The following is a 144,179-nucleotide window of genomic DNA, read 5'->3' on the forward strand; positions in this document are numbered from 1 at the left end:
AAATAAACTCAGGTTTTTAAACCATAAATTCTATGCTTCTTTCCCCTGTACTGTGATCAGCTCACATATCTCTGTGATACTTTGCTTCTGATATCAATTCCCTTAACACATCAAAAAAAAAAAAAAATGTTTACATTCTGAACTCTCTTTTGTCAAGGATATAACAATCTCCCAGGATAGGTTTACCTTCTCTACAACAGGTCAGTCTTATGAATGACATATGTGGGATTTAAGAGAACTACGTAGCTTTGTTTCAAGAAGATCAGGCTTCATCAGGTTGTAGCATTAGCAAGAAGCCTGTAACCTTGAAGATGAGGTCATGTCAGACTATCTCCCATAAGACATGAATCTGAGGACACTCTAAGCTCTGACTTTTCTAGCTGCCAAGATTTTAAGGAGCATAGTAGTGGTAATCTTTGCTGTTGAAGGAATCCAAGAGAAAAAAATGAACGCATCATTTTTCTGCTCTATTATCCATCTAAGTAAAATCTGCACTTTGTTCTCATAGGAAAACACCTGATTAGAGTAGACCAACTATCTTAAGTCTCAGAATTATAAATAAAATCCAAGTTTTATGAGGACCCTCAATTTTATCTGAACCAGTCTAAATATGATGTTCCAATCCCATCTATAAAATATTTTTTTCAGGGCGCCTGGGTGGCTCAGTGGGTTAAAGCCGCTGCCTTTGGCTCAGGTCATGATCCCAGGATCCTGGGATCGAGCCCCGCATCGGGCTCTCTGCTCAGCAGGGAGCCTGCTTCCCTTCCTCTCTCTCTCTGCCTGCCTCTCTGCCTACTTGTGATCTCTTTCTATCAAATAAATAAATAAAAATCTTTAAAAAAAATATTTTTTTTTCAGATGAATGTCTTGGCTATGTTTAAATACTGCCAATGAAAGAAGTTCTATACTATCCAAGAAACACAGTCTATGCTTAGGATCTCTGTCAGAAATTTCCCTTGGACTGAGGTGCAGATTTACCTTTGAATTTATAATGTGTACATTTACTGAGGATTTATTTTGAGCTAGACACTGTGTTAGACATACAAATATCCTCTAACGCTTGCAACACCTCTAAGGTGGTGTTATCCCATTTTTTGGAGAAGGAAACTCAGGCCCAGGAAATAAGTAACTTGACCAAAGACCCCAAAATTTGCCTCTCTTAAATGTCAAAAGTGGAATTCAAATCCAGGGTTATATGACTCCAAGCTATTCTCACCCTTTGTTTTTTAAATGCAGAGTTTTAAGTGCAGAGTTTGCAGTATTCAGTAAGGGGCTAGTATTCCTATCTCTGAGTTGTGACATTAGGATGCTGAATATTTTAGTCTTATAAAAGATAAAATGATTGTTATTATGGAAGCCCTGGCTATGCCTTAGTTTTTGTAACAGGAATTGATCATGGGCCATTTAATAGTTCTCTTTTGGTACATCTGTTAGATATTGTAGTTATAAGACACAGAATCTCACCCCCCCCAATCCCATCTTGTTTCATTTATTCTTCTCCTACCCCCTTAACCCCCCATGTTGCATCTCCTCTCCCTCATATCAGAGAGATCATATGATAGTTGTCTTTCTCCAATTGACTTATTTCGCTAAGCATGATACCCTCTAGTTCCATCCACGTCGTAGCAAATGGCAAGATTTCATTTCTTTTGATGGCTGCATAGTATTCCATTGTGTATATATACCACATCTTCTTTATCCATTCGTCTGTTGATGGACATCTAGGTTCTTTCCATAGTTTGGCTATTGTAGACATTGCTGCTATAAACATTCGGGTGCACGTGCCCCTTCGGATCACTACGTTTGTATCTTTAGGGTAAATACCCAGCAGTGCAATTGCTGGGTCATAGGGTAGTTCTATTTTCAACATTCTGAGGAACCTCCATGCTGTTTTCCAGAGTGGTTGCACCAGCTTGCATTCCCACCAACATATTATATGTTTAAAAAAATAAAATTAAAAAAAAAAAAAAGACACAGAATCTCCTCTAACAAGTTTAAGTGGAAAAAAAACTTTACTAAGGGGGGCTGCCTGGATGGCTCAGCTGGTTAAGCGGCTGCCTTGGTCTCAGGTCATGATCCCAAGGTCCTGAGATGGAGTCTCGCATTAGACCCCATGCTCAGTGGAGAGTCTACTTCCCCCTTTCCCTCGGCAACATCCCCTGCTAGCTCTCTCTCTGTGTCAAATAAATAAGCATGGTAACTCCCTTGGAAGGTGCTGGCACTTGCCCCCGAGGCTCTCCAATGTGGTCCCCCAAAACCATTCACCTTCACCCATCACCACTCCCATCAAAAGATGAGTCCCAGGTGATACGTACTTCTTCAAATTGCTTGCTTCAAATAAAATCTAACACGGGTGTCGACGAGAGCTGTACCCTAGTTTACATGTCTCAGACCTATAGAAAAAGACTTTGGGGAAAGGAAAATTGTCCCTTCTACTACTGGGAAACAGAAAGGACACATCACGCTATGGGAAATTTTCCAAACATGGGAAGAATGTTCCCAATTAAGGAGATGTATGATGTACGTCCAGCAGAGGAAGAATACGTGTGGAGAAGCAGATTTTGTGACAATGAGAAAAAGAATTATTCACACATTTGCGTAGTCATCTGACATATTGGAGTTTCTTATTTGTATTCTGTAAATATACCACAATCTCAAAGTTTTTTGTTTTTGCTCAGTGACTTAAGTTTCTTATCATTTGGAAATTTGCAGATGATGACTGGTTTTACCACAACTGGATAAACCCAATTTTTTTCTCTAGTTTTTCACATGAAGGGAGATGGTTTTACCATATTAAGTCTAGGCCCTTTTAATTTTTCTGTGGACTATTTCCATGGTCATTTTTCTGTTTTTCTCTTTTTCCTGTAAAATTCCATAGCTTGTATCATATTTTACACATAGTATATCCTCTGTGAAGATAATTTAAGTGCATGAAAGATTACTCACTGGACCTTAGTCTATGCTATTCAGTTTTTTTTTTTAATTGAATTTTGGGTTAATTCAGGTCTTATGATGAAATATTTTCATCTTTATTTCTTATGTGGGAGAGATCATTGTTTTCTTCTCATTTTGAACCTTGGACCATGGAAGACCAGGCTCAATTTCTACTTTTTCAGTGAATAATTTCTGACCGATTTATCTTGGAGTGACATCTCTCATTTCTCTGAATTTTTGAAGCCAGTGTTAGCTAAGCCAGTTATTTAGCCATTAGCAACATTTTCTTTTGTTATGTTAAAAAATAAAAAGCCGCAGCGAAGCATGTGGCTCTTGATCTCAAGATTGTGGGTTCAAGAGCCATGTTGGGTGTAGACATGACTTAAAAATAAAATCTTAAAAGAAATGAAAAATAAAAAGCCTGTAAGTTGGTAGAAGGAACATGTGACCAAGGACAAAGAAATCTGTAAGAATATCAAGCTGTGACTATATAATAAGTTTTTATATATAAAAGAGTGCTAGTGTCCTATGGTTTGCATTGTTTAACATTTTCTGTGCTATTTTATCTATTTATATTTCTGCTTTAGTTCAGAGCTATTTTACCATGCTTCAGAGAAATGCCATTGTGATTGAAACTGGAATTATATCAAATAAGTCAATTATTGTGAGAAGATTTCATATCCATTTTTGAGGGATAGTCTATATTTCTTCGTTTGCTCTTTTCTATCCTAATTGCCCATTTGTTCACATCATAAAATATCCATCTTTGAGTCCTACTTCAATACTTTCACATTCCAGCTACTAATGGAAATGCCTAACAGTGGTGAAAACATGTACAATGGACAGACCACACGTTAATGGGAGGTTCAATCTGGGAGAGCAGAATGAGTCGAAGGCTTTCCTAAGGAAGCCTGAAGGCCAAGTTCACTAGCCATTACTCCTCTGCTGGACATGGAAAGGAACAACTGAGGAATTCCATCCCAACTACCAACTCTTACTCTCCAGGTTGCTGCAACTTTTACCTCTTCCTGGTCCTGCAGCCTGAAGAAAAGACTGTTCCAGGTCTTGATCATCTAGAGGAATGGTCTTGTGGTTATTCAGGGCCTTTGGGTTTGTCCCTTCAGTGGCTCCTGGAAATTACAGATACAACTTTACCCAGTGGCTCCAGTAGCTGCTTCTCTCAAGTCTCATCACCCTACTGTCACATTCCAATCTGCCCTGAATTTCTAATCACCCATTGTCTGGTCCCAGTCCACCTCCAAATAAGGACATTGTAGCCTAGAAAGATTAGAGGGGAAAACACTCATTCACCTTACATTTTATGAAGGTCTTTACACCTGAAGTGACAAAATTGAGCAGGATCTAAGTCTCTGAACAACTGTTTCCCTTCCCGAAGGCTGAAAATTTTGGTTCCCAGAGAACCTGCATCCATGTCCTTATTCCCAGGTCAGAAACAGCCAAATGATGAGTTCCAGTGATGCATGACTACAATAAAATCAATGTGTGATATGTTAAGTAAATATTTTTAAAATATATAATTATTAATAATTTTACCAGCCTCTTCATTCTTAGGAGTATTCATGATAAGACGATAAATTGTATGGTCAAATCCTCACCCTTGTCACCATTTGAACCCATTACTTAGTTTCAGTGAAACCATTCTTGCTAAGGCTTCAGTGACCTCTGTGCTGATAAATCCCACAGGTACTTTCTTTTCCTTCTCTTCCTTGATCTTTCTGAAGCATTCAGTGCAGTCAGGAATCATATCATTTCTGACACACTCTTTGCTTTTGGTTTCCATTATATCATACTTCTTAGGCTTTATTTCTATCCCCTTTGGTGGCTTTCACAACATCCTATGCTTAACCATGCTATCTATAGGGTTTTGGTTTTTTTTTTTTTTTTAATTGTGGTTATCTGTATCTGACAAACTATTACACATAATTTTTTTGATTGTGGTTAAGCAAAAAAACCACACAATATGAAGTTGGCCATCTTCACCATTTTTAAGTGACCAGTACCATAGTGTTAAGAACACTGCACACCATCAAACAACAGATATCTAGAACTTACTCATCTTAGCAAACTGAAACTCTGTATCTATCAAACAAACAACCACTGCCCTTTTCCTTTACTCCCAGCCCCTGACAGCTACTACTTTCTACTCTCTGTTTATAGGAGTTTGACTGCTTAGATAACTCATGTAGGTGAAGTCATACAGTATTTGTCTTTTCATGACTGGCTTATTTTAATGTCCTCAGAGTTCATCTATACTGTAGCATGTGACAGTATTTCCTTCTTTTCAAAGATAGAATAACAACATACTGCATATATGTAACGCATTTTGTTTACCCATTCATCCATCAATGGATATATAAGATGTTTCTGTCTCTAGGGCTTTGTGAATAATGTTGCAGTTAACAAGAATATGCAAATATCTCTTTAGGATCCTGCTTCGGTTTTTTTTAGATACATATACAGAAGTGGGATTGCTGGATCATATGGTAATTCTATTTTTATTTCTTTTGAAAGAACTCCATATTATTTTCTCCAATGGTTACACCATTTTACAGTATTTCCAACAGTGCATAAAGATTATCTTAAAAGATAATCTTAAAAGATAAAAATATTATCTCCCATTCTGGATGTTGCCTTTTCACTCTGCTAGTTAGGTTTTTAAGAGTGATATAGTGCTATTCATGTTTTTTGCTATTATTGCCTCTGCTCCTGGTGTCATATCCAAGAAATCATCGTTCAGTCCAATGTTGTGAAGCTTCCCCCTATTTCCTTCTAGGAGTTTCATAGTTTCAAGTCTCACCTTTAGGTCTTTAACCTCTTTTGAGTTAATTTTCTTATATGATTTAGGGTAAGCATCCAACTTAATTCTTTTGAACATGACTATCTACTTTTCCCAACACCATTTGTTGAAGACACTATCCTCTCCCCGTTGTGTATTCTTGGCACCCATGTCAAATATCATTTTGTTATAAACAAAATGGTTGATTTAAGAGCTTTCTATTCTGTTCCATTGGTCAATATGTCTGTCTTCATGCCATTACCATACTGTTTTGATTACTCTATCTTTGTAGGAAATTTTGAAATCAGAAAGATGAAACCCCACGCCCAGCTTTCCTTTCCCTTTTTTTTTTCTAAGATCTTTCTTCACTGTTTAGAGTCCTTTGAGATTCTATATAAAACTTAGCATTTTCTTTTAAAGATTTTATTTATTCGACAGAAAGAGACACAGTGAGAGAGGAGAAGACAAGCAGGGGAAGTGAGAGAGGGAGAAGCAAGGTTCCCGCTGAGCAGGGAGCCCGATGCAGGGCTCAATCCTAGGATGCTGAGGTCATGACATGAGTCAAAGGCAGACTCTTAATGACTGAGCCACCCAGGTGCCCCAGGATGTTTTTTTTTTTGTGCCATTATGATTTTGATAGGGATTGCTTTGAATGTATATCACTTTGGGTAGTATGAGCATTTCCACAATATTAAGTTTTCTCATCCATGAACTCGACATCATTCCACTTAATTGTTTGAGCAATATTTTGTAATTTCCAGAGTATGAATCTTTGGCCAACTTGGTTTAATACTGAATATTTTATTCTTTCTCATGGTATTGTATGTGGAATTGTTCTTTTAGTTTTCTTTTTGGAATTTTCATCATTAAATCAGTTGTATTTCTGTACAGTAACCACGAAATAGATGCATGGAAATAGCACTGAGTTTTGCATGTTTATTTGGTATCATACAACTTTACTGAACTTGTTTATTAGTTCTAGCAGTTTTATTGTGGAACCTTTAGGGTTTTCTACACATGAAGTCATGTTATCTACAGAGATAATTTTCGTTCTTCCTTTCCTATTTTGATACCCTTTATTTCTTTTTCCTATCTAATTCTGTGGTTAATATTTTATGTTGAGGAATTTTCCTTATATTACTACTTTGCTGAATGTTTTTATCATGAAATTGTGTTGAATTATATCAAATGCTTCTTTTGAGTCAAGACAATCATATAATTTTTCTCCTTCATCTGGTTAGTGTGATACATTACATTAATTTTTTTGTATGTTGAACCATACTTGCATTCCAGAAATAAATCTCACTTGATTGTGGTGTGCCTTTAAATTCGGTTTGCTAGTATTTTGTTGAGGATTTTTGCAACAATATTCATCAGTAATATAGGTTTGTAGTTTTTCATGTTTTATTTATTTGTTTATTTGTTTATTTATTATTTATTTTAATAGCTTTCTGGTTTTGGAATCAAGGCTATACTAGCTTCATTAAATGACTTCTCAAGTGTTCTGTCCTCTTCAATTTGGACATATTTGAGAAGGATTAATTCTTGTTCAATGTGTGATAGAAGTCATCAGTGATATCAAAAGGTCCTGGAATTTTCTTTGTTTAGAACTGTTTGATTAGTGATTCAATCTCATTACTAGTTTTAGGCCTATTCAGATTTTTAATTTTTTCATGAATCAGTGTTGGTAAATTGTAGGAATTTGTCCAATTCTTCTAGATTATCCATTTGTTAGCATATATTTGTTCATGGATTTCTCCTCTTTCATTTATGATTATTTGAGTCTTTTTGCAGTTTTTTGTCTAGCTAAGAATAGATTTATTTTATTGATCTTTAAAAAGAAATCCTATTTCTTACATTTTGTATTCTCTATTTCTTTCTGCTCTAATAATTATTATTTCCTTCCATCTGCTAACATTTTTGTTAATGAATGTATTTATTTATGTGAGAGAGAGAAAGAATGAACGGTGGGGGGGTGAGGAAGAGGGAGAAGCAGACTCCCCACCATGCAGGGAGCCCAATGCAGGGCTTGATCCCAAGACCTTGGGATCATGAACTGAACTGAAATCGAGTCAGATGATTAACCAACTGAGCCATCCAGGTACCCCTCCATCTGCTAACTTTGTTTAGTCTGTTCTTTTAGCTACTTGATGTTTAACATTAAGTTGTTGATTTGAGATTTTTTTTTTTTTTTTTTAATGTAGGCATTTACCATTACATACTTCCCTCTTGGTACAACTTTTGCTACACTCCATATGTTTTGGTGTGTTATGTTTTGCTGTGTTTTAATTTTCATTTTCATTTGTCTCAGGGTATTTTTTAATTTCATTTTTTTTTTTTTTCTTAACGTTTGTTTTTTTCTCATCTAAGTAAGTATGGCCATTCTTGCTCTCTTTTGGCTACTATTTGCATGGGTTGTTTTTTTACACTTTCACTTTCAGCCTATGTGTGTCCTTACATCTAAATTGTATCTCTTGGGGTGCCTGGGTGGCTCAGTGAGTTAAAGCCTCTGCCTTCAGCTCAGGTCATGATCTCAGGGTCCTGGGATTGAGCCCCACGTCAGGCTTTCTGCTTAGCGGGGAGCCTGCTTCCTCTCTCTCTCTGCCTACTTCTCTGCCTGTTTGTGACCTCTGTCAAATAAATGAATAAAATCTTTAAAAAAAATAAATTGTATCTCTTATAGTCAGTGCATTATTGATCTTGTCTTTGTTTTTGTTTTTTAAATTTATTCAGCCATTCTGTGTCTTCAGATTGGAGGCTTTAGTCCATTTACATTTAAAGTAATTACTATTAATGAAGGAATTAATATTGCATTTTGTTCATTGCTTTCTGTATGTGGGTTTGTTTGTTTGTTTCCCTTTTTTCCTCTTGTAGCTTTCCTTTGATTTTATTGAGGTGACAGGTTTTGTTTCCTTTCTCATTTTCTTTTATATTTTTTCAGTAGGTATTTTTCTTTATGGTTACAACAAAGATTCATTTAGCATCTTGTTGTTGTAACAATCTATTTTATATTGATGACAATTAACTTTAATGGCATATAAAAACTATTCCTTTGTATCTGCCTCCTCTGTTTTATCTTATAATTGTAACAAATTATACTTTTTATATGTTGTATCTATTAACATTGTTTTATGCTTACAATGATTTTAATGTTTTTATCTTTTAAATTCTAAACCAGGACCAAAAAGTGATTTATACACCACCATTATAGTAGTATAGACTTTACTATTTGCTGATATATTTACCTTTACAAGAAAGCTTTATATTTTTATATGCTTTTGTGTTGCTGTCTAGTGTCCTTTCGATTCAACTTGAAAGACTCCCGGTAGCATCTCTCTCTCTCTCTCTCTCATTAAGGATTTTATTTATTTATTTTGGAGGGGAGAAAAGGACAAACAGACTCCCCACTAAGCACAGAGCCCAATGTGGGGCTCAATCCCATGACCCTGAGATCATGACCTGAACTGAAATCAAGAGTCAGAAGCTTAACCAACTGAGCCACCCATGTGCCCTTCCTTGTAGCATTTTTTATAGAACAGAATTAGTCATTGTGAATTCCTCTGCTTTTGTTTATCTATTATCTTTATTCCTTATTCCTTTTGTAAGGAGATTCTTGCTAAAATTGTATTCTTGATTGGCAGGTTTTCTTTTCAGCTTTTGGGATACATCATCCTATTCCTCCTGTAGTCTATGACATTTCTGGTGGTAAATCCACTAATAATCTATGGATGTTCCCTTGTGCAGGACAAATTGTTTTATTCTTGCCACTTTCCAGGTTCTCTATCTTTGGCATTCATCAGTGGATTACAATGTGTCTTCGTGTAGGCTTCTTTGAGACCATACTAGTTAGAATTTTGCTTCCTGCAGTTGGATTTCCATTTTCCTCCTCATATTTTGAAAGTTCTGGGCCATTACTTCTTCAAATAAACTCCTCACTCTTCCATTTTCTCTTTTCTCCTTCTGGGACTCACACAATATAGATTTTGGTCCCTTGATGGTATCCTATGAGTCTCTTACACTTTCTTCCCTTTTCTTTATTGCTCTTTTGTTTTCTCTTTTGCTCCTCCAACTCTATAGTTTAAAATAAGCTGTCTTTTTGTTCACTGATTCTGTCTTCTGCTTGATAAAGTCTGTTATTGAACCCCTCTAGTGAGTTTTTAATTCATTTGTACTCTTCAGCTCCACACTGTCAAGAGCTTAAAGTGCTATGTTGTACCAGAATGCTGAGAGTGGACACCCTTCTTTTAGGATTTTTTTTTTAGACAGGATCAAGAAATTGAATCTTAATTATGAGAATTAATGCTTTATTCAAAACTGCTTGAATAACTATTATGTTTAATGGATTGACTATAAGTCTAGACAATGTTTTTCAGGGACATTTACCCAAGACAGCTACCTGGTCTTGTTAGATGTACAATGTTTGTTGCTCACTTGCAAGAGTTTCTTGGGCTTACACTAGACTTATACTGGTCATTGCCACTCCTTATGCTCATTCTTGTGATAAAGCTATATAATAGAGAAGCTTCTGAAAGATCAAGGTTTATAAAGCATTCTCCTGTAAAAAATACCCAGGGAAGTTGTCTTGAAGGAAAGAATACATAGAAAGTGCTTTCTGGGGTGCCTGGGTGGCTCAGTCTTTAAGCATCTGCCTTTGGCTCAGGTCATGATCACAGGCTCCCTACTTGATGAGAAACCCTGCTTCTCCCTCTCCCACTTCCCCTGCTTGTATTGTCTCTCGCTATCTCTCTCTCTGTCAAATAAATAAATACAATCTTCAAAAAAACAAAAACAAAAACAAAAAAACCCAAAAGTGCTTTCTACCTCTGGTATATTTGATTGAAGAATTTATTTATTCATTTTTTAAAGACTTTTTTTTTATTATTTATTTGAGAGAGAGAGGGAGAGCACTAAAGGAACAGGGAGCAAACCCAGGAGTGGACAGAGGGAGTAGGAGAAGCAGGCTCCATGGGGCTTGATCCCAGGGCCCTGGGATCATGACCTGACCTGAAGGCAGATGCTTAACTGACTGAGCTATCCAGGTGACCCTGATTGAATAATTTAAAACAACAACTCACTTCATCAACATCCTTTATTCCCAGTATCTATGATCTCCGAGAAGCCAAATATATTATCATTGTGTCAGTACCATGAGCATGGTTCCTCTCATCATTGCTACCAACCCCCTGGATTATACTATTCCCCATCACTATTAACATTATGATCACCATTGTCATTCTCTTTACCAATTATCATTAGCAAGTTCTGGATATTCTTGAATTCTACACATTGTATTGGGAGCATCACACACATTCGCCAAATCCTCACAACAAAATTATGACTATGTGTGATAACCATTATCTATATTTTATAGAAAAGGCAATTCATTTGGGAGATGATAAGTAATTTGATTACGGACAAATAGATAATAAATTGAAGACCAACTTGGGAAAGAGAAGAAATTACTGCTGTAATATATTCTGTTTTGTCAAGTGAGATACAGCATTACCCTTTCCTTTCTTGGGGCACATCTGGTTTCTTTAATGAACTAGCATCAGAGCACTCCACTTCACAGCTTCTGATTATACAGAGAGGTGCTCTTCAAGGAGCGCATCTAGAAACATCAAAGGTGCTTACCTTCCTAGGCAGTACCAAAAGCTTTTAAACTCCTTTCCCAAAAGAGAACCCCTTGAGATTGCTTTTGGAGACTCTTTGGTTGCCCTCAGGACTTCCCTTTCTCACTCTTCAATTTTATTGTCAGGCAATTTGATTCTTTTGGACCTGATCAAGTTTTATCCTCATAAGTACATTTTATTTATTCAGATAGGTCATCTTTCAAGTATTTTAGGTTGCAAGTTGTTTATACCTTCAGGTTATATATTGAGGTGAGAAATAAATGTCCCTCCAAGCTCCTGTGCTCCCTATTCCCATTCAGTGTATTTGTATTTCAATATTCAGTAAGTAGACAAATTTTTGTTACTGTGGTTGTGATCATTGAGAGTTTATTTTACATTTTTCCTCTCAAGAATTAATTGGTGCAGTGACAAGGGCTTAGCATTAGATGAATTTATACGTAAATCTAGACTGCCACTCAGTGACTTTGAAACATGGGTTACTTTTCCCTACTTAAGACTGTTTCTTCACCTGTAAAATGGGAATAATAAAATGTACATTTTTCTTACCAGAATGAAATGAAAATGGGAAGAGCTATATTTACTACAAGAAATAACTGAAGCTTCTTTTTAAAAAGATTTATTTATTTATTTGATAACGAGAGAGAGAGAGGGGTGGGAGAGGGGCAGAGAGAGAGAATCTTCAAGTAGACTCCATGCTCAGCACAGAGATCAATGTGGGACTCATCCCACCACCCTGAGATCATGACCTGACCTGAAACCAAGAGTTGGATGCTTAACCCACTGAACCACCCAGGCATCCCACTCAAGCTTACTTTTGTCTAATCATGACAACACGGAATTTTAGCCACAATGCAGGTGTTTCCTCAAAAGTCTCCCAGAGTACCTCAGTGGGAGTTGTGGCTACCTTTCAAGATGTCCTGACATGTGTCTCTCTTTTTTCTTCAGTCTTTTTCTGCCTTAGCCTCCCCATGTATCTGGGGTTCCTGATTGAGCTTGAAAGTATTGGTTCACATACCAACTTCTTTTTTTTTTTTAAGAAAGATTTTTATTTATTTGACAGATAATAAATAAAATAAATTTTATTTATTTATTTATTTGGCAGATAGAGATCACAAGTAGGCAGAGAGGCAGGCAGAGAGAGAGGAGGAAGCAGGCTCCCTGCTGAGCAGACAGCCTGGTGTGGGGATCGATCCCAGGACCTTGGGATCATGATCTGAGCCGAAGGCAGAGGCTTAACCCACTGAGCCACCCAGGCACCCCCACATACCAACTTCTTAAAGCTACATAATTCTTTACAGTGGAATACCCATAGGAAAAGCAGTTTCAACCTTGAATGTATTGAACACATTTTATGGAAAAACTTTGATACATTAGTTTGCTACAAAGAAAACAAACAAAATCTAATACCCAACAGCTCAGTTAAGATGAAAATGGGGTGAAGCATCAGTGGTGAAGTTGCAGAGTACCATTATGCCACATGAACATAGTGCTTCATAGGATGCTTGCTTAGAACAATTTGGGCATGTGAAATTATTAGGGCCTTCTGAACACCAACCTTGAAATCACTTCTCAGAAAGAATGGTTGTCTGGCCAAGATCAGAATGAGTAAAAAAACACTGTAAACACACACAAACAGACACACCATTCAACAGGTGACCTTAAAATACAAAACAAAACCACACCTATATGAGAATCATACCAATATAGGTAAATGAAATGAGAACCAAGAAGCACCTCCTCTTTCGGCAATGACTTCATAAATAAAAGGAGATTTTATCACTTGTGGAAAATTGCTACATACCAAGATGAAGATGAACTTCATGCCTTGTGTAGATTTGCTTTTAAGGCTACTTGAATAGGTCTGCAAGGGGACAACAGGTGTGAGAGACTGGGATTTCTCAGCAGCAAGGTGATTGCATCGGGACATAATCTTGGCTACTGAGGAAAGCTGGAAGCTGTTGCTATAGTCAAATATTGTTTTTGCTTAAGTATTTTGGTTAAGTATTATTGTTTTCATGACCTGAATTTCTAAGTAGAAATATTTTGAAAACATTACATATTTTGTGTACCACCAGATGCCTTTCAATCCCAATTGCATCATTATTAGTATCATTTTTTAATTCTCCAGTGATTCCAACTGCTCAAATCTTAACACTTAAGGCTCAATTCTGAATTTCTGATGCACATAGTATAATTTGTTTCCTGTGATACTAGAGGCACTTTCTTTCTGCGTTCTCAGTTTTTTACTCCCAAGTGTTGATTTCTTTTCACATTTGAAAGAAACCAGAAATAAATTTCAGCCTTCTTAATGTGGGTAGGTTGGTAAAAGGGCTCAAAAACTTCATACCCATCCAAGAGTAGGAGTTTCAGTATTGAGACACAGCTGGTAATGGAAATCTGGTGGGTCCTCAGAGAAGAATCCTGCGTCGGCTAAGATCCCAGAAGTTCTGAGTATTTGAAAGATACTTAACATGCTCTGCTGAGGTGTGGAACAGATGCTGGAAGCCCACAGAATCTGTGAGGGTTATTTAATGGAACTGTGGTATCTATCCTTATTTAGGGGCTCAAAATACTTAATCCTGCTTGAGCCCTGATTGTGCTTATGAAAAATAGACACTGGGTGTTCAAACCTACCCAAATAATAGTGATGATATATTTAACTGATGTGTATATGGGCTGACTTTGTAATTTGTAAAAGTAACATCTAAATGGAAACCCCATGAATGTTTAATTTTACCATATAAAATTCACTTTAAATATATTGTCTTTGTTACCACAATGACTAATTGTAAAACTTTGTCTCTCTTTCTAGAGATTTCTTTTCACTCACTTAAAGGGCTAATTCCTCTGATCTGCCATCAGACTGCTGCCATCAGATGTATATCATTCCATATTGCAGTACATTACAGATATTTCAGTGATTTTCCTTTATTCACAAGAGACTTCAGAATCTTACTCTATTTTTTTTTCACTCTCTTACTTATCACTAACCTCAACATCTTTTTTTTTTTTTTTTGCTTTTTGCTTTTTCTTTTTCTTTTTTAATGACTATGACATCCATGACGTCCCATCTGGTACTCTTATTTCTCTGGTCCACTTTACCACCTCCAAAACTCTAATTTCCATTATCTTCCATTCTGAATATCACACTCTATATTTAAATCTCAATTATTATTTTATCTCATCTCTAACAAATATTCAGCCACACTGCGACATCCTCTGTATGAACCAACTGGTTTTTCACTGCTGTCATCACTTTGTGTTATCATTGCCTTGCTATCTCAATTTAGATTTAGTAGTCTGACATGGAAATTATTTATTTATTTTACAGATTCTCAACTCCCTTGAATTTTCCCCATTTGTCACAAACCCCTGACCAATATCAAGCCCATTAAAAGCAACACATTTACTAATCCACATTTACACAAATTTAGCTGGATGATGAATAGGGTTTTACATATATATACAATACACTCTATATATGTACATGCATACACACACTATATTTTATACAAATACATTTTTTGGGAGGAGCACCTGTGTGGCTCAGTTGGTTGTGAGTCTGTTTTTAGCTGAGATCATGATCCTATCATGCTCCCTGCTCAGTGGGGAGTCTGCTTCTCTCTCTGCCTCTCTCACTGGCTTGTGCTTTCTCTCTCTGGCTCTCTGTCTCTCAAATAAATAAATAAAATCGTAAAAAAAAAAACAAATATATTTTTGGTATACAATTGTATATGTAGTAAATTATAGAAGTGTATAACACAGTTATGTTTTAGAGAGAGAGAATGAGCAGAAGGGGAAAGGGAATAATCTTCATCAGACTTTGTGCTGAGCGTGGAGCCCAACACCAGGCTTGATCTCACAACCCTGAGATCACAACCCCAAAAGCAAGAGTCCAATGCTCAACCAACTGAGCCATCCAGGCACCCCTGTATCATTATATTTTATATCTATTATAATAAGAAATTTCAAGTATGCCTTCAACACTGCCCGGTGATGCCTCAATATTTTTTCTATTTTTTTCCATTTGTAATAACCTAAAACGACTATTTTACACACTTCTGTTTCATCTCTGAAATTAAATACACCTTCTGCCTTGCACAGTCTCACTGATGCTTTATATATATTTCACTGGAAAAATAGAAGCCATCAGATAAATATGTGCCATCCTCCCACTACCAATTATAGCAAACTACCTACACACACACAGACACACATGTTCTCCCTGCTGCAATGCATGTACTATCTCTGTGCTCACCTCAGGTCAAAACTTCCATTTGTGTACTGTACTCCACTGGTTCTTGATGATTCAAAAATATCCTCCTATAAATAGTCTCACATTTCCTGCTTTACCAATGTTTCTGTCCTTCCAATTAGTAAGGGGGAAAAGCACTGAAGAACTTTCATTTCTGGGGCTGTAGAATTTATCTTTAAAAATATATCTTGATTAAAAATAAATTTCTGATAGAAATTATGGGTTGATATAGCAGGGATAATTTTATAAGGATAATTGACTTTCATAAAATATTAAACTAAATCCCTAGGCACCAAAATGAAGAGAGACGAGGAAATTTTACTGACTTGTAGGCTTCACAGCTATGGCTGCATTCAAGGCATTTGCTCCTCTCAGTTATTTGGACATATTGAGTCTGAATGTACTCGTGTGGGAAAAAACAAAATGCCTCCCACTTCAAAATTTTATTATTTCTTTGAAACACATACTTTGTCTTTTAAAATTAAAAATATATCAAAGGTTTTAGAAAAGGAGAGGCATAACAAACATACAAGGAAAGAGAAGAAAGCCAGAATCCTCAAAAATCTATACTCTTCATGAAAAGTAGGACATAGGTTGCATTTAATTTAACCTCAACAAGTTAATTCCAGATTGTTAAAGGCTGAGACCATCCTAGAGCTCCTGGAAGAATAAGTGCAAATGATCTCCATTGGTGTGCCTTTTTACAGTATTCCCATAACTTCTACCTTTTGAAATTGAATATAAAACCCAAAATTATGAAATACAAAGGGGCTCATATCAAAAAAGCTCAGAGGAATACAGACAATGGATAATGCATGTGTTCAAAGTATTTAGAAAGGTAAAAGAGAGATTTATAAAGGGGGGCCAGAAATAAGATAACACAAAACAGGCAAATCTTAAAAAAAATTAAATTGCATGATCATAATTCTTACAATTACAATTGGAAGTGTGAAATAAATTTAGAAAAAATAAGAGTGTGTGAGAATGAAAGTAGATCTAGGGGTGCCTGAGTGACTCAGTTGGTTAAGCATCTACTTTCTGCTCAGGTCATGATCTTGAGGTTCTGGGTTCAAGCCCCAAATCAGGCTCCCTGCTCCTTGCGGGGGGGGGGGTCACTTCTCCCTCTGCCTTCTGCTCCCTCAGCTTGTGTACTCTCTCTCTCTCTCTCCATCAAATAAGTAAAACTTAAAAAAAAGAAAAAAAGAAAAAGAAAGCATATTTACAGAAATTACCTGAAATGGAAACAAAGAGACAAAGAGAAGGAAAAAAAATAAAAGAGTAGAAGCTACTGTAAGTAAAAATAGAAAGTTTGTAAATAAAAATAGAAAGTTTATAACAAGACTAATCCAGAGAGAGAAATATCAGGAAAAGAGGGTGAGAAAAATTGAAAGGAAATAATGCTTAGAAATAGTCCAGATTTAAAGAAGAAAAAAATAATTCTCAGATTTAGAAATAATAAAACATTCATACAGGAAAGCTAAAAAGAAACCCACAGCCTGAGTACACTATGGAAAAATCAGAGACAGTAGGGTTTTAAATCAGCCCAACAGAAAACACAGATTATCTTCTAACATATAGAACTCAGAATGGTAGCGCCCAACCCACCAGCAAAAATGGAACCACAAGACAAAAATAATAAATTCTCAATGTGGTGAGAAAAATAATGATCAAACCCAAATTAACTAACCAACTAAATCAACATCGAAGAATTAAGTACATTAAACATATTTTTTTCCTACACACACACACACATAAAAACACATTTAAAAAATTACTAGCAGGGGCACCTGGGTGGCTCAGTGGGTTAAAGCCTCTGCCTTTGGCTCAGGTGGTGATCCCAGGGTCCTGGGATTGAGCCCCACATCGGGTTGTCTGCTTATCGGGAAGCCTGCTTCCCTTCCTCTCTCTGACTACCTCTCTGCCTACTTGTGATCTCTGTCTGTCAAATAAATAAATAAAATCTTTAAAAAAAATTACTAGCAAAAGATCCTTTCCAAAGGAACTTCTTATACTACATGCTTCAGAAACCAGGAAATCTCAGAAATAAGTTTTCATTTATCCAATAATGTTTTGCTTTGACCTTAATTATTGACATAATTTTGCTGTGTCCATGCTACTAGTTTAGAATATCTTCTTGCTTTCTAATTATGTATGGACCCGAGAGTGGTGGTTTCAGGTTCAAGCATGGAGCAATTACAGGGGAAGTTTAATTATCCCTGGAAGCGGACACTTTACTCTCAAGCCCTTGCCAGAACTGAGTTACACAGCTGCACCTCAAGGAATGGGAAGTCTACATAATCCAGGGGCCGCATTTCCACCTCATAGATATGACTCAACTCTCATGGACATGGAGGACAAATTTTGGTTTGTAATTTAGCTGGCTCCCCCATTACAGCTCAATATGAGCCTTTCCCGAGTTCTCTTTTCCTGGATGACTATATTGCTCAAGGGTGACTCTCACTATTTTGCTGACCAAAGCGCAGTTAGCAAGTTCATAATACTGTGACACAGTCAGATCATTTTACATCTGGAAAGGACTTCAGTGGCTATATATCTCATTTTCATTGATCTGTCCATCTTTCCATCAGGATCAGGCATTAAGTACAGACATACAGATGGTTGATCAGAGAGCAGTGGTACTTGCCCTAAAAGGCTCAAAATTAGAGGGCAAAATTGAGTCAGACAAATAAACATGTATAATAAACACACTTATTAAATCATGGCTTCCAAATCCTAATTGGGAATACATTTTTATTTTTAGCATTTTTAACACATTTTTATACAAGTACATAGTTTTTTTTTTTTTTTTAAGTTTTTATTTATGTATTTGAGAGAGAAAGAGAAAGAGTGCACAAGCAGGGGGAGCTGAAAGCAGAGGGAGAGGGACAAGAAGACTCCCTGCTGAACAGGGAGCCCGATACAGAACTCAATTCCAGAACCCTGGGATCATGACCTAAGCTGAAGGCAGATGCTTAACTGACTGAGCCACCTAGGTGCTTCACAAGTACATGATTCGAAATGCACTAGTAGTAAAAAGTTTATAATGAAATTCATTGTCCTGTGCTCATCCTCAGTCTACCTACCAATTCCACTCATACAAACTTTCCTACATTCCCACCTACATTATCTAAGACACTTTTTAAATCACAGTTTTGTACAATTAAATAGTTATTGTTGATTTTATTGATGAAGAATATAAATATTCTTCATCAATAACTAATATATTGCTACACTTCTTCATTGAGTTTTTATTTTCCATAGAATTAACGATGACTCGTGTTTTCTTTTTGTTTTTCCTGTGGCATTTGAGTCTAAATGAAGGTAAGTAATTTATCCAACTTCACAAGATGTAAGGGAATTCATAGAAAATTCTGACCCACATTTTTATGGCAAAGATTACGGCTGTCCTCCTCTATAACATGTGGAACTTCCTGGAATCATCAGTGCTGTAGGTAAACAAAAGCTTTTAGCTGAATTCTGCTGTAACCTGAAGCCATGGAATGGCGGCATATGACAAAATGACGGAGGTCATGTTCCTCGAGTGGGCTTTCCCCAAGAAGTTGCAAGGATAAACTTTTGTTCCTTTTTTTAGATTTCAATAACCATGATTATATTCAATTACTCATTTTTTAATAATGAGCATATAAAAAATTACAACTAGCAAATCAAGTGATACTGCTTTTCTTTTCATGCTAGTGATGTAAAAGTATGTAAGAACAGCTTAAAAGTTGACTTCAAAGTCTTAGGTAAATTAAAATGCAGCTGATAATGTGAAGAAAATTGTGTGGTTGGGCAAAGCTACATGCTAAGGAAGGATTTACTAAGTATCCCTTTATTCCCCATTTATTATGTGTCAGGCATTGTGATAGATTCACATGTACAGGTCTAATCTTTAATCAGTTCATGCAAATAGATACATTTAGTTCCATTTACAGATAAGGGATATTAGATAACAGTTAAATGAATTTTCTAAAGTAAGATAACTGGTGAAGGGCAAAGAGACCAAACCACCTTTTCCATCCTCTGCCTTACCTAATAGTATGTGGCTGGAGCAAAACCCTCATCAGTTTTGCCTGAGGCAAAGCATTTTTTGCTTGTTTGCTATGTATAAGTTACTCACAATGCAGGTTTTATGCAAGGCGCAAGAAAATACAAAATTTTAGCCATTTATGAGGCCATTAAAAAAAGTAAACAAACCAAGTTTCAAAAGAATATAGAGCTATGGTGTCCCTGGGTGGCTCAGTGGGTTGGTCCTCTGCCTTTGGCTCGGGTTGTGGTCTCGGGGTTCTGGGATCAAGCCCCGTGTCAGGCTCTCTGCTAGGTGGGGAGCCTGCTTCTCCCCTCTCTCTGCCTGCCTCTCTGCCTACTTGTGATCTCTCTCTGTCAAATAAATAAATAGAATCTTAAAAAAAAAAGAACAAAGGCTATAATGTGAAGAGAAGAACACCAGGGAGTTTTTGATTTATTATTGGTAATTAATTATTGGTTACATATTTAATTACTTTTTTACAGTAGTGCAAATGAAAACATAAAGATTCCATGCCCTTATTAGTTTATAAAGAACCTTTCTAATTCTTAATAGAAAGTTACTTGACACTGAATACTGTCTGCACTGATTTTAAAACACTGCATAGAATCCAATAAAATAGCTCTGTTTTATTATTTTATTTTATTTTGCTTTGCTTTGTTTTGTTTTTGTTTTTGTTTTTAAAATTACAGAGCATCAGCATCACTGGACTTCTTGTAATCTCCTCTCATTTATGTTCTCCATGTACTCAGGTCACGAACTTCCCTGAAATAACCACACCTTATTTTCAGGAACACTTCTTACCTATTCTTTCCATCTCAGCAATCCATCCTTTTCTGGGCTGTTTGTTACCTTCTTGAGACACATCTAAACTCACATAGCCAGCTTCTGTTCTAGTGCTCGTGACGGGTTTACAGGTATGGTAAGAAATACACCTAATGTTTCTAAAGCTGTTGATCATTTTGTTCCTTGAGGTGTATTTCCACAACCAGCGGGTGTGCTCTGGGACTCACCCAGAAGAAATGATGGCCCGGAGGCAACAGGGACACGGTCTGGCTGCAGGAGAGTGTTCTATCTCCTTCTCTTCCCTACCGCAGCAGCTGGGTTCCAGCGGCCTGCCAAGGAGAGCAGCGCACCTGTGTGCAGCATGGGATAACTGTGTTAGCTCAGGGGGTCTCACAACACCCCAGAGCCATCTGGAGAACTAAAGGAGTGCCAGGGAATTAGCAAATTTGGACAAAAACCAAATCAAGCAACTGGCTTAAAAGAAAGACTCAACTTTCTCAGTGCCCTTTTCTTTAGAAGGTGATAGAAAAATTACAGATTTGGAGTCAAACACAGCTAAGTTGAAATTATCACTTTATTTCTTTTTTTTTTTTTTCAAAGATTTTTCTTTATTTATTTGACAGACAGAGATCACAAGTAGGCAGAGAGTCAGGCAGAGATAGAGGGGGGAAGCAGGCTCCCTGCTGTGCAGAGAGCCCAATGTGGGACTGGATCCCAGGACCCTGAGATCATGACTTGAGCTGAAGGCAGAGGCCTAACCCACTGAGCTACCCAGGCGCCCTATCACTTTATTTTTAAAAGTTTTGTTACCTTAAACTTAATTGACTTGTATAATCTCACTCTCCTTACCTATAAGATGCAAGAGAATAGGATGCATATAAAACTTCCAACTTTATATATATTACACTTCATGTTTCATTAAGTGTAAGTGTGACTTAATCTCGATCACACAGCAGTATCTCCAGGTCAATCCTGGCCGCAGGGCTTATCTTTTTGCAAATTACTTAGGTAAATTCTGCCTCTCAAAAATATAAATCCTCTATTTTTTTTAAGGGATTTATTTTCCTTTCCCTTTTTTTGGTATGCAATGTATTTTATCTTATTTTATTTTTTTAATATATTTTATTTTTTATTTTAGTTTTTTGTTTTTCTTAAGGTTTCATATATTTATTGAAAGAGAGAGAGAGGAAGCAGGGGAAGGAGCAGAGGGAGACAAAGAGAGACTCTCAAGCAGACTCCTGCACACTCAGCACAGAACCCAATGCGGGATTAGATCTCATAACCCTGAGATCATGACCTGAGCTGAAATCAAGAATCAGATGCTTAACCAACTGAGCCACCCAGGTGCCCCCATAAGTCCTCTTAAGTGAGGACTGTGCTTAGTGACTTCCTTCCCAAGACAACAGTGTGGAAAAGGAGGAGGGGAGAATATTGACGGTGAAGAAACCTGACAAACACTACCTCGAGCCAGTGAAAAGTCATCTTGATGGCATGTATCTTGACATGATGTGTTGAAAATGACACTTTACCAGTTATCTTGCTCCCCCAAACCACAATGACTGTTTAACCATGGGAGAAACAGCAGAATGAGCCAAACTGAGGAACATTCTACAAAATACTTCTCAAAATTGTGGAAGTCATCAAAAAACCCTTAGGCGATTGTGGCCATTGCTGCTATGAACATTGGAGTACAGATAGAATAATTCAAGCAGAGAGAGTCAATTATCATATGGTTTCACTTACTTGTGGAGCATAAGGAGTAACATGGAGGACATTAGCAGAAGGAAAGGAAACGTGAATTGGGGGAAATGGGAGTGGGAGACAAACCATGAGAGACTATGGACTCTGAGAAACACACTGAGAGTTTTAGAGGGGAGGAGGTGGGGTGTTAGATGAGCCTAGTGAGGGTATTAAGGAAGGCATGTATTGCATGGAGCACTGGGTGTGGTACATAAACAATGAATCTTGGAACTCTGAAAAAATAAAAAATAAAATAAAATAAAATAAAATAAAAAAATAAAAAATAAAAACAAAACAAAACAACCCTTAGGAAGGTATGAGAAACAGACACTGTTTAGAGGAGCATAGTATTGTATTCTGGATGGGCTCTTGGGGCAGAAAAAGGACATTATGTAGAAATTAAGGAAATCCAAATGAGATGGGGAAGTTGATCCATCATAATGTATCAATATTAAATGTCATAGCTGAGTCACACGTCACAGTAATCTTAGATGCTAATAATAAGGAAAACTGCCTGTCATATATACAAGGAACATTCTGTACGACCCCTCACAACTGTTTTAGAAATCTAAAGTTATTATAAAATAAAATGCTTATTTAAAAAATCAAATGCATAGTAATTCACAGTAAGAAAAATTGGTACATGGCACGTCCCCATTTTCTTTTCTTACCAGGCCTGTCCCTTCTTAGACATTAGATCAGAAAGAACATTTTTAGAAATTCATTATTTACAATCAATTTTGTCTAAAGATCCTTCAATAAGTTATTTTTTAAATTGAAACACTTTTTGAAGTGTTAATTACCAGGGGCACCTGGGTGGCTCAGTGGGTTAATAAGCCTCTGCCTTCGGCTCAGGTCATGATCTCAGGGTCGTGGGATCAAGTCCCGCATCAGGCTCTCTGCTTGGCGGGGAGCCTGCTTCCTCCTCTCTCTCTGCCTGCCTCTCTGCCTGCTTGTGATCTCTCTCTGTCAAATAAATAAATAAAATCTTTAAAAAAAAAATGAAGTGTTAATTACCAAAACTTCCTTTTAGTGAAGACTGATTCTGCATTGGCATAGTTTACAATGCTTTTTGGGAAAATAAAATGTAGGAATACTCGGTGCACATTCTTGGTTAAATTTGGATTCTGCCTCATACAAAATTCAGTGAGCTTCTTAGTTGAATGGATAATAGGAATCAGAAAATCATACTGACAGGTAATTTATACTCGATAAATTTATCCTCATGAAATTTTGTAACACAAAATAATTAAACACGGGCAAAGTTTGCCACAGCAAATGTGTATTGTATCTGAATAATGCAGGTTAAAAAAGGGTTTCTGAGCCAAATGAATTCTGGCCAAAGGGATTTGGGGGAATATGTGAGGAATATGATTTGTCTAATTTGCCCAATGTGCTAATATTTACTCTGTGGATTTTTAAGAGAAAACTGACTGTAATATGAAATAACGTTTACCTTTCTCTTCACTAAGTCCACATTCAGACCACAGAGAACCCTATAATTACCATTTATGTACCCCAGTTCTGGTTTATGTCCATTCAGATTACAGAGGACGTTAGATGCTAGGAGTCAGAAATACCTGGATTTAAAGTCAAACTCAATATCCAAATGACATTAGCAATTTTTCCAATTTTGAAAAAAACTGATTAAGATATATATATATATATATATTTTTTTTTTCCTTAATATGAAGCTATGGTAACTACTTAATCCACCAGGCAACTGACAATTTTGAAACAAGTATTAGTTTCTTTCCTTTTTATTTCTGTTTTCCATAACCCTCTTCCCTGTCTTTTTAAACAATACAAAAAAAAAAAAAGAAAGAAAAACACAAAAAACCAGAAATCCATTTATTGCTTTGCCAGATGAAGTCCAGTTTATCCTCAAAATATTTACTGGTTCTTAATTAATCTGCCCAGAGTTCCCACTCTCAAGAAAACTATTTGCCACAACCTAGACCTTTTTTGAATTATGATGATTGTGGGAATTTTTGTGTCTCTTAACTTCTTTTAACTAAAATATTACCCTGGATTCAGATATATAGGACAAGTTATCACATGGAGATGAACTAGAAGAAATCAGAGGGATTATACTTCCTAATATGTTGATACAAGGGAGACTGTTCAATAAATATTTGTTAAGGAGTGTGGCATACTTAGCTTGAGACTTTATTTAATTCATTTTCAACTTTTAACTGCAAAGAAATGCCAATCAATCCTCAAAAAGTGTCTAGTATGACCCAGATTAAATAGTTTCCCTTTATGGTATCATCTGCTAATCCCCACACTAATTGATTATTTAAAAGAAAAAAAAGTACTACATTTCTTTCAACATGACATCCAAAATATTTCATCTCTCCATAATTCTTACATCTTTGAATTTCTTCCATAAAACATTCCCTCTTATCTTCTCTTCGTTGATTTTTTTATTAGCTCTTCATGGTCTGTACAAGATAAGTTCAAGCATTTCAGCATGACCTACAAGGTCTTCTGTCACCTGCTTTCTTCCCATATGTCACCTCCTGACACTTACCTATTTGCAATTCATACTCTAACAATGGTGAACTACATAAATGTTCCCAGCGTTCTATGCTGTTTCATGATTCTATTCACTGGCTTGTCTTGTTCTATTTGCCTTTAATGAGCCCTGTCTCCTGTTTAATGAACTTAAACTTAATAACTTTAGTTCAGTTCGAGTGTCTTCTTCTTCAGAGAACTTTAAATCTCAAAATTCAGATTGAGATACTTTTTTTTCTCCTATACTCACAGAGCATTTCTCCTTTATGCTAATCTACTCTTAAATTTTTACTTAAAATTATTTAACTGCCTGCCTCAGCCAATTGTTAATGGAGGACAAGAATTGTGTCTTTCTTACCCTTTTATTTTTAATTGTTCTCCACATACTTTCCTATTTAGTATATGATCACTATTTACTTTTTTTTTTTTTCAGTTGGACAATTTGCCACCCATCAATGCTGGGGTTGATCATTCATGACAGCTATTATGTCATTTGATTAATTGTTACAATAATTCTGCAATTTTTGTTATTGTTTTATAGAAAAAGGAAACTGAGGCTCAGGGATGTTAATTATGTTGCACAAGAAAGCATTGTTATAACAATTATTCTACCTCCAAACCCATGGTCTTTGAATTGTATCACTTTACCTCTGTTTCTGCTTGCCTGTCTTTCAAATAACAACACAATTTTTCTGTGCCTAAGATTTTTTTCCTCTTGCTGTGGGAATGAAAATTCTAGGTAATTAAACACAATGAGAAAAGAGTTAATCCTGACCCCAGGGATTAACAAAGAAGGTTTCATGAAAGAAAACAGAACTTGAGGTAGACTTCAATATAGGACAGGATTTATGGAGGTGGGGAAGTTTGTTGGAGAAATTCCAGATGGACTTGTGCCACTGGTGTGGACATAGGAAACTGGTGTTTGAGGCATTAAGTTTGCCATCAACAGAGGATAAAAGAAGGAAGTTCTTATTTAAGATGAAACGATAATGTTTACTCGAAGGAAAACCATCTGGACAGATAAGAAGGTGGTGCAGAAAGAAACTCTTTTTTCTCTTTAACTTGTAGTCAATTTTCTTTTTCAGGACACTTTAACAATTATAGAATGTTTGAAAAGATAGTACAGAGATTTCCCATGTATACCACACCAAGTTTTCGTGATTAGTAATATCTTACACTGGCACAATACATTTGTTACTATTAATGAGACAATATTGTTACATTATTAGATAAATTTCATAGTCTATGTAGATTACTCAGTTTTCTTAGTTTTTACTTAAGTCTTTTCACTATTCTAAGATCCCACCCAGAAAACCACTTGACTTTAAGTTGGCATTTCTCTTTAGGTTCCTCTTGGCTATGGCAGTTTCTCTGACTTTCCTTATTTTTAATGACCTTGATGGTTTTGCAGAGTACTGGGGATAAATTCTGTGGCATGCCCTATTAGACTTTGTCTAATGTATCACAATTTCTACCCTGTTAAACAACTGTCTAGTAAAGATATTATAGTATATTAACACTTGTTTAGAAGAGGGGTGCCTGGGTGGCTCAGTGGGTTAAGCCCCTGCCTTCGGCTCAGGTCATGATCCCACAGTCCTGGGATCGAGTCCTGAGTCAGGGTCTCTGCTCAGCAAGGAGCCTGCTTCCCCCCGCCCTGCCTGCCTCTTTGCCTACTTGTGATCTCTCTCTATCAAATAAATAAAAAATAAATAAATAAAATTAAAAAAAAAAACTTGTTTAGAAGAAATGTGCTACACATTATGAGCATAGTTAGTGTTGTAGTTATAAGCCTGGGCCTAGGCAAGCAAGAAACATTTGTTAGGGCAATGGAGTATTCAAAAACTGATTCCCAGGGCACCTGGGCAGCTCAGTGGGTTAAAGTCTCTGTCTTCGGCTCAGGTCATGATCCCAGGGTCCTGGGATGGAGCCTCGCATCAGGCTCTCTGCTCAGCGGGGAGCCTGCTTCCCTTCCTCTCTCTACCTGCCTCTCTGCCTGCTTGTGATCTCTGTCAAATGAATAAATAAAATCTTAAAAAAAAAAAAAAAAACCCGATTCCCCAGATGTTATCAACTCAAACAATAGACGACACCAAACAGTACATTTCTACCTTGGTAATGGAGAACATTACCTTGCAAAACTTTAGCAGTGTCTATTGGGAGTGAGGGGCAGTGGCTTTGATTAGGATTGGGTAAAAACACCAGGGTGCAGGAACCTAAATCTGGTGAAAACCTCACGGGAAGGATTTTGAGATGAGGGAAACAGAGAATCTTAGGGCCAAACTATCTGTTGATGTTTTCCATTGAAGAGTTGGTGGGGTTTTTGGGAGGTTTCTGCAATGAACAAATAAATGATTTACCTGGGCAGGAGAACTGAAATCATGGTAATGAGAACAGGGAAGGAGCATAATGTCATATTACTCTGAACAATAAAGTGTGTTAACATTTTCTTTGTCCAGGCTGAGTTTGGAGGTAGGTGGTTTTAGTTCTTGGGCTATTTAAAGTTGTGGAGGCAAGAAAGTAGTACAACTTAGCATGTATCACTAGTTACACAAATAACAGTGTTTAGTAAAGGTCTCTACTATGTCTTTAACCTGTTTCTAACCATAGAGTTACTGTTCAAGATGACAGAATGAAAATGCTAATGCTTCCTTTTCTCTAAGTGATCAACTAACCCAAAAAGGAAAATGAGGAACAGAAACAGAAATTTATATTTAAAGCATCCAAGTGATATCTGTGGAAAATATTTAATGTCCACCATAAAATAACTGCTATTAAATAAATAAAAATGATATTAAGTAAATTTCCATTGAGATAAGAAAGCATAATGAGACTGCTAACTTTTTAAAAGAAGATCCCAACACAGGTATATAAGAGCTCAAAGAAGATACCAAGGAGCAAATAAAGAAGTAAAATCAAGTGTATAAATTAAAAACATAAGAAATAATCAGAAAGGTGAAGAAATTAAATCAATTATAAATGTATTCTAATCAAATGAATTAAAATTGAAAATACTGGATTAAGTGAAATAATATAATTTTATAGAAAAATAAATTAGCAAAATTAATAAAAAAGATATAAGTGGAATAATTACCATGTATGAAAAAGAAAGTTTTTGAAGTCAAACACCTCCCAAAACACCATGCTCAGAAGATTCACAGAGGTGTTTTTATTTTATTGTATTGTATTGTATTGTATTTATTAGAGAAAGAGAGAGAGAGTGCAAGCGGTGGAGAGGGGCAACATGCAGAGGGAGAGGGAGAAGCAGGGAGCCTGACTTGGGAATCTAACCCAGGACCACAGGATCATGACCTGAGCTGAGGTCAGACACTTAACTGACTGAGCCACTGATGCCTCAAGGGGTGTTCTTTCAAATGTTTGGAAATAGATGACTTCAGAGCCTGTTAAAGTTTCAGAAGTGTGAAAAAGAAAGAATTCTCTTTAGTATATCTTATGATGCTCCCCATATTTTGATTTGGTGAAAAAATACTAAAGAAAATATTAGTAGACATAATTTAGTGGCATATTTAGAGAATAACATGCTTTTCAAGAGGGGACTGTTTCCCTTTTTTGGCACTCTGTTATCACATTCTACCATGGACATTGGACAAAAGGGAAAAATAACCATACGCTCATCTCGCTAAATATTAAAAAGTCATTGATGCCTTGTAATTAATTCCTTGATATAAAAAGTCTCAATAGTATATGAATACTGTAAAATGGAAATAAATATTAAATGTGATTTAGTATAGATTTACTAAACAGATCTTGGAATCCATGTCCCAAAGAATCATCTTTAGATATAATCCAGCTGTTAGACGAGCCTGATAATCTTGGATGCCTGAGGCAAGCAGAAAGTCCTAAGTTCAGCTTCCTCAAGAGCTTCTCCAATAAAATACGATCCATGAAATGATTCTGGTGACTGAACAGCCTGCCCATTGACTACACTCAGAGCCAAACTAAGCCACTACGATGTTGTAAATAGGCATTCCCCCTGCATATCAGCCACCCTCGTGTGTTACCACTCAGATGGACAAGCCTTCACTCCTTGCTCTCACTGTCATTTTGGAGAGTTAAATAAGAATCTTCTGAATGCTCTGTATGGAATATAGAAATATATTAATAAATATCTGTTTTCAAAGCAGTACAAGAAATCTTTGTGAACAGGGAGTTCAGAGACTTCAGACGTAACTCTCCTTCATGGCCTTGAAGAAAATATTTTAACTTCTGAGACAGAGGAAGATGCTTTGAGTTTGGAAATGGCTCTACACCTTCCCATTCCCCATTAATGTTTGCAGCACTGGACAGCTTCGCTATTTTGCCAAGTAATTCACAGAGTCGAGAGCTGAGTGTGAATGTGTGAGAAACTTCGAGTTCTAGAGTGCCTTAAAATAATACTGTTTCATGATTTTCTAACACAAGGTCATTCTAATTCTAAATTCTTCTGCAATTATGCAGCCCACTTGACCGAGTTCAAAGAAGACAATTTCAGAGTCAGCATAAATAGTGGGAAAGCAGAGTGCTCAGAAAAGCAGTCTGAGAGGGATTCACTTGTCCCCTTGAACCAGGTCATCAACCTGCATAAATTCTGGTTTCCTCCATCAAGTTCCTCCTCTGTGCCTATGTGAGGAATGTGGAAGTGGTGGGGGCTGTCAGGAGGTAGGATTCCCTGAGGAGATACGAAGTGCCAATATGAATGTGGGCTGAAACTGGAAAGAAGTAAATTGCAGACCCAGGAATTTGGGATCACTATTCTGGGATGAGAGCACACTGTGTGGGGGAAGGGATTTGGACCCCTCTCTAGGGCACACATTCTGAAATCAAGCAGTCTGAGTTTGGCTCAGCTCTGTCACTCATCAGCTCTGGGAGTTTGAACACATAGTACAACTTCTCAAAGCATGATTCCTCTTCTGCAATGTGAGTGACAGCCTCAGAGAGGTGTTGAGAATATAAAATGAGATAAACATGTAAAACAGCTTAGCACTTTGTGTTAGGGATGTTGATAATGATACTGTTTACAGCTCCTTCCAAGGACAGGGTGGCTCTGAATGTGGGGATGTCAGCTAATGGAGGGCGCTGGGGATGGGACTGAGAAAGTCAAGATGAAAGTGCATCTGATGATATTTATTATGTTTCTCATATATTCCTTTTCAAAGGTTCAAATAACCCGACTGATGTAAAAGCACAATAAACATGATCAAACCCATTACAAATAAAATGTGTTATTATATAACTAGTCACATTCATCTGCAAATAATGCTTAAAGCCTTTGGATACAGCTTTTTTAAAATTTCTTTTTATTAATCAAGTACCTTGCAATAACATTTACTGTAAAATTTGTTTAAAAATATCATTTCTTCAAAAGAATAAATAAAGAGATTTTTCCTCAACGGAAGTTGGATTATCAAAAATTGAATTAGTGAGATCTGGATAAACAAATTTCAACTTCATTCACTGTTCCTTTGGATTTAGTTTTATAGCTTAGAAAGCTTAAGGTTGGAGTTCCTCATTTGCAATGGCCCTTGTGTATCAGAGGCCTAGATTGCTGCCCCAGCTGGATAATCCCCCAGTGCAAGGACCACCCAAGAACAGTGCTGAGTATCTGTCACCTCTTTGTCCCAAGGAGAAGACCTTGAAACTTAATATTGACATGAGGCACTTTGACCATCCTGTGGTGGGGGTCAGGTGTGGCTGGGGAGAACAGGACCCAGCTCACTCTGCTGACCCTCTTCTGTGGCAAAGGCCCTCCAGTACCAATTCAACTAAGATCAAAGCCTTGCAGTCCCCTGAGGACTTGTCTCTTAGAAAGAAGCCTCTCTGAGCAAGAAACTATGGAGGTAGCTCAAATGTGACATTACCAAAACTGAGTGGTGAAGCTGTAGGAAACTTTAATAATACTATCAATAATGATAACTTTTTAAAAAATTGAATCAACCATGTTAGAGGAAAGACTGAATTAGCTACATTGTTTCTGTAGAGGATATTGTAAACTTACTGTCATAATGAAGAGATGTTTAGAGAATAAGTAGTCAGGAATTCCCTCTCCTGGGAAAATAGACATTATTTCCCTATCCTTGTAATGAAGAACAACTAAAACCCCAGGAAATTATATTAAAACAAACCAACAAAACAAAACAAGCAACAAAAGGAGAAATTGGAGGGGGAGACAAACCATGAGAGACTGTGGACTCTGAGAAACTAACTGAGTCTCAGTTTTTTTGGGGGGGGGTGTTGGATGAGCCTGGTGGTGGATATTAAAGATGGCACGTATTGAATGGAGCACTGGCTGCAGTGCATAAACAATAAATTTTGGAACACTGAAAATAAAATAAAATTAAATTAAATTAAAAAAAACCACAACAACATAAGAAGTTCTAGAAGATGGAGAGCAGGGGCACCTGGGTGTCACAGAGGGCTGTCTGCCTTCAGCTCAGGTCATGATCTTAGGGTCTTGGGGTCAAGCCCCATCTCGGGTTCCTGCTCAGCAAGGAATCTGCTTCTCCCGCCCCCTCTGTTCTCCCACTTTTGTTCTCTTTCTCAAATAAGTAAATAAAATCTTAAAAAAAAAAAAAGATGAAGAGGAGGTAGTAGACCACCCAGGAAACTGGGAAATGACACAGTGGTGCGATCCCTGGGTTTTCTTTTTCCCTTATATATCCTGGACTTGGAGCTAAAGAATCTGACAACCCAATAGCTTCAATAGGTGCAGACAATAAAAGCTCTCCCTCCAAATTCTGCTATTTTAAGACAGAAGACCAGGAGATTTGCACTTGAACAAGACATGAAAATGTTTAGACAGCAGCCACTGCACTTCCACCAAACACTACAGAAAAAATGTTAAGTTCTACCCCTGCCCATGTCAGCAGTGCTGAGTAGAGAGCCTAGATTTCCACTCGTTTCAAGTTAATGAGGTGCCCAAACTCCCCAGATGGCTAAGTAGAAAGCCAGGATTTTAACTCTATGGAGCAGTAACAACTAGCTTCCTCCCACTTTTTGGTGTCAGTGGATACCATGTGGGGAGCAGTAATAGCAGCTCTGTTCCATCCATCCAGAAAGGTATCAGTGAAGGCCTGTTAGGGAGGTGGGACTCACATTCATGCCCAACAGTAACAGGGAGTTCCCGAACTCAGGTGCCAATGGAAGCTGAATGGAGAATCTGGACTTCTTCCCCTACATGCCAGTAATTAGATCAAACCAGAATCCTACATCCAGTCAAAATATCCTCCAGTGAAAAACAAAAATGAAAAACTAGGAAATAGCAGATGAGGAAAAACTTATTTCTAGCAGAAGTACTCTTAAAAAATGGCTAAAGAAACTTTTCTAACAAAAAAGAAATGAAATTCTGGGACATCAGGAAGGAAAAAAGGACACAGTAAAGAAAAAAATGGGTAAAAATAATTGATTTTCTTATGATTCTTGAGTTTTCAAAGTTATGTTGGACCATGGAAGCAAAAATTATAACACTATCTGATGTGGTTCTAAATTAATGTAGAGAAAATATTTAAGACAATTACACTATAGGTGGAGAAGAGGAGCAACTAATGTGATATAAAGAGGGCAGGAATTCTATAGCTCATTTGAACTTTTATTTTTTATTATTTTTTTTTCACTTGAACTTTTAAATAATGACAGAAGTAAACCATGGTAAATTGTATAAATATATACTGCATGTAGCCTAGAAAAAAAAAAAATTCTACTATTCTGTACTCAAGAACTCTCTTTATGAATCAAAATGGGATTCTAAAAAGTGTTCCAGTAAGCCACAGGCAAACTGAAAAAAGAAAGTGAAAGGAAATGATAACAACAGCAAAACAGAAAACAATAAATAAAACGGCAGACTTATGCCCTGGCTTTTTGATAATTACCATTACATTTAAATGATCTAAGTACATCATTAAAATACAGAGTTTGAAAGGATAGATTATAAAACATGAACCAAAATATAGATTACCATAAGAAGCTCATTTCAAATATATCAATATAGATTGTTTGAGGGGCGCCTGGGTGGCTCAATTCGTTAAGCCTCTGCCTTCAACTCAGGTCCTAATCTCAGGATCTTAGCATCAAGTCCCATGTTTGGCTCCCTGCTCACTGGGGTGTCTGCTTCTCTCTCTACTTCTATTGCTCCTTCCTGCTTGTGCTCTCTCTCCCTCAATCTCTCTCTTTCAAATAGATTTTCTTTTATTTTTTAAATTTTTTTTATAAACATAGACTGTATTATTAGCCCCAGGGGTACAGGTCTGTGAATCGCCAGGTTTACACACTTCACAGCACTCACCATAGCACATACCCTCTCCAATGTCCATAATCCCACCACCCTCTCCTGACCCCTCTCGCTCCAGCAACCCTCAGTTTGTTTTGCGAGATTAAGAGTCTCTTATGGTTTGTCTCCCTCCCGATCCCATCTTATTTCATTTATTCTTTTCCTACCCCCCCAGCCCCCCACATTGCATCTCCACTTCCTCATATCAGGGAGATCATATGATAGTTGTCTTTCTCCGATTGACTTATTTTGCTAAGCATAATACCCTCTAGTTCCATCTACATCATTGCAAATGGCAAGATTTCATTTCTTTTGATGGCTGCATAGTATTCCATTATATATATATACCACTTTTTCTTTATCCATTCATCTGTTGATGGACATCTAGGTTCTTTCTATAGTTTGGCTATTGTGGACATTGCTGCTATAAATATTCGGGTGTACGTGCCCCTTCAGAGCACCATGTTTGTATCTTTAGGGTATATACCCAGTAGTGCAATCGCTGGGCCATAGGGTAGCTCTACTTTCAGCTTTTTGAGGAACCTCCATGCTGTTTTCCAGAGTGGTTGCACCAGCTTGCATTCCCACCAACAGTGTAGGAGGGTTCCCCTTTCTCCGCATCCTCGCCAGCATCTGTCATTTCCTGACTTGTTAATTTTAGCCATTCTGACTGGTGTGAGGTGGTATCTCATTGTGGTTTTGATTTGTATTTCCCTGATGTCGTCTCTCAAATAGATTTAAAAAATCTTAAAAAAAAAAAAAGAAAAGAAAGTAGGAATGACTATATTAATATCAGATAAAGTAAACCAGAATGAAGAGACAGAGACAGAAATGTATAATGGTTAAAGGGTCAACCTATCAAGAAGATATAACCATCCTACATGTGCATATACTAAACAACAAGCTAAAAAATCTATGAAACCGAAACTGATAGAATTGAAGTGGGAAATGGACAAATACATGATTACACATTTATATCAACATGCTTGTGTGAACAATGAATATCATACCAAGACAGAAAATCAGCAAAGCTGTAGAAGACTAGGACAATACTGTTAGCCAACAGTATCTAATTGATATTTATAGGCTATTTCACCTCAATAACAGCACAATAAATTTTTTCAAGTTCCATGGAACATACAGGAGGATAAATCATAACTTGGGTCGTAAGACCAATCTCAACAAATTCAAAAGAATTGAAATCATGCAGAGTGTGTTCTCCAACCACAGTGGAATCATACTAAAAATCAAGATATAAATATAACTGAAAAATCTCCAAATACTTAAAAACTAAAAGAAATACATCTAAATACTATGAGTCTAAGAGGAAGTCAGTTCAGAAAGGTCACAAGATATAAACACAAAAATCAACTGTACTTCTATATACTAGTGATGAACAACATGGGCACCAAAATTAAAAATATAAGGCCATTTACAAGAAGATTCCCTATAAAATATAAAACAAAAACATCCTTGATAAAGGAAATATTTCTAAAAGTTCATTAATAATTGTTTTATAATAATTATTTATTTAACACTCCATTGTTTTATTTTTATTTTATGTTATATAAAATTATAATATTTTATTACAATGTATTATTAATATTGTATTAATTTTTCATTATTGCATATTCAAGAGTTTATAAAAAATATTTGGTGTCAGCAGAGTTTTATTGGAAGGAAGTTTAAATGAACATCAGGGTATTTACCTCCTGGTATTAATTCCATCACTTCCAAACCACATGACCTTAAGTCAATTATTTAAAATCAACAAGTGGGACTTTAAGATTTAAATCTCTCATGACCTTGCAAAAGTTACGTACCCTCCCTGGGACTCATCCATCATATGTTATTTAGAGTTGCACCTTATGTAGTACGTGCTATATAACCTTTGTCTTTCACTATTATAACTATTAAGTTGAATTATATGATCAGAGAATTGTTTCTAGCATTTAGGAGAATACAAGGATTAATATAAGAACCTTTGTTTTGTAGGTGCTTGAAATTCCTGTTCAAGGTTCATCTGTATGTTGTGCAAATATTCCCAGCATCACAACAGGGGTGGGTCCAAGTCAGAACACTTTAAAAGTATTATTCTTTAATTCTAAATACTTTCAGAGTAACTTTCATTCTCCATGAGCTTGTATAGGTCTTAAAACTAAACAAATGAATATATTATGTGAAAGATGATGGGTGACACTCCTGTGTGGGAAATTGTCTGAATGCATTAGTGCCCCTGAAGCTCAATACCAGGCAAGCTTTCCCAGTAGGCACCATGCAGCAAGACACACAGATTAAAATGCTCAAATCACACAACTTTTAAAATCACACAGCTGATCAAGTCACATCACAGAGTGACAAGCACTCTGGCAGATGTCAAGACACTCAGGATAGGGTGCAAATGAGATGGGAGGTCCTCACTACCAGAATTCTGGGCACTACAATGTTCACATGTCCAGACACCTGGTCTGCCACATCAGCCTTCTTACTGATGGTGTAGATACAAGGACAGACCTTAGGTTCAAACAGTGGACCCACAGAGAGAAAGTGCCCTGGGCTAATACGTACTTGCTCTATTGGAGACACACAGGGTCAAGTAGCTTGGCACCGCAGTAGCTTGACAATCAGCTCAGTGAGAAACCACGGGATTTGTGTTTTAGTGAGCAGAGAACCTGTGGGGCCAGAATGGGTCTTACTGACATGTAGCTGAATTAAAATTTCATGAAAATTAAGAACCCATGTCTATTGAGTGTACCCTGAACATTTAGTGATCCTTGTATATTTCTATATCATGACTATTTAGCTCATAAATATCTTTGAGTCCTCCCATCCCTTCCCTTGTTTGAGACACATGCTCTACTCCCTCACTACATGCCATACTTAACACATCACATGAATTCTGTACATATATATATATATATAATCACAATAGTTTTGCTTACCAGCAACTTATCTGTCCGAAATATCCTAGAGGTTTTGTGTTTGATACACTACAAATTTATTTATGAAAACAGAAGCACATTATAGGTGTGAAGAAAAATAAATTAGCTTGGGCCAAGGTTTAGCCTCAAGTCAGCTAGGACAATACCCCCACCACTGCCTCCCTGCAGCGCAGTGAGGAGCTCAACTCTTCCCCTTTCTAGTACCTCTCTAGAGGTCCCAAGGGGAAAAATTTCCCATGTCTCTGCACCGATCCTGATGTTTCTGCCTTCCTGCCCCTCTGGGTGCTCTTGTCCCAGTGCCCCTGGGCCATGACCTTATCTTTCTCTAGTTGATGTTTATAGCCTGCCTGCTGGTCTGTCACTCTCTCTGTTCTTTTCACCCTGAGACCCTTGGCACAGCTTCTCTTTCTGCTACTGCGTATGGGAATTCTTTACCAGCCTTCTCACCTGGCCATCTCAGGGTGCACCTCAATGTCCTCAGTGGCAGAAAGATGCTTCTTTCTTCACATGTCCTACCTTTGTTTTAGCAATATCATAGCAGAATCATTAATTTCTATCTCCCTATATCTTTATCTGTATCCACATTTATTCCTCTCACTTGATCTATCATTTACCTATTTGTCTTTCTGTCTATCTAACTATCTAATTTTGCTGGTCACAGAATGCTTATATTGTTTTCTTCCAGTATTTAGATCTTGAACACTCTGTCAGTGACTTCCATGTCCATTTCCACATTTTGGATCTCAGTGAGAAACTCCAAGTGCATCAAACAGATTTGTAGATACCAAATTCCAACTGTGATAAGACCTCTAATCATCCCAATAGATTTTGATGACCCTGTATAGACCAAAATTTGCATTGAGCTGCCATTGGGAATAGGATATCATTTAAAACCATAGATATGCAGCCACAAAAGTTTTCATATCAGGCAAGTTTTAATGGGCAATGTAAACCAAACTTTGGCAAATAATTTTTATAAAGGGCCAAATGAATATTTTTGGCTTTTCAGGCCATCTGGTTTCTGCCACAACTACCCAAATCTTCTACTATAGGACAAAACAGACATGAATAATACAGGAATGGGTGTGGGTGTGTTCCAGTTCTTTACAAAAACAGGTGGCAGACAGAAGTTGTCAACCTCTGGTCTAAGTCATGCTTCCCTCTTAGAAACAGAGTCAACATTTCTCCAAGTGATACATGTGAGGATCTCAGAACCAATGAATTATTCTTCCAGGACTGGGATACATTGGGAGAAAAATTAGAGAAGAATATCTACTTCCATGGCATTTACACTCCAGTGATAGAAGGCAGAAAATGTAGAAGCTAAATAAAATATATAGCTTATTTTATAGTGATAAATGATAAAAGCAGATAAAGGAGATGGGATCTGTTGAGGTGTGGGCTTCAAGATGAAATTTGAGCAAAATCTTGAAAGAGATGAGATAGCAGACCATGTGAGTAACTGGGGAAAGAACTTATGTGGCCTGCCATGGGAGAAGAGCTGTAAGGTTTGATGAAATGCAAAATAATGCAGCTGAAACAGTGTTAAAGGGAAGAATAAGTCTTAAGAAGTGAAGGAAGAGAGGGGCACCTGGGTGGCTCAGTCAGTTTAGTGTCCTACTCTTGATTTTGGCTCAGGTTGTAATCTCAAGGTTGTGAGATGGAGCCCTAGGGTGGTCTGTGCTGAGCATGGAGTCTGCTTAAGATTCTCTTTCTTCTCTTCCTCTACCTCTTCCCCTTCTTCTTCTTCTTCCCTTTCCCCCATACTCCTGCACATGAGTGCATGGGCACACTATATCTCTCACCAAAAAAAAAAAAAAAAAAAAATATTGAAGGAGGAGAACCTAAACTAAATGGGCCATGTTATGTAGGGCTTTGTAGACCAAGAAATCAGTTAATGGGTTACTCTCAGTTACTCTCAGTGAGATGGGAGTCATTGGATGATATGGGTAAAGATTACTTCTTCGTTCATCTTTCTTTCTCTTGTCTGCCTTTTATTCATGCTTAGTGCATATTCTCCTTTCTTCTCTTTCTTCCTATTTTTCTTTTGTGAATATAATAGATTCTACAGAGTTTTGGATGTTGTACTATTTACCTGAGACACAGAGATGGCATATTACTTAAATTCAGATTATAGACTCCTAAAAAGGAAGAAAAGCTGTACAAGAATTGCAGTACATGATGGTATATGCTAAGTCAGAGTTCAGGGAACTAGGAGGCCATGGAAAGGTGACATCTCAACATGGTGCTGAAAATAGACTATCAAAAGTTAGTTGGCAAACATTCTGATTAAATTATCTGACTCTTGAATAACACATTGACATTAACAAAGCAGAAAGGAATATGGTCTAAATTAAGGGATATCTCATGTTGGGAGGGAAGGGTGAGAGAACATAATACAATTGATTAAGTACTTATGCTTAGCTCTATAGAGCATACCTGTGGTGGTCAGGTGTAGAAAATGTTAGAGAAGTGTGAAGGGCATATGATGAAGGGGCCTATACACATCACGCCACATTCTCCTTCACATGCAATGCCATTTAACTGAGAACCTATTAATATGCTCTTAACTAAAACATCCACGTAGCTTTGCAGCAGTCTGTATTGTGTTCTGTTCATAAAATACATTTTAGCTTCATTTATTTGATGAACACTAGTATATTCTGGAGAGGATGTTGTAGATTTCAACATTTAAACAGTTTTGGACTTTCTTAAGCCACAGAAACGTTTAAACATATATATCTATAAAATGCAAAGATGCAATTAAGTATAGAGAGCCACAATTTGGATGAGTAATAGTTCCACTAGAATCTCAAGCTGATATAGCAGTGTCTCATGGTGGAAATTTCCCATTGTATCATCCGCATCCTACTAACATTTCATGTGAATTCTAGTTTATTTACTACCATATGGATTCAGTTGTGACACTTCCATAAAAGTCATAAATAAATGTCTGGCATAAAAATGGTGAGGATGCTTCACATGACCAATGACATACCATGCCTTGAAATTGTTTTTGAAAATAAGTTTAGCTATGATCAAGTTCTGTCCATTTATATAGTAATTACAACTTGTAATTTTTCCAAGTTACTTGGAAAGCATTTCCTCATATCTTCCAAGCAAGTTGGGAAATTTTTCAAGCCTTCAAATTTACAAGTAGTAGGCTAAGAAATTCAATGCTATTTTTTTTTGTTATTGTTGTTGTACAAAATCTAAATGATCAATCTGATGAGATATTATACTTCAAAATTTTTGAAAGTTTTAAATAGCTTTGCATATATTTCATTTAAGATCTATTAACTTGGTAATTTCATGTTTTAGCACTTTGAGCTTTTCAGAACAGAACTAAATTGAAACAAGATTTCCTTTGACAATTAGGGAAATACTAAGATTAAAATTAATGTATCTCTTAGTTAAGTAATTCTGATAAATACTAGCTACAACTACTTTGAACAGGTTTCTCAGTATATTTAATAGACCATACTTTGCATTGAAAATTGCCATGGGGGCCACCTAGGTGGCTCACTGGGTTGAGCCTCTGTCTTTGGCTCAGGTCATGGTCCCAAGGTCCTGGGATCAAGCCCCGCTTGGGGCTCTCTGCTCAGCAGAGAGCCTGCTTCCCCCTCTCTCTTTGCCTGCCTTTCTGCCAGCTTGTGATCTATCTCCCTCTCATAAATAAAATATTTTTTTAAAAATTGCCAGGGGGGTAAAAAAATCACAGAATTGTTTTGTCTATATAGCATCTGCCAGGGCTTTATCAAATCACAGAATAAAACTTAGTACATTTTTAAAAATACAGTAAAAAGTTGGGTAAGTATGTTTAAAAGGAAGTCATTAGATTTGGAACTTCATTAAGGACAAACCTCATTGAGAAGTAATATTAATATTTTTGGAATAAGAAAGATGATGGAGAAAAGTAAATATTCTGAATGTTTGAAACTACTTGATGAACCTGAAAACACATGCTAATGGTATCGTGTAATAAGATCTTTTAAAAATGATTTTGAAAACCCAACTCAATCTGCTGCCCATGGAGCTTGATCTCAGGACTCTGACTTCAGGACCTAAGTAGAAACCAGGAGTCCAACACTCAACTGACTGAGCCACCCAGGTGCCCCTATATGATTTTTTATATAGAAAATATTTACAATAAAATGTTTATTTTATTTGTGAATACTTCCCATTTTATCCTTGTTATATTTACTCATTCTTTCATCATCTGAAGAATTTTTCCATCATTGTTTTCTTTCTTGATTTAACCAGTTCTTGAAGACTTTCTTTATTCTAAGATTTGAGTCCATCTGTACTTTGTTTTCTAAGCTTTTAATATAATGTCATGAGATAAACTATTTAGTCCATAATTTATTATTAAACAAAATCTGTCATTTGATTGTTCTACATTTTTTTTTCGCATATCACACACACATTTTATAAGAATATGGTATTTGGCTAACTGACTCATTTTTAAGCACTGAAGTAGTCATTATGGGAAAAATGTGAGAATTATTGCATTTTCTCACACTTGTATTATAATGTATTCTTGCTTTTATTTTGAATAGCCATAAAGGATATTTTAAAAATTTCAGTCCTTGAGACACTTAATCAAAATGTGTTCTGATATAACTAGAATATATCTGTTCTCCACCTTTCTCCCACATCAGGGACAAATGTTTCATCTTCTTCATATCCACAAACACTTTTCATCTCCTAGGGAAAGGAGAAGTCCACTTACTTGTTCTGCTTGCCCTTAATTCTTAAAGTTTCCTTTATAAATAAACATTATATCTTCTGAGGAAGGGTCTTCTCCTTGCCTATTGATGGAAAATTCCAACCCGTCAACTGTTAAGCTAAAGGCCTCTTTATTTTTGTTTGTTTGTTTTTTAATTTTTTATTAAAATTCAATTTAGATAACATATATTGCATTATTAGTTTCAAAGGTAGAATTTAGTGATTCATCAGTTGCATACAACACCCAGTGCTCATTACATCAAGTGACCTCCTTAATGACCATCACCCAGTTAACCCATCCTCCCACCCACCTCCCCTCCAGCAACCCTCAGTTTGTCTCCTAGAGTTAAGAGTCTCTTATGGTTGGCTTCCCTCTAAAGAGCTCTTTAAATACCCTTTATGCTACTCTTCTCAGGTACGAATCTTCACCAGTTGTCTGATGTGGGTTTTCTTCTCTCCAGTCTATAGATGAAAACAGAACCACTACTACTTACTTTTTAACCGAAATGGATAAGTGGAGATGTGAGGACTCAACTTGAGCTCTCCTAAAGGCAAAGTTTACCACACCAACAGCCATCCTAAATCTATAGGCATGGGCTCACCTATTTCAAATTATTTATAAATTAGAATTCATTATATCCAAGCATCCATGGTTGTTGCTCAAGAGTGCACGGCTGTCCAAATGTCAGGCCATTTTGATATAGCAGAATACAATCTGATTAACCCATCAGGAACTGTAGGCATCTTTAACCCCCATTGCTATGTCCTGGGCATGGCTCTAGAGACTCAGGGAACCTAGGTTAAAGGAAAATACTCTCCCACTTTGGAGTTTATGTTCCCGCAGAAAATGAACCTACCAAAGGGAAAGTGAAAACATGCCCTCAGGGGTAGGGGGGCTGTTTGACAAGTTTTCTGGTGGATATTCATACTGCAAGGGGCAATTAAGACCTCCTCTAGGGGTGCCTGGGTGGCTCAGTGGGTTAAAACCTCTGCCTTCGGCTCAGGTCATGATCCCAGGGTCCTGGGATCGAGCCCCACATCGGGCTCTCTGCTCAGTGGGGAGCCTGCTTCCTCCTCTCTCTCTTCCTGCCTCTCTGCCTACTTGTGATCTCTGTCAAATAAATAAATAAAATCTTAAAAAAAAAAAAAAAAGACCTCCTCTATACCAGACCAGTCCTGGTGGTGAATCTGCATTTTTTGGAAATTGTATACGTTTCACAGCTTCTTCCTGTATACAGTGGCACAGATTTCACCTAGGTTTCCTGCCTTCCTTCCTCCTAACAAAGCTTGATAGGGCTGCTGCACCACAGCTCAGCCACCCCAGAAAAGCCTTTCATGTTTCTTTATCCACTCCGAAATCAGCAGCCATATTGCTACTATTAATAATAGCAGCCACTATATACTGGCTTCTTTTTGTACTAAGGGCTTTTCTATTATTTATTCAATTCAATTCTCTCAATTACCCTATTAAATAAGCAGTACAATTTCCATTTAGCAGGTGGGGAAACAAAAGGAGGGAAGAACACACAGAGAGAAGGAGTGGACGTGGTTCACTCATGGGGATTTGTCAGACCCAAAGCCCACTCTTTTTATACTAGACTGTAGGGTGAAATTACCAAACCCAGACAAAATGCCTTCACCCGGTTAAAGTGTACATGGTTCTTTAAGAAAGTATCCTTTTTTATTAAATCATACTACATAGTGAGAAATAATTTCCGGTTTTGATGAACTTCTGCAAAATGAATACCACAAGCACCATAACCAACATCCGGATCAAGAAAAGGCTGTGGCTAGTACCCTGGATGTACCTATCATACTTCTTTCTAGTCCCCCAATCCATGGGTAACCACTTTACCCTGAGAAGGAGGATGGTTATAGTGAAATCAGTTTTGGAGAGCAAAGCAACCCAGTGTTGAGAGAGACTTTGGACAGAAAGGCTTTCCACAGATTGCATAATGCAGGTAGAATCCAGCAGTAATCATCTCAGGGGACAGTCCTTGGCTAAGCAGATGACACAAGATCCATTGCACACCCCACAGAGCACAGAGACACAGATAGTTTTCAGGGATATTATTTGGAAATTCTGCAAGCTGCACAAAGCCCAAGTCTAAAAGAGCCTCGTTGTGGGGCCACAAGTTGATGTGCATGCTGTGGTGTGTTCCCTGACCTCCCTCAGCACTGTCATAAATCCTAAACTCCCAACCAAGGCTAGCCTCCCACAGAAACATAGACAATTTTATATCATTGAGTAGCGTGTGCAGTTCCTACCCTGGGAAGTATTTAGTTTGTGCTGAATCAGAAGCAATGTTGGGGATGGATTCGTGTTTCTGAGAAAAATGCAAATTATGATAATAAAGAGGTTGGAAACAACAGAGAGAAATTTTTAGGAAATTATTAAGTATTCTTACAAGGGGATCTCTTAAAGGGAAAATATTGGTTGGATGTGTGTCTCTCTCTGTTTCTCTCTCTCTCTCTTTTTTCTATTTGTCAGGCTGCACTCCATTTATAACTACTTGTGCTTTGATTCAATTAGATGTGAGAAGATTGATGTCTGAGGGGTGCAGAGAGCTGGTTGTGACTATATCCTGCTATTGGAGCATAAAGTATAAAGATCGCCAATAAAAAAAATATAGGATGTGGCGAAAACTGCCATTCTACGTCAGTGCATCCTGGTCCAGTTGTAAAACAATTATCTTATTTACATGACTGTGTCTATGTTCATAGTGACAGCATAAGAAAAAGACGTGGGTGTGGGTGTGTGTGTGTGTGTGTGTGAGAGAGAGAGAGAGAATACACACAAAGATTGAAAGATAGTGTGGGGCTCAGTTTAATAAATCTTTATAGTGTGCACTCTATCCTCTTGGCCTTATCCCATACCCTGGGATAAAAAGGCCCTTTCAAGTTATTGGAAAAATCGGGAGGACACACATTTTACACTACAGTATATTAACTACTATGAGAAGTGATGGTACAGAGTGTGCAAGGAGGAAGGTTACCAAAAATAGTAAGCTGGCCCACAGTCTTCCTGGAGGAGAGAGCACCTGAATTAAGTCAGTCAGATGAAGAAGAGATAAACAGCCATGCAAGACAGATGGAGTAGCCCAAACAAGGGCTCAAAGCCAAAAGAAAAAGAAAAATGCATTCAAGAAGCTCTCCATAAAGTAATGAGTGTGCCAGAGGCCAGGGAGGTCCACCACACAGAGGTCTTGAGGGCTTTTCACACCAACCTGAGGGACATGGGTTTAATTCCAGGGCTGAGGTGGAGCCTCTGAGGGCCACAATACTAAGACTTGAGGACTTGTACTTGAATGAAATATCTCTGACAGATGTGTAAAGATAGGGTTTGAGGGGGATTGAGATTTGAGGCAGAGAGCAAAGGCTGACTACATCTTATACTCTGGCTAATCAATGGCACAGAGTTCTGTGATAAATAGAACTATTCAAAAATTTTAGAATATTAATTAAAGTTTCATTAGGTTAACTTGTCTTACCAAGTGTTTGCCAAATATATTTGAACAAAGAAATCTCTCTCTCTCTCTCATCTTTTTTAACCTAAACCCATAAAATTCTAAAGAAAACATAGGGGAAAGGTTCCTTGACATTAATTTTGGTCAGTTTTTTGGATATGACACCAAAAGCCCAGGAAACAAAGGCAAAAGGAAACAAGTGGGACTACATCAAACTAAAAACTTCTGCACAACAGAGAAGATAAGCAACAAAATGAAAAGGCAAGCTACAGAATGAGAGAAAATATTTGCAAACCCTATATCCAATAACGGGTTGATTGCCAAAGCATATAAAGAACTCATACAACTCAACAACATAAAACCCAAATAATCTGATTAAAAATGGGCTAAGGATATGATATAGATATATTTATATGATATAGATAGATATAGATATAGATATGATATGATATAGATATATATGATATGATATAGATATATTTCCAAAGATATATTTCCAATATAGATATCTTTCCAAAGAAGATATACTATTAGCCAACAGGTATAAGAAAATGTGCTCAACATTTTTAAACATCAGGGAAACACAAAACGAAACCACAATGAGGTATCACCTTACATCTGTTAGGATAGCTATCATCAAAAAGACAAGAGATAAGAAGTATTGGTGATGGTGTGAAGAAAACTAAACCCTCCTGTGCTGTTGGTGGGATTGTAAATTGGAACAACTATTATGGGAAACAGTAGAGCGTTTCTTAAAATAATTAAAAATAGAACTGCCATATGCTCCTGCAATCCCACTTCTGGGTATATGTCCAAAGGAAATGAAATCACTATCTCAAAGATGTAGCGGCACTCTCATGTTTATTGCAGTGTTATTCACAACAGCCAAGACATGGATACAGCATAAGTGCCCGGTGACTAATGAATTGATTAAAAAATGTAGTATATAGCTCAGGTCATGATCCCAGGGTCCTGGGATTGAGCCCCGCATCGGGCTCTCTGCTCAGCGGGGAACCTGCTTCCTCCTCTCTCTCTGCCTGCGTCTCTGCCTACTTGCGATCTCTGTCAAATAAATAAATCTTTTTAAAAAATGTAGTATATATACACAATGGAATATTATTCAGCCATAAAAAGAAGGAAATCCTATCATTTGCGACAGTGTGGATGGATCTGGAGAGCATTATTCTGAGTAATGTAAGTCAGAAAGAGAAAAACGAATAAATACTGTATGATGTCACCTATATGTGGGATCTAACAAAATGCCAAGCTCATGAAATCAGAGAGTAAAGTGCTGGTTGCTAGGGGCTGGGGGTGGGAGAAATGGGGAGAGATTGGTCGAGGTATACAAAACTTTCAGTTATAAGATGAATAAGGTCTGGAGAGCTGAATATAGAGCGTCATGGTTGTAGTTAATAATACTATATTGCATGGTTGAAACCTGCTAGGAGAGTAGATCTTGTGTTCTCACCCACAGAGAAAGATAACTGTGAGATAATGGATGTGTTAATTAGCTTGATTGTGGTGATCACTTCACAGGGTACAGGTATAGGAAATTTTCACTTTGTATACCTTAAATAACTTTTAATTCATCAATTATACCTCAAAAACCTGGGAAAAAACCTAGAAAACACCTTACAGATGCTGGTACATTAGAGGACTGGTTGTCAAACCCATGTAATACCATGGAGCCTAAATTCTGTGCAGAGGGAAATTCCCATTCCCACCAGACACATGGTTCCTGAGGGCATGCCCTTTGAAAAGGACACCAAGTCAGAGTCAAACAAACAGATTCCTCAGTTATAGCTCCGTCACCACCAGCTCTGTGACTTGGGGTGGATCTCTCAAAGTTGCTGCACCTTAATTCTTTATATGAAAAAGGATACAGAAAAAATATATCTGCATCATGGGGCTGTATTAATAACTAAATTATTTTTGTGTGTGTTTTAACACAAAAGGAGGACCCATGGCTCATTCACTATAGGAAAGAAAGAAAGCAAATGGATTAAAACACAGAGGATTTGAAATTCGGACTCAACTTCAGCAGATACTCACAGTAATGATGCATCTGGCCCAACTATTTGGAAAGCATATCTGAAAATTGTGAATGAAAATGACAGCATATTTTAAATAATGGCAAGTGCCCCCTAATCCAGAACCTATTATTGCTAGCTTCATTGGCAAATAATCCATTTGTTTACATGGTATAATTTGAAGGACCAGAAGAACAGACTGATCCTACAGTTATCTTTACCAATACCAAACATTTCTTTTCTTTTTTTTTTTTTTTTAAGGATGATTCATTTGACAGACAGAGATCAGAAGTAGGCAGAGAGAGAGGAGGAAGCAGGCTACCTGCTGAGCAGAGAGCCCGATGCGGGCCTCGATCCCAGGACCCTGGGATCATGACCTGAGCTGAAGGCAGAGGCTTAACCCACTGAGCCACCCAGGTGCCCCAAAACCAAACATTTCTTTAACAGGAAACAAAACTTTCCTGAAACAGAGATAAGAGCATCAGCTAAAGTGTAGAGTATTTACTATGTACCCGAGTGGCATCTTCTGCATTTCAGTCAACCTTCAACAAATTTACGAACTACATATCATGATTTACACACACATTTATTATTATTTTTATAGATATTTCTCATTACTTATTAAATAAATATAAGTAAGGTTAAATAAATAGTCTAAGGCCATATTCAGGTCATATTCAGAAGTCAAAATTAGAATTGGGTTTGATTTAAAATAAAATATAATTTTGTCCCACAGAATTTGAAAATAAAATAAAAAACAAGACTGGTGATTGCAATAAGATGATTAAAAAAAAAAAACAAAGCAAAACAAAATATAAGGAATTCCAGACCTGATTCCACGGGAACACAGAACCCAGGGGTCAGTATGTATAGTAAACTCGTTTTGTCACCTATCTAACAAGTTTGGGACTCACTGTTACAGATTATATTTTTTTTTCCTTTCTTCTTTTAGCCTACATTGAATGATATGATGAAACAGCTAGAAGAAATTGAAGATTTTATTTATTTTAGTGAAATTAAGACTACTGAAGAACTTTCCTGAAGTTATCAGAGTCAGATTTCAAGTAATCAAGTTTTCAACTACTTTTTTAGAAAAGATTTTATTTATTTATTTGACACAGAGAGAGCGAGAGAGGGAACACAAGCAGGGGAAGTGGGAGAGGAAGAATCAGGCTCCCCAAGGAGAAGGACTCTGGGAACATGACCTGAGCTGAAGGCAGATGGTTAATGACTGAGCCACCCAGGCACCCTGCATCTGCTTTTCTTAATAGATATTGTGACAAGTATTTTACTGTTTGCTTTGGTTGTTGGAAAGGTTAAGACAGTTATTAACCCACTGTAGATAGGCAATGCTACAAATCTCCCCTGATCCCATTATAATATTGTAATTTTTTTCTTTATATCTTTCTTCTTTTTATTATAATCCAATTTAATCCTCCATGTATGTTTGTATAATATACTTATATAATATATAATTAAATGCAATTATATATTTGCATATGTAAATGCATTTTTAGAATATATTTATATATGCTATATAATAAGTTTATTGTTATATAAATTTTCAAACTACCTCATTTACCTTCTGATCATTAAAGAAAAATATAAATGCATGTAAAAAGATCATAAGACTCACAAAGACCTCAGCAAATTATGTTTCTGACAGTATCATATTCATTCCTTTGAGAGTAGCTCTGTTTTCACTGAGTAGATTGGGAAGCAACCATGGGAGGGAAAGAATGAGAAAGTGGGATGGGAAACGTAAAGAGACAGAAGTAAACTCTCTGTTAGTTTCTTAGAATCATCCTAGCTGATAAGATAGATGTTGTCTGTTTAAATGGTATAATTTGTCACAAGCATTCATTTTAATATATAACTAGAAGCAAATACTCTCCATAGTATATTGTGTTCTGAAACACTTGATTTATCCCCGGCGTATCAGCTATAGGCAACTAATTTCTATGTCACTCTGATTATTTTTCACCGAGAGAAAAATAACTGGCAATGTAATCAATATTTACTTTCCATGAACTCTTCTTTATTGTCAAGATATTCCTACTGCTTAAGAAATTTTGACCAAAGTATAACATTTGTCTGGTTGTTTCCTTCCCTGTGGTTACAATGGAGCTAATTCTAGTTTTAAATTCTTTTTTCTTACAAGCAACTGTTTCTGTGGTATGCTTGGGGACATGGGGATTTTGCTTTCCAGTTCAGATTAATAAAGTCTGATGAATACAGATTATTCTTCCAGATAAGTTCAGAAGTATTTGGGTAGATTTTTAAAATTTCCCCAATAGTAGAAAAATAAAAGAGAATCCGTTTTATAGTAGTAAACTCATTATAATCAAACCCATAGAACTTACCATTAAAACCTACATGTTTTAAGGTTCTTTTGCATGAATATCATACTGGTTAAATGACACATCTGTAAACTCTGTAAACTATAATTTAAATGTGCATTGTTCTTTTAGTATTTCTGGTTTCTGGTGAAGTGTCTGGTCTTTTGGCCGATGGCTTAGGATTTCAGCAGCTTTTCTTTGGGTTAGCAAGAAAACTCATTATGAGGAGAGATGACAAGAGTTGAAGAAATTTATGATAGAAAAGAAACACAGTAAAGAAATTCTCTGTTAAAAGCCAATGCAAATTCCATTAAATAGACATTCGTAATAAAGAATCACATTTGTAAAGGAAGCAGAAATTCTCTTTTTTGCTTTGGATTAATTGTGTACCAAATTCACTATAAAGAGATTGGCTTAATACCTATATCCAGGATATTACCAGTGACATAGACCTCACTTAATTACACAGAGAGAAGAGAAATGAACATTTATTGAGATCTTACTGGCCATACACTGTTCCCGATGATTTCAAATATTTTGCCTTACCAGTGCAATTAATCCCAGTTTTTCAGAAGATTACATAAATGATGAAAGAGATTTTTGAGTAACTCCATGTCACAAAGCTAGTAGCTTATATATCTGGAATTTGATTCCACCACTATCTGCTCCCAAGCCTCATCCCTACACTCTGTCAGACTGGCTTCAACTAAATTGCATTTCTTAAAAAAAGTATTTGCAATTCTGGAGATAGTTATAATTTTATACTTCTCAATTACAACTATCCTCCAATGGTCCAAGATTCTTACTGGAATTTGTATAATTGCCGTGTACAAATTTATTAAACATATGACTGCTTTGACTCTTGTTACTAATTTGTTTAGTATCGTTTTAGTAGTGAAAATCTTATAATATATCCACTGATTTCTCTTATTAAATGGTCCAGAAATTTTGCAACATGAAATATATCATATTCTCCCCTCTCAGATCTGCTGTCCAATTCCATCAAAGGCCGAATGTGGGTCACTGTTTCTTCCAGTGCTAATCCTGCAATCGTCTCCTAACAATTTCCAAAGTAAAAGGAAAAAGCAGGCAGCCCCTTGTCATACAGGCCAGGGTACAAACACTGCTTAACTCTGTTCTGATAAATGTTCAAAAGCTGGTTTAATCAAAAGGAAACATTACTTTTAAAGATAAATGGTAACTCTGCATTATTTCGTGCCTACTTGAAAAGGCCACACCATAAAATGTAACAAATATAGTCTTTGGCATCAACTAACCAGACTAAAATCCTGGATCTACCAATATTCAGGGAGAGCTAAGCAAATTAACTCATCCTTCTGAGACTTGGTTTCCTCCACTGTAAAATGGAAATAATAATTTGAGCCAGCGATGCTGAAGGTTACGTATGATAGTTTATGCAAAGCTCTTGATACATTTTAGAATCCATTTATTATTGTTTATGATCTCTTTTCTAAGTACTTTCTACTATCTTCACCTCCTTGTCCCAGCTCCAGTACAGTTAAGGAACACGCTAATTTTCTTTATATATTTGCTGAATGTAATTTAAACAATTTTTTTAATGAAATGCTACAAATGAAAGGATTTTTTTTTTCACATATTCAATCTTTTAGCCACCTTCTATCAGTTTGACTATATGGATGTAACCACTGTTTCCTTTCCTTTGTTGAACCTAAAAGGAAACATACGGGGGATTTTTCAGAACTGCCAAAGCAGAAACACATAGAACTCTAAGAGATAAGAGGAGTGTGCCTCCCTAAATCAATGATCAAAACTAAAAGTGGTTTGCCTATGACCTTTCTCAAATGACAGAAAATGAGCTGATAGTAATTGGAAATCTGGTTCAGGTTTTCAACGTTCACATTTTCGTGCCTATCATAAAGTGGTTGCTGACACAAATTGAATCCATTCACTCTTTGGGGGAAGGTCATCAGGAAAAGCCAGCTCAGAGCTGTGGCAGCTGATAAGGCTTTTGCAGGTCTTGCTACCAATCCTGAAAATAACTATTGGTGATGGCACAAGGTTCAGGGAAGATGAATTTTGAAACTGGTCTTACTCACCTGCAGAAGAGCCACAGTCAGAGCTATGAGCCTGTGTGAAACCCCCAAAGGACAATCACCGTGCACTTATCACCAGCCTGCTGACTCGGTGTTACTAAGTAGGTCCTAGTTCTTAATTTAATATATCTCCAGTGTTCCTTATTTTTGTTTGATCTTTATCGCTAGTTTTTGATGAATAATATTTGTCACTTTTTTTTTTAAAGATTTTATTTATTTATTTGACAGACAGAGATCACAAGTAGGCAGAGAAGCAGGCAGAGAGAGAGAGAGGAGGAAGCAGGCTCCCCGCTAAGCAAAAAGCCCGACGTGGGGCTCGATCCCAGGTTCCTGGGATCATGACCTGAGCTGAAGGCAGAAGCTTTAACCCACTAAGCCACCCAGGCGCCCCTATTTGTCACTTTTTAAAAAAAGATTTTATTTATTTATTTGACACAGAGAGAGATATCACAAGTAGGCAGAGAGGCAGGCAGAGGGGAGGGGGAAGCAGGCTCCCCGCCAAGCAGAGAGCCTGATGCAGGGCTCCATCCCAGGACCCTGAGATTATGACCTGAGCCGAAGACAGAGGCTTAACCCACTGAGCCATACAGGTGTCCCAATATTTGTTGTTTTTAAAGATGTAACTTAATTCCAGTCTATTTCAAGGCTGGAGTGAGGACAAAATTAGACACTGCACAAGGTCCCAGCTACCTTTTGGTTAGATTGGTCTTTGTTCCTGACTCGAGCTACCTCCAGCCAGGCAGTGATGTGTCAGAGCTGCTGTGCTGATGTGCTGATGTGAGATAAGACAGTAAATCCAACAGTGAGGGAATTAGGTTCTAAGATAACCCAATGCCTGAGCCTTTCAGATTTACTGGGTTACTCTATTCCCCCTAAAGACATTTTTTTTTAATTTTTAATTTTTTCAGCGTAACAGTATTCATTGTTTTTGCACCACACCCAGTGCTCTATGCAATCCGTGCCCTCTCCAATACCCACCACCTGGATCCCCAAACCTCCCACCCCCTGCCCCTTCAAAACCCTCAGATTGTTTTTCAGAGTCCATAGTCTCTCATGGTTCACCTCCCCTTCCAATTTCCCTCAACTCCCTTCTCCTCTCCATCTCCCCTTGTCCTCCATGTTATTTGTTATGCTCTACAAATAAGTGAAACCGTATGATAATTGACTTTCTCTGCTTGATTTATTTCACTCAGCATCATCTCTTCCAGTCCCATCCATGTCGCTACAAAAGTTGGGTATTCATCCTTTCTGATGGAGGCATAATACTCCATAGTGTATATGGACCACATCTTCCTTATCCATTTGTCCGTTGAAGGGCATCTTGGTTCTTTCCACAGTTTGGCGACTGTGGCCATTGCTGCTATAAACATTGGGGTACAGATGGCCCTTCTTTTCACTACATCTGTATCTTTGGGGTAAATACCCAGTAGTGCAATGGCAGGGTCATAGGGAAGCTCTATTTTTAATTTCTTGAGGAATCTCCACACTGTTCTCCAAAGTGGCTGCACCAACTTGCATTCCCACCAACAGTGTAAGAGGGTTGCCCTTTCTCCACATCCTCTCCAACACATATTGTTTCCTGTCTTGCTAATTTTGGCCATTCTAAGTGGTGTCAGGTGGTATCTCAATGTGGTTTTAATTTGAATCTCCCTGATGGCTAGTGATGATGAACATTTTTTCATGTGTCTGATAGCTATTTGTATGTTTTCATTGGAGAAGTGTCTGTTCATATCTTCTGCCCATTTTTTGATATGATTGTCTGTTTTGTGTGTGTTGAGTTTGAGGAGTTCTTTATAGATCCTGGATATCAACCTTTTGTCTGTACTGTCATTTGCAAATATCTTCTCCCATTCCGTGGGTTGCCTCTTTGTTTTGTTGACTGTTTCCTTTGCTGTGCAGAAGCTTTTGATCTTGATGAAGTCCCAAAAGTTTATTTTAGCTTTTGTTTCCTTTGCCTTTGGAAACATATCTTCAAAGAAGTTGCTGTGGCTGATGTCGAAGAGATTACTGCCTATGATCTCCTCTAGGATTCTGATGGATTCCTGTCTCACGTTGAGGTCTTTTACCAATTTTCAGTTTATCTTTGTGTATGGTGTAAGAGAATGGTCGAGTTTCATTCTTCTACATATAGCTGCCCAGTTTTCCCAGCACCATTTATTGAAGAGACTGTCTTTTTTCCACTGTATATTTTTTCCTGTTTTGTCAAAGATTATTTGACCATAGAGTTGAGGGTCCATATCTGGGCTCTCTACTCTGTTCCACTGGTCTATGTGTCTGTTTTTATGCCAGTACCATGCTGTCTTGGTGATCACAGCTTTGTAGTAAAGCTTGAAATCAGGTAACGTGATGCCCCCAGTTTTATTTTTGTTTTTCAACATTTCCTTAGCGATTCGGGGTCTCTTCTGATTCCATACAAATTTTAGGATTATTTGCTCCAGCTCTTTGAAAAATACCGGTGGAATTTTGATCGCAATGGCATTAAAAGTATAGATTGCTCTAGGCAGTATAGACTTTTTAACAATGTTTATTCTTCTGATCCAAGAGCATGGAATGGTCTTCCATCTTTTTGTGTCTTCTTCAATTTCTTTCATGAGTGTTCTGTAGTTCCTCGAGTAGAGTTCCTTTACCGCTTTGTTTAGGTTTTTTCCCAGGTATCTTATGGTTCTTGGTGCTATAGTAAATGGAATCGATTCTCTCATTTCCCTTTCTGTATTTTCATTGTTAGTGTATAAGAAAGCCACTGATTTCAGTACGTTGACTTTGTATCCTGCCACGTTACTGAATTGCTGTATGAGTTCTAGTAGTTTGGGGGTGGAGTCTTTTGGGTTTTCCATATAAAGAATCATGTCATCTGCAAAGAGAGAGAGTTTGACTTCTTCCTTCCCAATTTGGATACCTTTTATTTCTCTTTGTTGTCTGATTGCTGTTGCTAGGACTTCTAATACTATGTTGAACAAGAGTGGTGAGAGTGGGCATCCTTGTCGTGTTCCTGATCTCAACGGGAAGGCTGCAAGCTTTTTCCCATTGAGGATATTTGCTGTGGGTCTTTCATAGATAGATTTTATGAAGTTCAGGAATGTCCCCTCTATCCCTATTGTTTGAAGCATTTTAATCAGAAATAGATACTGGATTTTGTCAAAGACTGTAGTCAGAGATACAGAAGGACACTACATAATTCTTAAAGGGACTATCCACCAAGATGATCTAACAGTTGTAAATATCTATGCCCCCAATATGGGAGCAGCAAATTACATAAGAAAACTGTTAATCAAGATAAAGAGTCCTATTGATATGAATACATTAATAGTGGGAGATCTTTACACGCCTCTCTCAGAAATAGACAGATCATCGAAGTAGAAAATCAATAAAGAAACAAGAGCATTGAATGACACACTGGACCAGATGGACCTCATAGATATATACAAACATTCCACCCTAAAACAACAGAATACTCATTCTTCTCAAGTGCACATGGAACCTTCTCAAGAATGGACCACGTACTGGGTCACAAATCAGGACTCAACTGATACCAAAAGACTGAGATTATTCCCTGCATATTCTCAGATCACAATGCTTTGAAACTGGAGCTCAATCACAAGGAAAAGTTCAGAAGGAACTCAAACACCTGGAAGCTAAAGACCACCTTGCTGAAGAATGCTTGGATCAACCAGGAGATCAAAGAATAACTGAAACAATTCATGGAAACCAATGAGAATGAAGACACTTCAGCCCAAAACCTATGGGATACAGCAAAGGCGGTCCTAAGGGGGAAATACATAGCCATCCAAGCCTCCCTCAAAATAATTGAAAAATCCAGAATACACCAGCTGTCTCTACACCTTACAGAACTGGAGAATCAACAGCAAATCAAACCAACTCCACACATAAGAAGGGAAATAATCAAGATTAGAGCTGAGATCAATGAGGTAGAAACCAGAGATACAGTAGAACGTATCAATGAAACTAGAAGCTGGTTTTTTGAAAGAATCAATAAGATTGATAAACCATTGGCCACACTAATCCAAAAGAAAAAAGAGAAAGCCCAAATTCATAAAATTATGAATGAAATGGGTATGATCACAACTAACACCAAGGAAGTAGAAACAATCATCAGAAGTTATTATAAACAGTTTTATTCCAATAAGCTAAGCAACCTAGATGAAATGGATGCATTCCTGGAAAACTATAAACTCCCAAAATTGAACCAGGAAGAAATTGACAACCTGAATAGACCGATATCTAGTAACGAGATTGAAGCAGTGATCAAAAACCTCCCAAAAAACAAGAGCCCAGGACCTGATGGATTCCCTAGGGAATTCTACCAAACTTTCAAAGAAGAAATAACACCTGTTCTCCTGAAGCTGTTTCAAAAAATTGAAGCAGAAGGAAAACGTCCAGACTCTTTCTATGAAGCCAGCTTTCCCCTGATCCCCAAACCAGGCAAAGACCCTACCAAAAAGGAGAATTTCAGACCAATATCACTGATGAACATGGATGCTAAGATTCTCAACAAGATCCTAGCAAACAGGATCCAACAGCACATTAAACAGATTATCCACCATGACCAGGTGGGATTCATCCCTGTGTTACAAGGATGGTTCAACATTCGCAAATCAATCAATTTGATAGAACAAATCAGTAAGTGAAGAGAGAAGAACCACATGGTCCCCTAAAGACATTTTAATTCTAAGTTTTCATGAAAATATCTGCTTTCAAACAGACATTTATAAGCCAACCAAATGAGGCAGAGACATTTTTCCCCCTGCATTAAACAGACATGAAAGACATATATTTGAAAATGATCCACTTTGTACAGTAAAATGTAAAAAAATTGTTTTAACACAGGAAGGTAGTTTTACAACACAAGTACATTATTTTATGGCAGTAGAAACACTGAGTGTTACAAGGTAACCATCAATGGAAAACTAAATATATAAATATTATTAAAATCATAACAAGTTGTACTGCACACTTGGAATTTACATTGAAATTAGAATGAAATTACATGGCCGGCTCCTTTGTAACAAAGTGGAACATGGAATACTCTAGTTGTAAATTTTCTTATAAACAAACATCTATAAAATAATTCTGCAAGTAGTATCAGAATCAGGAATAAATGTGTAGAAACAGATGGGAAGAAGGTGTTTCTTTGTGTTTTATGTCATTGCCCTTTATTGTTGTCATTGCCATGCTTTTTCTCATCAGGCCTAAGTCATCAACACAGCCTTCAATGACAAACGAATAAATAATATTTAAACTCCAGTTGTAGTTGTGCCAACCTCTCTTCTTGCTGCTAAGCCAGATGGTGACTTGCAATTCAAAGCAAGAGTGCATGATCTAAAGAGAGTGTGCTTTGGAAAAAGCTGACCTTGGTGCCAATCCCAGTTTCAACTCTTATTAACTGTGTAACCTTGGACAAATTCCTTGAGCCCTCTTGGGGCCCCTGATTGTCTCAGTCAGTTAAGCGTCTGTCTTTGGTTCAGGTCATGATCTCACAGTCCTGGGATCTGGCCCGGGGATGAGCTCTCTGCTCTGCTGGGGAGCCTGCTTCTCCCTCTCCCTCTATGCACCTGCCCTCCCCCACGTTCATGTTCTCTGTCATGATCTCTGTCTCTGTCTCTCTCGAATAAATAAATGAGACAGAGAAACAGAGAGCGAGAATGTACAAGCACTGGGAGCGGCAGGCAGAGGGCGAGGGAGAAGCAAACTCCCTGCTGATCAGGGAACACAACATGGTGCTTGGCCCAGGACCCTGAGATCATGACCAGAGCCCAAGGCAGATGCTTAACCAACTGAGCCACCCAGGCACCCTAATAAACAAAATCATTAAAGATAAATTCCTTGTGCTCTCTGATTTCAGGGTCCTCATCTCTAAAATGGGGATAGCAGTGATCTCACAGGATTATCGTAAGGCTATAATGGGAAAAAACTTACATAAAACAAACCAGCACAGGGCCGAGCCTAAAACTGGGGCTCTGACTGACGTTTCCTGTAGGAAGTGAAGAGATGACCATGCAGTGCTGGCCGTGATCACATAAACATCCTGGTGCTCACAGCCTGAGTACTGCAAACCTGGCCCTCTTGCTCAGTTCACAAAATCAAAGAAGGGAATTTCTTCTGTAATTTGTAAAGTTTCTCTACCTTGTAGTCCCATCTCCTATGGGAAATGGCATGCCCTCGAAGCACCAGCATCCTTGGTGAAACACAATTTCTCATCTCTCTCCTTAGGCAAAGGATAGTTCTTTCTATCCTGCTCTTAATTCATGATGAATAGGACGCTATTTATTTTTTTCTGCCGTATAAGATTCGGATCTTGTTTATAAGCTTTTTCTGCAGTCATACATTAGACACTTGAAAGAAAGACCTCATCAGCATCTCCACCTGATCTCCAAAACAGTGTATACCCACCTGTACCTTTAATCCACTCAACACACTCTCCTAACAGGCAGCAGAGTGACAAACTTTAACAGAGTTTGTCCCCAAAGATATAAAATAAATGCTGAAAAACATGAAATTAGTATGTCTCCATCACAAAAAAGACCTAGATATCATCGTCATGAAACCAGAGGGGCAGCACTTCAAACTAGGAATCCTTTGGGAAGTATTCACCCTTTGGGTGATTTTCCCTGTATCTCCTGCCTTCCTCCACTCTGTGTTGGTGCATGTTGTATCAAATTGTAAGAAAGGAATCCAGCTCTCAGAGTAGATATATTGTGGGACACCAGTTAAGTGTCTGCCATCAGCTCAGGTGGTGATCTCAGTGTCCTGGAATCAAGATTCACTTCCGGTTCCCTGCTGAGCAGGAAGTCTTCCTCTCCCTGTGTCTCTCCCCGAGCTTGTGCTCTCTCTCTCTCTCTCTAACAAATAAATGAAAAAATAAATAAATAAATGAGTAGATGATGTTTTAACAAGTTTCATCCAAATATTAAAAATTTATTCACTTACCTTAAGACATATTATCATGAAGACCTAGTATTTGAAGTCCTCACCATCAATAAGTTTTCTTCCTCTTTTTTTCCACTATGAGGAATTACTATCACATGCAAACTAAGAAGAAACATTTCCATAATTAATTTCTCTTCTCCAATTATTCCACAGCCTTCTGAATCACAAGGGGCAGAGAAGGCAGAGCTCCCATCCAGAGTGTTTTGTTGTTCAATGTTTGTTGAATTGTTTTAATAAGCAGGACCCCTCCTTTCTCTATTTTTTTTAAATTTTGTAGTTGATCTTTCTGAATTGTGTTTACTGTACATTTTTAAAATAACCACTCATAAACATTGTTACTGCTTATAGCTATTTTCTTTACTCAAGTTAAAGGAATTTTAGTGTTTATGGGGCCTCGTTAGTGACTTTAAGAGTGGAGTTCAATAGACCACCAACTGTAGACTTGTGTACCAAAAGGGTTGTGATCCTGCTTTTACGTGCATTTTTATATACTCCTTCATATTATGAAGGATCTAACAATACACATACACTCATGTATGGGTATATGCAGCAATATGGAATAAAGGATAGCTACTAATATATATGTATTTGCAATATATTCAAGATAATAAAAATTATCAAATATAAGGTATACATTACAGCAATTCCAGCTCTAGCTGATACTTGTTTTTTTAAGCATTACGTATCACATCCATTGCTACCTTCACTCTTGGAATGTCTTTCCAATACCTGTCAGATATTTTCATGTCAAAGGTTATGTCTCTTTAAATAGTAGAAGCAAAAGGACAGATATCAAATGGGAGGAGAAATCAACAATGAACTAGACACGTTTATTGGGATTCTACTCAATGTGAATGTGTCCATAGGAAGGCTGGTTAGAGTAGCTCCAGTATCTAAGGGCAGAGTCATAGACTCCAAAGACAGTTGTCACTCCATCTATAAAGTCCCAAGAGATGAAGATCACAGCAGAGTAGAGGCAAGAATCACTCCATCTTGATTGCATTGTGCTCACTGATTGAATTTAAAGGCCGTGTCAGAAGGAAACATTAGTCTAAGTGTTTTGATGAGCTCTTTTCTTCAAATCCTATTCCCAGCAAAGACTCAGGACAATAAAGATAAAATGTTTGGGAAGGTATTAAACCTCTTCCCCATGTTCTCTCCTGATGCTGTTTGCTGGATTGTGGACCATGCTCTCTAAAAACAAAACAAAACAAAACAAACAAACAAAACCACACTGAAACCAGAGAGGTTCTTGAGTATTTACTAACTCTAAGGCATGGAGATAGTAGAGAACAACTGACAGAGTATTCAACTTCTGCATATAAAGTGGCACCGAAGTTCCAAGTTCTAGAATGTAAACAAGTTGTGTCAACTTTCTCCTTATCTAACATGATTTCTGAAGCAGCCTCTTCAGTGCTGGAAACTCCCGCAAACTGCAACTGGTGCTACATACCCAGTATTCCCTCAGTCATGATTTCCACGTTTCAATCTAGTTACTCATCCACCTCTGTCTAACGCATTCTAATTGTTCACTCAGAAGCTTCCTGGATTTTCACAGTGTTGTGGGTCAGACAAGACAGAGTGGTTGATGCAAATGGTTGATGCAAAGTTGTGGTCGATGCACTCTGTTGATGCAAGGGAGTGTTTGATGCAAGTGTGTTAACCTGTGGGAGGGCGACTGTGCCTCCAGGGCTTGTGATAAGGAACAACAAATCACCCTAAGCAGATTGAGCTATAGAAACTCCATGTTTTTTTATTTTAGTTTTTCCTCACAGGAGACTCCAAGGGATTAACTTCAGTTTCAGCAGAGTTATTGTTATGGTAGTTTTCAAACTTCCAAAATGCCATGATATTTTCCCAGGTCAAACACATTCCAAGGGGAAAATTCTGAACATTTTGGTAAAATTATTATTAGAATAGACCTAGAAGGCTGATCCCAGGAAACCCTATAAAGAGCATAGGGCCTCCTTCATTCAAAATGTTGCTTTAACTTTCTATTTAATTGGCAGTGAACTGAAGAGGGGACCAACAAGTTTCCCAGGTGGTTAACAGCAAAATTTTCCTAAGAAGCCTGTTTTCTGGCTTTTTGAACACCTCTGAGCCTACAAAACTTAATTCCCTAACTGAGGGAGGGTGGACTAGTGGGAATAGAAAGGAAAAATAAAGGAATTTGTTTTTGCTATTTCGGGTATCATATTCACATTCAAAGCACTTTCTAACACATTTACTTTCAGAAATCTTCACATTTTCCTGAGGGGCAGGTAAGTGTTTTTATCCCAATTTTACAGATGAAAAACTTGAAACCCAAGGTTAAGTGACTTGCTCGCAGCAGCACTGGGAGCCAGTGTCAAGATCAGACTTCCAGCATCGGTGTTTGATTGCTTAGACTACTCGACCACAACTCTAAGTATAACACAAATGTTTGGAAAATGGTTTTAACTGCTCTTAGGAATATAAACATTCTGAACTATGTTCTGGGTCAGAATATACTTTCCAGATGCCTGACAAACATGGAAATAGTAAAGGCAGATTGATGGCTGCTATATTTAACTAAGATGGCTACTCATGTAAATAAGTTGGTAGGTTAATTCATTCATCATTCGTATTTTCATGTGTCAATTCCACGAACACTTTATTTAGCAACCAATGGCACAATTATGAGCTAAATTACAAATATATACACATGTAAGTTATAAATATATAACACCTACTTTTCAAGCTATTATGTATACTAATTTTTCAGTGTCATGTTATCTGGTAAATGATTCATATATATTAGTACACATACTTCAAACGTATATTATCTCATTACCTCTTTAACTTAAAAATTAAACAACATTACATGATAGATGTTATGGTCCCAATTTTGTAAGTGAGAAAGCTCACAAGTTCCACAGTAAATCACTTATGAAGCCAATATCCCTACCTAGGTTGGTGCTGGAAAGAACACGGGCTTGTATATCTCACAGAGTTGAATTCCAGTTCTAGTTTCACCACTTACTAAAGGAGTTATGGTTGTATTATTTAAATTCTATGAGGTTAAGTTTCCTTGCCTCAAAAATGGAAATATTAATAAATAAATAAAATCTTTAAAAAAAAATGGAAATATTAATAACTAATATAATTGCCCAACAATACAGGATTTTTGAGGATTAAGAAAAAAAATGTGTTTTTATTATCTAATAGTTTTATTTCTCCCCTTCTCCCCCAGAAAGTTAAGGGTCCTCCTCCTAAAAGTAACTTAAAAGTTCTCTGGATAAAGCTATTTTAAAACATCTTAAAAATACAGGTGATTAGGTGATTAAGTAAGATACTATCAGAACAAGGACCATATGAGGGCAGAAATCCACTATAGCAACCTGAATTCAGCAGTTGGCTTTCACTTTAGAGCATTTCGTTTTAGTTACCAGGTGGACCTGAGCTTTGATCTTTGTAGACTCATACGGAAATGAGTTGAATAGATGACAAAGTCTGGATCCTGTATGAGGTGACTGTCTAATAGGAAATCCTCTCAGATACAATGGTGATGCCAAGGAGTTACAGGTCCTGAAATAAAGAACTAAATATGTCCCTTGATGAAAGCAAGCCACATAGAAAATGTAATATTTTGATAAAGAGGGGAAGCTGGGATGTGACTGAGCATTTGAAAAAAGTTCAACCATCAGGTTATGTTTACAACTCAGATGGTTCAAAAATTTCCAAGCTGAGAATTTAATTTACAGCCACCTAAATTAGTAGTGTCTTCCCAGAGACTAATAAGAAGTAAATACAGACATATTATGGATCAAAATAACTTCAACCCATGTAAAAAAAAAAAAAGGGGGATATTAGAAAATAGCACACAGTAAAAAGTAGTTACACTCAACAATAAACTAGGACATCATGAACAAGAACCGCACAAAGAAAAGACAAGTAGAATCATAAAGACCAGATATGGATCTGTTAAACACATGTAATTTAAAAAATTGAACTGGAAAGAATTTGCGACAAGAAACTATAAATAATAGAGAAGTTGGTTGGAGAAATAACCCATGTAACTATTAGAAATAAACTGAAAACATAATTAAAATTAAGATTTTTTTAATTTAAATTTTGTTAACATATGTGAACTATAAATATTGAGTAGATTAGATTATCTTCTCACATATAATAATTATAAAATCTGGACAAAGCATTTTAAAGCCCTATTTGATTAAACTGGAGAGTAACCACAATAGGCATAAAGAAGAAATTTAACAGGTAAGATTTACAACTCTGCGGCTTTTACTTGTTTGTTTGTTTTTTTTTTTTTTTCCTTCATGGATTGGCAGTACCTGAGGACAGAGTTCAAGGATTTCAGAACAGTAAGAAAGTCAGGGAGAAATCTTAGAAGGGAATGAGCTATACAAGGGTTGAGCCCCCAAATTCCACTTATAAAATCCACCTCAACCCTTTGCTGATTGTTAAGATATGACTGTACTGGGATGACCCCTCAGAACCCAACACAAAGAGGCATCTGGAGAGTGCAAAGACTAGAAAAAGATCAGAACTGAAGGCCACTTCAGGTAATACAGAGTTTGGAATTTGAATCAAGTCACTTCAGTCACCTTGTAGAACAACAACCACAAAATTACTTGTTAGAGAAAGTTAGCAGAATACAGAATCTCTAAAACATGTATAGTATGCCATTGAAAATCTAGATGAAGAGGGAGAAAGGATCAGTAAATTCAAAGACAAAGTAGTAGAACTTATCCAATCAGAGCAGCAACAAGACAAAAGAATGAACAAAAGTGAAGATAGCTCAAGGGACTTATGGGACAACATCAAGCCGACTAACACACAAGTTATAGGGATCCCAGGAAGAAGAGGGAGAGAACGGGTAGGAAATTTAATTGAAGAGATAATGATTGAAAATGTTTCAGGATTTTTTTTCCTTTAGTGCCCATGGTTCTTAGTCATGCCGCTTCAAAGACTGAAAAGATAGACCAGACAAAGAGCGGTGCACAGCAAAGAAAAGTTTATTGAGAGATAGTACAAAGCTTCCAAAGAGAAAGGGGACCCTGGAGGGTTTCCGTTTTGGCGTTTGAATTTAGGGGTTTTTATGGCTCTCTTGGCAGGCTAATATAACTTGATTAACCATAGGCCTGCTGTCCAATCAGGTTTTTGTCCACATGTTCATCTACCTATCAGATAATTATTCATGTGGGAAAGGGTGTAGGGCTCCTTCCAACGTGGTATAGAATAATCCTCTTAAGACAAGGGCCTCTTGCCCCTGCCTGCCTTTCTTCAGATTATCCTCCATTAAAAACATCTGCTATCTCGAGAAGGAAACAGATGAGGGACCACTTTCTAACTCATTCCATGAGGTCAGCTTTCCTCAGCACAGAAGCCAAACAAAGGTAGCACAAAAAATAAAACTACAGTCTCCTAACTCATCTCATCTGCTGTTGAACCCCTCTATTATATTTTTTGGTTCAGTTATTGCATTCGTCAGCTCTGTGATTTCTGTTTGTTACTTCCTTGTATTTTCTGTCTTTTTTTCTTTTTCTTTTTCTTTTTTTTTTTTAATTCTTGCCTTGTTCATGAATTGTTCTGAATTTAGTGATCATAATTTTTATCCATTTTTCAGGTAAATTTTTTATCTGTGTCAAAATTTGAGATTTTATGTTCTTTTGTTTGGAACATATTTCTCTATTTGTTCATTTTCTTTGGTTCTCTATATTGGTTTCTAACCATTAGATAAAATAACCATGTTTCCCAGTCCTGACGGAATGGCACCATGTAGGCGATGAAATTGCCAGTCAACCTTGCTCTAACTCTTGCTTGTCTTTCGAACCTTTATGATTGTCCAATCAGCCTTCTTTATGTGTAATGGCCCTCCACAGCTGAAGGTGTGCCAAGACCTGTCAGTGTACAGGAGCAGAGGATCTCGTCCACAGCTAGATTTAGCCTGATTGGAAGCCAGACCTTCAGGCAGCAGTATTTAAAGCAGGCAAATATACCTCTTCCAGGGGAAGACTGGAAGATCATCGGTACCCTGTATACTGATTCAGCTAAGAACTCTTTTTTTGTTTGCTATTGTTCCATTGAGCCTATGAATGTAAGCCCCACTGGCCACCAAAGCCAGGTATCAATTGATCTTTTCTGTGAACAGTGCCACAGTAGCTGGGGCCTCAGATATGTATACAACATCCTTTCTTAGGGACATTGGCAACCTAGGGTGAGGCAGAGAGAAAGCCAGAAAGATAGAGCCTATTCCCTGAGATGTCTGGGTAGGATTATACCTGATCCTAGGATTTGTGTTTAATTGTGTTTAATTTGTGTTCAATTAGCTTATGAGATAAGCTAATAGGACTTTTTCATAGAAAGACTGTGTGTTTCAGTCATTTGCCTCTCCCTTGTGCCCAGGGGTTGCCAGTTAAGAATATTTTTCTCCACTTGTTACAATCCCATGGAACTCAGGAATATAAACCCCTCGAGCTGTCAGAGATAGGCAATTAAGTGGTGTCTTTGGGGGCAAACACAAAGTTTGGGGCACTTGGTACCAGTGCTCAACAGGCACCTGGAGAAAATCTTAATATCCTTAGGCATTAGGAAAATGCAAAGCAAAATCATGAGATACAGTTTCATACACACTGGGATGGCTATACTCAAATAACCAGAAAATAACAAGTGTTATGGATGTAAAAAAATTGGAGCTCTTACACACTGATGGAAATATATAATGGTTCAAACACTGTGGAAAACAGTTTGGTGCCTACTTGGAAAGTGAAAACAGGCTGGAAGGAGACAGGAATAGTTGGAGCCAACAGGATTTTTAGGGCAGTGAAACTACTCTGTGTAATATTATGATGGTAGAAGCACATCACATACATTTGTCAAAATCCACAAATGTGCAATACCAAGAGTGAACCCCAATGTAAACTATGAACTTGGGGTGATAAGCCTATGTCAATATAGGTTGATCAATTGTATAAAGATACTGCACTAGGGCAGGATGTTCATAGTGGGGTGAGCAACACGTGTGGGGATAGTGCATATGTGGGAACTCTCTCTGTGTTTTCTGCTCCATTTTGAACCTAAAACTGCTACAAAAAAATAAATCCTATTTTTAAAAGGCTAAGCATAGATTTACCATATGACCCAGTATTCTATTCCCAGATATTATCCAAAAGAAATGAAAATAGGAACTGAAACACATATCTATACACAAATATTCATAGTAGCCTTATTCTGAAGGGCCAAAGGTGCAAATTACCTAAATGCTCACCAAAGCATGAAGGAGTAAACAAATTGTAGTGTGTACATATAATGGAATATTATCAGTCAGAAAATGATGCGTGGATAACATAGTACAACATTGGTGACTTTCAAAAAATTATACTGAATGAAAGAAGCCAGACACAAAATGTCACATGATGTATGACTCCACCTGGAATGGAACGGAATGGAACATCCAGAATAAGTAAATTCATAGAGACAGAAAGCAAATTGGTGGATACTAGGGGCTGGGAAAAGGGTGCAATGGGGAATAACCACTTCATGCTTATGCAGTTTTCTTTTTGAGTGACAAAAATGTTTTAAAACTAGAAGCAGGTATTGCTTTTATAACAATTAGAATGTACTTAATGCCACTGAATTGTACACTGTAAAATGGTGACTTTTATCATATGCAGATTTTACATTTAAAAAAATAACTCAATTAGGGCACCTGGGTGGCTCAGTGGGTTAAAGCCTCTGCCTTCAGCTTGGGTCATGATCCCAGGGTCCTGGGATTGAGCCCCGCATCGGGCTCTCTGCTCAGCAGGGAGCCTGCTTCCTCCTCTCTCTCTCTCTGCCTCTCTGCCTACTTGTGATCTCTGTCCATCAAATAAATAAATAAAATCTTAAATAAATAAATAAATAACTGATCATGGGTGCACCTGGGTGGTGCAGTTGGTTAAGCATCTGACTCTTGGTTTTGGCTCAGGTTGTGATCTCAGGGTCATGAGAGCAAGCCCTGTGTCAGGTTCCACGCTCAGCATGGAGTCTGCTCAAGACTCTCTCTCCCTTGCCCTCTGCTCCTCCTGCTCATGCTCTTTCTCTCTCTCAAATAAATAAAGAAATCTTAAAAGAAAATAACTCATCATAGATTAGTTGGGGGAAAAAAAAGAAAAGTGAGATACGACTGTTACTGATCAAATTGTAGCTTGTTAAATCAGGGAAATTTAGAAACAGACTTGAAGATGATATGCATTTAAATGAAATCTTATACTTTATATTAAATATGGGTTGTTAAAGGAAATATTGAAATCATGTTTCTGTTTATTCATGTAAAAAATCATAGCAAATTATTAAAATGGAGTTTATTTACAAGTAATTTATAAATGCTGTAAAACTTCTTTTGGTTTATTTGAAGATAGCCTGATTTCTGGATTAGGGTAAGAAGTTCTATAATTTTTGTGAAATCTACATTTTATAAGTAAATATTTTAAACATATCTAATATTAAGATAAATTGTAGTTAAGTTCCATAAAAACTGTATCATTCAAGTAATTTTAATATTACTAAACACAGGGATGATAGGCATAGTGATAACAATAATCATGTGAATTTCAGAAAAATGTTTCTAATTCCCTCCTTGCTTCTTAAAGCCCAACTATGTAACTGAAGAATTTACTGTATTGATACAAAACTTGATTTAGTACCAAGTTCTGTCATGTTTCCATCTATAATGTTTTCCCATACAATGATGCAATGGACATGGAAAGGTCTGACATCAGTTTATCTATCTCTAAGAATATTTTGATAATTAAATCAGCTAACTTTTTTCCTATGCTACAGTTCTGATAGTAAATTAATTCAAAACAGTTTCTTCCTTTGCTAGCCCATGCTGAAATTTCCAATGGAATACCAAATGCTCTTTCAATTTCCATGGTAAAATATTTGAATTTATATTTAATTAAATAGGGAATGGTTTGACATTCATGTGACATTACTCAACTATTTCTTCTTATTTATAAAATAGCTCCTATTTGCTTTATATTTCCTATATTCTAACCATTCTTAATATTTTACATTATTTTTTCATCAAATCAAGGAAATTGGTGTTATTGTCCCTTTTTTACTGATAAGAAAACTGAACTCTAAAGAGGTTAATTAAGTGTGCCCATGATCATAAAAGAGGTTTTTTAGGACTTAATATCCATGCTTTTAAGCACTGCATAATATGGTTTAATCTATCATTAGCATATATATTTGAAGATTTTTTAAAAAGATTATTCTGCCACTGAGAAGCTTTCAGTGTAGTTGGGGACATAATATTGATATCCATGTATTATTAGGTCATGGATGACCTTATCATCAATGAGCCTTGATTTACTTATTAGTAAAATAGATTTAAATATCTTGCCTACTTCTGGGGCCTGGGTGGCTCAGTCCATTAAGTATCTGCCTTTGCCTCAGGTCATGATCCTGGGGTTCTGGGATCAAACCTGCATCAGGCTCCCTGCTCAAAAGGGAGTCTGCTTCTCCCTCTCCCTCCACCACTCCCCCTGTTTGTGCTTTCTTGCTCTCTACCACTCACTCACTCACTCAGTCTCTCTCCCAAATAAATAAATAAAATCTTTTTAAAAACTTGCCTGATTCATCCACAAATTTGTGTTTACCAGTTTATGATACATCACAAAATTAAAACATTGATTATTAATTTAATAGGATCCAGAAGGCCATTCTATTTAACTGAGATAAGTAATAAAATTATTCATTAAATATCTCCTCGTACCAGGGAATATGCTAACTTTAGCATTAATCTTCAAAATAGATCGTGGAATGTAAGTATTATAATACTAACTTTATAGGAACTACAAATATTAAGAGATGTTAAGTAATTTGCTCTGAGTGGAAAAATAAACGGAGATGGTGATATTAAAAGTCATGTCCATCTGGCTACGATTTCCAAGCTCCTTCCATAGGCTCCTCTCCAATCAGATCAAATGTGCTTGAATCCATGTCAGTCATTACGGTGTTCTGTGAGCTCAGTGATACACTGGGGATCTTAAAGCCTCAGTTTCCACATCTCTTGGCCTTAAACTGAATCTACTGTCATTTTGTTGCAAATTAACCTGTTAGATACAATGTCTAAATTGTTTTTCTTCCACTGGTAGCAAAGCATGGATTGGAACAGTGAGATACTGAAGATGGAGAAATCAGTTACAAGATTGTTGAAGTTACAGCAATGTGAGCTCCGGGTGGGAATGTGAGATCAGGGTTCTACTAGGAAATGACATGCAGAATATGAGAGAAGAAATGTACAACAAATACAGCAAGACTCAGTCATGTAAGAATTTGTATGGGGAATAAACCTAGAACATGTTTTTAAACTAATCCTAAACCATTTTACTTAAGTAACTAGCTTAATGGTGGGAGGTCTGAAAGAAAGTGTAGGATGAGAAGAAATCCTAGTTTCAAACATGAAGGATCATTTCTAACTTCACAAAATTCACCAGCTTGTGGGGAAGACCTAGAATCAGACAGTTAAGAGAATGTGAAAATGCTACGGTTTCAGAAATGCTGCTTATGATACCATCACATTAATGAGGTCCCTATTTGGTTACCCACAGGAACTGTGACCCACATATAGGGTATGTGAGCCCACACACTTCTAATTACAGATGACTGCAACAAAGCAGTCTGGGCCAATCAGCACCTGTTCCTCTTTTCAAGATTGCTTACTAAGTATTTCACAATGGTAATCAATGATGGACTGACCATTAATGAGATGTAGCTTCACCAGAGAATAGGTGTAGCATGACCATTAAGTGAAAACTGCAGGGGTCCCATAGCTGGTGACTTGCCTAGAGTGAGGTAAGTTGCACACAAACACTCAGCTCCAACCCTCATGACTTGTGACTGCCCCATGAGGAGGACTCATTCTACTATGCTGGTTATCAAGGGGGCTGGATGAAGTCTATCATGTTCTGTGAGTTTGTTGGCTGTCTGGACCCAAGGCCACTGCTTCTGGTTAAGCAGAACAGCATTGCAGACTCTTCTCATAGGTTTGCTGAAAACCAATTATTGAGGATAAATTTATTCTCCAGGATTAAAAACTCAAAACGTTGGATCACATTTAATCATACTCTTTGGATTGCCATTCATTCATCTCAATGATTTTTAGAATTTTTCATAAATTTAGTTTCAAGGGTAGGTTATAAACTTAGTTCTTCAAGTTAAATGGGTATGGTGTCAGAATCAGGCTAGGAAATTTTGTCATACAAACTGCCAGTCTCAAACTCAAGGAAAATCACCTCTCAAATCCTCAATTCTTCCATCTGTAAAATATAAATGATACAAATAACTACCCTTAAAATTGTTATGTAGATCAAATGAGATAACATTAGTCAATGCCTAGCATAATGTCTAAAATGTAATAGGCTTTTTGATTAATCTATTTTTCTTCCCATGCTTTTTCCCACTGAAACCTAGTTAAGTCATAATCTCCTTTTCTTCTATTTATAAAGCATTCCTTCCATTTTTTCCTTCTGAAGCTCTAGTATTTCTTCTTTGAGGTACATAAATAAAGAACACTTTTGTGTAGTAAAAAAAAAAAAAATAGGAGTGCAGCAGGTTAATAATTTGAATTGGAGACCCAGCTATGACCCTACTAAGTTTACAGTCATGTTTAAGTCAACCTATTGGTCAATATGAGGAAAACAGTGCTTTCTTCACATAGGTTCTTTGTGACCTCCCAACTATGCAAGTTTTAGCAAATAGAAAAGGGGAAGCCTATGCTTATTCTCTGATTCTTAAAACACACCATCTCCATTTTCCTCATGAAAATATGTTCAGTTGTGTGACATTATAGTAGGAATGTGCTTAAAAATCCCCTACTTTGATTTCCTTCATTTTGCAAATAAGGGAAATCACAGGAATTAAGCCATTTGTTGGAACTAAAATAACATTTGCTTCAGAGGTTCTAACCACTCCAGAGCTCACCTCCCCTGATTTCTAGGGTTGTGTTCTTTCCCACTGCATCATGTAACCTCTTCTTTTAGAGTCAAGGACAATGTGCCCAATATTTACGATCCAGAAATCAAGTCTATAGTGTTGGGAGATTTAAGGCAGAAGCATGTTTATTTTACATTTCTTTCCTGAAAATTGTTGGTAAACATTTCATATAAATAAAAAAGTGTATACAATCTGAATATAAAATTAAAAATGGAATAAAACAAATCCATTTAAGCACTATCAAAATTAAGGAAAACTATTTTACCAGTGTAAGTCTCCAGCCTCAAGTGCCCTTATTTGGACATGTTACATGTATAACCACTATCCTGAGTTTACACATTTTCTTTTTTAGTTAACTGTTGGGTCCTTTGTTACATATCCCTAAATGCCGTATACTTTTATTTTATTTTTTTTTTAATTTTGCAGGAATGAAATTACACTATTTTATTTCAGATTATAATTTCTACTCACAATTTTATATTAGAAATGTATTCATATTGATACTTGCTGCTAAAGTCCTTCTCTGTTGCAATGTTATAATCAATTGCATGAAGGTACAATAATTTATTTAGCTATTATTCTGTGAGTATACATTTGAGTAGTTCCCAAATGGTGCTGTTATGAATGTTGTTGCTGTACCCATGCCTTTGCATGTTTCTTTACTCATGGGTGCAAGAGTTTTTCTAGAATATATTCTTGGGAAAAAAGTTGCTGTGATGGAGGTAATGCACTTACTCAAAATGGTAACTTTGATATGCAGTTACAAAAAGGATGAGTGTGTTCCTACCTATTTCCAAGTCATTTAAATTTCTTCTTTTATTAAATGCCATTTGTTCTTTTGCTCATTTTCTCTGTCATGCTTTTTCTCTTTTCCTTATGGATTTATATGATATATACTACATATGTATGTGTGTATATAAAAGAGAGAGGAAGAAAGAATGAGTGTTCATTCTAATTCCAGAGTGAAGGACAGTGTTCTAAATAGTTATAACCTAGAGGTCAAGTTCATATTGTTGGAAAGCTTCAGGGACAACATATAGTTTTGTGAATGGAGATCAATGATACCATTTTCACATATGTGATTTCATATGTGAAATAATATTGTGACCTCACACTACTATACCAAAACTTCCCAGACCTTTTGAAATTAAGTGTGGCCACATGATTTGTTTTGAGCAATGAATGACATGTAGAAACAATTTGTGTTACTTCACAGTTGAAGTTTGAAGAGCAAGTAAATGATTTGCTATCCTCCCTTACTCTTGCTGAAGGGATAATGGTTGAATGTGTCAAGGTAACCTCCTTTCTTCTGGATTTCTGAGTAAGTGCAGTGAGCAAATTCTCCAGCCAGTGCAAACTAATTATGTAAGAAATAAACTTTGGTTGTGTTAAACTGTAAGATTTTGGAATTGAGTAATTTATGTTGAAATTTTTACTTTTTTTTTGTGGACCCAATAAATAGTATTTAATCAAAATTAGAAATTTTGCTTTTTTAAAGGCATCATGAAAAAAAAATGTGAGCCACATAATGGGAGAAAACATTGACAACATGTATGTTAGAAAGACAACTTGTATCCAGGGGATATAAATAACTCTTAGAAATACTAAGAGATGAACAACCTAATATAACTTTTTGAATTTCAAAATATTTGAGTAGATAATTGATAACAAATACACAAATGACCAATAAACACATGAAAACATTCATAAGATTCCTAAACAGAAAATGTATATTAAAATCATAATGACATATCACTACACACACATTAGAATGACTAAAATTAAGGAATAAAATGACCATACCTCATATTGGAAAGGATGTGGAGCAACCAGAATTCTCATAATTGCTGGTGGGAATGTAAAATTTTATAACCACTTTAGAAGACAATATGCAGTTTCTTAAAAAAGCTAATAATGTACCCATCATAAGACCATATGACCATCAATTCCATCTCTAGGCAGATACCCAAAATAAATGAAAACGTGTACACCCAAGTACTTGTATGTAAATGCTCATAGTGGCTTTCTTTATATTAGCCTAACTGGAAACAACTTAAATCTCCATCAACATATGAATGGATAAACAGACTGTATTATATCCATACAGCAGAAATATTACTAAGCAATATGAAGGATAAAGCTAGTGATACATGCAACAGCATAGATGGATTTGACAATCATTATACTGGGGCACCTAGATGGCTCAGTGGGTTAAGCCTCTGCCTTCCACTCAGGTCATGATCTCGGGGTCCTGGGATCCAGCCCCGCAACAGACTTTCTGCTCAGCAGGTAGCCTGCTTCTGCCTCTATTTTTTGCGTCAAATAAATAAATAAATAAATCTTTAAAAAAAAAATCATTATACTGTAATGAAAGAAACCAGACCAATGAACAATATCTGTTCAGTGATACTGTTTATAATATCTAAAAGTAACTTATAGTAATTTATAGTGACACAAAGTACATCTATGGTTTCCTGAGTATGAAAGGGAATGCTGGTTACAAAGAGGCATGAAAACTTTTAGCAACCATTGAAATGCTTGCTATTTTTATTGTGATGATTGATCTATGGTTATACACATTTGTCAAAGCTTATGTATGTTCAATTTATTGTACTTTAGCTATATCTGAACTTACTAAAAGTGAAACATAATATTTAAAAATGGCTTATCAAGTTTAGGATATTGTATGGAATTTCTTTGAATATTTAAATAAACCTGAAATTTTTTTTTAAAGATTTTATTTATTTATTTGTCAGAGAGAGAGAGAGAGAGCACACAAGCAGGCAGAGTGGCAGGCAGAGGTGGAGAGAGAAGCAGGCTCCCCACCGAGCAAGGAGCCTGATGTGGGACTCGATCCCAGGACCCTGGGATCATGACCTGAGCCGAAGGCAGCAGCTTAACCAACTGAGCCACCCAGGCATCCCAAATCTGAAATTTCTTAACATCATTTCTTAACAAAATCTGGGGAGACTTGAGGAGTCAAGATGGCGGAGAAGTAGTAGGCTGAGACTATATCAGGTAGCAGGAGATCAGCTAGATAGCTTATCAATCCATTTGGTACATCTACAAATCCAACAGAAGACCGAAGGGAAGAACAGCAACAATTCTAGAAACAGAAAATCGACCACTTTCTAAAAGGTAGGACCGGTGGAGAAGTGAATCCAAAGCAACGGGAAGATAGACCACGGGTGGAGGGGCCGGCTCCCAGCAAGCGGTGGAGAAACAGAGCACAAAATCAGGACTTTTAAAAGTCTGCTCCATGGAGGGACATCACTCCAGAAGCTAAACTGGGGTGAAGCCCATGTGGGGTTAGCATGGCCCCAGGTCCCTCGGGGTCACAGAAAGATCGGGGGTGTCTGAGTGTCGCAGAGCTCACAGGTATTAGAGCAGGGAAGCCAGCTACAGAGACAGAGCTGAGGAGTGAGATCTCAGCTCGGGGTTACCTTGAACCAGTCGCAGGCTGGGTGAACTCGGAGTGCAGCTGGAGGCCAGGGACACGGGAGTGATTGAGCACTTTCCTCTGAGGGCACACTGAGGAGTGGGGCCCCGAGCTCTTGGCTCCTCTGGGCCGGAGATTGGGAGGCCGCCATTTTCATTCCCGTCCTCCGGAACTCTACAGGAAGCATTCAGGGAACAAAGCTCCCAAAAGCGAACCTGAGCGGATTACTTAGCCCAGCCCATGGTAAGGGCAGTGCAATTCCAACTGGGGCAAAGACACTTGAGAATCACTACAACAGGCCCCTCCCCCAGAAGATCAAGAAGAAATCCAGCCAAGACCAAGTTCATGTACCAAGGAGAACAGCAGAATCCTAGAGAAGGAGAAAGCAAAGCATGGAATTCATGGCTTTCTACCCATGATTCCTTAGTCTTGCAGTTAATTTAATTTTTTTTTAAATTTTATTTATTTTTCTTCTTCTAATTTTTTTAACTTTTACCCTTTCCTCTTTTAACGATTTTTAACTAGTTTATCTTAACAATAACTTTCATAAAAAAATAATAATCTTTTTGGAAACTTCATTATTATAGTCATATTTTATCTTTCATTGTATCTAACTTTATTTATTGTATACACATAGGGTTTTTTCTTCTAAAAAATTTGGGGTACAACTTCTTCTAATAGATCAAAATATGCCGTAAATCTAGCTCCAGGCTTGTTCTAGTCTCCAGCCCGAGCAAAATCTCTCCACTTTCTTTTTCTTAATTCTCCCAACCAACTTACTTTATCAACTCCTTTTTTAGAAATTAAAAAAAATTTTTTTTTTTCATCTTTATACACACATTCCATTCCTTCATTGTGTTTACCCTTATATATGTTTTTCACTCTAAAATTTTGGGAGGTACCTTCTTCTAAGAGGCCAAAATACTCCCAAAATTAAGTGGGTGACCCTGTTCTAGTCACCAGTCTAATATATATATATTTTTTTTCTTTTTTATATTTTTTAAAATTTGTTTTCTTTTTTTTTTTTTTCTGAACTTCTTTTTATCCCCTTTCTCACCCCCATGATTTGGGGTCTCTTCTGATTTGGATAAAGCGCATTTTCCTGGGGTCTTTGCCACCCTTTTAGTGCCTTATTTGCTCCTTCATATATTCTTATCTGGACAAAATGACAAAGTGGAAAAACTCACCACAAAAAAAAAAGAACAAGAAGCAATACCAAAGGCTAGGGACCTAATCAATACGGACATTGGTAATATGTCAGATCTAGAGTTCAGAATGACGATTCTCAAGGTTCTAGCCGGGCTCGAGAAAGGCATGGAAGATATTAGAGAAACCATATCTGGAGATATAAAAGCCCTTTCTGGAGAAATAAAAGAACTAAAATCTAACCAAGTTGAAATAAAAAAGCTATAAATGAGGTACAATCAAAAATGGAGGCTCTTACTGCTAGGATAAATGAGGCAGAAGAAAGAATTAGTGATATAGAAGACCAAATGACAGAGAATAAAGAAGCTGAGCAAAAAAGAGACAAATAAATACTGGACCACAAGAGGAGAATTCGAGAGATAAGTGACACCATAAGACAAAACAACATTAGAATAATTGGATTCCAGAAGAAGAAGAAAGAGAGAGGGGAGCAGAAAGTATATTGGAGAGAATTATTGGAGAGAATTTCCCTAAGATGGCAAAGGCAACAAGCATCAAAATCCAGGAAGTGCAGAGAACGCCCCTCAAAATCAATAAGAATAGGTCCACACCTCGTCACCTAATAGCGAAATTTACAAGTTTTAGTGACAAAGAGAAAATCCTGAAAGCAGCCCGGGTAAAGAAGTCTGTAACATACAATAGTAAAAATATTAGATTGGCAGCAGACTTATCCACAGAGACCTGGCAGGCCAGAAAGAGCTGGCATGATATATTCAGAGCACTAAACGAGAAAAACATGCAGCCAAGAATACTATATCCAGCTCGGCTATCATTGAAAATAGAAGGAGAGATAAAAAGCTTCCAGGACAAACAAAAACTGAAAGAATTTGCAAACAGCAAACCAGCTCTACAGGAAATATTGAACGGGGTCCTCTAAGTAAAAAGAGAGCCTAAAAGTAGTAGATCAGAAAGGAACAGTAACAGTCACCTTACAGGCAATACAATGGCACTAAACTCATATCTCTCAATAGTTACCCTGAATGTTCATGGGCTAAATGCCCCAATCAAAAGACACAGGGTATCAGAATGGATAAAAAAAAACAAAACCCATCTATATGCTGCCTACAAGAAACTCATTTTAGACCCAAAGACACGTCCAGATTTAAAGTGAGGGGGTGGAAAATAATTTACCATGCTAATGGACATCAGAAGAAGCCTGGGGTGGCAATCCTTATATCAGATCAATTACAAACAATTATGAGAACATATTATGAATAACTCTATGGCAACAAATTTAACAATCTGGAAGAAATGGATGCATTCCTGGAGACATATACCACAACTGAACCAGGAAGAAATAGAAAACCTGAACAAACCTATAACCAGTAAGGAGATTGAAACAGTCATCAAAAATTTTCAAACAAACAAAAGCTCAGGGCCAGACGGCTTCCCAGGGGAATTCTACCACACATTTTAAAAAGAATTAATTCCTACTCTCCTGAAACTTTTCCAAAAAATAGAAATAGAAGGAAAACTTCCAAACTCATTTTATGAGACCAGCATCACCTTGATCCCAAAACCAGACAAAGATCCCATCAAAAAAGAGAATTACAGACTAATATCCTTGATGAACACAGATGTAAAACTTCTCACCAAAATACTAGCAAATAGGATCCAACTGTACATTAAAAAGATTATTCACCACGACCAAGTGGGATTTATTCCAGGGCTGCAAGGTTGGTTCAACATCTGCAAATCAATCAATGTGATTCAATACATTAATAAAAGAAAGAACAAGAACCATATGATACTCTCAATAGATGCTGAAAAAGCAATTGACAAAGTACAGCATCCCTTCCTGATCAAAACTCTTCAAAGTGTAGGGATAGAGGGCACATACCTCAATATCATCAAAATATCATCAATATCATCAAAAACCCACCGCAAATATCATTCTCAATGGAGAAAAACCGAAAGCTTTTCTGCTAAGGTCAGGAGCATGGCAGGGATGTCCATTATCACCACTGCTATTTAACATAGTACTAGAAGTCCGAGCTTCAGCAATCAGACAACAAAAAGAAATTAAAGGCATCCAGATTGGCAAAGAGGAAGTCAAACTATCACTTTTTGCAGATAATATGATACTATATGTGGAAAACCCAAAAGGCTCCACTCCAAAACTGCTAGAACTTGTACAGGGATTCAGTAAAGTGTCAGGATATAAAATCAATGCAAAGAAATCAGTTGCATTTCTCTACACCAACAAGACAGAAGAAAAAGAAATTAAGGGGTCAATCCCATTTACAGTTGCACCCAAAATCATAAGATACCTAGGAATAAACCTAACCAAAGAGGCAAAGAATCTATACTCAGAAAACTATAAAGTACTCATGAAAGAAATTGAGGAAGACACAAAGAAATGGAAAAATGTTCCATGCTCCTGGATTGGAAGAACAAATATTGTGAAAAATGTCTATGCTACCTAAAGCAATCTACACATTTAATGCAATCCCTGTCAAAATCCCATCCATTTTTTTTTTTCAAAGAAATGGAACAAATAATCCTAAAATTTATATGGAACCAGAAAAGACCTCGAATAGCCAAAGGAATATTGAAAAAGAAAGCCAAAGTTGGTGGCATCACAATTCTGGACTTCAAGCTTTATTACAAAGCTGTCATCATCAAGACAGTATGGTACTGGCACAAAAACAGACACATAGATCAATGGAACAGAATAGAGAGCCCAGAAATAGACCCTCAACTCTATGGTCAACTCATCTTCGACAAAGCAGGAAAGAATGTCCAATGGAAAAAAGACAGCCTCTTCAACAAATGGTGTTGGGAAAATTGGACAGCCACATGCAGAAAAATGAAATTGGACCATTTCCTTACACCACACATGAAAATAGACTCAAAATGGATGAAGAACCTCAATGTGAGAAGCAATCCATCAAAATCCTTGAGGAGAACACAGGCAGCAATCTCTTTGACCTCAGCCGCAGCAACATCTTCTTAGGAACATCGCCAAAGGCAAGGGAAGCAAGGGCAAAAATGATCTATTGGGATTTCATCAAGATCAAAAGCTTTTGCACAGCAAAGGAAACAGTTAACAAAACCAAAAGACAATTGACAGAATGGGAGAAGATATTTGCAAATGACATATCGGATAAAGGGCTAGTATCCAAAATCTATAAAGAACCTAGCAAACTCAACACCCAAAGAACAAATAATCCAATCAAGAAATGGGCAGAGGACATGAACAGACATTTCTGCAAAGAAGACATCCAGATGGCCAACAGACGCATGAAAAAGTGCTCCACATCACTCGGCATCAGAGAAATACAAATCAAAACCACAATCAGATACCATCTCACACCAGTCAGAATGGCTAAAATTAACAAGTCAGGAAATGACAGATGCTGGTGAGGATGCGGAGATAGGGGAACCCTCCTACACTGTTGGTGGGAATGCAAGCTGGTGCAACCACTCTGGAAAACAGCATGGAGGTTCCTCAAAATGTTGAAAATAGAACTACCTTATGACTGAGCAATTGTACTACTGTGTATTTACTCAAAAGATACAAACGTAGTGATCTTAAGGGGCACGTGCACCCGAATGTTTATAGCAGCAATGTCCACAATAGCCAAACTATGGAAAGAACCTAGATGTCCATCAACAGATGAATGGATAAAGAAGATTTGGTATATATACACAATGGAATACTAGCAGCCATCAAAAGAAATGAAATCTTGCCATTTGCGACGACGTGGATGGAACTAGAGGGTATTATGTTTAGCAAAATAAGTCAATCAGAGAAAGACAACTATCATATGATCTCCCTGATATGAGGAAGTGGAGATGCAACATGGGGGGTTTAGGGGGTAGGAAAAGAATAAATGAAACAAGATGGGATCGGGAGGGAGACAAACCATAAGTGACTCTTAATCTCGCAGAACAAACTGAGGGTTGCTGGGGGGAGGGGGGCCGGGGGGTGGTTATGGACATTGGGGTGGGTATGTGCTATGGTGACTGCTGTAAGTGTGTAAACCTGGCGATTCACAGTCCTGTACCCCTGGGGATAATAATACATTATATGTTTATAAAAAAATAAAAATAATAATAAAAAAAATCTGGGGAGATATTAATTCTCCCTATCCTTACCCATTTTATGTCTCTTCTTCAATGTCTTTTAGAATTTTTATAATTTTCTAATGAAGTTATTGCACACATTTGTTAAATTTTTTACATCAAATTCTTCCCATTATAAATTACATGTTTTATTTAAATTTATTCTTCTTTCCATTTGTTATTGGCATACATGGAATGCTGCCAACTTGTATATATGAATAGTATAGCTGTTTACTTAGATAAAAATAGCTATTACTGCAACTCTTTGTGTTTTCTTTTGGCTTTTCTACATGAACCATCTTATCAGAAAATAATGACATCTTTATGTCCTTTGCCTTCTAATTCTTATAGACTTTTTTTTTCTTTTTTATTGTACAGGCTAGTGCCTCTGGTACAATATGGATGGACATGTTATAGGCATCACTGTGTGTTATTCATTATTACGAGAATAGTTTAAATGTTTCACTATTGAGAATAATTTCTCATATAGTCTTTGATAATAAACTTTATCAAGAAAGGTCTTTAATGTTTATATAGGCGTTTGTTGTGTTGTATTTTCATCATGAATAGTTGTAAAATTTTATCTAATATTACTTTCTGCACCAATTCATATAATTACACAGGTTTTCCCCTTTTTTCTATTATATGAAAAGTGACCATGTATTTTAATATCCATAGAAATTTGTCTTTTTTGAATAAGCCATATTGATCATAATGTCTTATATTTTAAGATGCTGTATACTGAAATGTAGATAAGATAGTAAATGATATGTGTATTTTGCCACAATCAAAAAAAATATTATGGTTAAAATTTGTATCTCCTGCTTGAACATGTTATAAGCCTTCCCTATAAAAACACCTATTCCTGATATATTTTTATAGAAATCATTTTATTTAGCAATAGTATAACTTATAATTTCAATATATTCTTGACTAATTTTGGTCCTTGATTTTTTTTGTAAAATTGTCAATTTCTCCTAAGTTTTTAATTTTTTGCACAATTTTTTTATAAATCTATCTTTTTCTTTAAACGGTGACATCCTTAGAATATGTGCTGCTAAAAAAGCACTAAAGATTGCTAGTTTTCAATTTCTAATACTGTTTATCTCAGTTTATCTTTATTTTTGAACAATTCTGCCAGAGTTTTCTAAGTTTCTCTTAAGAACCGGCTTTGAATTTCCTGAATGTATTTAATACTTATTTTCAATTTCTTTATTTTCTCTTTGTTTCTACTTTCTTATTCCTGATGTGTTATTTTTCCCATTTTTTTAAATTCAATTTTCCCTGCATTGATTTCCAGTCTTTCCTTTATCTCAATATAAGTTCTGAAATGTCAAAATCCTAAAGTCAGAAGTATACTTTCAAGCTCAAAAATATTTCAGATATCCATAGTAAGTTATTGTCCAGTGTGTTTTGAGCTTTCCAAACATATACAGAAAATTCAATTTACACTTTGTTATCTAAGAATATAATCTATTTCTAAAACGTATCTTTTTTTTTTCTTTCTTTCTTCTTTTACAGAAGGGGGGATGAGGGCAGAGGGAGAGGGAGAGAAGGAATCTCAAGCAGACTCCCTGCCAAACATGGCATACAACATGGCGTTCCAACCCATGTACCTGAGATCGAGACCTGAACTGAAACCAATAGTTGCAGGCTTTACCAACTGAACCACCCAGGTGCCCCATTACAAAGGCTTTAAATTTGTGCAGAATTGTCATAAATCTTGGAAAGCTGTCAATTGCATCTAGTTTAAGTTGTTTTTGGAAAATGAGGTATATTTTTTATGAACAAAGGTAGTTAAAATCTTCAGCTCTGATGGTAAATATATTAACAGCTTTTTTTTTTTTTTTGTGGTGCCTCAGAGGAAGTAGGCTGCTTCAGGATGAAACTGATATCTCTTTCCCAGCTACTGGTTGCCAGAAACTCATTGAAGTGGATGATGAATGCAAACTTCGTACCTTTTATGAGAAGCCTATGGCCACAGAAGTTGCTGCTGATGTTCTGGGTGGAAGGGTTATGTGGCCCTAATCAGTGGTGGTGATGACAAACAAGTCTTCCCCATGAGGCAGGATGTTTTGACCCATGGCCCTGTTGTCCTGCTGCTGACTAGGGTGCGTTCCTGCTATAGACCAAGGAGGACTGAAGAGAGAAAGTACAAATCTGTTCGGGGTTGCATGGTGGATGCCAATCTCAGGGTTCTCAACATGGTCATTGTGAAAAAAGGGGGGAAGGATATACCTGGGCTTACTGATACTACTGTGCCTCATCACTTGGGGCCCAAATTAGCCAGCAGAATCTGCAAACTTTTCAGTCTCTCTTTTTTTTTTTTAATTTTTATTTATTTTTAAAATTTATTTTCAGTGTTCCAGAATTCATTGTTTATGTACCACACCCAGTGCTCCATGCAATATGTGCCCTCCTTAATACCCACCACCAGGCTCACCCAAACCCCCAAGCCCCTCCTCTCCAAAACCCTCAGATTGTTTTGCAGAGTCCACAGTCTCTCATGGTTCGCCTCCCCCTCCAATTTCCCCCAACTCCCTTCTCCTCTCCATCTCCCCATGTCCTCCATGTTATTTCTTATGCTCCACAAATAAGTGAAACCATATGATAATTGACTCTCTCTGCTTGACTTATTTCACTCAGCATCATCTCTTCCAGTCCCATCCATGTTGATACAAAAGTTGGGTATTCACCCTTTCTGATGGAGGCATAATACTCTGTAGTATATATAGACCACATCTTCCTTATCCATTCATCCATTGAAGGGCATCTTGGTTCTTTCCACAGTTTGGCGACTGTGGCCATTGCTGCTATGAACACTGGGGTACAGATGGCCCTTCTTTTCACAACATCTGTATCTTTGGGGTAAATACCCAGTAGTGCAATTGCAGGGTCATAGGGAAGCTCTGTTTTTAATTTCTTAAGGAATCTCCATACTGTTCTCCAAAGTGGCTGCCATCAAAAGTGTAAGGGGGTTCCCCTTTCTCCATATCCTCTCCAACACACGTTGTTTCCTGTTTTGTTGATTTTGGCCATTCTAATTGGTGTAAGGTGGTATCTCAATGTGGTTTTGATTTGAATCTCCCTGATGGCTAGTGATGATCAACATTTCTTTCATGTGTCTGTTAGCCATTTGTATGTTTTCATTGGAGAAGTGTCTGTTCATGTCTTCTGGCCATTTTTTGGACATGGTTAACTGTTTTGTGTGTGTTGAGTTTCAGGAGTTCTTTATAGATCCTGGATATCAGCCTTTTGTCTGTACTGTCATTTGCAAATATCGTCTCCCATTCTGTGGTTTGCCTCTTTGTTTTGTTGACTGTTTCCTTTGCTGTACAGAAGCTTTTGATCTTGATGAAGTCCCAAAAATTCATCTTCACTTTTGTTTCCTTTCAAGACATATCTTGAAAGAAGTTGCTGTGGCTGATGTTGAAGAGGCTACTGCCTATGTTCTCCTCTAGGATTCTGATGGATTCCTGCCTCACATTGAGGTCTTTTATCCATTTTCAGTTTATCTTTGTGTATGGTGTAAGAGAATGGTCGAGTTTCATTCTTCTACACATAGCTGTCCAATTTTCCCAGCACCATTTATTGAAGAGACTGTCTTTTTTTCACTGTATATTTTTTCCTGCTTTGTTGAAGATTATTTGACCATAGAGTTGAGGGTCCACATCTAAAGAAGATGATGTCCACAAGTTTGTTGTGAGAAAGCCCCTAAACAAAGATTACAAGAAACCTAGAACCAAAGTGCCCATGATTCAGCATCTTGTTACTCCATGTGTCTTCCAACACAGATGTCGGCGTATTGCTTTGAAGAAACAACAAATTAAGAAAAATAAGGAAGAGGCTGCAGATTATGCTAAATTTTTTGCCGAGAAAATGAAGGAGGCCAAAGTAAAATGCCAGGAACAGATTGCCAACAGACAGAGGCTGTCTTCTGTGAGAACTACCTCTAAGTCAGAGTCCAGTTAAAAATGAGTTTTTCTAATAGTGACAAATAACATCAGATATCAAAATAAATAAATAAATAAATAAATTTACTTTTTCCTAATTTTGTTTCATATTGAGGCTATATTACCAAATGTACAAAAGTTTAGAATTGCAATAACATTTTTATTATAAGTTGATGATCATCTTTATTTCTTAGTGATATCTTAATTCTTTGTTTTTTATTGGTAAACTTCTACAGCTATACTATGTTCAAGTAGTTAATACTTGTATATAACTTCCCTCAACATTCCTCTTAATTTTGGGGTTTATTTTGCATATGTCACTGTAATTATTTGGCTTTGTTTGCCTTTTTGAGCCACACAAATATCTATTTTCCTTCTAACATTTAATATGCATACTAATATGTTGAAATATGAATTCATATGTACACTTCCTTTCTTTTTATTTCAAATTTTCATGATTCCATTTCTTGTATTCTGCTAATTTGTAAATTATGAGCTGTAATTCGTTTTAACAATTATATGTGGTTCATCAAATTCTGAAGTTAATCATCACCTTTAATTTTTTCCCTAAACAATAGAAGGTTCTTAAAAGAAAACCAGTTATTCCCTTCTTGTATCACATATTATTATGTATGTGGACTCTATCATTTCTTTTCTAATATAAGTAATTTAATAAATTTATATGTTCTTTTGTTTATTATGTTTAAGAACATTTGGAAGACTCTCTTCAGCTTTCATTCTTTCTTGTACTGAAAAACTGAAGTTGTTCCAAAATGAACATATTTCTTCAACATGAGATCCATTTTTCAGACTATGCTTATTGCAGTGAAGGTAATGTCAAACTCAGATTTTGATTTCTCTGTAAATGTGGGGGTTTTTTTGTTTTTTTAATTTATTTTTTATTTTTTTATAAACATATAATGTATTATTAGCCCCAGGGTTTGTTGTTGTTGTTTTTGTTGTTTTTATTTTTTTACATTCAATCTTGAAATATAGTTTCACTGCCTATGAAATTCTAAATTAACATATTGCTTTATGTTGAATTAGATTATTCCACTCTCCTTTGAGTTCCACAGCTATTGCTGGTATCTTTTATTAAACCCTAATACCAAGAACCCCATTTGTTTTGCTTTGTTTTGTTTTTCTGGTTCCTCTCAAAATATTTCTTATCCTTAATGTGTTCTGCCAAATTGTGATTATTGGACTTTACTACTTGAAGATCAGTGTATTTTTATCAGATTTAAACATTTCTTATGTATTTTTCCTTTTTTTTTAATTTATAGAAGTTCTGTTTTTTCAAGTCAGAGTATAAATTTTGCTATTTCTTATGTCTGTGTCATAAATTAAGCTACCACCTATTTTGTAATTATTTTATTTAATATTACATACTATAATTTTAACCTGTAATCTTTGTGGATCTAGGTTTACAGTAGATTATTCTTATTAACCCACATCTGTGATTTTTTTTAATCTTCCAGAGTTAAATGATTTTTTAATTATTTGGTCTTGTTTCCTGGATCAGGTCTGTGTTTAAAGAGTATTCTTTCATACAAGATTTAATTTTTTTTCCCCTCAGGCACCAGGGCATAACCAAATCAGGTCAAAAAGATATTTTAGATAGTTTATATAGTATAATTATGGCCTTATACTACTACACATCTATAAATCATAATAAAAATGATCCTAGGGAAGAGTTTTACTTCTTAGCTCTCCGTTAAGAACCAAGGTCCAGACAGGCAAACTGGTGCTTTGTCTTATAGTTTCTGGTCTTCTACTGTATCCATTGCCTTATCCCATCTAAATTGCAATTTAAAAATTTTGATTATATATTATCCAATATATTTAAGTATTTTCTGACAGAAGTTGTATCTGTACTTTTTCGTACCATCAGAAATAGCAGCCATATGTAATGGTATGAATCTGCAAAGGCTGCCATAACAAAATACCTCAGACTGGGTGGCTTGAATAACATATTTATTTTTTCAAGTTCTGGAGGCTGGAAGTCCAAGTTCAAAGTATCAGAAGGTCTGGTTTATTCTGAGGTCTGTATCTTTGGCTTAAAAATGGCCACCTTCTCAGTGTGTCCTCACATGTATTTTCCTCTGTGAGTAGGCATCGCTGGTATCTGTTCCTCTTCTCCCAAGGACACCATTCATATGGGATTAGAGGCCCATCCATACAAACTCATTTAACCTGAATTCCTCTTTAAAGGCCCTGTTTCCAAATTCAAATTGGCAATTAGGACTTAAACATATAAGTTTTGTGGAGGAGACACAATTCAGTCCATAACAGTCATTAAAATGCTTTTTCGGGAGCCTGGGTGGCTCAGTTGTTTAAGCAACTGCCTTTGGCTCAGTTCATAATCCTGGAGTCCCAGGATCCAGTCCTGCATCAGGCTCCTTGCTCAGCAGGGAGTCTGCTTCTCCCTCTGACCCTTCCCCCTCACATGTTCTCTCTCCCGTTCTCTGTATCTCTCAAGTAAATAAATAAAATCTTTTTTTTTTTTTAAGATTTTATTTATTTATTTGACAGAGAGAAATCACAAGTAAGCAGAGAGGCAGGCAGAGAGAGAGGAGGAAGCAGGCTCCCTGCTGAGCAGAAAGCCCAATGTGGGGCTCGAACCCAGGACCTGGGATCATGACCTGAGCCGAAAGCAGCGGCTTAACCCACTGAGCCACCCAGGCACCCCTAAATAAATAAAATCTTTAAAAAAATGTTTAATTGCAATTCCCTCAGGCCTGGATTACTTCTATTATTATTTAACCCATGTCTACTTACAAATTTAGCATGTAAATGCCTTGGCAGCTATCTCAAGTTCAATAAGATGATTTACTTTTATATTAAAAACAATTAATGGACAAGTAAATATGAATATATTATCAAATATTTACTTTCTGTTATGGACAAATGATATCTTTTTAAAAATATGAGATCTGATTTCTTTGTTATTATTACCTTAAGGAGTTTATTGATTTTGGCTTCATTGACTGTCTTGCTACCAGATGATAGTAGCCATGTGTCCTCTAATCCCAGATATAATTTATTGCTTGAATTTCAATAAGAGATTCTGAATTAGAATTTTCCAAATGATCCTACCCTCAGACTTATAACCAGTGTTTCCAGTTGTATTTAAGTAGAAAAGATATCAATTAATACAACTTTAACTCATACACTGTACCCAAATTTGAGCAACAAGATATTCCTTGAAATTATAAACTTACTAAACACTTGAAAGAAAAGTTTAAAGTTATGGAGATGAGAAGTCCCTGAAGATTAAGAAAGCCTCTGTAGTTTATTCTGAATCCTGTCTTTTGGTCAGACCCTCTTGGCTTGCATCTTCCCTAAGCAGTTGATTTTACTTATGCTTTGACTTATGAGTTGTTTAAGTCTCAGATACATATGAAAACAAGCTTTATTCCCTCATCACCATTCTTGTTCCCTCATTAATCCATCTGAAGGCTTGATGGGAGAGAATCTGCCAATGAAAAAACAAACAAAACATGTGCACTCCTAAGGCTGAGGATGCCAGATATCAGCTAGATAGCTTATCAAACCATTCCAAACACCTACAAATCCAACAGGAGATCAAAGAGAAGAAGAGCAGCGATTCTAGAAACAGAAAATCGACCAATTTCTGAAAGGTAGGACCTGTGGAGAAGTGAATCCAAAGTGATGGGAAGATAGCCCATGGGGGGAGTCACCGGATCCCGGCAAGCCGCAGAACAATGGACCACAAAATCTAAACCTCTAAAAGTCTGCTTCAGGGGTGCCTGGGTGGCTCAGTGGGTTAAAGCCTCTGCCTTCGGCTCGGGTCATGATCCCAGGGTCCTGGGATCAAGCCCCACATCAGGCTCTCAGCTTGGCAAGAGCCTGCTTCCTCCTCTCTCTCTGCCTGCCTCTCTGCCTACTTGTGATCTCTGTCTGTCAAATAAATAAATTTTTAAAAAATCTTTAAAATCTGCTCTACTGAGGGACATGGCTCCAGAGGATAAGTGGGGCTGGAGCCCTCACAGGGACAGCATGGTCTCAGGTCCCGTGAGGTCACAGAAGGATTGGGGGTGTCTGAATATCACAGAGCTCACAGGTATTAGAGTAGGGAAGCCGGCTAAAGAGATGGAGCAGAGGAGTGAGCTCTCAGCTCAGGGTTACCTTAAACTGTGATCTGGGGCACAGTCAGACCACTGTTCTTTGAGCAGGGACCCCACAAGTGGCAGATACAGGGAGACCTCACTGGAAGAACGGCAGTGATCTGCTGGGTTTGGAGACCCAGGCGGGGTCTGTGGAGGGGGTGGGGACTGTGTGCCAGACACAGAGACCCTCCATCACAGGCCGGGTAAGCTCGATGCACAGCTGGAGGCCAGGCAGAGGGGAGTGATTGGGAGCTTTTCTCCGAGGGCACACTGAGGAGTGGTGGGTCCCCGAGCTCTCTGCTCCTCCAGGCCGAGATTGGGAGGCTGCCATTTTCATTCCCATCCTCCAGAACTCTACAGAAAGCATTCAGGGAACAAAAGCTCCCGAAAACAAACGTGAGCAGATTACTTAGCCTGGCCCCTGGCAAAAGCAATGCAATTTTGCCTCAGGCAAAGACACTTGAGAATCACTACAACAGGTCCCTCCCCAAGAAGATCAGCAAGAAATCCTGCCCAGACCAAGCTCACTTATCAAGGAGAACAGTGGAATTCCAGAGGAGGAAAAGCAAATCATGGGATTCATGGCTTTCTCTCCATGATTCTTTCGTCTTGCAAAGTTAATTCATTTTTTTAATTTAATTTTTTTCTTATTCTAATTTTTTAAATTTTTACTCTTTCCTCTTTTAACATTTTTTAACTAGTTTATCTTAACAATACCTTTTATTAAAAAAGATCTTATTGAACCTTCATTATTATAGTCATATTTTATCCCTCATTGTATCTAACTTTATTTTTTGTATACACACAGGGATTTTTCTTCTAAAAATTTTTGGGTTACAATTTCTTCTAATAGATCAAAATATACTCTAAATCTAGCACAGGGCATTTTTCTAGTATCCAGCTTCAGCAAATTCTCTCCATTTTCTTTTTCTTTCTTTTCCTAACCAACTTATCTTATCAACTCCTTTTTTAGAATTTTTTTAAAATTTTATCTTTACAGTCATATTCTATCCCTTCATCATGTTTACCCTTATTTTTGTGTGTGTTTGTATGTGTATATATGTATATATACACATATAAATACATTTTAAATATGTTTTTCTTTCTTTAAAATTTTGGGAGGTTCTTCTAAGAGACCAAAGTGCTCCCAAAATTAAGTAGGTGGTTCTGTTCTATTCACCCATCTAATATAATATCTATATTTTATTTTTTTCTTTTATTCTTTTTTTGAACTTCTTTTTACCCCATATATTCCCCCCCACAATTTGGGTTATCCTCTGATTTGGTTAACTCACATTTTTCTGGGGTCTTTGCCACCTTTTTAGTATTTTATTCTCTCTTTCATTTATTCTTATAAGGATAAAATGACAAGAAACAAAAACTCACCACAAACAACAACACCAAGAGGCAGTACTGAAGGCTAGGGACCTAATCAATATGGATATTGGTAATATGTCAGATATAGAGTTCAGAATGATGATGATTCTCAAGGTGATAGCTGGGCTCAAAAAAGGCATGGAAGATATTTGAGAAACCCTGTCCAGAGAAATAAAAGCCCTTTCTGGAGAAATAAAAGAACTAAAATCTAACCAAGCTGAAATTAAAAAAAGCTATTAATGAGGTACAATAAAAAATGGAGGCACTTACTGCTAGAATAAATGAGGCAGAAGAAAGAATTAGTAATATAGAAGACCAAATGACAGAGAATAAAGAAGCTGAGCAAAAGAGAGACAAACAACTACTAGACCATGAGGGGAGAATTCGAGAGATAAGTGATACCATAAGATGAAAGAACATTAGAATAATTGGGATTCCAGAAGAAGAAGAAAGAGAGAGGGGGCAGAAGGTATATTGGAGAGAATTATTGGAGAGAATTTCCCTAATATGGCAAAGAGAACAAGTATCAAAATCCAGGAGGCATAGAGAACCCCTCTCAAAATCAATAAGAACAGGTCCACACCCCATCATCTAATAGTAAAATTTACAAGTCTTAGTGACAAAGAGAAAATCCTGAAAGCAGCCCGGGAAAAGAAGTCTGTAACACACAATAGTAAAAATATTAGATTGGCAGCAGACTTATCCACAGAGACCTGGCAGGCCAGAAAGAGCTGGCATGATATATTCAGAGCACTAAACGAGAAAAACATGCAGCCAAGAATACTATATCCAACTCGGCTATCATTGAAAATAGAAGGAGAGATAAAAAGCTTCCAAGACAAACAAAAACTGTAAGAATTTGTAAACACCAAACCAGCTCTACAGGAAATATTGAAAGGGGTCCTCTAAGCAAAGAGAGAGTCTAAAAGTAGTAGACCAGAAAGGAACAGAGGCAATGTACAGTAACAGTCACCTTACAGGCAATACAATGGCACTAATTTCATATCTCTCAATAGTTACCCTGAATGTTCATGGGCTAAATGCCCCAATCAAAAAACACAGGGTATCAGAATGGATTAAAAAAAACAAAACCCATCAATATGCTGTCTACAAGAAACTCATTTTAGACCCAAAGACACCTCCAGATTTAAAGTGAGGGGGTGGAAAATAATTTACCATGCTAATGGACATCAAAGAAAGCTGGGGTGGCAATCCTTATATCAGATCAATTAGATTTTAAGCTAAATACTATAATAAGAGATGGGCATTTACCCTATAGATACAAATGTAGTGATCCAAAGGGGCATGTGCACCTGAATGTTTATAGTAGCAATGTCCACAAGAGCCAAAACATGGAAAGAACCTAGATGTCCATCAGCAGATGAATGGATAATGAACTGGCATATATATGCAATGGAGTACTATGCAGCCATCAAAAGAAATGAAATCTTGCCATTTGCAATGACGTGGATGGAACTAGAGGGCATTATGCTTAGCAAAATAAGTCAATCAGAAAGACAATTATCATATGATCCCCTTGATATGAGGAAGTTGAGAGGCAATGTGGGGGCTTTAGGGTGTAGGAAAGAAATAAATGAAACAAGGTGGAATTGGGAGGAAGACAAGGCGGAGGGGGCTCGGGAGAGGGTGGTGGGGTTATGGACACTGGGGAAGTTATGTGTTATGGTGAGTGCTGTTAAGTGTAAACCTGGCAATTCACTGACCTGTATCCCTGGGACTAATAATACATTATATGTTAATAAATAAATAAATAAATAAATATTTAAAAAATACTGAGGATGCCAACTATGTATCATCAAATAATTCTACTTTCCCTCATTTCAACGAAAACATTTATTTTACCTTACAATTCTCCCTTGGAAACCTTGTCCTACAGATCTGTCCCACCAGCCCTCTGATTTTCTAGGACCTTAGGAATCAACTAACATATACTTAGTGTGTCCCATAGTTCATTTCAATTAGCATTAGATTTCAGGTCTGCATTTGGTTAGCAAAAAAAAAAAAAAAGTGACAAAGATCTCTAGGTACTACTTACAGTCATGCCTTTACTACCACTTAATAACTTAATAGTTTATGGCCATGGGTAAATAATTCATTGCATGTAATTTTCTTTCTATTCATTGAATACAGCATCTAATCTACATTGTTATTGTAAGAATTAATGGTTATGTACAAAGTATCTTACAGTAACTCTGTAGACATGAGTGACTCCACACGTCTTATTTTATTTTACCCATGAGTTCTGCTTTGTTCACACTTCCATCCATCTCCAGTACCTCAAGGAGTGACTGGTACATAATGTGGATACAGTACATATTTTTTTGAATAAAAAATAAATTGTCAATATTTTTAAGCCAATAATGTTGTTTCTTTTTAAGGCCAGAAATCAAGGCTTACCTCCTTCATAAAGATTTTTTCATTAGTCTCATTTGCATGTAACTTAAAATGTCATTGTAGATTGTTTGATTTCCCTCTAGTTATTTTTTGTTTATAATAATTAACATCTTTTAGTGTAAGAGATATCTATTATATTATAGATGTACTATACTGTATACAGCACTTAACCAAGGACTGGGTGTGTGATAGATCTTTGAGAAAACAAAGTCTTGGAGTTGTAAGGAGATTTAGAGGTCATTATGGCAATATCTACATAATGCAAGCACCGCCCAGGAATTTGAGTATCTCTTTGCTCACAGTCCCATGTTCTAGCTGGCCAAATAAAGCAAGAACTGATATTTGTCCCCTTAATCAGGACTGAAATCTGCATTCACTTGTTCAGAGATGGTCAGACAAGGTTAGGCTCCCTTGATATTGATAGATAACTTGGAGGATGTTTGGACAGACCACGCACGCATTAATCTGATTTCTGACAGACTATATCCCCTCCAATATTTAGCCTCAATGAATGGAATTGTAAAAAAAAGTAAGATAGCCACAGGATCACCTGAAAACCAAAAGGCAATACATAACATATTTATTTCAAAATTATCTGAAACCCTTATGTGCACCAATATTATTTTTTTTCATCATATATGAAATCAGAAGATTCACAGAGAAGTAACACATCCATCTACTTTTTGTGGCTTTCCTCTTCTGTGGAGCACCTTTGTACAGTTTTAGCATGAGTAATTAAGTATTTAGTGCTTGCTTGGATCTACTGAGTACTTGCAAATTGGTATTTTTGTGCAGTTCAGATCTTCCTCCTCATCCCCCAATAAATACACTCGATCTTCATTATTCACATATTCCATATTTGTGAATTCACCTAATCACTAAGTTTTATTTGTAATCCCCCAATTCAAAACTCATGCTGCTTTTGTGGTCATTCCCAGACATGTGCAGAGCCTCAAAAATCTGAGCTATCCTATGAACATATTCCCAAGGTGGTCAAACAGGGTGATATTCTGCCTTCTTATTTCAGATCTTACACTATAAACAAGCATCCTTTTCTCAGCATATTTAGTGCTATATTTTTTCCCTAACATTTTTGTGTTAATGATTTTTCTGTTTAAAAAAGCCTGCAAGCCTACCTAGTGCTGAATGCTGCCTCATATTCCTATACTGCCTCATATATCTAAGCACAAGAAATCTGTGATGTGTCTACTGGAAAAAAATACATGTGTTAGGTAAGTTTTGTTCAAGAATTCATTGTAGTACTCTTGGTAATGAATTCAATGCTAAGTAACCACAGTATATACTAAATAAGGTGCTTTAAAAATAAATAGATTTAAAGCAAGTTTGCATTGATCAGCTGGTGAAAATGTCATGGCCAGTGGCTCATAGGAACCTTGTCTTTACCCTAAGAGCAATGTTTCAGTTTTCATTAATTCAGTATATGGCAACTTTGTAGAACAGAGCTAATACAGATAAGAATTGACCATATGTACTTTTGTTCTCCTTGACAAGTATGGTGGACATCCTTGGCTGCCTCATGTGATATTTACTTTCATTTCTTCCTTAATAGCAAAACTGTGATATGCATACATTTGTGTTGACCTCAAGAAACCCATTTCCTCAAAGGTGAGTGTGTCTATAGTAAAATGTAGTACACTTCTGGTCAATGTGATTGAACTGTATAGTTAGTGTAGGTGGTAAATCCTGGAGTGGTCTTCTTTGTCTTCCTTGACCCTTCCCACTTCCCGTTTCTGGCTAACATGAAACAGAACAGCTGGGGGGTTGGGGATGGTGGAAGCCATCTTGTAAATGAGAAGCAGTGAGTGGAATGGCCAATTCTCACAATGAATCTTGGAGCAGAACATTCAGATCTCTGAAGCTCAGTCACTGTCTCTACCTTAATTGCTTACTTTAGGGTGTGTCTTTGTGTAATATTCTGTTATATTTGCATAGGACACATTAGTGACATATTCATCTTTCACTCTATTTCCTGAACACTCTTTTTTTCATGAAATATTGTTTTATTATTTTCCCTCTGTGTCTTCAAACCTACAAAGATATGATATAAATGTTGCCAGTGCTTTCCTCCTACATTGCAACTAGCCCTTGATATTTGGACAAATGGTTTTTTATTGCCTTAGGGAATCATCTGACATTTCAGGCCATTTTAGAATCCTATTCTGCTATAGCACCTCAGACCTTTATATTATACATGTGTTTATCCTACTCCCTGGACTAAGAACCGAACATGTAATATCTCTTCTTACAAGTAGAAGGTATTTTTTTTTAAGATTTTATTTATTTGACAGACAGAGATCACAAGTAGGCAGAGAGGCAGGCAGAGAGATAGAGGAAGGGAAGCAGGCTCCCTGCTGAGCAGAGCCCAATGTGGGGCTCGATCCCAAGACCCCGAGACCATGACCTGAGCCGAAGGCAGAGGCTTAACCCACTGAGCCACCCAGGCACCCAAGTAGAAGGTATTTTAGGAAGAGCAGGACATATCCCATAAATTAGGGGAAGTAAGGACAACTTGCATTTATTGAGTACTTAAGGCTATGTAGCAGGTCCTATTGATAACCATGATATTCCATCTTGATTAAAAAAAATAAAGCAAAACTTGTGAGCTAGATATTACATCTCTCATTTTGCGAGTAAGGACACTGAGCTTAAAAAGAAGTAAACCACTTGTCAAAGATCCCAGAGGTTGTATTAATTTTCTGATGTGTAACAAATCACTCAGAAAAGTAGTGGCTTTAAGACCACCTCAGTGGCACAGTTAAGTGTCCAACTCTTGGTTTCAGTTCAGATGGTGATCTCAGGATCATGAAGTGGAGCCCCTTGACAGGCTCTGCACTCAGTGCAGAGTCTGCTTGAGATTCTCTCTCCCTCTGCTCCCTGCCCCCACTGCTCTCTCTCAAATAAATAAATAAATCTTCAAAAGAGAAGAGAAAGAAAAGAAAAAAGAAAAGGAAAGGAAAGTAGTGGCTTTAAGCAACAGCAATGAATATAAAAACAAAACAAAACAAAACAAAACAATTCACTCACTGGGCCTGGCAGGTTAATGTTCTTACACCTTTAGAAATTTCCACATACCAAAGTTATAAATTTAGCAATCCAGTAGCAATGCCTTTTTGTGAAGCTTGGTATAGCTTGTGTCCATACTCCAGCATCAAACATTCTACTTTCCTTAATTTCCTTGTTGTGATAGGATAGTACAATAGGATCAAAACAGGGAAATCTGGGGCAGATAAATTAGATTTCTTTCAATATTTACTGGTTATTCTAAAAGTATGTTTACTGGGAATTACATTATGCTGACAATGATTGGAATAAGATTAAAAATGATGATAATTAATAGTAATTGAGTCTACCAGCACAACCACCATTTATTTAATGAGAGTTTAAAATATGGAACTCTTTGTGATAGGTGTGTTATATATTTCAAATATTTTCCTCATAGAAAATATAGCTTATGAATTAAGTATTCTTGCTCCTATTACATAAGCAAAGCTTTGAAATATTAAGGAATTCAGCTTATACCAGATAGCTGAAGCACAAAGCTCAGGATTTCAAAAGCAAGAACCATTCTATTATATCCAAATGCTTCTCTCATCTATTGTTCATGCCCATATGGTCAGAATAATTTTCTAAAGCAATTAATTCATTTTTCTTCATCAAGTAAGCAAACTAATACCTTGTTCATATGCCCTTACCAAAGACTAAGATAGTCCACATAAAAGAATTTTCCAGATGACTGAAAGTTGAAGTGTACAAAATTTATTTTAACCACTTTGAATAGACGTCTTTCTCAGACATACTTCACACCTTCCTGACTCTTAAATGAGTATATGAAACCCACATAACCTTTTCTTGATAAGGCAGGGATGACTATAATTTCTACTCTTGCTCTGACTTGTCATGCTGGGATACTATCAGGGGTAACTATGATATTTAAGACTGCTTTATTCCCATATTTAGGAACTGCAGGTAAGTTTCTTATATATTCTATAGCAGGATTAAAATACAGAACAAAATTTTCTGTCTTCCTTTAGTTTTGATTGGCAGTTATCCCCTTTACCTATCTCAGCTCTATCCTGTCCTCCATAGTTCCCACGTACTTACCACAGAGTGAACTAGAAATACATAACATAAAGACAGTGGGGTTGCTAGTATTGTGTTAAACAAGTAAGTATTTAATGGGACCTGGGTGGCTTAGTAGGTTAAGCATCTGACTTCCACTCAAGTCATGATCTCAGGGTCTTAGGATCGAGCCCCACATCAGGCTCCCTGCTTAGCAGGGAGCCTGCTTCTCTCTCTCCCTCTGGCACAACTCTGCTCATGCTCTCTCTCTCTCTCTCTCAAATAAATAAATACAATCTCAAAAAAAAAAAAAAACAAAACAGAGAAAGTATTCAAACATCTTCTACTGGAAAAGTGAGTTGGTACTAGCATATAAATTGATTATATCTTACATAATTTCTCAGAAGTTATTCACCTATCTTCCATTGTTCTCTGCAGTATTTTCAGATGTGTTTGAGGCTTAAACAACCATTAAATAATTAGACTTATATTGTAGTTAGTAATCATCACTGTTGGACACCTACAATACTGAACATAAGACAAGTACTAAACATCCACTGGGCCTTTAAGGGACTGATTAATTTGTCCTCTGAGGAAAAGGAAGGGGAATCATCATGTTTGCAAATTACATTGTTCAATGCCTAAAGCAATGCCCTGAATTAGTTAACTCGTGTTCACAGCTTACATATGGATTTAAGGAAAGTTTCCAAGGACATAAAACCTGGATTCAACCAAAACTCTTTGATTTCAAAACCTGTGCCCTTACCAATTCACTATTATTCCTGCTATCAGTATGATGGAGTAGAACATAAAAAGTAGAAACAAAAGAAGCATGAACAGTCTCGATTCTGAAGTGCTATCAGTTTTAAAGCTCATCAATAATTTGGAAATATTACAGTGGGAGATAAATGAGTTGGTAAATGTACCCATTGATAGTATGAGGCACCACAGATTTTAAAATATATAAACATGAAAATACACCTTAGAATGGGAAATTCCACATTGTGGAACATCATTGACCTAAGACCATCAGTAAAAAAAAAAATATGCGGTAATTAGAGTAAAACGTGTTCTCTGACTCTAGTGCAGGGGAATAAAGGAGCGATGAGCGCTTGGAGTTTAATTCATGAGGCAATCCTGGAGTTCAGTTACTTTAGGACCAGAATTTGATAAAAGTGTGATAACAGATGGTTGTAAAGATGTAATACCATTATCATTAATCAGAAAAAAAAAATGCATTTTTGCATATGGGGTTATCTCCTACTCCTCCTGCCAAGAGAAAGGGCAAGTGGAAGAGGCTCTGGGGAACACTTTCAGATTGCTGGGCCTCTCTTTTCCAACTACAGTGACTTCAAAATTAATCTATGGAAGATCTCCCCAATTCTCATAAACTGATCGATTCGAGGTGAGGACGTGTTACTGGGGATTGTTGCCAGAAGGCACTAGAGCATAGGTACACCGATGCACGCTTCCACCTCCTCCCCCCCAACACATATACGCTCCCCAGACACTATCAGTAGAATTTCCAATTTGTGGCACAGAGGATAGAAGGTCTGGAGTCAGTGGAGTTCAAAAGGCTGGATGTTATACAGGTGGGATTATTTTAACAAGGCACAGTAAAGCCTGCGAACATCTTCAGATACTTTCCAAATATACCCTGATGTGTGGGTAAAGGAAGAAGCTTTACCAAAATAACAAAATGTGTCAAACAAACTGAAACTTAGTATCAGATGAGCAAATGGTAACTTTTAATTATCTGTCAGCTTTCCATGGTTCAAACTCTATAATTTACCATTCTCACTGATGACTTTCTGGAAACCAGTCCTTGTGGGGGATGTTCTCCTCCCTTTTTAGTAGAGATTTAGCAGCCAAGGTTTTGGACATGCATATTTGAACATGTGTGAAGTCCATACTTCAGGTTCTAAAAACAGATTTTCCAATCCTGGAGAGAGGAGATTTAACTATTCACCCAGCAACAGACCAGATGTTATTGTTTGTTTCAACTTATAGATCAGGAGTAACAACTGATTGAAAGAAAGAAGGAAGGAAGGAAGGAAGGAAGGCAGGCAAAATGGTGAGCTCCTTTGTAATTGACCCATGCTATAAAACAATTGCAAAAAAATGAAGAAATCATGAGGCTTTTTGGCAAATAGTAATTGCTGTATTCTGAGGTAGGAAAAGTCTGCCAAAGTCAGGACATCCACTTAGAAAGGCCAAAACAATCTGATTCATTTTATGGAAACTTTAAGTCTTTTATTGTGTGTAGGGGGGAAAAGTTAATATTTTAATTTAGAATCACTTTTACAGCTACTGCTAGCATAGATAAAAATTTATAGTTTCACAGCTGTAGAGTTTTTAGATTTAATTAGAGGAACTGTTCCCTTTATGCAACAACTTTCTCACGGAGGTAGGCTGTGCTTATTTGAATTAATGTGCTTTAAATAATTTTTACTGAGTTTCCTGCTGTGAATAGCTAAATAGAAGTTTTGTGGTGCGTGATTTTAAAAGGATAATTCCTCCCCACCCCCTTAACTAAGTTTGGGATAATTTCCTTCCCTTAGCAACAACTTTTTATAAACAAACACTTTTATAAGGAGAGGAGAGGTCAATATGACCCTGTTCATTAGTCAGTGCTTGGTTTTTTGAGATATCTGTGCTTTGTAATTGAAGACTGAAAGAGAAATGTCTTATGAGGCTTTACCTTTGCATTTGTAAATTTCACAGATTAACTCTAAAAACAAAGGAAGGGAACAAAAATAGATGATGCATGTTTATATGCTAAACTTTGCAAAATAATCTGGAATTCCATAAATTAAAAACAGAAGAGATGCACGTGAGGTGGAAGAGCCAAGAAATCCTCAACCCATTTGTAAATAGCACCCAGTTTACAGGAAAGCCCTCCCAGTCATGGTGGCTGGGGAGGTTGGCCCAGTCTGTCTGTCCATGAGAACTGGTTAGGCTATTTGGACTTAACAGAAACATCCCTTTCAAATTCACATCCTTAAATGTAAAATGCAATTATACAACCATTGTGTATAACTTCTTTTGGTCAGACATTATAAGAGTAAAATTGAATTTCAACCAAACAGTATGAGCAAGAGAGAATAGAGACATTTTTAGTAATTCCACATCATGGAATATTTTTATTTATTTATTTAGATTTTATTTATCATTTGAGAGACAGACAGAGAGAGAGAGAGCAAGAGCAGAGGAGAGGGGCAGAGGGAGAAGCAGATTCCCCACTGAGCAGGGAGCCTATGTGAGGCTTGATCCCAAGACCTTGAGATCATGACCTGAGCCAAAGTCAGATGCGTCACTGACCCTGCCACCTAGGCACCCTGGAAAATTTCTATTTTAAATAGAAATTAAAATGGTTAATTTAAATTGTTAAAGTGTAAACCATTTTACTTTATTCCAGTTAACTAATACACCTAGATATACTATAAAAGAGGAATTTAAAAAAACAAATATAAGCATATGAGTGTTTTATCATTGTTCCACACAGTCCACCACTCTCTCATTTCCTTAGATGATTACTTCAAAATCTCTTCTCTGTCCTAATTCACCAACACTTTTCTCCTCAATCCTTCCTCTCAGTGGGAGGGTCGGTTGCTATTTCTCTGAAAGCAGAAACCTGATCAGAGAAATACCACAAGTTTCCATCACCATGTTCATCCACCTTCGTGCACTGGGCTAAGGTTCTCTGTCTTCCCATCAACTATTGTGTTTATCTTTGTGTGTCTAAATAACACTGATGTTGCTGTTATTGATTTGTAAGTTTTATTCATCAGTATTCTTCCCAATATGAAAAACTATATATAAATTTTCTGTCTCATTATACATATAGTTTATGTTTCTTCCCATACCTCCTAAGTGTCATATTGCTAATTGGGTAGAAAAGTAAACACTCCAATTTTAATATTTTATGTCTATTATATTCTATTTACTACTGAGCTCAGAATTAAACTATGATTGCATTCACTTTATTTCATTTGTATGGTGGTGGATTTCTTCTATTTTGTTTTATCATTTTGATTTCTATATTCACAAATTCAACATGATTACTTTGCCACATATCAGAATCTCAAGGGACTTTCAGATGCTTCAACTATTACATTCACATTGTCTTTCTGAAGAGATATGCCCCATAACTTCTAACCTTCTTCAGCTATGCAGCAGGTCTTTTGCTCCCTGCCCACAGCAGGCTTGCAGAAATGTGTCTTCATTGCCCTCCTGCAAATTTCCTCTCTCTGCTGCCTATGTTGGATCTCGAGCTTCCAACATCTCAGGACTTCTCCCATTTTATTAGTTTACTCATTTTAAGCATTTTTTAAGTAGTTGCTCTCCAATGATTTGCTACAAAAGAATGCATTAGGGTTTTTGTTTTTTTGTTTTTGTTTTGCATGTTAATTTTATATTTATTGGAACTTCACACTTCATTACTTCTACACTCATTAAATATTAACTCCCCTGTGCCTGTTTCCCCAGATCCTGGCAACTTCCATTTTACTCTCTGTATCTACAAATTTCATTACCACCTTTTATAAGTGGAATCATGCAACATTGGTTCTTTTCTGAGTGTCTTAGTTCACTTAGGAGAAGGTGTTCAATGTTCATCCATGTAGCATATGTTGTAATTATGTTTATCTCTTTATCTATGGATAAGAACTTGGGTTGTTTCTACACTTTGACTATTGTGGACAATGTTTTTATGAACATGGACAGACAAATATCTGCCAAGTCCCTTCTTTCATTCCTTTTAGGGTATATTTCCAGAAGTGAAACTGCTGGATCATATAGTAATTCCAAGGTTAAATTCGCTCAGAAAGTGCCATGCCAGCTTCCATACTGGTTACATCATTTGACTTTCCATCAGCAATGTCTAAGGGCTCCAATTTCTCTTTATCCTCAAAAATATGTATTTCTATTTTTTGTTTCTTTATTTGTTCTTTTTTTCATCATAGCCATCCTAGTGGGTGTGAAGTGGCCTCTCGTTGTGTGTTTGGTATACATTTTCCTAATAATTAGTGACTTTGAACATCTTTTCATGAGCTAATTGTCAATTTATACATCTTTAAAGATAAGTCTATTCAAGTTCTCTAGTAAAGGCAAATGTATGGGCAAATAAAAATGTAGCATTGTAGTTTTGATTGGTAAATATACTTTTTATTGCATAAGATTTAAAAATAATTGAATAAAAAGAATTATAAATTTATGTTCACATGTACACAATACATAAAGATGCAATTTGTGACATTATTAACCTAAGTAGAAAGTATCAAGGTATTGTGCTTATCATATGACTGAAGTTAAATTGGTATTAATTTAAGATAAATTATTACAACTTTTGGATGTAATCTCCACTGTAACCACCAAGAAAGATATAGATTTATATACATATATCTATATATGTATACAAAATGAAATGAGAGAGAGATCAAAATGTGTCACTACAAAAAATCAACTAAACATAGCTAATGCAATGTAACACAATGGTAATGACAGGCAAAAAAAGTATAAGACATACAGCAAACAACAAAATGTCCAAAGTTTGTACTTCCCTATCAGTCATGACTTAACATAAATGGGTTAAACTTCCCAAACAGACAAAAAACACTGACAGAATAAAAAAAAAAGAAAAAGAAAACAGGATCCAAGTATATGCTGTTTAAAAGGACTCACTTTAGATCTAAAGATGTGCATAGGTTGAAAGTGAAAGGATGGAAAAAGACATTTCATGCAAATAATAGAAAACAGTAACCAAAAGAGAATTAGTATATATATATATGGGACTTTACTAAGATCAGATAGACTTTAGATGAAACAACCTTATCAAAGACAACTAGGGACCTATATAATGATTAAAAAGTCAAGTCATCAAAAAGATATAACAATTGTAAGTATATATGCACCAAACATCAGAATTCCAAAATATATGAAATATTGACAGAATTAAAGGGAGAAAGAGATATAGCTACTTAATAATAGCAGGAGACTTTGGTGACTCACTTTGAATAATGGATGGAACCACCAGAGATCAGTAAGGAAATAGAGGACTTGAAGAACTCTATAGACAAACTGGACCTAACAACTGTATGTAGAACACTGCCAAATAACAGTGTAATGCACATTTTTCTAAGAGCATATAGAAATTCTCCAGGATAGCTCATATGTTAGGCCACCAAATAAGTCATAATGCATTTAAAAAGCCTGAACTCATAAAATATACTTCTAACCATAACGGAATTGGTAAGGGAAATCTGCGTTCTAAAGTGGCCCACCAATCCAGCAGGCTATGCCAGTCCCGGCCCCAGGGCCATTCCAGGTTTTCACCCCCTGCCCCACTGGCTGTGGGCACAAGAATGGCACAGATACAGAAGTAAAAGTGCATAAACTACCCCTTTTATTTGTGCTCAGGACTCATACCTTGAGAGCTTGCTGTCCTCGGAGACCACCGGTGTTGAATAAACCTCTGATCCTCCAAGGTCTCTGAGTGCCGCTTGGTTCTTCTGCCAGAATCCAGTCCAGGTTCTGTAACAGAATGATAATAGAAATCAGAAGAAAAGAAACTAGAAAATTCCAAATATGTAGAAAATGAACCACATACTCGTAAACAGCCAATGAATCAAAGAAGATATCAAAAGGGAAAATACTAACATCTTGAGCCAAATGCAAATGAGATCACAACAGACAAAAACATACAAGATGAAGCAAAAGGAGTGCTTAGAGTTTATAGCTGTAAAAGCTTACATTATTAAAATAAAATAAAGGTCTCAAACCAAAGCGTATACTTTATACATTCGGGAACCTGAAAAAGAACAAATTAAAACTAAAGTTAACAGAGGAAAGGTAACAATAAAATTATAGCAGAGGTAAATAAAATAGAGTCTAGAAAACAATAAATTAAAAAAAAACACAAAAGAATGGGTTTGAGAAGATCAACAAAATGGGAAAATCATTATCTAGACTGACCAAGAAAAATACTGAAGATTCAAATAACTAATATCAGAAATGAAAGAGGAAACCATACTACTGATTTTACAGAATGGAAAGGATTATAAGAGAGTAATGTAATAAACATTTCTATGCCAACAAACTGAATAATTTAGATGAATGGACAAATTTCTAGGAACATACAGTCTGTCAAGATTGAGTCATAAAGAAATAGAAAATCTGATTAAAACCTTTAACTAGTAGTAAGATCAGACTAGCAATCAACTATTTCCCAAGAAAGAAAAGCCTAGGACCAGGTTGCTATGTTGGTGTGTTGTACCAAACATTGAAAGAAAATCAGCCCTCATTCTTAACAAGCTCTTCCAAAAAATAGAGGGAGGGAACACTTTCAATTTCATTCATGAGGCCAACATTGCACTGATAGCAAAGCAAGATAAAGGTGTTACAAAGTTAAAACTACAACCCAATAATCCCTATGAATATTGATGGAAAAATCCTAAACAAACAAACAAAAAAAACCAAATTCAACAAATGAAAAGGCTTATATATCATGCCTGAGTGATCTTCCTAGTACACCTTCTTGCTGACTAGATTTTCTCCATTTTTGAAGGAAAACTAGATTCTAGAGTTTGGGCATGATTGAGATCAAGCTAATTTCTGTTAAAATTCCTGATATATATGGTTTTTTTTTAAGATTTTACTTATTTATTTGAGAGAGAGAGCACAAGTAGGGGAGGTTTGAAGGGACAGAGCTAAAGGAAAAAGCAGACTCTCCGCTGAGCAGGGAGCCCCACACAGGGCTCAATGGACCCCAAGACCCTGAGATCATGACATGAGCAGAAGGTAGATGCTTAACCAACCTAGCCGCCCAGGTGCTTCCCCCACCATATAACTGTTATTTAGTATTTATATTACTTTTGTTTCCTTCTGAAAAGATTAATAGATTTTTGTGTTGTTGTTGTTTCTACCTAGTGTTACAAACTTCAGAATAATAATCACTAGTGTGGGTCTGTTAAACAACAATGCTAAATACTTTGTATATTTTTTAGTCCAGAAACATATCTGTCAATCTTGAAATAGTTTGTTGATAACCCATTCTGCTCTTTGTTTCTGATCTTCCTTTCTAGAACTCTTATTATATAGAATTTTGATTTCCTGGATAGTTGGATGATTTCATTGAATATATATTTGTTTGTTTACATAAGTATATATTTTTATCTCATTTCTTTTTCTCTCTTATTTTCCATTTTTGAATCAATCCTTATTTTTAAGGGACTTCACCTTTATCTTCCAATTCTCCAAGCTGTTTTCATTTTATCCTACCACATTTTTAAATTTTAAAACCTATTTTCCTGTTTCCTGGACATTTAATTTTCTTATTTAGTGGTTCATTTTTCATGGCTTCATATTGTTTCTTATCTATTTAAAAATAGTAATTTTTTTAAAGGTTTTCTTCCTCTTAGATACGGGAATGATATTTATTTTATTACTTTCAGTTTTCATATTAGAGGGTATTTTTTATATATATTATTAAGTTTTACACATAAAAACATGAGATCACTGACATTGGTACATGTTTAGCATATTAGCATGTAGATCTGGACTTGTCAGAATTAACAGAGGACGATTTTCTAGCTTCCTGCTAGAAAGTGAAGGCATGATCCTCCAACCAAATTCTGAAGTTAACTGAAAGAGAGTACTGCAGCTGTCAGCATGTCTTACATGTATGTCTATTTAGTCCTCTGACTTTCAAAACATTAACACTACCTTCAATCATACATGGAGTTATATGTCTGGGGGTACTCTCAGAGGATGAACCTGTGTCTGAAAGGATTGTTATTAAGGAACATTTCAACAAAATCCCCTTCTTTTTGCCCACACCTTTACTATCCTTGTAGCATTATGTGGCAGAGTATCATTTCCTTTTCAAAAGAGTACGGCACATAAATTATTTCTCAGTTATACCCAAGGGTTTAGGGTTCCATTTCTTATGTATCTGTTCAATCTTTTACCACAGATTCCTTTATTTTTCAGATTAACTGTTGTTCCAGACCTGTTGCTTCTCTTTCAGTTCTTATCTTTGTGTGGTTATGTCTTTTAAAAAAATCCCTTTACTCGCATTAGTGATGCTTTGGGAGACTATGATTATAGATAAATGTTTTCTTTCCACAGTCTCTAAACAAGAGACTTCCTTCTATTTTTCGTTGTTGTGGTTGTGTGTGTTGTTCACTTATGTACTCCAAGCAGGGTTTCATCCCTACAACTCTGTCAAAACTTGTACTTGCACAACTTTGCAAGCTTACCAAAGAACTTCATTCACCTTGCCAAAACCAAGGGTTAATATAATGTCCTTCAAAGACATTAATGTGCTAGACCCATTTCTGAAGCATAAGTCTGGCACAGCTTTGGACCTTAAGGTTGTGTAACACAAGAGCACATTGTTGACAGGGCTCATTATGAACACACAAAACTGCTAACATCAGATATATAATTTTTGGAGTTGCATAGTAAAAAGAAAAAGGCAAAGTCATTCAATTTTATAAACAATTCCTAAGAGCCCATTATCTCAGATAAGTTGCTGTATGTTAATGATACACAGATGTACATTTCTGAAATTCACAACCTTGAGAAGAAACACCTGTAAAAATATAAAATTAGATACTCTCATAGGGACCTGGAAAACATGTCAAAAAAAAATCAAAATTTGGGAAGAATTTAGCATTATCTAGAAGTTAAAGAAAACGTCCTTAAGGTGACTCTGGGGATGGGTCTTGAAGCAAGAGAAAACATTTGTTGGGTAGACGAGAAGGAAAGAATAACACATATGCATTAACATGATCTCTGAGTAGAGGGAGCACTTACTGCACGGTAGTGTGGGAATCACACAAATTACCCTGTGGGCTGACACCATCCAAAGGGATCATAATACTCAATGGGGCAATTTACTAATCTTATATGACCTTTAAAAATGCTTTGTCAAAACCCTGTAAACTTTACTGTTGGTTATAAATGTAAAGGGGGATTTAACAAAATAGTGAAACTAATATTCATTTAGTACATTGATTTAAAATATTAGAAACATTGAGAAATAAAAAGTTTATTTCTTCATAAAATCTTAATAAAAAGTACTTGCCTTCTTCTGTCACATAACTTAGGATATAGAATAAGCATCTTTTCTGTGCCCATGCAAACTGTTATGTACCTTCTATGTTTGCATCAGGTTCTAACATTTTATCCTTCCTTCTTTAGTTTTGTGAAATTACTGTGACAGTCCCTTCAATGTGAAGTTTTTTGGCACCACCACTTTCTTTGAGGTATCTTCATGCTTTTCATTAAGACCACTTTCCTCATTTACATTGATAAATACATCTTTGCTAAACTCCTCTAGCTGAATATCTAGAATCTCTCAACAATTTTATGGTCAGCTATTTCTTCTATAATAGATTTTATGTTTGCTTCAAATATCTATTCTAGTATTAACACATACGGGGTTTTTTTCTGCACTTTCTTCTTTGTTGGTCAGTTTTTTCTTTCAATTATCTATTTTTGTACACTGTCATATGAGGCTATCACTGAGAGACAAGGAGGTGACACAATGACATGCTTTGTTGTACATGTATGAACTGAGGAGCAGAAGCGCAACAACCAATCACCACAGACATTACAAGATTGTACGTGGTTGATCACTGATGGTGATGTGGGTCACAGTCATTTGTGGACTGAAGAGCTAGCAGCAAAGTTTGTACTCCATGCGGTTAATCACTGTTACTATGTAATAGTACAATATAACTGGAATTTGAACTATTGGAGACTGATGTTGTTTAAGTAAACCATGGTCACTAAAATTCATGCCAATCAGTGCTATATACCAAGGGTGTGCAGCCTGTAAGAACAGTCAAATGAATGGGATATAAGTCATGTGCAGAATAGAAGAAGTAAGGGAGGGACTACTCACAGAAGCACCAGCCTTCTACTTAGATATTGAGTCACTGCTCTAACCCCTTTCAGTTATATTCAGTAGCTCTTGCTGTTACATGTAGGCATACAGCCTGTCATGGACCTTTGGATATCCACCTTATTTTTTTTTTAAGTATTTATTTTATGAGCGAGAGAGAGATAGAGAGAGAACACACAGGAGCCAGGGATGAGGGGGAGCAGAGAGAGAAGCAAACTCCCCACTGAGCAGGGAGCCAGATGTGGGGTTGGATCCCAGAACGCTGGGATCATGAGCTGAGCTGCAGCCAGACACTTAACCGACCCACCAAGCCATCCAGGCACCTGGATATCCATTTTATACAATGGTCTGATAGATATAATCTATATTATTTCATAACTTTTTGTTTGCTATTAAATACAGACCTCTGCAACTAGTTCTTCTCTAAATGGTGGTTACTAATGGTTTTAACCAGTAACATTTTGTAACACTTTAGAATAGTTATAATACTAGAATACATGAACTATAAAGAATATTATCTTTTATGTTAGATTACAATTCTCTAAATATCCAGTCTATTTATCTGTCAGGGAGAAAGCAGAGGTATGGAACATCCCAGTTCACAGTTGACATCCCTTAAAATTGACATCCCATAGTTATCTCTTAGAATCTACTAGGGTTCCCTTCTAATTTATTGCTTTTAAGGGGCTCCCACTTATCTAAAGAGTCAACATACCACTTGTGCAATGTACATTTTCGCTGGGCTTCTCCCTTCGATAGATGGTGGCACATTTTTGTAGTTGTGATTGTTGTTGTTGATTTAGGTCTTCTGAATTGAGGGTTTTGAAGCACTGCAGGACTTGTATTCTCATCTAAGAAGCTGTGCAGACTTCTTGAATTCCAAGCAAGGCAAAGCATTAAAAGATGTATGAGATCAAGAGCTTGCCCATCCATCAGAATATCCAGTCCAAAGCTAACACAAAAGCAAATGAACGAGAGAAGGGTGTTGGTGGCTGTTTCTGTGTCTGCCTGTCAAGCATTGGAAGCTGAGATCCATCCCAGGGAGATGTGGGTCAGAGACAAACCCAGACCCAGTATTTTTCATGATTTACAGTTCAGAAAGCAAATGATTCCTTTTCCTCCTATGATATCAACTGGGAAAGAGGATGAACCCAAAGTGTCCATTCAGAGTGATTATAAGGAAAGGCACAGACGAGATCAATACTCAGTGCATTTTGTTGTTCATTCACTTCCTTAGAAGGTTTAGAAATAGCATCTAAAGAGAAAGAAAAAAGAAAACTGAAAAAAAAAAAGAAAAAAATAATCCCCCGAGTATGATGATAAAATGAATGGGTTTTGATGGCCTCTTCACAAACAAGTATACTTTCATGATATTTCATTAGTCACACTATTTTTTGTATCATTTTTAGCTCTGTCCTAATACTTAACAGTTGTGTGTTCCTGATCTGAATCTTCATGCAGGTATAAAGAAGGAAAGGAGTAAAATGATAACATTTGCCTAACCAATGGTCTGGAAACCTTCACCTTGGCCAGACTGTTAAAATTATGAAATAAGTGGTATGTTTTATATTTCCATTCATATGTGCAGTGCTCTGTAATCTTTTCTCATCAGAGTTTCCTTAAGTGGCTAGCTCTGGAATTTCTATATATCTTCTTACCAAATGAGCATTCATCTTTTTGCATCATTTGCAAGAAGATGACAAATCAGCATTTCTCCCTAAATAAATTGAAGCTGAGAATGTAAAGCAGTATCTTTTTTTTTTTACCTCCTCATCTCATTTCCTCATTGTGATGGCACCTAATGGATATCATCCTGTGGAAACTTTTCAGAGCTATTTTGAAGAGACATTTTTCTATTTTTAATTAAATTGTTTATGGTTATCAAAGACTGTTATACATAGTAGGACATCACTAAAACTTTGTCAACAACCTTGCACCAGAGCTGGAGAGAATTCCTGGGGATTGGAAGGTAAGTAAGACACAAATAGTTCATAAGAAAAGCTAGTTAATAGACAATCACAGATCAGTGTAAGAAGTGTTAAAAGAGGAAGACCAGGAGAGACAGCACAGAAAAGAACCCCTTTCTCCTCCACAGAAAAACTCCTTTTCTGATGTTTTATCATCACAGATTACTTTTATCTGTTGTAGAACTTCAATGCAAATAGAAACACCGGTTGTCTTCCATACAGGATACACTCTGGTCCCTGGCTTATTTTACAGAGCTTTGTGATTTTGAGCTTTATTTATATCATGTGTTATAATTAAAAGTTGGCTCCTTTTCACTGCTGAGGAGTTTATGTATCCATTGCCCCTTGCTTTAGACTTTGATTGTTTCTAGTTTACGGCTGAGAACTGCAGAACTCTTGACTCATAATGATTCCATCCAAACCATTGCATTAAGAGATGACCAACTTCTGGCCTGGCTTCAAGCAACAGAAGGCAGTCATCCCAAAATGACCCTACTTGCCCTATTAGAACACCTGCCTGAGAAAGTTCATTGCTTCCAGAAGATTTCTCTGTTTCTTCTAGCCAACACCTGATAATAGCTTCCTGACCTCCCTTTCCTAAATTATTTACTAAAATTACAATTGATAACTCTTCTTCTGCCCTCTGAGGTGTATATGTGTCTCCTACCAGTAAGGAGTGTCTTTCTCAAGTAGCTAAAGCCATTCTTTTAAAATGTAATCATGACATAGCCATATGAAAAACAAGCAACCATGTAAGTGTGGAGTCCTTTCTAGGTCCTCTAGTATGTTCCAGTTATCTACTAATTTATTTGTTTTTAAAGCAACCCTGTGTTGTGTTGATTACTATAGCTCTATAATAGGTATAGAAATCAGGTGGGGTCCCTGGGGGGCTCAGTTGGTTGGGCATCTGTCTTTCTGGTCAGGTCATGATTCTGGGGTTCTGGAATTGAGCCCTGCATTGGGCTACCTGCATAGCAGAGAACTTGATCTTCTCTCTTCCTCTGCTGCTCCCCTGTTTGTTCTCTCTCTCTCTTTCTCTCTGACAAATACATAAATAAAATACTTAAAAAAAAAGAAATCAGGTTTTATAGTTTTCCAAATTTGTTCTTTTTTCCCCCAAAATTAATTTGGCCAACACAAGGTCCTCTGCACATCCATATAAGTTTAAGAGTTAGTTTGTAATTTTTAACAAATATCCCCACTTGGATTTTTATTCTGATTTCATATAGTTTAGTGGATGTGTTAATAATACTGATGTTTCTAACCCACAGCATGAACTAAGAAATGTCTGAAGGCTTAGAAACATTCTGTTCAGAAGCTAGAAGAGACAGAAATAATTCTTCCCTAGGGCCTTCTGAGGGCTGCCAACAAGTGGATTTCAGATTTCTAGCCTCCAGAAGTATGCCAGGATAATTTTCTGTTGTTTTAAACTACAAAGTTTAGGGTAATTCCTTCTGGAAGTCCTAGGATATTACTAGAGAGTATAATCCTAAGAAATAGGACAGCCTAGAAAGAACAAGATTAAATATGTAATTTGTCTTCCTTTTTAGGTCTTAGTTGCCTCATTTGTAAAATGAGGGGCATAACTAGATAATATCTAAAATGCTCTGGTGTATTCTCTAATTTCCCAGCATTTCAGTTCTTCATCAAATGTAACCCGAATAACACTTACTAGACTTTCAATTACACTCCTGTTTTTTTCTAATTTGGAGAATGAATGGATCCCATCCTTTGTCTCATCCAATCATACGGCCAGACATGAGATTCCTTTCTAGCTCACCTATTTCTGTTTGTGTTTGTAGCATTTCATTCCAATAAACAGGTAGCAAGGATATCTTAAATTATAAATAATTTATAGGTTTGTTATTCCGGGATCAAAGCCATTTCTATAAGCCATAGTTCTGTCAAGGAAATTAAAGGCCATGAATAAGAAAATTATAGGGTTTACTTCACCTTTGGTGAATATTCTTAATGCCAAATGTTCAGATTGTTTTCTATGGTACAGTGATAGAGAGATGCCTTTCGGGGAGCTTTCTCTTTATCTCTTATAAAAACTACCACTGGCAGCACTTGTAAACAAAAAACAAAAGGAAATATATTAAAGGTCAGGGATTATACCAGACAAACACATTCAGTCCTGCTCATCTAGAAACATTTGTATTCCTATGTGAACAGTTATGACACAATTTTTTCCCTTTTTTATGATTAGAGTAGCGCTATTAAGTAACATCATTAATAAAATTACTAAATTCAATGCCTATTGTTTGTGTGTCTGTGCAGAAGTGTATATATACATCTATATTTTTAGAAACTGACTTTTCAGAACTCTTATTGAGAAACAAAAGAAAATAGAGCAACATTCAAGGGACTGTGAAACTATGTTCATTGAAATTCAGAGAGAGAGAGAGCACAAGTGGGAGGGACAGAGGGAGAGGGAGAGAGAATCTCAAGTAGAGTTCATGATGAGCCTGCAGAGCCAGATGTAGGACTGGATCTCGCAACCATAATTACAGCCTGATCTGAAACCAAGAGTAGGATGCTTACTCAAATGCGCCACCCAGGTGCCCCAAGCTGCTTATTCAGTTTAAGAGAAAACTGTATAGACAGAAGTTCAAACTGATTTCCTCTGAATGAGCCAACACTTAATAAAAGAGAAAATTGGTTTTTAATCTTCACTGTACATCAGAATCTCCTGGGGACTTCCTAAAACACAGATCACCAAGCCCCACCTCTAGACTTGCTGAAGTCTAGGGACAGATCCAAGAATTTGTATTTCTTTTCTTTTTTTTTTTTTTAAGATTTTATTTATTTGACAGAGAGAGAGATCACAAGCAGAGAGAGAGAGAGGAGGAAACAGGCTCCCTGCCTAGCAGAGAGCCCGATGTGGGACTCGATCTGAGGACCCTGAGATCATGACCTGAGCTGAAGGCAGAGGCTTAACCCACTGAGCCACCCAGGCAGCCCCCAAGAATTTGTATTTCTAACAAGTTTCCAACTATAGTTGATGATGGTCTGGGTGTCCTGTGAGAATGACTGACAATGATGTGCTCCTGAGCATGCTCGAGATCCTAAGACGTCAATATGCTCATGGCTTTGATTTGGACAGGACATCCAAAATGTAAAATAAATGTTCAGTCTTACGCACCTGGAAGGCAGAGTTGAGACAGTTGATAACGCCCTGTTTCCATCAAGTACCATGTAAGGAAATAGGACTGGACATCATCTGGAAGGCATTGATTTGAAATTCAGCTGTGGGATCTAGCAGAGGAAAGAGGTGTTTGAAGCAAGCCCAGGGGCTTGAAGGACTGTAGTTCTTCATTGAAGGGTATGAGTGACACATGATCTTTTAAAAATATGAACTACAGAAACACTGCCAACACACAGACTTGGCGACTCACTACAACCAGAGAGAATAACTATAACAAATGAACGTTGCAATATGAAAGCATAACTTTCTTATGAATGATGTAACAGGAAGACTCAACTTGCTGGGGTGTGTCCTGATGTCTTTTGTGAAGAAGCTAGGGCTTAGAGACAGAGGCTGAGTTACTGAGTCAATATTTCCACCCTGTCAATGGGGTGGTCTTGCACAAGTTGCTCGATCTCTCTAGTCTTTCAGTGATAAATGAAAACTCTTTGTAAGATGCAATTTAGGGGTTATAGGAATAGTGAAACATAGTAAAGAACATGAAAATAGTTTTTAAAGTTCAGTAGGAGTAACTGAAACGTTGCCTTATTATTTGCCCATATTGCTATGTAGGTATTTTGAAATGTCAGGAGTTAAGGTAAGCAACCGTAGCGACAACCATCCTGTGACTGTATTAGTTCTTCTTTGCTTCTTAATACTCAGAAGAGAAAAGATTAAGGACAGACATTTTATAGTTTATTTTTCTTCATTCCCAATTTTCACAAGGAGTCAATACCATCCTCTAGTGGAGTAATAAAAAGAAAATCAACATGACATCCACGATTTACTAGGCAAGCCAAAATACCTTCCTAGGGGGGTTTCAATAATGAAATACTGTCATTCTCTTCATCCATTTCAAAATCAAATTGAAGGCCTAAGGGAAAATCTCCCTGAAGAATTAACATTTTTCATGTTGCATAAATGTATAATACAATAATTTTTAGAGTGGAAGCAATTTTTTCCTGACTGTCATAAAAAGAGGAAGAGGGTAAAATGGTAAATTGGAATAAGCCTGAAGAGCCCCGCGTTCAAATTTGCATTTTCTAAGGTCTATTTACAATGGTTTGTAATCCCTCACTGCAAGATGATTGGCTTTTTCTTTTACTGCTGTGGTGGTTACCGGTTCTTCTAAATGATTCTCATCTTGTTGAAAATAGGCTCAAAACCAGGTGGTTTCCTTTTTTCTCTCCATTTGAATGAGATCCAAGGAGTCCTACACCTAGTAGGCTTTTGATAAATATCAGCCCAAACCACTAGCAACAACAGCAGATAACAAAGGAATGCTCCTAGTATTTCATTCAGTCTGTTTTGCAAGGGATTAGGACCAAATAAATAACCTCTTAAATAGCCTATCTTCCTATCCTTTAGAGAAGGGGAAATCCTTTTGTTTTTTAAAAATACAAAATTACTGCTGCCATGTTGGGATCCCTCATATTAGCATACAGAGGAATGGAGACTGTTAGTTTTTTTCTTTTCTGGATTTGTCCACAGCTGATATGTGAAGAAAGTTTCCATTTCAGAAATGTTAGTTGTCATACAATATAATGAAAGAAAAATATAATATTTTGTAGATATGATATATTTCATAGGGATAATATTTCATAGATATTATGAAATCTTGGCAATCCATTGGTTATACTATGGTATCATACACACATACACACACATATATGTCTGGCATTCTACTGAGTGCTACTTACTATTATGTGGAAAAGGAACAAAACTTGTCTAAAATACAAATTACAATGATCCCTTTTTTTATGGTAATACCTAATTTGTATTTCAGATATCTTACCTTCATATGCATTCACCATAACCGTCCCTAAAAAGGACATCACAGTCAAAAATACTCTTTGGACTCTGAGAAACAAGATGAGGGTTTTGGAGGGGAGGAGTGTGGGGGCTTGGGAGAACCTGGTGGTGGGCATTATGGAGGGCCCATATTGTATGGAGCACTGGGTTTGGTTCATAAACAATGAATCTTGGAACACTGAAAAAAAATTAAAACAAAAAACAAAAAACACTCCTCCCCTCTGATCCAGGTCTTCTTACACCTGTAGAGCCAGCTCAGACTCCTTTTCATTTCTACAGTGAGAGAAATCCTCTTCTCCATTTGAAAGGTTCCTTCTTTCTCACTGTTTGGTGGTAAAAAATTAAGCAATAATAAAAAGCTATAATGAAAGGCAGTCCCCTTTTTCATGCATCTGCTCTCCCCTCCCCTCCCCCTGGAGGAAGCCAGTTTTAAATTTTTGAACATTCAATAAATATTTATTAACTATGCCATGTTTGAAACATTCCTTCCTTCATTCACTTAAAATATTGCTTGAGTCACTGGTCTATGGCAGTCATCATTCTAGGCACTAGTGATTTGAAATTGAAATAAACCAGACAGATGGCGGCTGAATGCTGCAGAGCAGTGCTTTTTCAGCTACCTGTGATGATGGACAAGATCTTTTGCCCTCAATCCATCATAGACTGACATGTCTATACACTATAGCACTAGAAAGATGAATGAAAAACATAAACATTACAAACAAACATTTAATTGTTGCATTCAACAAACACGAAATCACTCTGTCAAATTGCTATGCAAGAATCTACACACTTAGTCTCCATTTCTTCCAAAATGCCAGCTTGCCATTTTTGTACTAGCAAAATAATTTTCTTGAACTGAATTGTAATTCTCTTGAATCAGAGAGGCACTTTTGTTGGTAACAGGACACAAACACAACAGGGACTCTTTTTCCTCTAATTTCTCTTACCTATTAGTACCAAGGATATTTCTTCCACCAGCCTTCCAGGATATTGAAGGCCCCTTCTCTTTAGGGGATACACTTCCTTGGAATTGTCCTGGATCATTAAGGGAGAGGATGTATTCAAATGGAATGTTTCAAATGGAGCTCACCAAAGTCCCTAGCAGAACCTGGCATTCTTCTTTAGTGGTTCATGGGCAATGGATTAGAGCCTTTTAATTAACTAATTAACTAGTTAACTAATTAAATTATTAAATTATTTAATACCTTACATAATTAAATAATATCTTGCATGCCTTCTTAAAATTCATTAACTTTAGTCATTCTTACAACTTTTCGTATGAAAGTTGAAGATATACCTTGTTCTCTACTTTTCTTCTTTTGGCTATCTTCATTACACTACACATGCAAATGTACACACACTCCAACTGTACACATAATATACATAAATCTATATTTCCTATTTCATCAATTTTATAATATCTCTTTACTCTTTCCATTATAAATTGACATATTAACATCCTGGCCTACATAAAATCTTCTCATTCCATTTCTACCTGTTAACACTTGACATCTGCATTTTTGAAGATTTTATTTATTTATTTCAGAGAGAATGAATGAGAAAGAGAGCATGAGCAGGATCCCTGCTAAGCAGGGAGCTCAATGTGGGGCATGATCCCAGAACCATGGGATCATGACCTGAGCTGAAGGCAGATGCTTAACAGACTGAGCAACCCAGGTGTCCCAGTTATCTACATTTTCAGAAGGATGACATTATTCATATTCTTCTTCTCTGTAATCATAATTAAGTCTTCTTCACGTTAGTCTATATTTTGTTTATAACTAATAGAAATCATTAAGTTGCAGTTTATTGTTAGTTTTGTATCTATAACGATCAGGATAAAGCAGGTGGATTCCTAGGATTACATTTCCTTTCCTATAATTCTACTGTAAAAACCTTGTGACATTCAGTGGAAACAACTGCAAGTATTTTAGATGTCTTTTCACTCCATCAATTACTCAAAATATGGCACTCTGGTTTACTTTATTTGTGGAACAACTTCTTGTGCTTTTTTTTTGTTTGTCTGCTTGCTAGTTCCCCCTGAGGTTTTTTAAAAATAGTTTTTCACTTTTATTATTTTTCCTGTATTCACCATATTAAGAATATCTTAAAACATTCTTTGTGTTATATACATTATTGACATTATTCCGTTTTTATCCTGAAAAACACGTTTCATGGAGGCCTCTGAATTGGTATTCTATATGTGCTGCTGAAACGAGCACCTGAATTGGTATTCTAATTCAAACCAAATAAAATTCTTGGTCGAATTATTGACATCCTGAGATTTCTACACTGAACTATTATAACCCATGTGTTTCACTTTTGTGGTAGCTATTCCTTATTAACTGAAGTACATCTTCAAGTATACTCCTCAGAAAGTGTGTATGAAACAGAAATACATTGATTTCTTTGCAATGGCAACGTTTTGAATAACTATTTTAGTAACGTTTAAGCTGAAGCACATGTTCAAAACTATTTTTCCTCAAAATCTCCTGTGCCCTTTTCTGCTGGTGAGTCACGGGGAGTAGAGAAAGAAACTTTTAGCTAAATCTTAGTATTATCTTAATACCAGCTTTAATGTTAATGATTAGACATGAGAAAATAATGCACATTCTCTTTTTTAAAGATTTATTTATTCATTTTAGAGAGAGAGAGAACACGTGCATGTGAGCAGGGAGAGGGGCAGAAAGAGAGGGAGAGTCTTCAAGCAGATTCCCTGCTGAGTTTGGATCACTAAGGGCTGAGGGCTGGATCTCGTGACCCTGAGATCATGACCTGAGCCAAAAGGCTTAACCTGTGCCTGGGATGTTTAAGCAACAGCCTCCCTGCACGTTCTTATCTTATTCTATTTTATCCAGAAGCCTGTAGGACATTTTTTTAATTGTTAAATTACATAACAGTATGTCTGAGTATGGCTCATTAAAATGAGCCTTAAAAATACCTCCTTACTGGTATTCAGCCTTTTCAATCTGAAGGGCCATATCTCTTTTAGTTGAGAAAAACTTATTGTAGCCACATATAAATTATTACTTCATGTAAATTATTTTAACCACATAAGAATTACTGTTACTGCATATTAATTATTCTCTGTCTTTTCTGTTATCACTTTTCCTTTAAATTCACATGCTGGAATCATTGCTGGTCCTGGAATCTTTCCTTTTCTCTCATATTCTGTTCCATTCTCTTTCTTTTTTTCCCCAACTATTTTTTGGAAAGAATGTTCTTTGTTGTGTGTCCTCATTAATGTCTCTGTTCCTTTAGTTTGTGTTTAAATAGTGTTTTGACAGAGATGTCTTTCATTGTGCTAATTAGTTCACAGGGTGCTGACCAATGAATAATGTCAGATGCTCACAATTACAAACTGTGTACAAATATATGTAAGCCCACATTTCCTAATTACCAGATGATACAGACGAGTTCTATCTCCTGAAAAATCCTTTCCATAGTCATGTTTTTTAAACTCTTGCATTCCTTCATTGCTCTCTAACCTCTGGTACCAGTTTTACATTCATTGATCTTAACATTTTGTCTTTAGTGATTCCCTTCAAATATATGTTGTACTTTGAGTGTCTACTTGTATTTTGGAATGAAGGAGTAGGGGCCCTATGCATAGGAGTTGCAGATATGATAGAATTATAATGTTTATAGAGTATCTTTGCATTAGTGGATGAGTGTGCAGAGATTCTGGAATTGCCAGAAGGAGAATGTAGTTAGTCTGGGATTCCAAAACACAGCAGCTTTTTCAATTTTGGGGGAAATAGATCAGGTATAGTCTTTAGGTATAGTCCAACATATGAACAAACTGGGGCTTTTGCTTCCAGATTCTGTGGAAATTTCTTGTCTCATGAAGGATTACCATTCCATTAAATTTCATATATGTGAATATTTTCTGTACCAATATACCTAGTACTTAGCACTTAAAATGCTATCATGTGTTATAAATATTTTTGCTACCATCTTCTATTTTCTATATTGATTCAAGAATAACACTTTCATAAATCAAGACCGTTGCCTTATAGATTCAGATTATATGTTTGTTGTTTTATAAATGTACAAAACTCTATAAAATGTTGTTAAGCAATTTTGTACTATCATCTAGAAGTATAACTTTTGTTGCATGGTCTTTTAATTTTAAATAGTCATTTATTATTAAAATTACTCAGGCACATTTGGGAAAGGATATAATCATAATGAGATGTCAGCTGTTAGTCTTATTGGGGCTCTAATGTATATATAATGAGTGGTTTTTCTCTTGCCACTTTCAAAATTTTCTTTTTCTCTTTCAATGTTTTAACTATGATGTGTCTCAGGATAGATTTCTTTGGAGCTTGTGGAGATTCTTGGATGCGCAGAGGTGTTCAGCCATTATTTCTTCAAATACATTTTTGACCTCTTTGTCTTTTTATTCTTTTTTAGTGCCCCCATTATGCAAAATTTGGTTCACATAGTAGTTTTCCATATATTTTTGAGGCTCTGTTCACTTTTCTTCATTTGTTCTTTAGATTGCATAATCTCTGTTTTCAAATTCGTAGACTTTTCTAGCTGAAATCTACTGATCCTCCCTAGTGAATTTTCCATTTTTGTTATCATACTTTCAACTCCAGTCTTTCCATTTGGTTCATTTGCAATTTTTATCTTTCTTACTATTTTCTTTTTTATGAGACATTATCATCATCTTCACTTAAGTCCTTAAATATAATGTCTTTTAATTTCTTGAATATATTCATAAAAGGTTCTTTGACACCTTTGCTGAGCCTTGCATTTGGATACTCTCAAAGGAAGTTTCTACTGCATGTATTTTTTTTTCCCTCTGTATGGATCACACTTTCCTGGTCTTTTCATGATATTTTACTTTTTGTTAAAAACTGGACATTTTATGTATGTATGCATGTATGTATGTATGCATGTATGTATTTATGTATTTAATTTTTTCCTGTTAGGAATAAAATATGCTTTATTTAAATTTCTTTTAAATATTTCTTAAATATATGTACTTTAATTACAAACCACAATCCTCATACTGTCCCAGCTATCTTTTTTTAATGTATATTTTTTAAATATTCACCTATGTGCATTTAGTTCTTACCTGTTTCATTCAAAAACATAAGCAAGTGGAGCAATTAAAAACTGGACATTCTAGAAAACAAATTATAGCCACTCTGGGTACCACATCCCAGCCCCACCCTATACTCCACCCTCAAGGGCCTGTTGATGTTGATTTTTGTAGTAACTTGGCTGGACTAATCCAGCGAGCTCTATTTTCCTTACAGTGTGTAACTTTAATGTCACTCCCCAGAGACACTGGTTGTGATTGGGCAGTCTCTAAACATGAAGGATTACTGTAGTTGTCGGTTTCTTAGATTATCTCTTCCTGAACTTTCTGTTAAACTTAAGCTTCTGGGGGCACCTGGGTGGCTCAGTTGTTTAGCATCTGCCTTCGGCTCAGGTCACAATCCCAGTGTACTGGGATTGAGCCCCCCATCTGGCCTCCTGCTCCATGGGGAGCCTGCTTCTCCCTCTCCCACTCCCCCTGCTTGTATTCCCTTTCTCACTGGGTCTCTCTCTGTCAAATAAATAAATAAAAAATCTAAAAAAAAAAAAGAATTTGCATTTATAAGTAAACAAACAAACTTAAACTTCTAGCTGGTCTGCCTCATACCCAGCTGTTTCCCTCCACTAACTGCTAGCTAACTGTTTTATTGTTTTTAACAACAGCTTGGGGGCACAAATTGCCCCACAATGTAATTCATTTCAAGTGAGCAACTTGGCAATGGCAAGGCATTTTCAATCTCCAGTGCTTCCTCCAGTCTTGGGAGGGGCTTCTTAGTTGTCTCTTTCCCTAGTTCTCTTTATTAAACTTTGAGTCAGTCTGTTGGTTTGCTTGTTGCTACGACTTTCATTGTGCTAATAACCTCCTCTTATTTGCTTACTACCAAGGTGTTCTTTGGGCATAAACTTTGCTTGCTCTGTACCAAATAAAGTTGGTACCCTTAGGGAAAGTTGCAGAAATCTCTGTTCTTACAGTGTGTCTCATCCCTGGAAAGGACCTCTATGCCATCACACTGGGCCTGGAAATAATGGCTTTCTTCCAGACGGACACACCAACATTATGGGTTAGATGATACATGGGGATGGTAGCCCCTGGTCGTCTTGGTTTGGCCCTTTCATCATGGAACCAGCAACTTATAAGCAAGCCAATGAGTTCTCAGTATTCTCAACACTTTGTGACTGGGTTTTGATAGACAAGGAAACTCCAATCCTCTTGGCCACAGCTACCTGGAGTAGAACTTCTGCAACATATTGGTGGGGAGGAGGATGAGAGACTTCAGCTGCCTACACCTAGTAGAGTAAAACCATGGCTTTAGGTTGGGTACTAGGAGAAGAAAGTACCCATCACCTTGGCCATAGACATGTAGTGTAGAGTTTCCTTCACATTGAGTGGGTATGAAGGCAGATGCAGGAGCACATCATGGATCATATACCACATACACACACACACACACACACACACACACACACACACACACATTTCTTGCTGTTCTTACTAATATTTAATATATTTTCTTAAATAAGCATTCTTCATTTTCTATGTGCTTTTAGGAAAAGTTCCAGATACATTTATTTTTTAAATATACTTTCTATATTACCAATGAAATGGCTGCTTAACTGGGAAGCAGGTCTGCTAAAGACTCGCATCATCATTCTTGAAGTGAGAAAGCAAATTTTTGAGTATGTAAAAGTTATAATAAGGGCAGGGAGACTTTAGAAAAAATAAAACCAATCTTGACAGCCTTTAATACAACATGTAATAACCAAATGCTTTATAAAGAACTCAGGACTGGAACAGCACTTTGAAATATGAGGGAGATTATGATATAAAAATGCCTCTGGCATCAATACATGTGAAGGGTCATTAAGGTACTGAATAACACCCCTAAACCTTTGTCTTATTGGAAACCATTTGTTTAATTTATATGAAATGCCTGTAATATATCCAAAGGTAACACTTAATAATATCCCTAAAAATTTTAGGAAGAAATTAGCTATAATTATTATTCTAGGGTATGAATAGAAAGGACATATCATATTTAAACTATAAGGAATAGGTAAGAACATTTCATTCATATTGGTGCTTAAGGATGGTTCATTTAAGCAAAAGGGGATGACCATGTTTAACCAGAATCCTGAGAGCTTATTGCATTGTGTAGATGTCACAATGATAGATAGATGGATAGACAATCTCTTGGATAAAAATGAACACAGATTAGTTCATTAACACTTCACAATAAAATGCGTGAAATAAACTCATAATCTTTTATTTTGTTGGCAGTTCTTAGGATGTAAACATCTATTCTTTCAGATATGCAGGTGCTTTCACTATAGTTTTGTGTTTAGAGTTTATTTTTTGGAATCATAGTAATCTTTTTTTAGCAGTTTGATAGGCTATTTTCCCAAGATTTCTCTTCTCTAATTATTACCACAGATTTAACAGAAGAAAAGCTGATTTTTCCACTGTCATGACTTCTTCTCCATTTTTCTGGTGGCCTAACCATTGACATTGCCATCTTTGTGACAGCACTGGAAAAACTCTCAGGTGACAATATCCAGTAAATTGGATTTGTGTTACTTGTGGCTAAGTCATGGCATTTTCAGAGTTCCCACTGTGCTTTCTCAAGCCCTGCTCCCTTAGGCAGTCACAGTTATTGATTCCAAAATACCCACTTCTATGGATTAAGATCAATACTTGATTCTTCATCATGAACTTGGCTTCTCTACTAACTCCTATTGACTAGTTACTGCCTTCACTTGCCACTATTCTAACAAAAATAACAAAAATCTTGTCTCTTGTAGCTAGCTTTGAACACACTGAAAATTGGATAAATAAATGCATTCTTTTTGTAGTTTCTTTGCCTACTCTCAATAGAATTCTCCATCATGTTCTAGCTATAACTTGTCTGAATTTATTGAAACTGTGAGGTGGAAGTTGGGCAACTATAACCTCTCAAAGAATAATTCTCTTCAGATTCATGACAATTGGAGATGGTATTTCTTTCTACACTGTAAGATATAGGTGTTGGATAGAGCTTTAGGTCTTCATGAGTCCCTAACCAATCAGGAGAAAGGCTTTAAAATTAAGTGGGTCTGAAGTACATATTCTGATATGCTATATTAAAATTCATTTTGTATTTGGATGAATTTTTGTCATACCTTCAACAGTGAGGTCAAGGCAATGACTAGATTTGTTATCTTTGCCAAATAAACTATACTACTCTAAATTAAATTGACTTTTGGGTAACCCTTTTTAATAACTACTTTACTGTCCTTTTTCTCGCCTGGACTCCTACATGGCACCATGTTTTTTGTGTTTTTTTTGTGTTTTTTTTTTTTCATGCTATGAGGCAGTGTGACTAACCTGCTCAAAGTTTCCTTGGAAAATCTCTTCGGTCTTTTAATTTTTATATTATCTCTATTTCCTGCAGAAGGCTGTATTATCTCTTGATCATTTGGCAGAGCCAATATAGTTCATAGCAAATCTATGGGCTTCCAAAAGAAAAACAAAATATGGTATCAACATAGGACTGAAGGCAATTTTCAACTAAAAAGTGAATTTATTTTCTAGTTAGAGGAATGGGTGCACTGAGGAAAACAAAACAAAACAAAACAAAACACACATCAATTTGTAGATGCCCTAGTAAAGAACTGACCTCCCAATGTTAATCCTAATCTTGACAAGGTTTTTGACAACGATGAGACTTTGTCAGCAAATAAACCTTAGTCTATTCTTTAATTGAACCCACAGTATTAGCAAAGTAGAAAGTTTCTTTAGTTTCTTTTAGACTTGTTAATATTCTGGAGAGGCTTTACAATTTCCTGCTGGAACCATTCACTGCATGATATAGAAGGTCAAATCTTCTGCCATAGGCAAAATCCACCCCCCTTGCAGAAGGAGACCAGGTTAGAATTTAATCTCTGGCTGGGTAGTCATTTAGCCATTCTAAAGATCTGCGCTTGGAATCACTTCTAACCTCTCTTCTTGTGAACTGCACTAGTCAGCTCAGACTGTCATAACAAAATATCATTCTGTGGCTTAAACAACAGAATTTATTTCTCACAATTCTGATGGCTGGATGTTGAACATGAAGGTATAGTCAAGGCTGGTTTCTGGTGATCTATTCCTGGTTTGTAGATGGCTGTCCCCTTGCTTTGTCCTCATGAGGACTTTCATGAGGAGAGAGAGAATCTCTGGTGGATCTTCCTCTTGTTTATAATGACACCAATCCCATCAGATTAGGTCTCCAAATTTGTGACCTCATTTAACTTTAATTACCACTTCAATGGCCCTATCTCCAAATACAGCCCCACCTGGGGTTAGAGCTTCAATACATGGATTTGGGGGGCACATATTTCAGCCCTTAATAGGATCCCTGGCTGTACATGGGGAATGGCTCACTTCCTCACTTCTCTAGTTTTTGATCAGGTAGAAAATCATCTAATCCATTTTCTCTGATTAGGCAAATAATTAAATGAGTCCCAAGCTAGCCTTAATTTCTCCTTCCCCAGTCTTCATCTGATTCCTATTGCTGGGACTTGGTAAGCAAGTGGAGAAGGGCTGGGGGAGCTTACCAGTTAAAAACAGCATGGTAACCTATTTGCAATCTGTAGTTAGATCAGTTACACAGTTATATTTTAAATCACTACATGCCACAATTTCACACTATATTGCAAACAGATTGTATCAACTACTATTACAGTTAGGGTCTCTAGGATCCAAGAATGTACATAACCAAAGGAAGACAGTAGTTCTATCAAGTGCTCTTTGCTTTGGGACACTACCTAGGGATCACCATCAGGCACTATGGTAGGTGCTGAAAAGATAACCCTTGGTGAGAATGGAATCTCCCATTGCCACATCTGTGATGAAGAAACAAGAACTGTAGTTCAGATGTACGTAGCTTGGGGCAATTAAACTGGGATGCACCAATCACTCATTCATTCAAATGATTCTTCATCACTTGGAATTTGGTATTTTTCTACCGATTAAATATGCCTATTTAGTATGACATATAGCTGGTAATACAGTTTATTATTTAAGGTCATTTTTATTATTCTATAATTTTTTTTTTATCTACTGTTTTAAATTTGCTCTGAAATTCACCAGAGTTCAGTGGTTAAAAGATGGGGAGTATTAGTAATACAAATGCAAGAAATTAAAGATGAGCATAAAGTTGATAATTGTGCAAACTTGCCTCAAGTTATTCTAAATATACACTAGATTCATTCATTTGATCAAAGTCATTTACTACTCTAGTACTACAAAATCCTTTGCTAAATGGTGAACATATAGAGATAACTATAGCTAAATTTTTAGCAAGAATACAATGCTCAAACCCATAACATGTTACCTTTAAGTAACTGCTTATAAATATTAATCAGAAAATATTTATTTTTCATATTCATTATTTATAAAAAGAACTCAAAAAGTTTAAAGAAAACAACTAAAAATCCAAAGGTATTTTTTTGCCCTATTGGATTAAAGTTTAATCTATACTTTAACATAAATTCTGGATCTGCATGGCAATATAGCATTTTATAGTTAAATTTATTTCTTAACAATGTATGCCCTTAGAAAAAGAAAAATTTAAAGTAGTACTTATAATTAAATAGCATGTGCTACTTTTTAAAAATGGAGCCTGTATTTTTTCTTTGCATTATGAATATTGTAAATCATTTTATTTAAGTGAACTTTCTAGAAACATTGTTGGTCATATATTTAGCCTAAATTATATGTATTTATTTAACTCTATGTGACAGATACTATATAAAATGCTTTAAAATTTAACAAATTGAGTACACCTAACAATATCGTGAGATATCAGTTTAGCCCCATTTTATAGTTTGTAAAAAGAAGAGAGGTTTAAAAACTCAATCATTTCTGTATCCCGCAATAATAATGACATTGTTAAATCGATGAGATATTTATAAATAAGATGTCACAGTGAGAAGTGCTTTGGAGACAAAATCATTAGGGAAAGTTGGATTTAAATCATCTCAAATGTCCATTTATGCCAGCCAGAAAATTTCATTATCCATGGATTCTCTGAACTTCTCAGCCCAAATAAAATAATGGGGGAAAAAATAAAACACTCAGATATGGCATTCCCTTCTTTCTTCTAGAATGTTAGATTCCAGATGGTGGGTAGGAACAGTTTCCTGTCCTTTATTTTTAATAGACATTAAATGTGTAAGTAGTGCTTTTAACTAGAAGAGAGATTTGTGAATTTCCCATGAGGAAAAGAAATGATTATCATGCTACAGGAGAACTTAACTCTAATTTTAGGGGCACACATGGCATCCATATTTAATGAAAGCCCTCAAAGTTGAGATCCAAGGAATGAAAAATAAATATAATAGCATGCACCCATAAATACATCCACATACAGAAAAATAGAGATGGTATCTATTCCTAGAGGACAATAGTCCAACATTTTAGTTCTCTACTGCCCTAGGAGGATTGGTTTTCCACTAACCTCCATACGCAGAAAAGAAACATTTTACCACCACACACCACAAAATGACAATAACAACAGCCACAACCAACAAAAAACAGAACAAAGCAAAAAGGACAAATATGTATTTGGGTTTTATTTTGGCTGTGTTTAAGAGAGAGCAAATAACACATTTGTCTACCAATATAAGAGTCAGTAGTACATTATCAGGTGGTGAAATGCTGTAAAAGTGTGTTTGATCATATTTCTATCCCTTCCATTAGGTAACTGCTGTTTTGCATATACTAATTAACTTCATGGACTTGGTTTCTACCTTTCACACAATTATATGAAAAATTTACCTCTACTTTTTGATGATTTTATGTGGATGAACAACGTTGTGTTAAGGTTAAAGAAAAAAGGAATATCACTTAATACATACAAGCATTAATTTCTCTTCAGTCTTGTTAAATCAGTGTATGTTTTGATTGAAACTTGTCACTAGTTGAAATTTGTATAGGAAGATGGACATGTTTTTGTGCTATGATGTGTAATTAACCACAATAGCACATGAGTTATATACAGGAAATATTTTGAAACTCATATCTATAAGCATATGGGTCTCCTTATATTCATCTATTTTGAACTAATAGGGATACCTATTTTGCATACTATTCCTAGTCGAATCAGAAGGTCCCCAGCTTCTGAGAATTTATAGTCAAACATGAAAAACAGAGATGAGTCACTGTAGTATGGGTCAGGGCAAAACAGGTAATATATGATGCACAGAATTCCTGTCTCAGTCACTGTCAGAAATAGTAGTCAAATGATGACTGCAAATACATCTTAGTGATCCAGACTCATGGGAGAAGAAACAGGAATTTTGAAAATCCTCTTGAAAAAAAGTTGAGTATTGAGCTATAGAACTGTACCTTGAGGGACAGATGAGGAAAATTGGGCAAGACACGTGTGAGGGGACAGTTATGTCTTGCATTGGCAAATTTGAATGAAGATCCTGGCATACATAGAACACTGGAATGTTAAATCATCTTTGAATTTGCCTTTACGTAGCTAGGCCTCTCTCTCTCTCTCTTTGCCTTTCTGCCCCTTTCTGTGTGCATATATTTTTGTTTCTGTATCTTTGAATTTGTCCCAATCCACTCATGTTGGAACACAGTTCATGTTCATATCCACTTTTCAATTTGACTGTCAAAGCATAAGATTCTCAGAATCCTTCGAAGAAAGCTTCTTCTTTGCTTTATCACTTAACCTGCTTCTTCTATACATCAACTGGAAAGGGAATTATTTCTCTAAGAAAACAGTATGTAGCAACTTGACAAGAATCAAAACTAGATCCACCCTGAGAAGTGGAGGTATGGGATTAATATAAGCATCAGCATTGAGATACATGCAGTATTTTGTGAGAAGTAGCAAGAAAGTATAAGGTTGATTAATTCAGAAATTTATATTTATTAATTAATGTTACATCTTATTTTTATACCTATATTTTAGCAACTGCCTTAGTTTTTTAAGAATTTAGTTCCTATTCCTTCCAATATATAGGCCTGTAGCTGTCAGAAACCAGATAACATTTTAGTTCTTTGCTAACACATATCAATTTATTTTTTTGTAAATGATGCCATAGATAACAAAAATTATTGTTTAGGAATTGTTTTTGATATATGGAAGAGAAATGCAGAAGTTTCTAATGGTTTTCTGAAGAGTTAAAAGTTAATAACATGGCTTTGCTACGCTATCCTGAGTTTAAATTTTTGTTCTGATAAATTCTAGCTATGTGACATTCGGTAATTTCATTTTACTTATCTCAGTTTCCACATTGAATTCCCATCTGAAATGAGAATTTTTGTGACACTTGAATAGAATTATGAAGGTGTATGAAACCTTTGGGTTAAAACCAGTATGTAGTAAAGACTTCAAAGGCTGTGGGCTGTGTGTGTGTGTGTGTGTGTGTGTGTGTGTGTGTGTGTGCACGCACACACACATACATGTATCCTTATCCATAATATATTTAGGAGAGAAAGAAATGTGGAAAAATATAGAGAGGAACACAGGATAGGTCCTGACAAAGAAATTAATAAATATATGTAGAAAGAATGAAAAATTTAATATGTCTACAAATAAAATACATAAAATAATGTGAAAAAATAAATGAAGCATCCTACAAAGAGAAATAGCAGGAACTTGTTCTGGTATAATCAATGTGTCTACTTTTTCTTTTTCTTTCTTTCTTTTTTTTTTTACTTTTCCTTGAATGTCAGTAATCAAAACTCCACAATTAACATTATCATCCATGCAAAGAATATCTCACTAAAAATTGCATTGAAGAAGAAACATATGAGAATTGGTTAGGGAAGTGGAGATTAGCACCATAAGCTTTGTTAAGTTCAGAGAGATTTTTTAAACATTGAATTACCTGTGGTTTCTCAGATAGCAGTTGCAGTTTATTATTACTACATTATTCCATTAATTAGAATATTTAGATATGGGGTGCCTGGGTGGCTCAATGGGTTAAGCCTCTGTCTTTGGCTCAGGTCACGGTTTCAGGGTCCTGGAATCTCTGCTCAGCAGGGAGCCTGCTTTCCCTCTCTCTCTCTGCTTGCTGCTCTGCCTACTTGTGATCTCTCTCTGTCAAATAAATAAATAAAATCTTTTAAAAAAATATTTAGATATGACCAAGGAATCTATATTTTTAAGAGTTTTTCCAAATGATTCAATACAGATCACCAAAGTACTACATTTTTTTTTTTTTTTTAGATTTTATTTATTTATTTGACAGAGACACAGTGAGAGAGGGAACACAAGGAGGGGAAGTGGAGAGGGAGAAGCAGGCTTCCCGCCAAGCAGGGAGCCTGACGCGGGGCTTGATACCAGGACCCAGGGATCATTACCTAAGCTGAAGGCAGATGCTTAAGGACTGAACCACTCAGGTGCCCCCAAAGTACATTTTGAAAAACAATAATATAAATCTCATCCAGAAAAGGAATCAGTAATACAAGGCCCACGTATACTGAGAAAAATCACTTTCACAATGCATATGCACTTGTTTGGTGGCAGACTGTGCCTCACTAGACAGTTTACTAGATGCAAGTTGTGATAAAATAAATTAGAGATATCTGAGCTAATCCATGGTAATAGAGGACAATTTAGAAATCATGAAGTTAGAAGAACTGAGACAGATACATTAAAGAACGCACAATGACAGAAATATTAAAAATTACATAAACATAATTCAGTGATTAATATTCAATGCAGGAACAAACGTTTTGTATACATTTGGAGCAATTTAGTGTCTTACTGGATACAGATTTGAACAAGCATGGTTTATTTTTAAAAACATAGCAACAACTTTCAGCAGTAAACTTTCAGTTTATTATATTTGTTAAAACTTTGCTGGATAGACAAAATCTTAGTGACGATCCCAGCTTTCAAGGTGCTTACAAATTAACAGGTAAAGAAAGTTATCAACAGTTAAAAACAGTTAAAACCAGTTCGAAAATCAAGCTGCTGATTAGCAGTATAGGAAAACAAGAGAAGAGGTGTCATAAGGTGGGAAGTGATTAATTGCTACTTGAATCACATTGACAGTAATTGATAGAGGACTTGAAAGAAAGGAGAGGTTATCTGATGAACCTGAGTAATCCAGAGGTGAACCTGTGCCAGGTGCCTCTTTTTGAAATGAAGCAGGCAGAATAATAAAGCACCTCAAAGGCCCTTTGAAAACTTTTTTTTTTAATGAAATTAGACAAAGAAATTTGATTCTTTCATGCAATTGAAAATGTAGTAGATATTCTATATAAATGATTATTATTTTCTGATCTTTATACCTTGGGAATTAGGGTGTTAGTGTCCATTTTGCAGATGAGTAAATAATTGATCTAAAGTCATTTAACAACTGAATACAGGATTTAAATCAGGGTTGGTGATTACAAATCTTGTTCATGTCATATTACATCAGACTAGTATCTGGTATATTTGCTTATTTGGTAGAGATGGTAATGTGAAACAGGTGATGATGTCAGACCAACAAATTTTAACCATAACTAGTTCCAGTTGTGATGTATTTTGATGCTATCAACTTCAATACTTTAGAAGGTTAGATTTTTCTCTTCCCATATTCTTTCTTCAATTGACTGACTTAATTTTCTTTTTGGTCACCAATTTAACTACTGTTACAATTGCCCACAACTTTTACTCTGATTTTAATCTTGTTGAGATGTTTAAGAATGTTCTCATTTTGGGGGCACCCGGGTGGCTCAATCGCTTAAGTGTCTGTGTTGGGCTCAGGTCATGATCCCAGAGTTACGGGATGGAGCCCATGTAGAGCTCCCTGCTCAGAGGGTAGCCTGCTTCTACTCCTTCCCCTGCTCCTCTCTCTCTTTCTCAGTATTTTGCTCATTCTTTCTTTCAAATAAATAAATAAATAAAACCTTTTAAAAAATAAGCAATATTTAGTTTTACCAAGCAAATTTCCTCTAACATAAGATAGATGGATATTTTATAATTACTAGAATTAGGGATTGAGATCAAATGTTAAATATAATGTTGTCAAGTTTCATCCATGTTGAGGACATTATGTTAAGTGAAATTAACCAGTTACAGAAGGAACAAATACTACATGATCCACTTACATAAGGTATCAGAAGTAGTCAAACTCACAAACAGAGGCAGTTTCCTAGAGATGGACATGAAGGGAAATATGCAGTTAGATTTTTTTATTTTTTAAGTTTATTATTATGTTCAGTTAGCCAACATATAGTACATCTTCAGTTGCATACAACACCCAGTGCTCATCACCACGTGTGCTTTCCTTAATTCCCATGACCTGGTTACCCCATTCCTATCTCCTTCTGTAATACCTCAGTTTGTTTCCTGAAGTCCAGGGTCTCTCATGGTTTGTCTCCCCCTCTGATTTCTTCCCATTCAAGGTTTTGCCTCCTTACCCTGTGGTCCTCTGCTCTATTCCTTATGTTCCACATATGAGTGAAACCATTTGATAATTGCCTTTCTCTGCTTGACTTATTTCACTTAGCATAATTCCTTCCAGTTCCATCCATGTTGATACAAATGGTAGGTATTCACCCTTTCTGATGGCTGAGAAGCATTCCATTGTTTATATGGACCACATCTTCTTTATCCATTCATCTTTTGAAGGGCACCTCAGCTCCTTCCACAGTTTGGCTATTGTGGACGTTGTTGCCATGAACACTGGGGTGCATGTGCCCCTTCTTTTCACTACATCTGTATCCTTGGGGTAAATACCTAGTAGTGCAATTTTGGGGTTATAGGGAGTTACTTTTCAATGAGTATAGAGTTTTGATCATGAAGGTAAAAAAAAGTCTAGAAATCTGTTATAAAACAACACGTTTATAGTTAATAATAATGTACTTTACACTTAAAATTTTGTTAAGGGGGTAGATGTCTGTCTCTACATATTTTTACCACACTAAGAAGAAAGTTAAAAATAGAAATTCACATAAGACAAACATTCCCTTCAAGAAATTCTATGACAATCAGGATAGTTACAGTTATCTTTTAAGTATTCCTTATTATCTTTGCAAGTTAATGGACCTGATTAGTATTTAAAAGCAATTTCAGGGAAACAAGTGGAATTCTCCTTCTCAGTTATTTTTTTTTCTTTTTCTGATTTATTTACTTATGCATTTATTTGTGAGAGAGAGAGAGCATGAGAGGAGAGAGGTCAGCAGGTGAAGCAGACTCCCTGCTGAGCAGGGAGCCTGAGGTGGAACTCGATCCTGGGACTCCAGGATCATGACCTGAGCCAAAGGCAGTTGCTTAACCAATTCAGTTCTTTTACCTTAGAAAAATGCCACTCATGCTTATCCTCTAATATCAGTAACTGCAAAAGGCAGCAGATAACCTGAAACATAAATCTAAAAATGAATGAATAGCATGTATTTTTGAAATTCCATTTGTTTTTTATAAATGTAGACATTTTAGATTTTAAAAGTTTACCTATTTTATTTTCTGAAATTTACATTAAAAAAATTAGAATAGAGTTCCAGTTCTGCCTACAATTTAGAAATCCACAATATTGCTTCTACACTATCCATGAGAAAAATCTCAATTTTTCTTAAGTCTATTAGAAAGTTGAGCCTGCAGGGCAACTAATTGATTTGACTCCTAAAGAGCGAGGACTCTTTCTAAGGAGAATGGGATATCCAATAGTTTTCCTAGTGGCAGAGCACAAGAGAAAGCCTTGGCCACTATAAAATTAAGTAAGAATAAAACAGCTACAATCCTAATGATCTCTTATAGGTTAAGTATATGCTAGCATGACATTTTAGAATAACTAAGAATTCCCAGTCCAAGGGTCATCAGTATTCACACATGAGCTGTTTTCCAGAGGCTTCCACAGGGTAGTTAGGAGAAAGATTGGGGATGGGGCAGAAGATTACTGAGAGTCATCTTTGGTGATTCAGAGAACCAAAACCCCATCCATTCTCATGGCCTTCATTTATAATAAGTGAAAGACTCAAGCAGGTGGAGGAAAAATCAGGAAACTTTTATAACCCCAGGGCATAGGTGAAGATAAACTACTAAAGAAAAGAAAGAAAAAAAATTCTGGCACTGGGAATCAGGATGAGAAGTCCTATTGGAAACATGATTCTAAATGACATAAGGAAGAAGTCAACAACAATCTACCACTGGCTGAGGGGTAGAAAACTCCCTTCAAAACTTCTCTTCCCTTCCCAGACACAAGGCAGTCTTTGGCTGAGATCAAATGGAAGAAACACTGAAAAATTCTCACTCCTGAATTTCTGGCTCACAAAGCCTCTGTAAGACTGAGACTGGACCTCTAGAGCCAAGCAAGAACACTTCCTCCAAAAGGAGGATGGCGCTAGTAAAGGAGCAATCATGTGAAGGGAATACCGAGGGGCAGGCATGCAAAGTCAGGAGAAAGGGGAGGATGATACTGAAATTCTAATGCACTTTTATATAAATAATGGAATCTCGTTTCCCATCCTAGGAATTATATACCAGCAGCCCACTCCTGGAGATCTTTGGAGTCTTTGGTATACTGAATGTAACTATAGCAACATCAAATCCAGAAACTGGCTAAAATACTGACAAGAGAATTTCAATTTCCCTTTGATGATGTCAATTTCCAGGTGTGAAACAACCTCCTGCAGTGTTTATTACTCATCTAAACACAAAGTCCAGAATTCACACACAGAACCTCCACCATTTTAGTCCCTCCATGTTTTATGATCTTGGTATTGCAGTTCACATCTTTTGATATTGTGTATTCATTAACAAATTGTAGCTATAGATCTTTTTAATATTTCAGTCTTTTATAATAGAATTAGTGATTTATACAACACCATATTGCAGTATTGGAGTATTCTGAATTTTACTATATATTTACTTTTATCCATGCATTTCATTTTTTTCATTTGCATGTTATGGATTACCATCCTTTCACTTTGGCTTGAAAAACTCCTTTCAGCATTTCTTGTAAGACAGGTTTAGTGGTGATCAACTGCCTCAGCTTTTGTTTGTCAGGGGAAAGTCTTTATTTCTCCTTTATTTCTGGAAAATAACTTTGCCAGATAAAGTATTCTTGGTTGGCAGTTTTTTGTTTTCATTTCATCACATCGAATGCATCATTCATTCTCTCCTGGCCTGTAAAGTTTCTGCTGAGAAATTACCCCATAGCTCTTATAAGTGACAAGCTTCTTTCCTCATGCTGCTTTCAGGATTCTTTCTTTGCCTTTGAACATTTACATTTTTATTATATTGTTTCTTGGAGAAAATCTCTGAGTTTAATTTGTTTGGGGACCTACAAACTTTATGAAGTTGGATAACCATATCTCTACTTATATTTGGGAAGTCATCAAAAAAGCTTTCTGATTATTTTCTTTTTCTTTTTCTGGGACTCAAAAAATGTACAGATTTTTTTTCTCTGAATGGCATCCTATAAGTCACATAGGTTTTCTTCATTCCTTTTTTATTCTTTTATTTTTTTTTCTCCTCTAATTGGTTAATTTCAAATGATCAGTCTTTAAGTTCACTGATTCTGTCTTCTGCTTGATCCAGTCACATATTGAAACTTTCTACTGAATTATTCAGTTTAATCATTGTAATCTTCAGCTCCAAAAATTTTTTCTTCATTATTTTCTATCTCTTTATTGACTTCTCATTTTGTTCATATATTGTTTTCTAGATTTCATTATATACATTTTTTTTAAAGATTTTTATTTATTTATTTGTCAGAAAGAGAGAGAGAGAGAGAGAGCACAGGCAGAGGCAGAGGGAGAAGCAGGCTCCCCACAGAACAAGGAGCCCGATGTGGGACTCGATCCCAGGACGCTGGGATCATGACCTGAGCCAAAGGCAGCTGCTTAACCAACTGAGCCACCCAGGCGTCCCCATTATATACATATTTTTATCTGTGTTTTCCTGTTGCTCTGTGATTGTCTTTATAACAATTACTTTGAATTAGTTGTCAGGCAATTCGTGTATATCTATGCCTTCGTGGTTAGTTACTGGAAATTTACTGTTTCTTTTGGTGGTTGCTGCCTCTTGATGGTGCATGGGAGAAGAATGAGGTACAAACAAGTCAGCTGCAAGAGAACGTGAGCAGGGGCAACAGTAGAAAAGACTGTTGCCCTGAATAACTCCTTAGTCTCATATTTATTAGAAAGTGAGTAACAACCAACAAAGCCAGTCTTGTAGATAAGAAGAAAGGCAAAATATATCTTGTCACATAGTACGTGACCTACAGTGAGCAAGCTCAAATGAAAGGATTGTCTGACTAACTGCTGATGCTCTCCAGGAAAGGGGAGATAACAGAAAAATGAAGCAGGAGGCATTCCACCCTGAGCGAGCCAGGCATCCCCAGCTGCTCGGCTTCAAGGACGTATATCGTCCCAGAGTCCTGTTGCCAGTACATGTTTTTCTTAAGGCTATATCTAAGCATGCTTGGTAACTAGTATAATTTCTCCTAAGTTATATTTTAAGAAGTATATTGTTCTGAGGGACAGTTACAGGTTGTATTATGTTTCCCTGGTTCTTTGTGATCTCTGTAGCCTTGTGCAAGCGTCTGTGCATTTGAAGATTCAGTCACCTCTTCTACTTTATGATCTGACTTTAGTAAGGAATGATCTTCTTCTGTGGGTGGGGTATGCTGGAGTGTACTGTAATCCCAAGGCTAGTGATGTGGGGTACCATGTGTGGGGGGATTGCTAGCTATAGGTACAGGGCTTTGATGTCTCATTGGCTCATGCTGCTGGGGTCCATGACATCAATTGCATGATTCTTGTCAAGAGCTGTGGGGTGGGGGGAGTCTGCAGGAACAGCAAAGACCACTGGTGACTTCAATGTCATCTCTTGCTCCAGTGACTAGGGACCAGAACAGACAGCAGTAGTAGCCAGAGACCACGCTTAACTCCAGGAGCTGGCTTTAGGTGCCTATGTGGTGTCAGGGGCTAGTAGCTGAAGACATAATGAGACATAATGTAACAGTGAGGGCTGGGCCATAAGCAGGAGCCAGGGCCAACTGTGATTGTACTAGCAGCTGCGGGGATCCTGGATGTTGGTGTGTACTCCTATGGATTCAAGGGCCAGTCACAACTACACACACATCAATGGAGGCTGGTGGCAGAAGTCCAGCAATGGTGTTTATATTACTAATACATTCCAAGCTCACTGAACTATCCAAGGAAAAACTGGTGCTTTTTTCTCAATGTAAGGTATGTCTCAATAAACATAATAGAAAAAATAATCCAAGACTCTTTGTCATGCCCAGAGCTCTGATTGGAGCCCAGCTGTTCCTTCTTCCAAGGTTCCAATGGGGGATTGTTCATTTCCCAACCAGCATTTATTAGAAATGATTAAGTCTTCTTCAGGGATTTGATATTAATATAGATGGATATCATAAAGGAACTTGCATAAACTTTGGGGTTACCAAATGACCTACCTAATAATTTCATGTGTTGCACTTTAGCCTAGAAAAGAAAACCTCATCATCACCCCCTTCCTATAATGCCTTAATATCTATGGAAATTATTTATATTAATCAATACCTCAGGCCTCTGTCCTTACAGCTGCCATTTTCAAACACACTAGTTCACAAAATGCTCATCTTGCAATTTCATGACCTTTTAGACACTATGGAATGCTGCTTCATATTTGTATTGGTCTAATCCGTGAATATGCTTTTTTTTTAAGATTTTGTTTATATATTTGACAGAGAGAGACAGAGAGAGAGAAAGAGAGGTAGAGAGCACAATCAGGGGGAGCTGCAAGCAGAGACAGATGGAGAGGAAGAATCAGACTCCCTGATATGCATGGAGCCCCAAGCACCCTGAGATCAAGACCTGAGCTGAAAGTAGACACTTACCTGACTGAGCCACTTAGGTGATCCCTGTGTATGGATTTCTTAACTATACTCTAAGCTACTAATAATACAGGAGATATATATATATATATATATATAATTTATTCATATTTAACTTATTTTATATAAATATATTTTATATAAATTATTATTTATATTTAATTTAATTTATATTAATAAATATAAATAAATTTATATTTTTATGAAATATATTTAATATATATTTAATATAAAATTTTATATATTTAATATATAATTAATATGTGTTATATATATAATGTTTAAAACTGCCTTATTTCCTTGAAAGCATAAAAAAGAAAACTATATTTAATTATATATGAAGACAGGAGGAGAATTAAATCTCATTTCTTTTTTTTTAAGGCTTTATTCATTTGTTTATTAGAGAGTGCACACAAGAGCAGGGGGAAAGACAGAGAGAAAGAGAGGGAGGGGGAAAGACAGAGCGAGGGGGGGGAAGGGGGAGAGGGAAATAAGAATCCCAAGCTGACTCAGCATAGGTCTGGATCCTGTGGACCCTGAGATCATGACCTGAGCCACAACCAAGAGTCACGGGACACCCAAGTGTCTCAGTCAGACACTCAACTGACTGAGACACTTGGGTGTCCCATTAAATCTCATTTCTACTACATTTTATAACACATGCATCTTCCCCACTTACATGCATCCCCACTCTCCCATATCTCAACCAAGTTTTTAACAAACTGGAGATGTGTTACTGTGATTTCTAAAGCCCTACACTATGTGTATTCTGTCCAACCTTGTTGGATATCCACTGTTCTCTTTGTATATAAATGATTTTTCTTTTCTTTCTCTGTTTTCTGCAATTTTGGAAATAGAGATTTCGGCGCTCTTGATTCCTTAACAGGGACTGTGCTCTTTCAGAATGACATTCTTCATTTTGACTTAAAAACTCTTATGACCTGAAAATGTAGAACAAAAAATCATAGAGTATACACCAAACCCAGTCCATATAATCACACACACACACACACGCACACACACACACACTAAAAAGTGAAGATATTTTATTTATTTATTGACACACAGAGAGAGAAAGCACAAGCAGTGGGAGTGGGAGAGAAAGAAGCAGGCTCCCCATTGAGCAGGGAGCCTAACACAGGGCTCGATCCCAGGATCCTGGGATCATGACCTGGGCTGAAGGCAGATGGTTAACCGACTGTGCCACCCAGATGCCCCCCAAAATGGAATTACTTTCTATGCCACCTTACTTCTCAAGAACAATTTTTCCAGATGGTAAAACACTGATTTAGAAAAAAAAAATTGTCTATACTCACACTTTTGTGAAAGAAGATTCAAAATCAAGTAAGCATTGCAAAGAAAATTACTCAAAAGTAGGTCTAAAGGACACTGAGGGAAAAGGGCCTATGCACCCCTTCTGTTCCAATTCTCAGAACATCATGAGCTTTTCACTATTCTATATTGCCAATGGACTACTTCCTGGACAGAGGTAACACCTGTTAGCTAAATAGTCAATCTTGTATTAGATAGTCAGTTTAAACTCTGCTAGCATCAGTCAAAATCCTATCAAAGTAAGTTATATAACCTTATGGATTTTGCTTTATACGCCTCTGCTCCCCACTGCAATTCGGAGCACACTTTGCTTCCCATCAGCTCTCTGTTTCCCAGGTTGCAACCCCTAAGATCACAAATAAATGCTTGATTAATACTTTCAACAAGAGTTAAGTTATGGGAGAAGTAGAATAATGCTAGGTCCACTCAAGTTTGACCATGTTTGGATTATTCAATAAATGTGTTGTGTGGTTAAGGGGTAAAACAATTAAGCCTATGGAAACAAAACATAATTTTGATAGTTTTTCTAATTTGTGGTATCTGATCTAAACTGAACATTGTTGACTCGTCTAAAACTTTAAACATGACACAAAAATATTAAAAGAAGTCACAGAATTTATATTGAAGATGAGAGGTTGGTTGTAAAAATGAGTACAAATCACCATTTCCTTGTTGCTGTTAACATATCTTCATTTTTTTTGTCATTTAAGTGTTTTCTATAACATTTCCATTCATTTTAAAGAAATTATTTTGTGATTTAGCTGATTATTTGAAATAATTTGTGACACTCCACAAAGATTATAAACATATGTGTTATCAAAATATTCTTTTTTTGTTTCTAGAAATTTTGCCATGGAAAGTTATATTTTTCATAAATATGTGTATTCCATTTTTTCCTCAGTCTCCTATTTTAGTTGAGATGTTCTTCCCTTAACACCTATTTTAACGTTCCTTTACATTTTTAAACTAATTTTTATATGTTCTTATTCTTATTTTTTTAAAGATTTATTTATTTATTTTAGAAAGGGAACATGTGAGCTAGGAGAGGGGTAGAGGAAGAGGGAGAGAAAGACTCCCAAGCAGACTCCCTGCTGACTGCAGAGTTGGATCTCACTACCCTGACATCATGTCCTAACTGAAATCAAGAGTTGGATACTTAACTGACTAGGCCACCCAGGTTACCCCTTATTTCTATTAATTGAAATAGGTTTAATGACTTAACTGATGTAGCAAAATCATTAGTGTTGATCTTCATGACATAGTTTCATCTTTTTTGTGCATTTTTCTTATATTTTCATCTTATGTCAAGTTTTTTTATTGTTGTTTTAGTGTGATCTACTGGGTTTTAGTGAATATTTTTAGCATATAGCTGTGTTTTTTTTTTTTTTTTTAGTTTTGTATTTATTGATGTTAAACTTGGAACTCATATATTAATATGCTATTTACCTATTTTTTCATAAAATAGATGTTGCATGAAAGAACAATAAATAAAATCTGACCAAGAAAATGAAGGGTTCTCTGCATTCCTCCCTATTGACATGCAATTCCCATTCCACATATAAACTTTTTGTTAACAAATTACATATACGCATGTGTGTAGGTATCCTTAAAACACTTTCAGTTTAGTTAAACTATTTATTAATTTTATATAAATAGAACAATACTGCATGTATTCCCATGTAACTTAAATGTTTTGCTCAGCATAATGATTTTGGGATTCTTCCATGTTGAGAGTCAAACATTTTCCCTTATATTTATGAACCATTGGTTTTTGCTCCTCTGTGATTGTTTTTTCAATTTTGTTTTATGCACTTTTTCTTCTTTGGGGTTATGAGGCAATTCCAAACACTTCAAAGGGATTCTGCTATGTATCTCCAGTACCATTCCTCTATTGGTTATTATGTTGCAAATATCTTCCGTCATTGTGCTGGTTACCTTTTTATTCAATGGAATTTTTCTTCTACAGATTTTTGTTCAAATTTGAATTCAATACGTATGTACATAGCTCAGCTAGATTGATTTGAAAAACTGTATGTAGGGATTTTTTGGGTGAGACAGCAGTTGAAATATATTTTATTTTTAAATATGGGTATCAGTTTCCAAGCATGATTCCTTGAAATGTCCATCTTTCCAAACTGATCTACAATGTTAAACTTCCGGACATTTTTTTTTTCTGAATCTCCTGTTATGCCTCATAGGTCTTTCATGTTTATTCTTGTGCCAGTTTCTTACTCTCTTAAGTACAATAGCTTAATAATCATACATGTTGAAACATATGTTTACAGTTTGTTTTGTCATTGACTATCCACGTAAATTAGAGAATCAACTGGTTAAGTTAAATACACAGACCTATATACATACATGCATGCACATACCTGCACACACACACAGACATCTATTGTATTTTTTTAAAAACTAGAATTTCACTAAATGTTTATATATGTATTTGGGGAAATTCAATATCTTTGTACATTGAGTCATCTAACCTATATATTATATAGATACAGTATCTTATAAGCATTTATCTTATAAATATTTTCTTAATTCCTATTTCCTACATGTAGCTACACTTTATAGCTTTTCACAGATCTACTGGCAGATATCTTTAGACATTGGAAACTAAAATAGATGCCATCATTTTATTTCATAAGTATTTTTGATAGTGAATAAAATATATTTGATTTGATATTGATTGCTTATAAATATATTTTATTTATTAAGACAGCTTTAGGATTACAAAGAAAGTGAGCAGATAGTAGAGTTCCTATGTATTCCTGAGTCCACATTTTCTCCAGTATTAATGCCTTACTTACCATATTTACTTTTGTTACAGTTAAATAACCAATAAAAATAGATTGTTATTAACTAACAATAAAGTTGATTTTATTTGAATTTCCTTAGGTCTCACATAATGCTTTTTTTCTGTTCCAAGATCCTACTCAAGATACATTATTAAACTTCATTGTTATATCTTCCTATTCTGTGATATTTTTTCAGACTCCTTGTTTATGACCTAGATATTTGTGAAGAAAACTTTGTCAGCTATGTTATAGGATGTCCCTCTATGACAATGTGTCTGGCTTTTCTCATTATTAGACAGAGTTATCAGTTATTGGGAAGAAGATGCCAGAGATAAGGTGCCATTTTCGTTGCATCATATCAAGGGAACATAGTATTTATATTATTTATGACTCCTGACATAAACTGTGGTAGCCTGTTCATTAGTAGAGTTGTTCAGGTTTATCCAGTATAGGTTACTCCTTCCTGTACACCTTCCCCCCTGCTTTTCAAATATTTTATTTATTTATTTGTCAGAGAGAGAGCAAGAACAGGAAAACAAGCAGGGGGAGTGGGAGAGGAAGAAGCAGGCTTCCCACCCAGCAGGGAGTCCAATGCAGGGCTCCATCCCAGGACACTGAGGTCATGACCTGAGCTGGAGACAGACACTTAATGACTGAGTCATCCAGGCACCCCTCTCCCCTGCTTTGCATACAGGACTCTGGAGGGAAATCACTGTGTATAACTACGTACAGCTTACACTTAAGAAGTAGGGGGTTATTCTCCACCTCTCTGAGACCAGACTATCTATATAAATTATTTGGAATATTTTGGTTTGAGAGATTTGTCTTTTCACTTTTTGTGTTTAATAATTTATTTGTATTAACATGGACTCATGGACATTTATTTTGTACCTTGGGTTATAAATCGATAATACTTTATTTTCTTGCTCAAATTTTTGCAGCTTTGTCCACTGGGAGCTCTTCCAATTGGCTCCTGTGCGCTGTTGACATGCCTCCATTATATAGACATGTAGGGGTTTTATTAAGAGTGATTTCTTCCAGCAGGGTACTACAAGATGATCCAGGTTCATCTTGTATATTTCCTTACCTAGTCTTGAAATAAACCATTTCTCTAAGGACTTCTGGTTAATTTTTAGAGTGTGATTAGAAACCAAGTACTAGGAGGTAGGTGTTCATTTCTACTGAGATGTCATTGCTTCTCTACCCTCTCAGTTGACAGAGAAAAGAAATGTATGTGTACTAATTTGTATACTCATACCTATTTATAAATATTTTCTCATGTAAGGAATAGTATGTACATTAAAGTAAAAATGAGTTCATATTAATATTACCTACTGTAACCCATCACCATGTGGATCATTCTAGCATACTCTCACTTCTAATCTCTAACCTCCTTCTTCAAGAGTGACATATATGGCTTCAGCCAACCATGGTATATTCATTAATTATTCAACTCCACTAAATATGCATAGCAGTTCCAAATTGTTAATCCATACTCTAATAGGGAGCAATTTTATCAACTGGATTACAGTGTTTAGCATTTTCTTTTGTCTTTAGTCTTGCAGATGCCATTCATTTTCAAAGTTATTTAGGTCAGCACTCTTTCCCATCATTCCCTTTATAAATTTGTGGATAACATTAGATTTTTTTCTTCCACATTTTGCATTTTGTACTAGAATCCCCTAAACTCTCAGATAATTTTATTTTAAATTTTCACGTATTAAGTTTCACTTGTTTTGTTTTACTGTCCTATGGGATTTGTGAAATGCATAGTATCATGTCTTTCATTATCATACAAAGTATTTTCAGAAAATATCTCAGAAAATATTCTATGTGTACTATCTGTTCTTCCTCAAGTCATCTCCATAAACCTGGCCACTCATTATTTTTTTAATCTCTATAATTTCATCTTTTGCAGAATTTTATATATATGTATATATATATAATGCATATATACATATATGTATATATGTGTGTGACATATAAAAGAAATATGACATATACATATATGACATATGAATGACATATAAATATATATATGCACAGTATATAGTCTTTTCTATATGCATTTGACTCTATGTCTGTTCGTGGTTTGATAGCTCATTTCATCTCAATGCTAAATAATACTCCATCATATTGATGTATCACAGTTAGTTTATTCATTCACCTCTTGAGGGCCATATTTGTTGCTTCCATTTTTTTTGGTGATTATAGATAAAGCTGCTGTAAACATTTATGTGCAGGTTTTTAGTCAGACGTATATTTCCAACCAAGTAAATAAATAAATACCTAGGAGCGTGATTGTTATATCATATGGTAACACTATTCATAGCTTCATAGGAAACTGATGTAATAGGCTATATTGCATTGTGCATTTCCAAAACCAATGGATTATAGCTTCTGTTCTTCATTCTCAGCATAACTTTATAACATCAGTTTTGAGGGTTTGAGCCATTCTAATTGTGGTGTAGTATATTTCATAATTGTTTCAAATTGTAATTTCCTGATGTCAAATGCCATTGAGTGTTTTATTTTATTTTATTCTTTTTAATATGCTTATGTACCATCTGTATATCTTCTTTGTTTCAGTATCTGCTATGATATTTTCCTATTTTTTTAGGTGTTTGATTTTCTATTATTGGGTTTTAGGATTCCATTATATATCTTGGATATCAGTCTTATCAGATACGTTTTCTGGAAAGATATTCTCCCATGCTATGGATTTGTTCTTTTTATTCTTTATCATCTTTTGTGAAGTAGAAGTTTTTAGTAAAAGCTTTTAACAAAATCCAACTTATCAATTTCTTCACTCAGAGGTCTCGGTTTGGCATCATGTCTAAAAATACATCCCCAGACCTAAAGTCACCTAAATTTTCTCTGTTCTTTTCTAAAAGTTTTAAGTTTTGTATTTCACATTGAGGCCTACAGTCTGTTTTGAGTTAATTTTGAAAAATGTATAAGTTCTTTGTGCAAATTCATTCTTTTGAATATAGTGCCCATTTTTTCCCTGCACCCCAACTTGTTGAAAAACCAACAACAACAACAACAACAACTCTTCTTTTCCCATTGAATTACCTTTGCTTCTTAATCTAAGGAGAGTTAATATTTGTGTGACTCTATCTGGACTTTGTATTCTATTCCCATAATCCATGTGTTTCTTTCACCAATACAATGCTGTCTTGATGACTGTGGCTTTATAGTAAGTATTGAAGTCAGATGATGTCAGCTCTCCAGCTGTGTTTATTTTTTAAATTTTTAAAAGATTTTATTTATTTATTTGACAGAGTGAGAGACAGTGAGAGAGGGAACACAGGCAGGAGGAATGGAAGAGGGAAATGCAGGCTCCCCGCTGAGCAAGGAGCCCAATGTGGGGCTAGACCCCGAACCTTGGGATCATGACCTGAGCTGAAGGTAGATGCTTAATGAATGAGCTACCCAGGCCCCCCTCCAACTGTGTTTTAATCAGTACTGTGTTTGCTCCTCTGTGTCTGCATATGGAACCAGTAAACAGTTTAAATTTTTCTTCCTTTTTTCTTTCTTTCTTTCTTTCTTTCTTTCTTTCTTTCTTTCTTTCTTTCTTCCTTCCTTCCTTACTTCCTGATACTAATGTAAAAGCTATTGTGTTTTTAATTTTAAATTTAAAATTTTCACTGTTGGTATACATGAAAGCAACAAGTTTTGTATTTAACCTCTTAAGTGCAACCTTGCTATCATTATTAGTTATAGGAGTTTTTTTGTTGTTGTTGTTGCTCTTTCTTTCTCTAGGAGAGTATTTATTTCTCTTTGACTTTGACAGAGTAATTTTTCTGGATACAGAATTCTTATTTTTTTTGTTTGTTTGTTTGTTTTTACTTCTTTCCAAACTTTAATTATTTTACTTCATTTTCTTGTTTGCATGGTTATTGACATGAAGACTTAATGTAACTCTTCTTCTTCTTCCCCTATGAGTATGGTGATTCTTCTGCACCCTACCCCTGGCTTTTATGACAATTTTCTGTTTGTCTTTGGTTTTCTGAAATTTAAATATGATAGTCCTAGGTGTAGATTCTTTAATATTTATCTTGCTTAGTATTCTCTGGGCTTCCTAGATCTATGGCTGGTGTCTGTCATTAATTTTAGAAGTTCTCAGGTAATATTACTTCAAATAAATCTTCTGCTTCTTTTTTTTTTTTTTTTCTTATCCTTCTTTATTCCCATTATGTATATATCATGTCTTTTCTAATTATCCCAGTTTGGGGTTATTTTGTTCTGTTTTTATTTTCATTTTTTTTTCTCCTTGCATTTTAGCTGGTGGCATTTCTGTTGACACTTCCTCAAGCTTAGTAATTTTTTTGTTGCCCATGTCCAGTTTACCGATGAGCCTACAAATAGCATTTTCTATTTTCATTAGTTTGATTTCTAGCATTTCCACTTGATTCTTTCCTATTTGCCATTTTTCTGCTTACATTATGCATCTGTTTTTGTCTATTGTCTACTTTTTCCATTATAATCTTTAAGGTATGAATCATAGCATTTCAAATTTCCTGTCTAACAATTCCAATGTCTGTGTCCCATCTGAGTCTGGTTCTGATGCTCACTTTGTCTCTTTCAGACTATATTTCGTTGTCTTTAGCTTGTCTTGTAATTCTCATTTGGATATAAATATGATGAAATGAGTAATTGAAGCTAAGGCTAATAGATCGTCACATGGAATTTTATATGAATCTGGCTAGAAGCTGGGTTAGTGGTTGCTGTAGCTGTGAATGCAAGAGAGTTAACTTTCCTGTAGTGTCCTTTTCCCCCTCTTTCCTATTATTTTGGGTTTCCTTAACTCCTTAAATAAAGTCTGTGTTTTATAGCTCTTTTAGTTTTAGTCCATTGTTATTATACTGGTGTCCCACTGATATGATGGTAAGGTGTTCAGAGAAGGAAAGTGGTCTTTTAGTGAGCCTGAGTCCTTTGACTGTGTCCTTCAGAAGTGATCCTCAGTCTTCCTTTCTCCTCATGGGTGAGATAGGACAGCCAGGGGAAGTAGGGAGAGCTGAATAATTGCCTTTCTTAGATATATAACCTCTGATAAAGAACTTTCTCTTGTAAAGTACTTTCTATTGCAAAACAGGCCATTGTTATGGAAAACACTTCAGAAATATTTTTAATAGTTATTTTTTCCTTTCTTCTGCATGAGATAAAATATTTTTTTTCTCAGAATTTTATTATAAGAATCTGGAATAATTCTGGAATTGTGAGGACCCTGTTAAGACTCTTGGAATTTTTCACTCTCAAGCTAGTCTACACTCAGCCTCCAGTGGTTCATTATGGCTCCATTGGCTTCTGCTTCAAGTAAACTAATCTCAGTTTTCTTTCCCCTTAGATTTTGAAATGTGAGCCATTCTCTGATAGATCTAATAAAAGTGGTTGATCCTCAATAGACCACCCCTCCTTTTTTAGGCTTTGAGGAAATAAGAGATATCTTGCAGGCCCTTAACCTGTCAGAGCTCAGTAATCGCTAATATTGATTTTGCATCTTGCAAAATGTTACCTTCTCACAGTAAAACTAGTAAATGATCTTTAAATTCATTTTGAGTTTTTTTATATATGACCACATAACTTTTCAATGATTGTGAATAAGATTAGTGATTGCATTAACTTTCTATTGCTCCTATAACAAATTATCACAAATATGGTGGCTTAAAACAGCAAAAAATTATCATCCTACACTTCTGTAGGTCAAAGTTCCTATGCAAATCTCCCTTGGGCTAAAATGATGGTTTTGGAAGATTGTGTTCCTTTCTGGAATCTCTAGAGAGAATTAACATCTACTTTGGGCTATTGACAGAATTCAATATCTTGTGGTTCTAGAATTGGTTTCCATTTTCTTACAAGCCATAAAATGAGAGCTGTTTTCAGCTTTTAGGGACTTCTACATTCGTTGTCTAAGGTCCCCTTCCTCCATCTTTAAAGCCAAAAAAGACAGGTCCAGTCTTTATGTTGTATCTCTGACTCACTCTTCTGCATTCCTCTTTTAGTTCTAAGTATTCATTATTGATTATTTTGGGTTTAGCCATATACTACAGAATAATTTCCCTATATCAAGATTCTCAAACTTAATCAACTCTGTAAAGTCCCTTTTGCCATGTGAAGTAAAATATTCAAAAGTTCAGATACTCAGGGCATGAAAATCTTTAGAGGCGCACTTTTCTGCCCACCACAGTGGT

The 144,179-nt window shown here is 36.4% G+C and overlaps 1 pseudogene; it reads left to right on the forward strand.

Moving 5' to 3' along the window:
* The first annotated feature begins 30,201 nt into the window (after positions 1–30,201).
* LOC111140963 lies at positions 30,202–82,124 on the forward strand (annotated as a pseudogene).
* The last annotated feature ends 62,055 nt before the right edge of the window (positions 82,125–144,179 follow it).

The sequence above is a fragment of the Enhydra lutris genome, unplaced genomic scaffold (assembly GCF_002288905.1).
Source record: "Enhydra lutris kenyoni isolate GAN:26980312 unplaced genomic scaffold, ASM228890v2 scaffoldscaffold1, whole genome shotgun sequence".
Taxonomy (NCBI): domain Eukaryota; kingdom Metazoa; phylum Chordata; class Mammalia; order Carnivora; family Mustelidae; genus Enhydra; species Enhydra lutris.